General features: G+C 42.6%; 1 protein-coding gene across 2 annotated transcripts; it reads left to right on the plus strand.

Moving 5' to 3' along the window:
• The first annotated feature begins 20,551 nt into the window (after nucleotides 1–20,551).
• Nucleotides 20,552–102,861, plus strand: col5a1 (procollagen, type V, alpha 1). Of its 2 annotated transcripts, none has more exons than XM_073478296.1 (66): nucleotides 20,552–20,686; nucleotides 38,997–39,164; nucleotides 45,631–45,844; nucleotides 46,876–47,038; nucleotides 59,191–59,322; nucleotides 60,993–61,100; nucleotides 61,181–61,585; nucleotides 62,257–62,778; nucleotides 62,879–62,935; nucleotides 64,474–64,515; nucleotides 65,046–65,108; nucleotides 65,201–65,275; nucleotides 67,093–67,185; nucleotides 67,582–67,638; nucleotides 67,810–67,863; nucleotides 68,116–68,169; nucleotides 68,351–68,404; nucleotides 68,532–68,585; nucleotides 68,670–68,723; nucleotides 69,216–69,260; nucleotides 69,958–70,011; nucleotides 71,621–71,665; nucleotides 72,435–72,488; nucleotides 72,576–72,620; nucleotides 73,845–73,898; nucleotides 75,040–75,084; nucleotides 75,303–75,356; nucleotides 76,163–76,207; nucleotides 76,582–76,635; nucleotides 79,605–79,712; nucleotides 81,377–81,430; nucleotides 81,870–81,923; nucleotides 82,702–82,746; nucleotides 82,933–82,986; nucleotides 83,083–83,127; nucleotides 83,237–83,290; nucleotides 84,034–84,087; nucleotides 84,176–84,229; nucleotides 84,849–84,956; nucleotides 85,044–85,133; nucleotides 85,699–85,752; nucleotides 86,042–86,149; nucleotides 86,246–86,353; nucleotides 87,487–87,540; nucleotides 87,665–87,718; nucleotides 87,814–87,921; nucleotides 88,007–88,060; nucleotides 88,151–88,258; nucleotides 90,409–90,462; nucleotides 90,636–90,743; nucleotides 90,877–90,930; nucleotides 91,022–91,075; nucleotides 91,195–91,248; nucleotides 91,373–91,426; nucleotides 91,542–91,649; nucleotides 91,791–91,844; nucleotides 91,948–92,001; nucleotides 92,171–92,278; nucleotides 92,428–92,481; nucleotides 92,580–92,615; nucleotides 92,714–92,767; nucleotides 92,882–93,149; nucleotides 94,371–94,483; nucleotides 97,011–97,079; nucleotides 99,713–99,946; nucleotides 100,130–102,861. In XM_073478296.1, the coding sequence occupies exons 1-66, from the start codon at nucleotides 20,587–20,589 to the stop codon at nucleotides 100,274–100,276; spliced, it is 6,009 nt and encodes a 2,002-aa protein (XP_073334397.1). In that variant the 5' UTR covers nucleotides 20,552–20,586; the 3' UTR covers nucleotides 100,277–102,861. The 2 variants fall into 2 exon arrangements, with proteins under 2 accessions (XP_073334397.1, XP_073334398.1); XM_073478297.1 differs by lacking the exon at nucleotides 97,011–97,079 and adding an exon at nucleotides 97,139–97,207.
• The last annotated feature ends 41,318 nt before the right edge of the window (nucleotides 102,862–144,179 follow it).

The following is a 144,179-nucleotide window of genomic DNA, read 5'->3' on the forward strand; positions in this document are numbered from 1 at the left end:
CCAAAAATCTGTCCTAGTTCACAGGGAGCTGAACATCTTGAGATATTTTACAGGTAAAGTGGAAAATTTGATCAGCTGGTTGGAGTCACAGGATCATCAAAACTCAATAGGATTTATCCTCTGGGGACCATTAATGTCCATATAAACATGTTCCCATACACTTTGTAGGTTTAAAGTTATGGCACTGGTTTTGTAAATACTTTAACTAGCTGTTTGAACACTGTGACCTCAGTCAACCTTACTGCCAATTTGTCCAGTGGCAAGCCCAAAACTCCAACAAAGAAACAGCTGTGTCCATAAATATTTAAAGCTCAAGGTCAATTATTAAATGTTGTGCTGGTTAATTAGCAATTAACAGAAAGTACAGCTGAGTTTTGCAGATATTTCATCACACACTAAAGGTTGGAACATTGAAAACCATCCTGTGGAGATCATGAATGTCCTAAATTTCATGGCAGTTGTGCAGATGTTTCACTCAAAACCACAAATATCAACTTCCTAGTGCCACCAGGACCATGATTCATCCTCAGGAGAACATGAATGCATGTACCAAATTTTGTTCTAATTCACAGGTTAAGTGAAAAACTTGACCTGCTGGTGGAGTCAGATGAAAAGTCAGTGGATCACCCGAGTCATTAGGATTCATCCTCTGGGGACCATGACCTATAAAAAATTGTCTATTGTCTAAAATCTGTTTCCAAATTCAAACACAGTTAATCATTAATCTTTGTATTATCGATTTTTTTTTAATGTCATTAAGATGCATCCTCTGGGGACCATGAACGTCTGTACAAAATTTTACGGCAGTCCCTCCAATCAGGCCATCCACTCAGAAAAACAAACCTAGAAGTTGACTGTGAATGCAGCTCATCACGATCCATATGTATGTTTATTGTTAAGCGGTTGCTTCTAGCGGCCAGAATAATTATGACGGCAGCAAAGGAGGAAGTCAGCTAAAGTAGTGACAATCGGAGGAGGTCAGAGATGGAGAGTTGGGTCAAACAAGCACAGGACTTTCACCCAGGAGGCCACAGCTCATGTCCTGTGTAAAATTGAAAGTCAATGGTGAGTTTTGTCACGTACATAACGTAAATGAAGTCATGGACGTAACGTACAAATTTTAACCAAAACTACAATGTTTTCCTGACCCTAACCAAGTAGTTTTAGTGCCTAAACTGAAGACGAAGGTCCGGTCCGCCTTGCCACAGTCATGTTGTTTTGAGAGTCACTGACAATCAGCCTACTCGATCGATTAGGTATGAGGATGTGTTGCATCCAATCGTTGTTGAGTTATTTAAGTTTAGACCAAACTTGTGGACTAACCTACAAACATCGCCATCCCCCGACACGTTAGCACGACTAAAAACACTCAATTTAAACAGTCAAAAGTGGAAAAACATTGGAACAAGGCAGCAAAGAGGAGGAAAAGGCACTGAAATGTACACAGAGCAGATGAGTAGCTCCCAGAGAGTACTTTGGAAAGTCCCTCCCTTCATCTCCTCCTCCTCCTCACTCACTCCCCCATCAGTGGTTCCAGTCCTCAGGGACAAGGTCTGAATGGGAGCACTGGCCTGATTCAAGGTTAAACACTGACCAGACAGTCGGGCGCAATCTTCCACCGAACACCACACAAATGCTGCGGGATGTTTTCTTGTCTCCATTATTTGTCCATCAGTATTTCAACATCTACGGTTTATGTCTTGTTTATGGAGTAAATTACTTGAGTCTGTCTGTTGTAGTCTGGAGTAGAGGAAAATCCTTTTTGTTCATTCAGAGTTTTGTAGTCTGGGCGTGTGAGTGTGTCATCAGCCACATCAAACACCCAGAACGCTGGGATTTCTGACGTGCTTTTGCCCCCCTAGTACCACTCTTTCATCAGACCGTCATGACCTGTGGCTGTCTGCATATTTTCTGTGCCCATCTGTCTTTTAACCGACAGCAGAATAGTTTTATACCATATGGGCTTTCCCACTGAACATCGCCCCATCTTCGCCAAATGTATCCCATCATGACCCCCCAAATTCTCTCCTTTTCTCTCCCTCTCCTTTTTTTTTTTTTTTTTTTCCAACAGTGCGCTCACCAGGAGACATCTGGATTTCAACTGCAGACCATAACATGGTAACAGCTCCAGCTTTTATGATCTTACGGAGAGAAGTGGCAAGTAGCTGCCGTAAAATGACAGACATCTTGAGGAGTGGCATTGCTGTAACGGGCCCGGTGATGAATGGGAAGATTGTGCCCTTGTGTTCCTTTCATCTGTGCCTTGATAACAAAATGTCGATTTTTCAAACAGCAATAAATTCACAACAAAAAAGTTACGACTGTGCTGCACGTCCCCTTTAGCAGACATCGTGTTTATCAAGACCAATGAGCACTTTGGCATGAGTTGCAGTGTTAAGATTTTCCACAGGAGCGCTGCCAAACCTCAATGAGATGTTTGTGATGAATCGCGTTAGATGGAAAGTGTATTAAACAGCGCCGAGCGGGGAGATTACCAGTAAAATGATGAGCGATGGAACAGTCGTGTGCACGTGTGCATCGGTTTCAGTGTGTGTGGTTGTGTCTGTGCATGCTACAATCCACAGAAGAGCAGGGACGTTTCGCTTGTATAAACATGTGTTATCCCAAGAAATCCATAACTCTCTCTATGTGAGGCCTCAGAAGTTAGGCAGGGGGATGGGGCGACTGGCGGATTAGAATCAAATCTGTGTGGTTCAGGTCCAGTCTCTGTGCGGCTCCACCTGTATGTTACATCCACGCATATAATAGACATGGGATTTTCTTAACCAGCAGAGAGGAGGACTGAGGTGAGAAGGATTTATCCCTTGGGCCACAGGGAAATAGTTCAAATATCTGAGACGGGTGCTCCTGGAATTCAGAAAGGCCCATTAACTTCAGCAGTACATAACCGTATTACAAAGGGTGGGTCATGGTCGTGTGTGTGTGTGTGTGAGAACATCTGCTGGGCAGATCTATGACGGGATTAAGATGAGAGGGTCCACTAGTTCTTGATCTCTGTGACCTTTGTACCTTCGGGATGATTCGTTTCTAAAGTTGAACCTTATGATAGAATGAAAGTAAGTCCCACACACTGGACTCGGTTCCTTAAGAAGAATTTCTTCTGGAGGAAAACAGACTTAATGTCTCTGTGTCTCTTTTCTAAGAGGGGATTGTTTTGTTTCTGCACGAGTTCGAATCCAAACCCTCAGATTGGCCTTTTTTAGTTAGAGAGGTAACTGAGCCAATGGCATCATGACCAGTTGAGGGGGAAAAAAAAGGTGACCGCAGACTGCTTGACTCAGCACATCTCACTGTTTCCAGCATTTCCTGAATATCTCACAATGCTCCATACATAGAAGATCTGATGAAACTAAGGAAAAGGTTAAACTCTGACTAAAAACAGTCAGAAGAAACAATACGAATACCCCATTAACATGTGTCATTAATGTGTGTTCTGTGTCTGAGGACATTAATTCGGATAAGCAAATGTCAATAAAGAGTGTCGCACCAAGTTGAGGGAAATTTGGAAGTGTGTTTCTGCTGCTTCTTCTTCTTGTGTCATCCATTTTCAGCAGCAAACCGGGCGAAGCGGAGGGCTTAAGTTATGTTTTCATATTCCATCAACCTGCCAGGGACTGCTGTCATGGTCTGGAGTACTGGGTGTGTTATTTTACTTGTCTGTGCTTATGTGTTGTGGGTTTTTTTTATTGCCATCAACCTGCCAGGGACTGCAGTTGAAAATGTGCCTGTATGGCAAAATCTGGCACATTTGCACGATAGACTCTGGTGCTCATGTTAACAATAAGTGAGTGCAGGGACGAGTGACGTGCGCCAGGCAGGGTCGTTTTTTGCCTCTGGGTTGGGTTGCCAGGTACCACGACATTCATCCCACAAGAAACTGAGAAATTCCTGTTTGATTTGTATCACTGTGAAATCGGGAGCTGGAGAAAGGGTTAAAAATAGAGAGACTCCTGTGAAAATCGGTAGTGTTGGCAGGTATGGCTGAGTAAAAACACGTTATCAGAGGTTATCGGACTCACAATGCGCTCAGATGTCAGCCAGGTGTAAATGCAATCTATCGAAATCTAACTCTACAGCCATGTTATAGTTACGTTTCACGAATAAGTTCTGACACTGCAAACATTTAGCTCAGCTGTTTTCGCTCTGAGCTGAAGTGAAAAGTAGAAGCAGATTAAAACCATCTCCTCATCGCGCCACAAAGATCTGATGTAACCTCCTCACATTAGTCGAGTTTTCTACATGGTTTTTCATCATTTTCAGTTCGATCAGCTCTTTTTTAAACATGACGTCTTAGTGTTTATTCCTCTGCAATGGTGTTTTGGTTTTCCAACGGGAGAGTTGGCGCCACCGACTGCTTGTCTTATAATCACATGACGGTAGTGAACGGAAACAAGCATTCATTTTCATTTAATTTGCTTTTAAAATGTGCAATACATTTGGATGAATACCTGGCTGTTGTCTGTACCAAGTTTTCATGGCAATCCATTGCTGCGGAGACATTTGACTCAAAACATCAGCGTCAACCTCATGTTGGTGCCAGAGAAAAAGTCAGGAGATCACCAAAGTCAACAGGGTTCATCCTCAAGGAACCATAAATGTCTGTACAAAATTTTGTGTCGATACATTCAGCACGTATTGAGATATTTGACTGGATAATTTAGCGCTCAAGGATTGCTAAAATGTTTTATTTTAAATGTAATGCAATCAATCCAATACCTGTGAATACATTTCAGTCACAAAATGTCATCTTGCTGGTGTTGCTAAGTGAAAAGTCAGGGGTTCACCAACGTTAGGAAGGATTCATCCTCAGGGGATGATGCACACAGAAACATGAATTGCAAATGTTTAACCTAAAAGTTTCAAACCAAACTGTTGCTTTGCTTTTGCCTCAGCAAAAGTGACATTTTACAATCTTTAGCCATGATTCATTAAAGTGAAAATGTTCTATTAGGTTTTGTTTTATTGCGATGCATGTGTCGACCAAATGCCTGACTGATTGTTCCCTGAAACTCAACAAATCAAGAATGTTCAAGAAACACTGTTGACTCGTTAGCACATCTGCCAGCATGCATTGTGTTTAGCTTAAAAGTCTTCTTCCTATTAATCTGAAGTAAGTTATGATGGAGGCTTGTTATGTGCCTTGTTGCACATGTGTCGCAGATGAATCACATGCTCTTCTGTCTGATCAAAATTAACAAAACTCAGACCATTCACCCACGCCCTGCACTCTTTCCTCAGGAATACACTGCAACCGCACAACTCTGGAGTGATTAGACAACGTGGCACGCCGCTGATATCGATGTCTGTACACAATTTCATCGTAATCCATCCCATTGCTATTGAGATATTTCAGTCTGGACGAAATTGATGGACTTATGACTCACACATTTCCATGGCTGAAACCACGGCACCAACAAAACAAAAGAAGATTCAGTTTCTTTAAGTCAAAGTTTCAGTCAGAGGCTTTCACCGCAGACTTTTTCCTTCCAGTTTAGCATTTATGAAGGATTCCACTATCATCTGGGAGGCCATCAGGGGCAGAGGAGCTCTCTGAACATCCAAATGATCATCAAAGGGACAACAAACCAACAGAGAGTGAGATATGATAAAAACAACCCTCCTATTTCCAGTGACATGGCAAATTTCTCAACTGCACCACTTCAGACATGTAATGTGGCCATTTTGCTTTGGAACCGGTCCACACCCGCGGAGACTCCATCTGGCCTGTGCTCTATCCCCGATACTTCTATCTTGGAGTCTCTGATTAGCATATCCTGCTGGCTCTTAATTATTACAGCCTGTATGTGATGTTTAATTTATGACATCAGGCTTTAAGAGCACAAAAAAAATAACAGGAGTGTGGGACAGAGAACAGCAGGACCGACCTGAGCCAAGAGCAGAGGCTGCATGCCACATGTGAGACCAAGGTAGTGTGTTTGAGTGGTCGGTTGCCTGCAGAGTGGAGTTTACAGTCAGGCCAGGGGCATGAATCAAGCCAAGCTGTTGCTCAGCTGCTGACAGAGTCATTTGGGTCAGTGAATTGCATACAAATGATGCAAAAACACCCCACCTCCAAGGTACAGTTGGCCACAAAACACATGAAATCATCTCTTTTTTTGTATATTGGTTGCTGCGCATATCGACCCAATCACCAGAATAAACGTTGGCAATGTATAGTTTCTTCAAGCCATGGATACGTTCAAACTTTACGCTTCTGTAGGTTGCAACTGTACATGTCTTCAGCTTCAGCTTTCAATTTCATGTTGTGACAACATTGAGTTCATGGTCTGGTTAGGTGTTGGCACAGAAACCAAGAAAAAGATCATGTTTTGGCCTGAAATACCTGCTTTGGTCGCCACAAATATGCGCTGGAAACCGTCCATCGATCTGACTAAGGCTCAAGATCTTTGGTTTTCAGTTTTTCTAAATCAGGAATTAATGGGTCAAAATCTGATCATCGAATAAATAGAGCACACATCCCGCTTTGGTTAAGCCAATTATTTTACTTACAAAATCATCATCTGATTTGTATCTTCTCCCGATTGTTCTCCTCCCTTTGATTGAAAACATTTGGTGACTTGTCATCACAAGAGGCCTTCACTCTGTGAACTGTAAACAGTGTACAGTGCCTTCCTGCAGCAGGAAACGTGACTTTTTTAATGCATATGCAGCCGCGTAACATCAAGATGAGAATACATTTATACCGAGTTTCACACAAACATAAAAAAAGACAACCTAAACAGAATCGTAAAACTGCTTCAGTACAGCTGCAGAGACTTAAAAGTTGTTAAAGACTGGTAATGAGTGCTTTCAGCTGCTCATTGTCGGTGCATCCAAGAGTCCAGCTGCCAAAAAGACAACTTTTAGATAAATTAAGAATCATTTGGACAACATTGTTACTAGCGAGAGTATCACTGAATGCATTTTAAGGGACACTATACGTTCCCAGTTTGCAACTTACCTTCCCTACCTACCCCTCGTTCACCCACGTAGACGTGAATTAAGGGTTAATTTCCACCAAAAATCCAGAGTGGTGATTGTTGGAACACTGGAAAGATTAACCAAGGTGGTTTTGGTTAGATTTATTTAGTTTCTCGTTGAGTGTTTGACTGTAGTAAAATGACTGTTTCTGTAAATGAAGTCTGGTCGATTTGGCAGCAGTGACACAGAGGCTGTTGCTGGTTAAACAAAAAACATTTAGTTTTTACTCTAAGGAAAAGGTCGATCGGTCTACCTGCCGACGAGGACCATCTACTGGACCGATTTTGAAACTTTTTGTACATATTATTCATTTACTCGCCAAAATATAAGCATAGGGCCCAGGTTTAAAAATACTACAATTTCCTCTCGGCTGCAAAATGATGAGATTGAATAAATAGAAGGAAATCAGTGTCTGCCACGATGACAGGAAACAAATCCAAAAAGTTTCATTATGCTTTAGAAAATAAAAATGTGAGTGTTGGCAAAAACAAGGTTGACATTAGTACCAAATGTGGCATTTCACATTCGCATTATATGTTTGTTAGCCACCTTTCACATCAGGAGGTGGACGGAGTGGTGGTGGTGTGATTACAAGCCAACAAGGCTGACAAATGGCCGTCCATAGTTCGAGTCATGCCACCAGATATTTTTAAGGATACCAGGGGGCATCAGTTATTTTAAGCTCAACCATGATCTCCTGGTGACTGGGTTCTCTTGCGGGGCTTTGGGGTGTGTTGAGGGATCTTTGTCCTGCTGCAGTATAAAGTCGGGTCTCATCTTGACTGGACTGGTGGTTTGCTGTGGTGGGCTTTCCTCTGCTGTCACCTGGCCTCGGCCAAGTGGGGCACTTGTTCTGGTGCTGGCATGTCGTGCTGGGGTGCTGTGGGTCGTTGGCTTTTGCACGAATTTGTGCTGTGGTTGGGGTGGAAGGGGGACGTGCCGGGTGCTGGGATGTTCTGAGATTCATGAGCAGTTTTCGGGGATTCAGCTTTTCGCTCGGATTGTTGGGCCTGTGTTGCGGTCTGTAGTAGAGAAGGGGGTGGAGGTGTTTCGACCAGTGGTCTCAGACCTCTTGACCCTGTCTGTATTTTACTAATGATAGCGTTTTAATTATATATTTTACTCAAGATAGCACCTCTCAGTCCCCAAGTCTTGATTGATTGATAAGGTATACACATAGAGTTAAGAGTTTAGCGATCAGGAAACATCTTTTTCTGTAAAGGTTCCTGTCCTCGTCCCTCTCCTGACTCCAGGGAGGAGCGCAAACAAGCAGGCAGCAGGACTCCTGCCAATAGGGGATTTGCACCCATTTGATAACTGGCAGCTGGTGAGTTCATGACAACGTGTTAAGCGTAAAGTGTGTATCCAAGGAGGGGAGACGTGTTTGTGTACGTCAGCTAAGTGAGAGTCTTCACATACCCGAGCTTTTATGCTCTAATCTGATGTATGACTCTCTCGCGAGCAGCTGCTGAAGACTTTCACATGTGCACAGGTTTTATGCACTCATGATAATATTTATATGAGCTCAGTTCCAACTGACGGCCAATGGAAACTCTCTGTGTCCCGAGAAGTCGTATCACCATCATCAAAACAAACAGCAGGAGAAGGGGGTGTACTGCGCGAGTTTATTTTTGTCTGTGTACGTGCTTTTATATCCCTACAATGTATAAGCAGCCATCAAAACTGTCTGTCTGCATGGAAACAGAAAAATAAAAACAGTTTTATCTTAATTCCTTTATTTAATTATAAAGTCAATATTTGGAAATACAGTAAATACTGTCTAATTATACAGTAACTTAAAAAAGAAGCTTCCAAGATTGTGCTTTCCTTTTATCTTTTCTTTTTGTTTTACTGATTATAACTGACAAGATTGTCGAGGTGTGGTTCGCCTGTTGACTTGGTTTTTGATTGACAGGAGGTGGGACCTCACAAAAACCACACACCACACACACACAACACAGTGATTGTTTGAAAATGTAGTCTTAGAGGTGAAGCAAGATAAGACACCAGTGTTGGAGAAAGTATTCAGATGCTTTCCTGATGTAAAAATGCTAAAAACCACACTGTAAAGATACTCTTACACTTTACTTTACAAGTAAAAATGATAATGAAGTAAAAGTGACAATGTTTTTAAAGTATTAAAAGTACAAGTTCAGTTCAGTGGAGCTCATTTTGACGTAGTGTGTATAGAACTATTGATTATTTTCATTAAAGGTGCAATATGTAGGAAATGGCCACCTGTCAAAGCTAATAGGTAGCACCATATCACAAGATGAACCGCTAACTGCTGCTTACTATACTCTTTTCTGTAGCTATCTATGGCTGTAGCTTCTAGCTGCTGTTAGCTAGTTAGCTCAGTTAGCAATCAGACTGGGAGGTTGGAGCAGTGGGGGATCCTGGTGTTACGCTGCCGGTGACAAAACTCCGCTGACATTAAGTAAAAACTGATTTTTCTTTATATTCTGTTGATATATTTTTAATTTTGGATGTTTTAAACTAAAACAAACTCAAATTCGTACATAGATATTACATATTGTACCTACAAGGATTAATGTTCTCCAATAATCGATCGATTCGTTGGTTTGTAAACATTCATTTCTAGTGAATTAAAAAGTAGTCAGTTCACTGTTAACAAACGGTGAGATGTTTTATAAACCATTTGTTAAGCCAGTGTTTATGTAACATTGTTTGAATGGTCATTACAAAGTTACAACTGATGTTTAAAGATATTTACAATTACTTATAAATGTCTTATGAAGCATTTAATTGTTTGTTAACAGTCAAATACATATAAACTTAAGTTAAATTTCACATTTATTAATGATGGTCATTATAAAGTGTTACCGAAATCTTAACTTGTATAGCAACAGTTATATAACGCTGTCAGATAAATGTAGTGGAGCATAAAAGTGGCCTGAAGTAGTCGTGAAGTACCCTTACATTTGTACTTAAGTACAGTACTTAGTTACATTCCATCACACACGTCTCACTTCAGCTCTCTGATATAATTTGCCAGCTCAGTGTTGTTAAATGTTCCAGTGTAATAGGTTTCCATTCAAGAAGGAAATGCACAGTGAATGCTGTATAATTTTGTGGACAACTAAAATATTTATCTTGTTTTATTGTGGTTTCATTTCTGTTTGACTTCCCAGAATCAGCAGCCAAATTTCCAAACACAGAGCCGCCTGCATCATGGTTGAGTAGACCGAACCGTGAACCATGAGGCTCCGTTTGGGTCGAGAGTCTATGATGTTTGCAAAAAAAACTTCAATATGTTTAATTCGGTGAGTCAGTTTCTGTGGCCAAGTTGTCCTTTTCATGAAATCAAGAGCTCAGCTCTCACTGTGGGACTGGATTTCCACAGGACGGAGCTCCTGAAACTGTGTGCGCTGCCCACACAAAGGCCGGTGGCTCGCTGGAGAGGCAGCAGGCCCTCATAAAAGATGACCCTGACCCGAAGCTGTTTCTTTTGAATGCAGGGACCATTTCTGCATCCTGCAAGCAGAGAATGTGGGAGGCTCGTGAACTAATGATATATTGGGATGCCATGTTATGTAATGCCTGACAAGTGGCGAGCAGTACATTGTAATCAACACATGCGTTTATATGGAGCCGCTGGAGAGGGAGGCCCGCAGAAGTTATAGGTCCTTTTTTTTTATTAGCAGCTTATTGTGTCATTCAGTGATGTATTGTTGAAATATATTAAAATATGGTGGCAATGCTTTGAAGTCACATTCGAGGACACTTGTTAATTTATGTTTTTTGTGTTAATCTCATTGTTTTTTTGTTTGTTTGTTTGCATTTTCAAGGATGAACAAAGTTAAGGCCATCAATTATTTAAATTGAAAAATAAAGACAGACAGGATTTTGTTTACGAAGTTGTGTGCCATCAACATATTAGTTTAAAGGGATAGTTCACCCCATAATCAAAAATATATATTTTTCCTCTTACCTGTAGCCTAGTGCTAGCTAACTAAGCTAGCTAACTTTACAGCTCAGCCCAGGAAGACGACATTAATCTTTAAATCCACCGCTGTCACGAGCGCTTTTTTTCAACTTCATGGGAACTTAACCACATGATGACACTACAGGAAGAGCCAACATATCGTCAAAGTAATTAGGATTCATCCTCTGGAGACTGTGAATGTCTGTAAAACATTTCATGGCATCTATCCAAACGTCGGTGAGATATTTAAATCAAATGGTGGACTGACTGACCAACACTGCCATGTCACTAGCATGGCCAGAAATGACTACTGGCTCTGGATGGTAATATAATCGAGCAGGAAGATGTCTGATGTTTGATGAAATAGTGAGATAGAGCCCCTGTTCCTCATACTGATAGCAAAGTCAATTATTACTTTGATTTGAGGTTTTTCAGGGCAGTTCTGAGCTCTGGTGCGAGATCACAGGATGTCACAGACAGTAAAAAATACATCAGGTGAGCTGCCAGGCAATAAACCTTTTTTTTGTGGAATAAAATGGAAAAAGGCCTGAAGAAACGAGTGTAATCGAAACTACATTTTTCAGATTCTCCAGCGTGGAAGATCTTAGTTTCATAAACAGCAGAAGTCTGACTATTTATTCCTCCAGGTAAACATGCATTTCAGGGGTAGAAGGTTCATTCTAACATCAGAAATACTTGCTCTGCCTTGAAAAAAACAATATTATTGCACCGGTTTGCACCAGCAAACTCCGGTTCAAACCTCAGTGGACACAGATGAGCAACTTGTTTGCGCAGTGTCACTCCTCGGACCCTCGCAATTATGCGACGAGCCGCCTTCGGCAGTGAGAGAGGAACATAACGAGTGGGTCTTGTTAAAACACATGGGCAATGAAGCGCCTTCCATAATTACAGTCACCACTACAAACAGCCGACAGGGCGGAGCTGGGCTCGCAGGGGTGGGGAAGGAGACATGGTTAGTTAATTTCTTAGGCGGCAGGCGACAACTTCGGCACTTTAATTCTCGCTGCTTTGGTCGACAGAATTAATTTAAAAGAGCAGACCTTATCTCACCTTCAACATGTACAACAATTAATGGTTCATACTGGTGTTTTCATTTGGGGAACCCTCTACAATTACATGTGAGATTTCTCCTCATTACACTGTTATAACAAGTATAATTCAGTCAGCCGAGACATAATGGACGTCACAGAAGTACATTTAAGATGCTAGACAGCCCAAAACTAATTAACATCGACATCAAAGCCAGTGTAATGACTCCGAGTGTAATTTGTTCAAGCGTTCCCTTCGCTCTTCAGAAGAAAACATGTAAAGACTCGCTCTTTTCTCATCGTCTTCTTCAGTGTTTTGGCAACACTGTTGCCTCTTGTTCGTCTTTATGAACTCCATATGTCAGCTCAAGGCTTCATCCATGTACTTAACCAGTGCTTGATTTGTACTTTTTTACTGCTAAATAAACATTAAGCGAAACCTGCTGCCCGCCCAAGGAAGCAGGAAGTCACCTGAGACTTCTGGGGGTCATGTGTTTGACATGATTCTGAGGAAAAATATAAAATTAACTGGAGGCAGTTATATTTTATAGTGACTTACATCTGACACCTGTATATACTGCATGTCTTTATTACCGGTCACGACAATCTGTGTGTCTCATCATGGCGTAATGTGGTCCTGGAGACATCTACTGTAGCAGGAACTGACACAGAAGGGGTTTTGAGTACTTTGTCAGGAGTTTATATGTCAGTCTGTCTGTTTGTCACACAGTTATCCCCGCGATAGCAACACAACCGTACAAGATACAGTCAGGAAACTTCATAGGGATGTAGCTTAGATCAGAACGAAGGCAGAGATGGGTAAAAGGATTTGCATTTTTGATTCTACTGACCACTCAAAGCGCTCTTCAACACTTTTTTGGGTTCAGTATTGTGCCTAAAGGTACTTAACCCGGGGATCAAGGGATCAAACCACCGACTTTCTGATTAGTGGATGACCCGCTCTACCTCCTGAGCAACAGCCACCCCACAGTATTACATAAGCCTGAGTACTAATGTAATAATGTAGTAATGATTACTGAGTCGTCACGGGTCAGAATGTCAACATGTCAAAGGTGTCAGATGACATGCTCATGAGTTGAAACACCTCATTTGTAGGGTGTATAGAAAATATTATGTTGTTGTTTGCTTATGTATTTTAATAAATATATAATATATAAAATCTGCTAAATCTTAACCTCCCATACACTGGAGACCATTTCTGGCTCAAACATTTAGCATGAACAGTTTTGTAAAAGTACACAATAGTCAACCTGAGTTATATTAAAGATACTGTGATAAAATATTACTTTGGTAAACGTTACCCATTCAAATAGTACATGTGTAAAAGTCTTAAAGTATCTGATGAAATGTCCTTAAGTATCAAAAGTACAAGTAAAAGTTAATTATACGTATATTTTCATGTGTATGTATATATATATATATATATATATATATATATATATATATATATATATATATATTATATATATATATATATATATATATATATATATATATATATATATATATATACTGTATTGTACATTATGAGACAATGTACTTATTCTAGTAAGTCATTAGTAACTGCAGGTGTTAAATAAATGTAGTCAAAAATTACCACCAAAATTAAAAAAGTAATAGAAAATGTGAATACTGTAATAAAGCACAAGTACGCCCAACATTGTACTGAAGTACAGAGCTTAAGTAAATATGTTTTGTTACATTGCACCACTGAGCATGAACTACAGTATAAATGCAACTGCTAACATTTCCAGTGAACGGAAAAATAAATAAATAAAATGATTTCCTAAAAACATCAGTGTTCGAAGAAGAACCACAACGTTTCAATAATGAAATATGTAACAGGACCCGTATCAACAATGGGAAATAACTGGCCGACACTTTCGAAGACTCTCAGCAGATGTTCTGCATTTCTTGAATAGCACAAGTTGGATTAAGCTTGTATTGTTAAAACAGGAAGAAGGTCTCAGCTCAATGAACTCAAACATCATGGAGAACACAACAGTTTGAACACACATGCTTTATCAACTTAACTCCCCGCTGCTCTCCAACAACATCGAGTCGGTTTCTTAAACCTCTGGAGAATCAGTGCGCTGACGCTCTCATTCCTTTTGCTGCACTCTTTGGCACAGTTATGCAGGACGTACAGCACAATGCACAGCTGTCGTATCGTGTTTAGTTAAGTTAATACCTAAATTGATTGATTCATGCCTGGCATTAATATTTTTGGCCCTGTGTCTTTGTACAAGAAAGATCTGTGCTTGCAAATCCTCCGCCAACACAGCATGTGTAACGAAGAAAAGATGAGCTGCAAGTGGGAGCATGAGCAGACAGGTGAGTCATTAAGCACCGGTGTGTTTTCCCGTCTCCTGTCATCATCCCAAGCGTACACATGTACCCTTGAGATTTTTCTCTAACACCCAGGTCTCTTAATGCTTCACAATTTCCCCACAGTGAGTTTAGAGAGGTTTGCCAGGATAAAATCTGGCACGGGACGGAGTCACACATTGTGGAATGGAAAATATGGTGTCCTGCCATGGTGCGTCATGCCAAACAGGCTTTAACAATGCAGAACAACACCAGTGTGCAGCTGAAAGACAAGGCATCGGGTTCATTTATTGTCATAAAGGTTCTTCTCCTGTCTTAAAGATTATAAGCACTACTTACACAGATCTTTAAATATTTCAAGAAAGGCTTCTTCTGCAAAATCGTGATCATCTAATAAAGAATGCAACACCACAAACTGATTAAACATCTGCAGTTCGATTTGGACACATTGCACATTTGTGTTTCAGATGGCGGTCTAAATTCATTATCATTTGATTACCGTCTGAAAAAATATAACTGTGTACACTGTGTTTTTTCACATTTTTGTTGGTCAGCTCCTGGGTTTCCCCCTTCTCTGATAGTGCACGTGCCTCCTTTGTTTCCAGGATTTGCTCCTGTGCCAGAAAGCCTCACAAAACCGTGGACGACACATGCAAAGCTCGCTCTGCGAAACTGAATTTCAAACTCCCAGTGTTTCTTTGCTCCGCAGCACAACATTGCGTAAAAATCTAATCTGCTGTTCGGAGCTGCCAGGAGCTGCTCAGTGCCAGGATCCACGATTTATCTAGTCTTTTTTCTTTTCTTTTTTTTGTATGTGAGTGCTTGTATTCGAGTTTCCTGCTTCTGGCTCTTTAAGAATCTATCATTAAAGTGAAACCACTGAATCAACTCCGTTCTGTAATTCATCCCCATCACAACACTGGAGAGCGATGTTTTGATGTACGGTCTGTGGAAGATTATTGGGTGTCTGAGAAATGATTGAAAAGATGTAAAAGTCAGGTTTAAACATGCGTAATTCAACTTGTACAAAAGTTTATGAGAAATGAAATGCTTCGGTTTACAGGGGACCTGAGGAGGAAGAAGACGTGCAGATGCAAGCTCCTTTTACAGCCCATAAAAATCCCCCTTGTATTTTAAAGATGCTTCTGTCACAATAAAACCTTGTGTATTTTTTTTCAAGTTGAACACCCTAAACATAAAATAGTTATGATGACATAAGCCAAGTTTAAAGTATCCCAAGAATGTGTCCTTCATGATGGTGTCCTTCCTCCTACGCTGGCGTCTGGACTGCAGGGTTTCACCATTTTTCACCAATTTATATAAAAGTCTATTCTTAGGTCTAAGTAACTACTTTAAAATGAATGGTTTGCTGAATCAGACCTCGACAGTAACACTCCAGGAATGTCTTAGTGAGTAATCAGTGAAGACTACATTGACCGGCACCAGTCTGACCCCCTGTGTCCGTGTGAACACGTTTTTTACCGTGAAAGACATTGATGGGACAATCTGAGCCTTAAAAGTCTCAAATATATATCTATTGATAGGGCAACATGAATAAAAATGATAATAGTACTGATATTTTTGTCTTGGAACTACAGCTCCCATACTGCAGCTTTGCCATGGAGCTAGCTGTGGGCTACAACACGAGTCTAGTTTATTTAGCCAGTAATTGTTTAAATTTCAGCAAACTGGCACCATTAAAAGTAAGCCGAATTAGCTATTACCAGCTCCTGCTTGCATTTTACCCATGAATGTTCAGGTAACTGTCATTGAATTACTTTGACAATGAAGACAACTTAAAAACGTGATGATTCTCAGGCAAGTTCTGCAGTTCTAGTGAGCGCCCTCTTTTCTTTGATTTCTACGCAGGTTAATGGAAGTTTATTCCCGATGGAGGTGGGATATCTTTGAAAAGTACAGTGTACATAATCTATAAATGTGTGTATCATGTACGTATGTTGAAGTTTGACTGAGTTATGACCCTGAAAACAGTACAGATTATGATGCACATTGTGCCAATCTAGCTCTCGGTGAATTTAAAGAAGCTAGCTGCTTCCACAGCCGCTGCGGCGGCTACCACTGACACAACAGCCTAACTAACCATCATTTTCTTGTCCCTTTTAGTTGAAAACTTTTCATAGTTACATCTTTAATCTGGTGTCACGTGTCAACTTTCTTCTTTTTCTCTTCACTTTAAATTCCTTGTAGCCTAGCAAGCTTTGTCAGTTGATTCGATTAGCTAACGGTGTCTAGCTAGGCTAAACTAGCAAGCTAGAGTTTGAAACTTCTCATCTAGCTCCAGTAAGAGTCAAACCATCTGTAAGTGTTACTCTAACAGTGGAGGACAATAAAAAAAGGTTGGACTGATTAAGGCCGACTTTTTCTTTGATATCCAGCCTGACACATGGTGAATGTGGAAAACAGGACAAAGAGACGGGACTGGAGAAAAAACCCCAGAAAACTCAAGCACTAAATTACAATTTAGCCTACCTCTCTCTTCTCCACTGTATATCCCATCTTTTTTTATCTCTCTGGGACTTATTTTGTGAGGAATTATTCTGTCTGAGAGTCCTCAGATGAAGCGTAACCACCCCACGGTCCAGCTTCAGATAAATCACCATGTTCTCGGTTAGAGGGACACTTTATGGGAGAGAGCGTAGACCTTGTACAGGAGTAGTTTGAGAGCTTTTAAAATTAGTGCGGTGTAGGTGCAGAGCCACCCTAAATACAGGGCTCAGGCCATAATTCGAACCATACATCTGACCACGTAACCATTATATGGCTAAGTGGTCAGTTGAGAAAGGCTGGTGCACTCTTGATGTAAATATCCACTCGTCTTTTGAGGACAAGCTGTTATAAATCACAGGACGTTATAAATACGCTATATGGTGAGACGGGTTATCTGAGGTAAAAACCATGATGTGGCCACTATGCATCCGCATCTAAACTCGTCTTTCACGCACCTCACAATGTGACACAGTGTCAGATGTGTCCACAGCCACCGTTCTGTTTGTTTACTGTGCTTAAAACCAACTTTTACTGGGCAGTATATGGAAGTCTGCCCCCCCCCCACACACACACACACACTGGAGCCGCCATATGACAGCTTATAAAAGACAGCTGCCATTTTTAGCAGCGAGAGCTCTTGTTTGGCTCGAAAGAAGTGGACAACGGTAGCAATACGTTATCTTCGCTGAGGCCACACATGAGCTGCTTTCTCTACTGTATATTAAAATACAACAGCGACGTCTCAGATTGCACTTGAATGGCCTCAAAGAAAGGTTTGCTTCAAGTGTTGGCTGGTTAATAAACTGCAAAAAGTTCCCTTTTTTAGAGAGAAAGTTTATGTTTCAAGCCCAAACTGGATCTTCGTGGGGTACAAAAGAGCCAAACTGTGCTTGAAACATTACTTTCTCTAATGTAATAAAACATAAAACATGATTTTTGATGGGAGCATTTTACATTATGGCAAGTCCTGTGAGGACAGAACTGTTAAATGGACTGAATTTATATGGCACTTTTCTATTCTAGTCTAATTTGGGGTTCAGTATCATTTCACATGCAGAATAAAGGAACATTTTTGATCATTAGGCGACCTGTTCTACCTCCTGAGCCAAAATATACATTAGTTTTGTACTTTTGTTCGCTATTTTTTCAGGGTTTATTACATTTTGTGCAGTACAGCGCATGGGGACCTCGATGTAGGTTATATGAGTGTTGATATATTGTGGTATGTGTATTTTATTGGATTGTGATCTTATGATACTGGCCATTAAGAGCTGTATGTTTTATGTCTTACATGTAAAAGCCCAACTAGGCGCTCAGTTACACTCTCTGTACTGTCACTATGTTAAACTGCATCATCCCTTTTTGTTGTAGCTGAGTTGTGGCCATTTGATTGAGCACATTGAATTAGGAATATGCACCACAACAGATGACACATAGTGGAATCATTAACATCAGCCCCAGAGTACGACTGATCGAGGATTTGATGTGGTTAAATCAGTTTTTATTAATAGACCGCATAGCTTTAGATCACAAATTTGCTTCAAAGCGCTTTATAACACCCTCTAGCCTCACACACACTCAACGGATTAAATACCACCATGTGAGCACGATGTTAAGTAATATCGACACAGAGCCACATGCTAGGTGGCAGACAGGAACTGTCTTTTTTTTTTTTTTGGTATTGTTCACTAATAGTGCACATTTTCATTTTCATTGTGTCCAATTTTTCAACATATAAACTTGAATATTAAAGGTGCAGTATGTCATTTTTGGGAATACATTTTAATCAGAATACAAAGATCTTCATTGACTGATTATCTTTTATGCTGAAACAAACTAAATAAACTATTTCTCTTTGTTTTCATGACTGAATAAACAAACTGAGCTTAAAGGACAACACAATTTCTGTTTAACTTTGTTTATATGTGGCGGACCCTGCCACCTTTCTAGCTTCAAACAGATTCCTGGGGACCTTTTTTTTCCCCGCTGAGAACAGCTTGTTCATTAAGTTTTGTATGAGTTTGTATTATTTTCTCTTTAATATTTCAAAAATTAAAATTCTGAGTTTGAATTTCTTCTCCAAAACTACAAAGTGCACCTTTAAAGTTGAAGTTAGTTATTTAGTTGGCAGGAAAAAAGTTGGTAATTCAGCTGTATTTACTATTTAACATCCTCTAATAGCTCTAATTTAAATAACTTTCCAGTATAGATCATCAAATTAATGTTCCTTATATACGGATGCAGGGACAGAAGTGACGTCCACCAATTGATTCAACACTGTTTGAAGCTAGAAAGGTGGCAGGGTCCGCCACATATAGACACATTTAAACAGAAATTGTGTTGTCCTTTAAGGTCAGTTTGTTTATTTCTAACTGAATAAACCTTTAACCTTTAAAATTGAAGTTATTTATTTAGTTAGTAGGAAAAAAAAGCTGGTTATTCAGCTGTATTTACTATTTAACATTCTCTAATAGCTCTAATTTAAATAACTTTTCAGAATTAATAATCAAATTAATGTTAGGTAGGCGTCTGTCTCAAACCTTATATGTAGAAGTGACGTCCACCTGTTGATCCAACACTGTCTGAAGCTAGAAAGGTGGCAGGGTCCGCCACATATAAACAGAGTTATACAGAAATTGTGTTTTCCTTTAAGGTCAGTTTGTTTATTCAGTTAGAAAACAAAGAGCAACTGTTTATTTAGCTTGTTTAGGCATAAAAAAAGTGCACCTTTAAAGTTGAAGTTAGTTATTTAGTATCAAATTAATGTTAAGTAAGCGTCTGTCTCAAACCTAATATGTAGAAGTGACGTCCACCTGTTGATCCAACACTGTTTGAAGCTAGAAAGGTGGCAGGGTCCGCCACATATAAACAAAGTTAAACAGAAATTGTGTTGTCCTGAAGTTTATTCAGTCATGAAAATAAAGAGAAATTGTTTATTGAGGCATAAAAAAGAAAATCAGTCAATGAAGATGTTTCTCCTCTTCCCCAAAACTACAAAGTGCACCTTTAAAGTTGCATGGACAGCAGTGTTCATCATATTTATCTACAACAGACTCGTGCATGCCTGTGTCCATGTCTGTGTCCATGTCTGTGTCTGTTTGCAGTTTGCTTTTCCCGCTCCTCTCTCTCTCTCCTCTGCTCACAGCCTCCATGTCAAAGAGGAATTCAGAGCGCACAGAGAGTCAGGAGGCGTGAAACTTTCCCCTCAACTTTTTTTCCCCCTCTCCCTCCCACAGCACCAATAACAGGGCTGGCTCTAATGTATGGACGGCTCTGATTTGCTCGAGCCTGCTGTCCTCGAGAGTGACTGACAGCCCGGAGGGGGGAAAGACCTTTTTTTTTTTCCTCCCTGAGTGTGTTGGACTTGAAGGGGGCTTGACGTGACGACCGGGAGAGGGGGGCGACACTTCTGAACGGAGGCGCAGCGGTGCAGGACAGTTCAGAAGAGCAGAGAGGAGAGAGGAGCTGTGCGGGAAGAGACGGGTTGTCCATCCGTCTACTAGCTGGAGGAAACGCACACCAACAAACCCTTATGGCTGCTTGAGACATAACGATACACCCCCCCTCCCCCTTTTTTCTCTCTTTCTCTGGGACTTTTTTTGGCTTTTTTTTTTTTTTTTTTTTTTAAAGTATTTGTCCTGTGAAGTTGTTGCAAGTCTGAAAAATAAGTTGCTCCAAGTGGGTTGAGAAAGTGAATCTTCTCCACTTTGCCGTGGACGTCTCTTGGCGGTCATGGATACCCATATAAGATGGAAAGTTAAACGGAGGATAAGGGACGTCCAAGTCACTTTAGCGGTGATTCTGCTTTTTGTCACATCGCAAGCAAGTTCAGGTAAGATGCAAAAGCTGAGGAGAGAGTTTGTGTTTGGAGCTGAGAAAAGTTTTTTTTTTTTTTTCTTCTAGTGGATCACTGTGATGTCCACCCTCCTCCTCCTCCTCCTCCTCCTCCCTAAAACTCATCTTTGTGCCTTTTATTGGTGCCTTAATATATTCAGCTTGGTCTACCCGAAACTATGGGACTTGTCAAAGTGTCAAAAGACTGCAGGTTTTTTTTTTTTTTTCCAGAGAAAGTTTTCTTTTGAGAGAAAACTGGACACTTCTGCAAAAAAACACCCAATAACAGATAGATGTAGGCCTGGATATGTGATCTTAAAGGCTTGCTGCATGTATAAAATAGAAAGAATATACTGTGTAACCATAAAAATACATAAAAATGTGTTTTCCAGGTGTCCAGATCTGTTTTGCAAACTTTGTAAAAGTTTAAAGAAACTTTAAATAGACTTTTTCTTGACTTCTTTCCTCACTCTGTCTTCTTTCTTTCTTTCTTTTTTTAAAATAACTGATGAGAAGGATGAGCATGATTTTCATAAGAGGGGAGGGGCTGCAGCTTGTCTTCAAGTGGCAGGGTGGAGTCGCCTCAAGGACTCCAACATCAGGAGGCACAGCTTCTCAAAAGCACAGGGCCCTTTGCTAAAAAAGCTCCAAAACCTCCACTTATTCCCCTCAGCAAAGTCTCCTCATGCTTGTCACCAACACTTATATCACTTAAAAGTCTGAAAGTATGAATTGAAAAGCTTTGATATTAAATGTTAAATCAGATACTTGAAGGAAGAGGTGAGGCGAGTCTTGTGTGGCACTGTTGTGTCCCATGGGTGCTCAGAGGTCACGCAGTGCTGTGGGCAGCGGGGCTGGGGTCTGGCCTACATGTATTATTAGCACCTTAAGGCTGCCTGGCATGGTTGGTGGTCCCGCTGCCGTCTGCTGGGAGAGGCTCTGACACGGGGCTTTGAGGCGAACAGGTGGCTTCTTCCAATCTGTACGGACAGTTAGAAAAGTGTCCGAGATTGTGCTGAGGTGACGCTGCAGCCCGGCTGAGCTGCTGATCGACTCAGAGCTCGAGTCTGTCGGAGAAGATCTTAAATCGTTATAACAAAAGCCAGATGCCACCGAAGTGGATTTACAAGCTCATATGGGCTATACTGTTAAACATATGAAGGGACTACCGCAGTTGTTTATTTTCATGTTGCCTATAAACACTGGTTGTTAACTGAACACAACTTGGGTCAATGTGTAATGGTTGGATCCAGATCTGGGTCATTTTTTTGCTGAAAGAGGAGGGGCTGGACTGGAGTTTTTGCTGGGTTGTTACTTGTTAGAGAGCTTGGGACTGAATCCATTTTGATGCTGCAAGCTGGAGTTAATCGGCTCTTAATACCGGCAGAGAGCAACCAGAGTCTTGTAAGTTATCCTCAAGAGGTGCTGTACACAAATCCACGAAACGTGACACTTGACACATGCAGAATGAGAAACGCTGAGCGCTAGCAACGGGCCAACTACATGCAGATCTGTGTAAACTCATTATCTTGTTCTTCAGCTTAAATATTTCACCTTTTATTCATATTCTTGCAGATTTAAGCTCAGTGAAGCATCAGTTTACATCAGTTTACATCAAGATTTGTGTCAGTATTCATTTTTTGCACATATCTTCCCCATAATTGAAGATAAATGGTAATTACAGACAATTAGCCAGTTTGTCAGCAGCAAAAAGATAAATCCTGATCCCACACCAGATGACCTTTTAGCCTCCAGAGACCAGGATGTGCATTAATCTGAAAGCCTGCAGAGGCCTGCCCTGACACACCATCACTGCTTATCTGAGACTTGTCAACTCTGCACACAGTATGTTTGCTTAAAAATGAAGGTGTAACAGAAATATTCGCATGTGTAAACTATTAAATATCAAAAAAGTAGATTTCCCTAAATTGTGTGGTTTTGATTTGATGTTATATCTTTGTGTTATTTTAATGATTGACAGTGTAGACTAATCATTTAGCAACACTTTCATTGATTCATTGATTTTTCAAAGTTTTTGTTTATAAAGATGCATCCATTTTTTCACCACCTGGAGGCAGCAGAACAAGCTACACAGCAACACCACACGACACTGTGTTAGCAAAGAGTTAGCCTGCCTAGCGTATTAACACGCAGCAGACACAAGGCAGCGTTAGCATCACTTTGAGTTGTGTTTTTATCCCCCTATTGAAAGTAAGTTTAAAGTGTGTGAAAGAAATACTCAGCTTGCAAAATGTTACACACGGTTAACTTCCTAGTTGCTAACTTTGTCTGCTACTGCTTGAAACAAGGTTGGTTAGAAAAGTGAAGGTGAACTAAAACAATAAAGTTAAAGGCTTTAAAACAAGCCTAAGTCTTAGAAGTCTTTAGTGAAATGTAGCTTAGCTTGTAGGCCTGTTAGCCTTTAGCTACTGACAAACGGACAAGTAAAGAAAGGAAAGATTGAGCTATGCGTCTTGCGTTGCCACATATAGCGTGCTGAAGTAAAGGGTTTTCAGTTAGATGTTTTAAATAAGGTGTGTGGTTAATACACGCTTAAGAAATGTTCACAACTGCAACATAAAATAAGTCAGTAGCCTAAGCTAAGCTAAGCTGCTGCTAACACGTGGCTAAATGTATAGTAGGCCTATAGTGTGTGACGGTTGAAGTCATGCGACCACGATGTAGTTTTTTTTATGGCATAGCATTAGCTTTTCACTTCTGCTGATTACATTTGCTCTTCAGAAATCTTTCGAGTGGCCGTTATTTGTGAAGATTATCTTGCTGAACAAAACATTCAAGTATCATAAACTTGTGTTTGCTCCAGAGTTTATTTTCTGCAATAATCCACAATCCAATTGAAAAATCCCACAGACTTTCTGTTGAGGGAACCAGGGCAATGCTAGCTTAAAGGTTAGCCTAAATTCTCATACTGTATCGAGTTTTTTTTGGCACACTACCAAATTGTTTGAAGTTGATGGCGACCTGAGGTCACAGAGGATCAGCGCACTGAATGTAAGACAAGCTTTATTAGAGAGAGTGTGAGTGAAGTCGTACTCCCCACTTCTTAAGGGAGGTCATTTCGCCCTGGCATTAATGAGGAAACCTTCGCTTTTGAACTCATGTGAAAAGTGGTAATAACAGAAGGCCTATAAGACAGGGAGGTGAAGAATGAGAGGAGGGGGTCAGAGTTCAGAGGTGAAGGTCGGGACTTTGGGATTGCCGCTGCTGTCAGGTTTACAGTTTCACTGCCTGAAGAAAGGAATTCTTGCTGTTGAAGCTTCACTGCTACTTGTTTCAGTAAATTGTCCTCGTGGAGGTCAAAGAGAAAGAGTGTGAAGTTAAATATATTATAGGTCGTCGTTCATGCTTTTTTTTAATGAATATAATCTGCGATAGTTTACTTTTTTGTGCCCCAAAACTCATAGACGTCTGACTGAATAACATCCATTGAAATGTAACAGAGTGCCCCGGCCTCCTAGCGTGACAGCTCAGTTGTTTTGTAGTTTTATGATTAGCATACCTGTTATGGACCAAATGGTTTCCTTTGTGTTTCTGCTGAGTTGCCTTTTCTTGCTTAGTTTCCTCTATCAATAGACTCTTTTCACACATCTTGGAAAAAAATCTGTTTAGACTCTTTTCACTGTGGTTTGTTATCGTTAATTAACTAAAAGTTCCTTTGGACGGTCTATGTCGGTAACAAACACTCACACAGGACCAGAACTGACATGTGCAGAGTACTTTAGTCATCAAAAATACTGAAATAACATTCTTTGAATACCTTTTGCCAAATGAAAACAAGGATGGATTTTGGCCAAAGCCAGCGACGGTAAAAGAGCATTGTAAGAGTCTTGAAAGGGGGCCAGCAGATACGCCAAGGAATCAGGAAATTCGATCACGATTCAAGAATTATGCTATATATCAGGCGCTGATATTTGTTTTATCCTTATGTCCGTTTTAAAAGGGATAAACAGAAGAAGGCCTCACTGTTTCACTGAGTGCCTTCACATCTGGAATCGATAAGTTCCATTGTGCTGTCTGCTAAGCTCTCCAAAAAGCCTGAAAAAATGTCTTCCAGATGTTTTCTTCCCATTCGCGGTGGAACAAGGGACCATGAAAAAAAAAAAAAAAAATACTGTTGCATTTTTCTAAAGAAAATACACCATTCTGTTCTGGTTTTAGCGAAAATTCCTAATCGAATAACATCTGCAGCCTTATAGCCGGGGTTTATGAAAATAATAGCAGTGTGCCTTTGCGTTTTCGGCCAAGGTCTGCACAAACACATCCCGGGTCATTAAAAGGTTCTTTTTGTTTAAGCGAGCCAACTTTATGACAGGGTTAAAGGTCAAATACAGCTGGTCCGCAGCTGTTTTTCATTTACAGTCTCTTTATATCTGGAGAAGTCGTCCTCCAAAGGAATTTATGGATAATTCCATTTTCCTTGTGTTCACTGTGTATAAAGTTCTGCATGAGGATGATTAGAAAAGCACAGAGAAGCGACTGGATCCGTGCAGAATTGAATAAATTGCATAAGATCCGGTGTGCTTTGCTTGTAAAATTTACAGGATGCTAACAGCTGGATGCCCTGGAGGATGCTAGAACTATGGTCCTTTTTTCTATTGTTGAAGTCAAACCCATTTTTATGACTAAATAAGAAGGACAAAGATTCAGTTGTTCGCTTATTGTTTTTTGTTTTTTTTCATTTAGAACAGTTGGTTCTGTCCAGATCTGTCCAAAATCAAACTAACACAGCTTGTTCAAGGTGAGAGCCAGACGCAGATGTGCCTTGTGGGTTATCAACCGAGCTACATGGCAGCCAAGGGGCTTTTAGCATCCAGAGACACTGACATCATGTAACTGTAGTTTTTCCGTGGCTTGTTTTTTCTGACTCACCTTTAAGTGGCAATCCTGAGGTCGCGTCCAACTCGATCAGATAAGTGGCGGTGGGAAAAAAAATGGCTTCTTGTGTGTGCCTATTGCCATGGCGCGGGGGGAAGGAATCTGAGGTAGTTGGACTGTGGAGAGAAGCGGTGACCCTGCAATTGCATGTGCCACTTCAGCCTGTAAAAGCAGGCTTTGTGGAAAAGACGCTGTAAATCAGCCCCTAATGCCTGATAACATGGGAGATAAAACAAAATATGCAGGACAGGTCATTTTGACCTCGGGACAGAGTTTAGGAGATCCTTTGTGCAGCACAAATAGTGCATTATTTGCCATATTCGGGACTGATGCTGTCTCTATTCCTTTCCAGACTAATCAAGGGGCGAATGATTGTTGCTACTCAATGGCGCTCTGTACTAATGACACAGCGTGCTTGATTTGAAGCCAGATACAGATGGTTTTTCCTCTAAAGGTGCTGCGACTGAAGTAACGTTTCAGCCTTAAAAACACATGCACAGAGAAGGATCGTTACAGTTCACGTTACGATTAAAAGGGACAATGTGCTCCCTGCTCGCTGACGGACAAAAGGGAACAAAATGGAGGCAGCGGTGTTTGAAATGTCAACACGAACACACGAGTGATGTGAAAGTTGGACGTGCTGCCTCATGATGCAACTCCCACTCGTGTATTTGATTTTTAAGAGTGAGCTTTGTTGCAGCGTGTAGCGCATGGCAGAGTGAAAAAGTTAAGTCTGGTCCAGGCTCACAAGCCGAGTATTCACTTCAGCTGGGAAACAGTGCTTTTCTCTGTAATGGGGTATTATAATCATTGAGCATGGAAAGCAATGTATGACTCATCCTTTCCAACCCCATTCCCCCTTCCCTGGCCCGAGCTTAGCCACAGCCTGGGCAGTCGAAATACTGAGTGTAAGCATTTCTTTCCTACTAGGGGAAATGCAATGGTTTCTGGTCACTCCACAAGCGTCTCTGTCATCAGATGTCTTCTATTTATACTTTATTAGGTGATGAAATTAGTAAGAGCTGGAATGGAAAGCATTATGTTTTTGCTCGCTCAGCAGTCTTTTGTTAATTAAGGCCTTAGTCTTAATTAATTTGGTTTCGTTGCAGCAGCGAGAAAATATGACCGCAAACGCTAGCATGTGCCGGAGCAAAACTAAAGGAGACGTGTTAGACACACGAAGAAAACACTCAGTAGCAGCAGAGATAAGTGTTTGAGCAACACTGTCTCCTAGAAATTACATTTGTCTAGTACCACTGTGCAACAGTTAATTCATTTAGTCAAAAATGTAATGAGATAGGGTGAGGAGCTCAGACATCTGGAGGGAGCTCAGAGTAGAGATGCTGCTCCTTCGCGTCAGAGGAGCCAGTTCTCGATGCCTCCTGGCTGCAACCCTTTGGAAGATTTTTGGGCACATCTAGTTGGTGGGGTAGACCCGGAGCAAGGTGGAGGGATTATTTATGTTATCTGGCTCAGGAAAGCCTTGGGATCCCCCAGGAGGAACATTGCTGGGGAGAGGGATGTGTGGACCACCCTGTTTAGCCTGGGGACCTGACCTTTGATGGATGGATGGATTAATGGAATGGAGTAAATGTTGGTAGTGTACATTTCTGCAAATCAAAGATATGTTAAAACTTTTAAACTCTAAATATTATCTTGTGACCACACTGTGCTTATGGTCTGGTTAGGTTTAGGCACTAAAACACTCGATTAGGTATAGGGAAACATTTTAGCTTAAAATTCCTGTTTTGGTTACAACAAAAATGGCCCAAGGTTTCGTTAAAACACCCAGTGTTGTCACTACAAACATGGCAAGAAATGGGCTCTGTTCTCCGCAAAAATATCAAGTGGTGTCACTGTTACAAATATTGAAACTCTCCTATAATTCTACCACCGTCCCCTCCGACCCCCAATATGAAAGTCGGGTCATAAAGATGTAATTTCAACGTTATGTGAGATGTTTTGTAGAAATGTCAGTATGATACGTAGCCTATGACGTGCTAATGTGAACGTTTCAGTGGTTTGCGGAAACGTTAACTGCTAACATCTTATCGTGGTCTGTATGTATGTTGTCTCTACAATATCACATAATGCACGGCAACACTTAATCATTGGTTAAGTTCAGGAAAAGACTGTGTTGTCGGTTGCATGTCGAAGAAGTTAAGAGACACAATTTGTTTCCATGTATTAACATCTAACCGAAACCACAATGTTTCCCTAACTTCAGCCAAAATGCTTTTGATGCGCAAACCTAACCACACACACACATTTTTATGCATGAAAAGATTATATAAAAAAGAAAAATATTGCAGGGGAACATGATCCAAACAGTAATTATGATTCCTCATGAAACATAATTGTCCAAACAAAGTAAGTAGTTTATAGTTTGTAGTAAATATAGTAATTACCGTAAATTAGTAGTAATTTCTAGGAGACAGGGTTGGTTTGTCAACTCTTTAACTTCTCCTGCATTTAGGAGGCTTTATATTTCATTTTACCAAAAGACACGATGTCGGAAGTTGATGATTCATAGTTAATGACTCCGGTGAGGTAGCCTACTGTCAGTCAGGCAGTTCGCTCTCTCACGGCACACTTACATGTTGCTGCTCAGATAGGACACTGGTTAAAACGTGTCAGTTTTTGTGAATTGATGGTCGACTTGGCTGTCAACGCGACGCCGGCAGTTATTATTTGGCGCTTCAGATGGCAAGTTTTCCTATCCCCAGGCTGCGCTTACAGTGCGTGTTACTACTACCATGAGAACAATGATTGATAACCTAAGTGCTGCTTTTGATTTTCCATTTTCGTGTTTCATCACTCTTTCCACACGTCACTGAAACCGTGCCATCACTTTTTCTTTTTCACCCATCCTCTCTGCTATTTTCTTTCCCTTAGGACATCGCTGATATGATCGCTTGTGCATCATAAAGTGGCTGCTTTTGATATATTACCTACATTTACTTGCTTTTTTTTCTCACATTGTCAGCATTCAGTGATGCTGTATTCTACTGTAACATGCCATATTAGATTTTAATCGGGAATTGCGTTGTTTTCCGTTGCACATCTACTGATTTTGTGGACTGGGTCATGGGTCATCGAGTTCACTCATGATGACGAAACTCTCCCTTTGAGAGAAAACACTGCCTGTTTGGATTGACTCCCGTCGTTAGCTGAGGGGCACAGCGTCTAATGTGCTACTTAGGTTTGGTGTGCCTTAATGAGGGGGAAAAGCGTCACTTTTGTGCAGGATTTCATATTTATTGGATTCGATTTCATTGTTTTCTGTCAGGGTGTTTGGTGCTGGAATAATGGTTATCTGTGAGGCTGGGTGAGAGGAAATGGCTCTCAAATGTCAGAGCTGCAGGGCCCTCTTTTATCATAACTTTCTGAGCAGTCAGCCATCATAAACCGTATCTGCTGCGGGAGAGACAGAATGAGGAAAAAGGGTTACAACTCAGTAAAGGATCAAATAGGCACGGGGATATAAAGCTGCTAATGAAGGTTTCGAGAATAAAACTAAATGAAGCTGGTGAAGGAGACAAAAACTACAGGGGGTGGAAGACGAAGATGACGCACATCACACATGTGCCTCAGAAGTGCCGTTTCTGAACTTTCTCGCTGTAAAATGAGCGTTCAGAGGTGCACCGTGGAATCTTGACTCAGTTTTTCCATCTTAGTTTGTGGTGGCCGGCAGACAGTGATTTATCTGCACTGCTGCGAGCTGCAGCGCTGAGACAGTGAAGTAAACCATCTGGTATTCCCCCTGTTAAAGCAATAAGAGTCCGGCTGAAGCACTGAGACTTAGAGTACACAAGAGAAGCTCCAGTCAGAAAGTCTGTCTGTTCTCTGGATCATCTTTCAAGACTGTGTGCTTGTGTTTGTGTGTGCATGTCTGGGTGAATATGCAAGTCTGTGTCTGCAGATTTTTGGTGGATTTTGTCCACGGACGTGCTTCTGTCTGGTGTTTCCTGACATTTTTGAAATCAGAGGCTGCGGTTAACGTTCAGGTATCTCATGATGAAGGTCAGAATGACTCGATCCTGACGTTGAAATGAAGGTGCATAAACAAAAAAAAGAAAATCTCCCTCCTCTCATTTCCTCCTGTGCTTCTTCCTCCCTGCTGCTGCTGCTTTCACGTGCAGCTCTCAGCTCAGGTCACTGGGTCAGTGTCCTGAAAAGTCTGGATTAGAGCCGGTCGATGAAATGTAACTTCACTGATACTGACATGTGAGGTCTCTGACAGGTTTGATTGTACTCTTGCCAGTTTAAACACTGTCCTCAGTTGCCGTTGAGACTTGTCACGTTGTCTACTTCCTCTACTTCCTCTCAGTCACACTTGCTCTTTATTCAAAACAAAGCAGCTGACAACATGATGGCTGCTAATGCTAACGCTAATACTTGAACTACACCCACTGTGGCTACAAGTGGTAATAGACAAGCCAAAGTCTTGTCATTTGTATAGCAATATCTAAGTTGGCTAACATTAGCTAACATCAGCTTACATTAGCTGCCATAAACTAGCGTACTTGTTTGTCTGTTGGTTGGTTTGGATAAAGGGACAGGTCCAGACATTTTTTCTCACTTTCTTTAACATTGCAAGATAGGGTGTATGTAGTTTAGGCTAGTATCTATGATTGAGTACAATTTGATGTAGATCCTAATAAAAATCTGCATTAAAGAGGACTTTTGGGCCTTGGTGGAGGTATGCGCTTGTCACTTTCAGAGCGCTAAAGGACGTCTACAAAACAGTTAAAAACAAGCAGCAGTGTGTCAAGACAAGTATTAAAATCATCATGTTGGTGCAACTTGAAACTTAAATTGAGGATTTATTTAATCTGAACTGAAAAGCCTACATACAGAAGAGCAGCGATTGCCAAGAAATCTCCCTGAAAAATCTCCCTCACAGTGTTCGGTGGTGTCATTAAGCGAAGGTGTTGGGGCATGTGTGATTGTTTACCATCCTGCGACCTGGTTCAGGTTTGCTCTGGCGTTAGTGCTTCACGTCTACAGGAGTGTGTGTGTTCTCTCACAGGATGTCCATGCAGTGTATGTAATGCGTTCAATCTAGCAAGCGTAATGTCTGCAGTATGATTCCCAGCTCTGTCGGTCACATGAAAGCCAGAAGCAACAACTTAAGGTCAATGTTGACAGAAGTGTGTCGTCAGGTCGTTGTTTTGTCTTGATGCTTTCGATTTTGAAGGACTTTGAGATAAAAACGTTAACTTTTAAAGCAGTGTTTTCGCAAGGTGTGTGGACGGAAATATAATGTTTTTTGATTAAAAAACATGCAATTTTTATTATATCTGTGTTCAAAAAATTGGAAATCGTAAAAAGCTGCATGATATAACTTGCTGGAGGAGTCTACTGGATTACATCTGGGAACTCATTTCGTTTGCTTTCACTACTGTCCACATTGATGGATTTTACATTCGTTTGGCACAGGTGATGCCAAAAAAATGGCTGAGGTGCTGGTCTTAGCCCTTATAATGGAAGGGAAAATGGGAAAAAGACGAGAGGCACTATTTCACACTACATTTCCATATATTTAATGAGTGTTAGGATTGAATTGGCTTTGTGTCAGGATCAAGGTGGATTAACATTAAACCATCCTGATTTTTTTAGGCTCAACAGCGGCTACTGTGGCCACAATTGGCAAATATGGGATAATGATAAAATAAGTGTAACAGTAGTACATGTAGAGGAGAGTCAGGTACACAGTAATGCTATCTAAAGCTTGCAAACATCAGCTTAAAACCCCCTGAGTATATTGGAGCGTGCTTTATCGCTGACGAACTCCACTTTTAATCTGTAAGAGGAAGAATGTCTTCCTTTAAAAAGTTACAGTCTTGTTTTAAGTAATTAAAGTCAGGGGCCTTAATTGTAACCTGCTGTATTCACAGTGAGGCTCCGTCCTCACAACAGTTGGCTTCAGTTAAGGTTTTATAACAGAATCAGGTGAAATAAAAAAAAAAGAAAAAGACTCTTACACCCTCACTGTGTGTGATGCGCTCTAGGAGGGGGAAGTCTCTCATTTGGCATTCTTGTTTTCGGCTGTGCTGGTTTCCAAGAGAGGCAGGGTCCTCTTTATGGCTGCTAATTACTCCTTGTCCTCAGCGCCAGGTCAAGCATGTGCCTGGAGAGTCAGGCCTCACTTCAGGACGGGCTGGAGGAGGAGGATAGGGGGCAGGGAAAGAGGGAAGAATGTTAATCTCCCCCCCATGAAAAAGTCCTAATTCACTGGTCCGGCACCCCTCCTCCTGTCAGATGAAATGGTGCCGTCTGGAGTCACTAAGTGTTGTTACAGAACGTGTGTGTGTGTGTGTGTGTGTGTACATGTATGTGTGCATTTGTGGAGATCGAGGATAGATGGATAGGTTAGGGGAATGGGATCCACCACAGTCTTGGCACCGAGCCGAGAGCAGGATTATGAATGTGGCACTCAGGCTACTGTTCAGACAAGAGAGAGGAAAAAGGTAGAAAGAAAGTGCAGTGAGGTAGAGAGGGGAAGACGTTTGCAAAATAAAAAACCACATCATACACATTTTTCTTGGTTGTAATGTAGTGAGCATAAGCATGTGCTTATATGAATTCATTATCTTTTACTGTAGCTGCAGCCTCATTCAACCCATGTCTGACAAACACACCTATAACAGGCTGGAAACAAAGATCACTGCTCCGTCACAGTTGCAGCAATTTGCTTTACACATTTGTACATTACACTTACAAGTCTGTGTGGTGCACATAGCTTGGAAAGAGCTTACTGTGGGAGTGGATACTTCACACCCCATCCGTCTTCGAGTTCATCTTCCAGGAAAAGGTTTTGAAACACTGAACATGAGGAAGAAAACAAGCCTGAGTTGCACAGAGTTTCCTGGGTGAACCCTTTGCTATTTTCAGTCCTCCTCTTAACATGTCGTGTCTTTGCTCTTGTAATTATGTTGTAAATGCATTTTACTTGTGTACAGCAGAGGCGTTGGAGCCTTACAGACATCTGGAATAGTGCCCCAGTGTGTTGATGTAGGAAAAAGGCGCTGTTTTTGCTTACACATGAAAAAAGCTTCCAAAGAGCATTACGGCTTAAAGGATGCTCTGTATTTACGGGGGTTGCTGCGCTGCATTAAAGCAGCAGAAAAAAGGTGAGCAGACCGGCGGTGAGCGAAGGTACACATGACCGTGTCATATAAACAGTTTCTGTGTATGTGCGGAGAACCTGCCTCTTGGATGTGAGGGGCTGTGGTCAGAGGGAAAAGTATTTTTAGCATCTAGTGCCAGAGGTGTTGGTCTCTCGAGGGATCCGCCATGCTAAGTGGGTAAACATCTCAGCCTAACAAGGTGAGACTGAGACTCATACCTGCGGCTTAGGATGTGGTCAGGAGAGCTTCCGCTGGAAGGTCGACTGCAGGTGACAGAAATCCATGAATGAAGGTGTGTGAGAACATGTCAAAGAGGGAGGGAGATAGAGCGGATCGGGTTTTTAGACCAGAGGTGGGAATCACCAGATATGATCGAGATACTTAAAGGATAAGTTCACCCAAAATCGAGCTTTTCACATCAATTTGGGATCTCAGGGGGACTTGGATTACGCCAGATGAGCCGTATGGAGCCGTTTTAGATATATATAAGTCCCCGTCTACTTTAGGAGAATGCTGCGACGCTATTTTGATGTAAAGCTCCGGAAATATTTTGTGGACGACGAAACTTATCCTTTAAGTCACGATACGATATTATCACGATACTTATGTCACAATATAGTAGTATTGCGTAAACATACAGTATATTGCAATCTTTTTTTACTTAGTCAGCTGGATGTTGCTTGCTTGGCGATTCATTGTCTTTTGATTGTTGCAGATCTGAACTGTGTTTTTTTTATTAGAGTATATACAGTCCGACTTAATTGAATGCAAACGTGTGTGGACTCCTATAACTGCTTTTATATTATTATATATTGAACGATGCAACTTGTGCAAAAAAGTTATGCAGCACGGTGAGGAGCTGGGGAATTCTGAAAGAAAAAGCAATTGATTTTTTCATTCTAGTACCAGAAAGTCTTAATTAGAATTTGCAATATTAATGAATTCTATAATAAACGTCGACACTTGGCGCCCGTGTTCAATACAATACGATATAGTCATGCAAAATATTGCAGCACCGTGCTGTATTGTATTTTACTCCCCCCACCTCTGTTTGCACCTACTGCATCAGGTGAGTCATTGCTTATTGGAAAAGACATTTGTTGTTACTCTAATGTTTTTTTCAATAGCTCTGTTATGTCACCCGTGTCTGGACAGAGATATATTATGCCATCCTTTCACCGTCCTCTTTTCCTGTAAGCTGCTAATTGGCCCGGTCCACCTGGCTCACCTCCAGGCGACCCACCAGAGGCCCTGTGGACGCTTTTAGATCCATCGGAACAAACTAATACAAGGAGGAAAAAGGAAATTGGAGACAGGAAATGAGAAAGTGGAACAGTTTGATGAAACAGCCAACTGATTGATGGAAGAGTTGTTCACAGGTGTGGAATCAGGGGCATCCTGATGATGAATGGTTTCCTTCCCTAAAAGCTGCTGATCTTCATGATTACTTTGTGTCAGTGTGGATTAGCAGAAGCAGCAGCAGGGGTCATGACACAGTTGGCATCGCCTGGATGCTCCTTACAGACTTCCCCCATTTTTTTTCTCCTTTCCCTGTAAAGCTGAACTGATGTTGTTATTATGACAGCCATATTGTCATGATGCACTGCCAGTGTGGGCCACTGCTGCCTAGAGGAACTTCTTTGAAACATTCATCACTCTGGTGTGTTGTTGTCATCTGTAAACTAATAAAATGGCCGTGGCTTGTTGGGAAAACATCTGATAAATGGAGGTAGTTTGCCGTCAGCCGCTGCTGGTGTGTATTTGTCTGTGTTAAAAGCACAAGAACAACATTTTTAGCACAAAGTGGCACCGAAATGAGAATTAATCTATCGAGAGGGTGATCTTAAAGTACTCTAACACCAATATGAGCGTTACTGGGAGGAATATAAGTTTATTTATTGATTACATGAGGTAAGGTATGAAGTGAGGGTTTGTACCTGTCAACTCCAGAGTCTCATGTGCGAGGGTTGTGTCCATATAAGGCGGAGAGACTAGTGTGAGTAGAAAGAGACTACATGAAGATGAATCAAGAGGTGGAAAAGTGAGGCTATGGCTGGTTGGTTGTAACAGTCTGAGAATCACAGACATCAACGGGGTTTAATCTGAGCTGTAAATGTAAGTGCCATCACCTATACAGTGGCTGCTGCGTTTAACCGTAGGACCAGCCGGACTGGCCTACATTTCCATGCCTTGTATGGGCTCCGTCTGTGCAAACCGCCAGTGATCGATTGATCCATCTCCCAGGGGATAATGTGCTGTTGGATGTTGGCAGGTTAGAGGGGATTACTGCAGTGTCAGAGCTAGACTGTTGTGGCTTTTACAGGGAACATTTGTGGGCTGTGTGAGGAAAGTGCAAGAGCTTTGAGCTGTGCCTTTGGTAAACCATGGCCCTTGTTAAAAAAATTAAATGAAAATGCCGTATGTGCCAGTTTATGTGTCATTTACTTCTCTTATATTAGTGGCTGAGAAACAGTAGCTCCCTGTGTGTGGGTCACCGAAGCCGATTTTGTATCAAAGGAAGCCGGATTAGCTGGTAAGAAGGATTTTCGGATTGTTTAAATCCTGTATGACGTTTTTCTGATAGATGCTAAATCAATGCAAGGTTGTAGACTGCAAGAGTGTAGTAAAAACATAAAAGATTCCCAGTTTTCTTCTTAGAAAATGCAGAGTTTTACTATGCTCAAAACATGTAGGGATTATTTTATATTAACTGTACTGGATCTCTCATCTCAATTTCTAAACAGTTTGCGCCACTCCCCCCAAAAAATTGGAGTTATAAACTTCTACAATGAAAAACAATCAGCTAAGTCTAGTAAAGGTTTGCAAGTCTATTATGTAATGTGTTTTATTCTGACAATTATAAACAATTTATTCAAGCAGTTTACTTTTTGTGTCCATGTTTAACGCGGGGCTCCAGAGCGCGATTCTTCTGGTCGCACATGCCCAAAAATCTGTCAAGTGGGAATAAACATTTTAATTGGTCGCACTGGTGTTTATTTTTTCAAACAGTTGATGTTATCGCAATATCTTAGTGCAGGCGATTTTACGAAGTGTACATGTATTTGCAACTTAATTCCTGCTTTATCGATTCAATGAAATTGGGTGCACCTACCTGAATTATGTGCCGGTGCTCCGAAATGATAAAAGTTAGGAGCACCAGTGGAACCAGTGTGGAAAGTTAGTATGGAGCCCTCGTTTGATGAATGCATTAAACATTTTTAGTGCTAAAATGTAATTAAAAAAAAAGTAAAATGTAAAATTTCACACCGTAATGAAGCAGGTGTAGAATCATGATGCTGTCCAGGGGGCATACGTTTCAAACCCTTTACTTCAGAATGATTTGATCAGCGCCTGTGCTTTCAATGCTGTATCCTCTGACACCATACTGACACCTTATTCAACTTTTTTAGAAGTTTATTGCCAGCACTCAGGCCCTTGAACGCCTCATTTGTGAAGCCACCAGCAGAACAAACTCTCCACATTCAGAGATTTCGCATCATATGCATCACATTTTTCAATCAGCTCTCGCAATCTCCCCGCTTATTAGACCAATAAGCGATAGAAATGTAGAACAAAGCCTTTGATTAATGTCAGATCAGTCCGAGCGTTTTGTAACAGAGCTCCATTTCCCATCACTTTGACATTCTGACATATCATTACCCGGCTGCAGAGCGCTCAGAGACAAGCTCATTAAATGAACCTCTGTCATCAGGGTGAATGATAGACATCTCCTGGCCGGTGGGCGAGTTTCTGTCTGTCTCTTCATTATGAGCCGATGACAGACAAAGCTGTCTTTTTGTTTAGACCCTTCACCTACTTAGAGGCTGTCTCGTTCCTGGTATGCGCTATGTGTAAATCCCGGCCTAGGTGGGTTTTAAAAAACAGATGGGTGTGGTGCTCGGATTCATGTATCTTCTCTCAGATGAGCCGCCGTTACAGATCCGTGTGCCTTCGCCTCAAATGTCCCCTGAGGCGATGTTTAATGCCTGAGTTCTACATTCACAATATGTAAAAATGCAATTACAGAGTTTGGGTTGGATAATAGACTTCCTGCAAGCAAGGGAAAGTGGGCTGACTTCAGAGAGAGAGAGAGAGAAAGTGAGTTGAGATGAGAACGTACTGATTAGGAAACAGGGCTTTGCAAATACAGCTTAAAGACTGCCTCCAGAACACCGGAGCATCCGTGGACCTAGCTGTTTAATTCATGGCCGTAGTTGTAGAATCGGCAGCGGAGCCCGTTGGGGAAATTGTTCTGATTGGCTGTTCAGCTGAGTGATTCGATGCATGAGAAGAGAAATGTTAAATGATCCATGATTTCACCCATTAAGCTTATCCTTCCTTTTTGCCTCCACCCCTCACCGCTATTTTAGACGAGACATATTCTCAGTTAGAAGTGGCTTCCTGTTAAAATGATAACAACGGTTTGTATATCGCCACCTGGTGGTGTGGAGAGTTGTTTCCTCTCACGCATGCGCAGAGCATTCGTGCTAGTTGGCTGTCGGCTGCAGTTTTTGCCGCGTGTTCAGGCGCAGATATCGGGATATTTATGTTATTAGCTATTTAACGGTGTCAGTGAAATTATAGTTGATGAATATAGCCAATATTATGACGCCAAATTGCCTGCATTGACTTAAAAAGCCCAGCATTTACTGATATTGTTAGTGGCTGTTTGCACCTTCGAGAGTTGGTTTTCAGTCCACTAATAAAAACAGAGTAGAAGATGAAAGAAGTGTAAAATCATCCATCTTTGCTCATTAAGTCTTTTCCGTTTTTACCTCAGGTGTCCATCAGGTGTTACCATCATGCATCCCTAACTCAAATCCCACTTTTACTCCTTGAAGTAGTCCACACAGTCTTGTTTAGACTGCTGTGTGTGTTTTTTTGTGTATAAACAGATATAAACTGATATAAAGTGTGTTTGATTTGTTGGGTGATGGAAACGAGTTGCGCCATGACTGAAGTCTGCGCCTCAAAGGATGTTTTGTCATCGTGTTTCGTATTTGTTGTCAGGCAGGCGGTGTGTAAATCACGTCTTCTGACAAACGTTTGGTCCTGAGTGGTCTCGGTAAGCTTTCTCCAGTTGGGTCTTTATCTTGTTGATCATAGGATGATGTAGGCGACATGCAATCACACTTTAGCTGATGAGGAGGAAGTCTGTTTTTCCGCGATCACTGTACAGCTGCGGACGAGCACGTGCAGCCAAATCGCTCTTAAATGGAGACCTCTGTTTAAGAATGTTTTTCTCCTGTTAATTGATCTGCGCTGCGTGTGAGTCATAAGTAATGACATCCAGCTGGAGGTTGTTGCAGGGTAACGCAGAATGTACAAACACTCTCGCTCTGCCCACTCCCCTTTCCACCTTTCCCAGCGTCCCTTTCGCTCTCGGATGGATGGGGCTATTGAATTTTTTTTTCTTTTTTCCCTGAACGGTGTGTGTGGTCTTTGTAGCCTGACACTAGGACTGCTGTACCTGAGTGTGGGTTGCCTCAGACTCTCACATCCAGTAGAATAAAACAGCATGCTTGCTTTTGTCTCGGTGTTATTTCTTAAACTCCTGTGCCATAAATTCCTTTTGTTAGTGTTTGCCCTCCTTTAAAACACCCTGACAGCCCCTGTCCTTATGCAAGTATAAGGTCCCGAGGTCCTTTTCTGTCCCTATCTCTGCTGGGATAAGGCTGCATGCTAATAGGGTGTCATTGTGCAGCCTGTTGTCTTTGCATCTGGCTGCAGGAACAGCTGTTTGTCCTGGGTGGTTTTGGCACGGGAGGATGCGGTGCAGGGTCAAACCCCATGTCACATTGTTCTGACCCAGTGTACTTCTGCGGTGGCCCCGGTTACAGTCGAGACGACCGGCCTGAAAGTGTGCTAATTGCACGGTTGTGGCCGAAGAGGGAGGCAGCGGTACATTTAGCGCTGCAGGGAAATGGATGGAAGGATGGGTTTTGCTGCATCCGCAACCCATGATCATGGTGATCTATAAACGGGCACATCTCAGTTTAGCGCCTAAATGGATAACACAGATCTTCTCTGGACCACAACAGTGCAAAACTCCTGCTGAGTAACTGCAGCGCCTGAGTCAGCAGACGGCAAAAAATAGAGGCAACGGTCAAAAAAATGGCCATAATGAAGGCTTATTTGAAAATGCAGAAATTCTGGGATTTTTATATGCTTTGTCAATATGATATGTGGGCTGTATTTTAAGGAATATGTACGACTGAGTTTGACAATTAAAACTAAACGTTCTTTATTTTTGTGTCTTTTTTTCTCCCCTCTCTGCAGCGGAACCAGCAGACCTCTTGAAGATTTTAGATTTTCACAATTTACCCGAGGGTGTTACGAAAACAACGGGCCTCTGCTCACATAGGAGGTCAACACAAGGAGCCGATGTCGCTTACAGAGTATCCAAAGACGCCCAGCTCAGCGCCCCCACCAAACAGCTGTATCCAGGTGAGTATCTCTCAACAGCTGAGATGTAAAACAAAACAAACCATCATCTTCTTTTCGTTTCTCATTTCTTTTCTATTTTTCTTTTCTCTCCAAACATCAAACAAAACTAGCTAATTTTTCCAACACTGCACCGCAGATGTAGTGGAGCTTTTCCAAGAGCTTTGACTCATCTTCCAAAGTTTCTCTCTGCTCTGCCATCTGGTCAGCGTTACGACCTTTAACCCTCACATCACAGTAAAGTGGGATTATTAACACTTTAACGTAGCTGGAAAGCAATTTGTATTTGCTCCCACCTGGCCCGTTCCTTTCATTCCCCTCCAGGTAGAAGTTTTATTGGCTCCTTTAACTTGATTATTTATGTCAACTCTATCTTTGCTTTATGAGATTTTTTGGCAGCGTCTCCTTACCCTCCCTCTAACCTTGTTTACCCCTTATGAAAACATATGCTGTAGGAAGTCTACAGCTTTTATTTATAAAGTAAATCAGACGTGTTTAGCACATCTGGACACTTCTTTCGGTCCTGTTGCTTAGTCACACACATAAAATGTCTAGATAATGCTCATTCCCCCTCTAAAACACACACCAGATGCATGAGAAATCCAGCCCTGTAATATTTAATGTTGTAGGAGGAGCCGGACGATGGAAAAGCAGTGAAAACAGGGGTGGTAGCAGGGAGGGAAGTCTGGGGTTCCACTTTTGCCTTGTTCTATTGTGCTGACGTGGCTTTGGGTTACTGCTCCGCTGTGTGCTGCAGCAGTACTTTCCTCTCTCTCCTCCTTCTTCGGCAATCTTTCCTCACTTTCCTCCCTCCTTCCCTCTCTTTATTTTCCCTCAAGCGCCATAATTTTTCCCTCTATCATTTCTCCCACACTGCTGCTGCTGCTGCTGCTGCTACCGCCTCCTCACAGTGTTTTCTCCTCTTTGTGTCTGTCCAGTGAGACATGCAAGGCTCTCCTTACTGTCGACTTTTTTTGTTCTACAGTACAGGAATTCAAAACCATAATTCTGCGACCAAGACAACCAGTTTCATGCAATTATTGTGATTGGTTTCCCTGCAGCTTAGGGATATAAAAAGCAGAAAGAAGAAGTAAATGATGTGGTTTTGATGCAGAAAGAGGGAGAAATAATAACCCTTCCTGCTCGCAAAGCTCCCACAAAGCTTAGATTGGATGACAGCCCCATTCATGGTCGTCTCTCCGAGACGTTGCGCTGGCCTCAGTGGACCTTTGATCCATGTCATGGCTCTTCTTTGGGGCTTAAAGTCGAGCCACAGGGCTCCTATGGCCTGCATGCCTGATCATGCTCTCCAATCAAACAAATGCTGCTCGCTTTGAAGCTCTGTGACAGCACAGCCCTGTTTAGACACACATTCTATAATTATACACATGCTACTCTGGATTCATCCAAAATAACAGTCCACATAAAACAAACCAACTTGGAGGAGTTCACAATAGGCACCACATAGTCTTAAGGTGCAAACAGAATAACTAGCTGTCTGTGGTCCCTCTCTCACCTCCACACTGAGAGAATATGCAGCTAATATGTTCCAGAAGGCAGCTAAAACTTGTGAGATCATTTTATCCATCCCTTTTTTCCCCCTTTAACTAAGTTTGCTACTGAGTTATGACTCTGGCCCGAAGCCTGGAGGTACAATTAGCCTGAATCATCAGCACAGCGCCCTGCCTCCTGAAAAGGCGAAATAATGCCACATATAGATAACAAAAGCACGCAAAACACGCTCGCTTTGTTATGACTATGACGTCGGCAATTAAAGAAACCGCAGTAGCTCCGATTGAGAGCGCTTGCCCGTGACCCGGTAACCACAGACAGTCTGTGATGATGTGTTGGAAAAGAGCGAGTGCAGACATGCAATCATTAGGCAAACATGTGGAAGGGATGATTCATTTGAAACTACCGAGGCACTGAAAACACAAGCGTCCTTTCTTACCTTTATGATGTGAACGAGACGTGAATGAAGAAACAGGGGCGATGAAGCCGTCTGCCCTATTTAACTTTAGTACCCGACACTTCCCATGTCTCAAGTCTGACCTCATCTAGTAACTCTTTATGCATCCAGATAAAAAATGAGTGCGTATACACATTCAAATCCCCATAAATCTCTGGCTGCAGCTGAGTTTCTTCACCCCCTGAGTCTACGCTGCTTGCCATCGTGGACAACAGCCAACATTAGTCCAGACAGAAAGGACAGAATGATGCAGTGGCTCCTACATTGTGTCTGAACAGAGTAAGCTGTCACTTGGCATTCATACTTGTGGTCTGGACTGTCGTGGCTAGATGGCACTGAACCCTTTGCTGAGACATACAGTGAGATTCAACTAGCTAAGCTAAAATTACAAAGATGGTGCTGTTGTTTGCAAACACGGCTCAGGATTGACATATTTTACTAACTTCATTAAGCCTGGGGCAATACAGAGCGTTACACATACTGCGGCACATCGCCTGTGTTTATTATTACGTTTGGTATTCACCATCCCACATGTAGAGCGTCATTACATTTCAGCAGAAACCTGCCTTCATTTGTGGCTCAACTTAAGAATCAGTTAAGATTGTGAAGACGCACAGCACAGCACAGCACAGCACAGCACCATCAGTGAAATGAGAAAGGGGTAATTAGAAATCCATTTTCTTCATTAAAAATGCCAAAAAAACCCAAAATGATGTGATTCTACATGACAGTTACTAAGTAGAGATGCATGATAGAGAAGATTGGCTGATATCAGATGTCATTTTTTACCATTATAGCCATAATACCAGTTGATGTTTCCAGTAGGGATAGGGTAGCCAAAGTTACAAAGTGCTTTACAAAAACAGCATAAAACACAAAGCAAATAAAAGTGATTTTAAAAGACGAGAGTGAGTTTGCAGCTCTGATCTCCTCAGGCAAGTCATTGTAAAGTCATTGGAGCCCGAACCACGTTTGCTCCATCACCTTCGTGTTTTAATCTAGTCCAGCACCTAAATATTCTTCATTTACTGTCATCAATGACAAAGAAAAGCAGCACGTCCTTACGTTTAAAAGGTGTTTTTGCTTAAAGAATTACTGAAAAGTTTAACCAATTATCAAAACAGTTGGTGGTTTATTTTATTTGATTGACTTATGGACTTGTAGGTTGATGATTGCAGCTCTAGGCAGAAGCAGAAGTAATGAGAGGTGGATCATAGAGAATAAGACGCTTCTCCAATTGCTGTTTTTTGCGCTTAATCCAAGTTGAGCTGTTTACACACAAAAAGCCATGTAATTATATGTAGATCCATCTCTCACTGTTCTTAAACTTCAGAGCTTTAGTCGCATGATGGTTATTCAGACCTTGACATCCTCACACATCCATCCTCCTCTTTGCCCGCGTTCCTCCCAACCGGCAGACAGGTACACTTGTTGTCTCTGCAGCAAATGTGCAGTCCCACTGGAATGCTGCGCGTCTCGTAGGGAAGAAGGGATTTGGACACGGCGATGACTGACTGACCAATTACAGGACACAAGACTTTCTAGCCCATTTACCTGCCTGTATGCGCACTGACAGATGGCAGACAGGATCATAACTCCTGCCCCTCCCTGGCGTTTGAGGCATTCTGTAAGTTTGGCACATAACTGAGGTGTACTGGTAAATAAGACCTCCATCAGCCCCTAATGCTGCAGCTCTCCCACCGTCAAAGTAAAAGGCAACTTAAATTGGTTATTTAATCTGGAGGAAATTGCTGGGCTGTGTCTGATTGGCTGGTTAAGATGTCTCAGGTTATCCCAGACTTTTTATTTTCTTCAGTCAGACACTGATGGTGATGCTGTTGGTGTAAACTCCCAGGACTTCTGGCACCGCGGCCTTTCCATTCCCACCGTGTCCCCCACACGCTAACTGAGGAATGAGGTATCTCTCATCTGGTGGCCCGAAGTAGCGGTTTGAAAGACGCATTCCAGAGAAACCCGAGCTTTTTCTGAACGCCCACCCCACACAGCCCCCAGACGTACACTTTGCCATGAGGTCCTGAGGAGAGAGTGAGGTGGGACGCCGACGCAAGAGAGGGCTCATTAAATCCTTTTGCTTCGCGGCTCCCTCAGGCCATCTCAGTCCTTGCAGTGATGGCAGGGAGGACGGGACACACTGCATAAACATGAATCCGCAAATGAGACACCTCGCTGTGTAAATGCTACTTCAGTTCTATTCAGGGACGGGTTTAATTCTGCCTTCCAAAAAGAGCTGAACCTTGAATTTGAAAATCCTCATTTCTGTCCTCCCCCCCTCTTCTTCTGGTGTCCCTTTCACCCCTCAGCTGACCCTTGACCTCCACACAAACAGCCTGTCCTGAGCCAGCGCTGAGTCATTGTCTCTGCAACAGACACGACTCATGCAACAGGATGTGGTTGCAGACGTTCCTTCATCTGTTTTCTTTTTCTTTGATATTTCCCAGCTTTTTTGCATCCTTACTTCGATATCTTAAAGGAGTTTTTCCCTTTCCCACAGAAAACACTGCTCCCGAAACGCCTCGTCAGTAGCCCCACCTTTAAATCCGTGATTTCTTGACATCACTGCGTCACCATGTCACACATTTGCGAAATCTATGCCTATCTTCACGGTAGATGTGAAGCTAACAGGAAGCTATAAACACTACAGGTGCTGGCTCAGGCGTGTGTGAGCTGACCAATCAGAGCAGACTGGGCTTTCGGGCTGGGGGGGAGGCTTTAAAGAGACAGGAGCTAACAGACAGCAGACAGAGGGGGAATACAGTGCTGCTGCACTTGACAGTATAAGAAAACTGATGTGTTTTTTGAGCATCCAAAGTAGTAACCCAAAATAACATCATGAACCTGAAAATGAGAAAATAATATGTCTCCTTTAATATTCTGCTCTCCAGCTGTCACAAAAGTCGTCCGTGCGAAGTTTCTGAAGAGTTGTCCGTCTCTTCTTTGTCTTTCTTATGCTCTCTCTCTCTCTCCGCCTTACACCATCCTGTCGAAGCATCTGTCAATTAAAGAAATGTTTCTCATATGATGCCAAGCTGAATTCCTGAGGGAGCGCTCTGCCAAGGCATGTGCTCTCCGCATGATGTGATTTGATGCCTGGCATTAATGAAGGAATCATAGAGAAAAGGCAAAGGAAGACAAGATGGCAAACAGACACGCAGATGCTGGAAGAAAATGTAGAAGTAAAGAGTAAAGCGACTGAACGTTGGTGGTGGAGCTTTTCTTCTTTCCTTTTCCACTATCTCTTCCTGACCTCAGGTTTCCACACAGCATTCCCTCTGAGGCGTCTTTTTTTCTCCACGGCTTCTGATTGGCTACCTAAACCGTAGTCACTCCACTTTAGCATTTTCCAGCCTGTCTGCTGTTCATCCAAAAAAACTGGTGGCAGAGGGAGGGGGTTTGATTTCTGCACGAGGTGCTACAAAACCGCTCCAGCCACAGACCCTGCCTCTCTTTTCCGGTCGTCTGGAAATCTCTGCTCTGCACATACTGAACAGAGAGGATCTGCTACCGGAATCCAAATGGCTTCTTCTTCTGCTTATGTTCAAACAAAATCCAGATAGCTGGTTTCTCATAACAATGGCGGTTTTAAATATAATCAGATTGACTCTCCAAACTGAAAAACTCTCTCTGTCTGACCTCCACATTAGCGAGCGACAGTCTCCTCAGCTGGTAAGCTCAGCTGGAAAAGGCCGCCCTCTTTCTGGGTCCTGAGAACACCCCACTAAGAGGAATCTGCGTGGCAGATGTGCCTCACACTTGAGCAAAATGGAGGAAATAGTTGAGGCTGTACACTCGAAGCATGCAGATGGAGGCAAACACACCCTTTTTTTTATGTCTGTTTCTGCACATTTTATGTGTTCAAATACCAAATTATGATTGGTATTTCCATTTCAGCACTTCTTAAACTCTTTCTCCTGTAAAACAAATATTTCACTTTTACTTATTCCAACCCCCTGCTGGACCCTCTGAGCGTCTGTTAGATCGATCAGCTGTGGGAGAAGAGAGAGAAGTGGGGAGGAGGGGTCTGAGGGATAGTTTGACAGAAGTCTCCCAGGATCACATGCTTTTGTCATTAAGCTTCTCATCCTGTGCTGCGCTGGAAATGCTCCACTTTGCACTTCTAACTTTTGTTTTTTCCTCTGACTGGCCTCTAGTCTGCCAGCCAGCCCCTCTCACATTAATCCTATCCTGTTACATTTTGGGCACTCCGCAAATCGCTGATGTTTCCTTTCAACTCGTCTTCCCAATTCTTCCAGTCTAAGCTATCTTTGTCTGTTTTTGTAGCATTTTTTTCCCATCAGGAGTAGCGATAATAGCTTTGACACTCCTCCTCGACTCCGAGGAGCACAGTGTCCTAAAATAATAATACGATTACAACATTCGGGAGAAAAAAAAAAATAGTATTTCATGATGAATGGTTACTGCTACCTCTAACTTTCCAAAACTTTTCTCTCTCCTTGTCCAACCCGCCATCCTACCTGCCAGGTGATTCGTTCCCGGAGGACTTTTCCATCTTGGCTACAGTGAAGCCTAAGAAGGGCAGCCAGTCCTTCCTGTTGTCTGTGTACAACGAACAGGGCATCCAGCAGCTTGGACTGGAAGTGGGCCGCTCTCCCGTCTTCCTGTACGAGGACCACACAGGCAAACCCAGCCCCGAGGACTACCCCCTCTTCCGAGGAGTCAACCTAGCTGACGGAAAGTACGTGCACTTGTTGTTTGCTCGATGAACATCCATCAGTACAATACGCTCTGCTTTTAGTTCATGCAAACCTCCCCTATAATTAAAGTCCAGGTGAATATGGGCTTTGATGGTGGTTTAGTTTGTTTAGCAGCACCAGGCCCAGGTGGTCCCTTTGCAGGGGATTTGTTTGTGATTTAATCTCTCACATTTAAATGGTAATTTCACCCAAACATGAAAATTCAGTCGTTATCTACTCACCCTAATGCCGATGGAAAGTCGGATGAATTTTCGTCAAACATTTGTGGAGCGTCACAGCAAAACAGCTTTGAGGGATTTACCTAAATCCACTGAAGTAGATGCAGACTTGTTTTTAAAATGGAAAAAACAGAAATAAACATAAAAATGGCTCCATACAGCTTGTCCAGCATAATTCAAGTCTCTTGAAGCCCTGAGATCTCAAATCGATGTGAAAAAAATGCAATTTAATCCTTTGACGCAGGGTTTAGCTGTTGCGCTAACGCTTTTAGCTTAGCGGCTACGATGAAGATTTTGGCTTCAAAAGGGGGTAAATAACGTCTTTTCAAATCAAGTTTGGGATCTCATGGAAACTTGGATTACACCAGGCGAGCTGTGTTTTGTTGTATTTTTATGTTTTAAAACAAGTCGCCATCTACTTCAGTTGTTTCGGAGAATCCTGCTACGCTGTTTTGCTGAGAAGCTCCCGAAATGTTTGTTCCTTCAGCATGAGGTTGAGTAGATAATGACTGAATTTTCCTTATTGGGTGAACTCATCCTTTAATGTGGATTAAAGTGTCCTTATATATGGATCTTCTGCTTGCAGGCACAGTGTAGAATTCAGTTTGTATCACCATAAAAAAAAAATGTGATTTAAAGAAAGAATAAAGTCAGATTATGTTTCACTCCAGCAAACAAAACAGGCTACATTTGAATTTGAGCACAAAAGAGGCTCTTAGCAGGGTGTTAGTTGTGAGTCAGTGGGCAGGATGTAACCCAGTACGTGTGTGAATTAACTTCACCTCCCCTTTCAGATGGCATCGAGTGGCCATCAGTGTGCACAAGCAGACCATCACCCTCATTCTGGACTGTAAAAAGAAGACCGCCCAGAAGCTGCTCCGAAGCGCCAGCCCCATCATCGACACCAAGGGAATTGTAGTGTTTGGAACTAGAATACTTGATGAAGAAGTCTTTGAGGTAGGAAATAAACTTTAATTCCTAGTATACATGATTTGTTTTTGCAACATTTAGAGCTATTTGTATGTTTGTGTCATTTTTTTTACCAGATGCATGTGAGTTTTCTACTCGTGTCCATTTGGTTTGTGACTCTGTGTGAATTGATTGCGCCAAATTGGGATTGATCTCCCATTATGCTCTATTTTCAAGGCTTGTGCTAAACAAGTCTGCATACCAGCAGTCACCATCGCCAACTTCACTGTGATTTAAAGTCCTCAAGCAAATTAGATAAAAAGCTAAATGAGATTCTTCATCTTAACTGCAGTTCGCACACATGTGGCTGTGGTGCAAATGATGGTCATCCCCGGTCCCCACGCCGCATGGGATGGGGAGCGCGGTCGTGGCCACATCCTCTATAGATGTGCGGATTCAGCTCGTGGACCCCCCCAACATCTGATCCTCCGACCTCCGCCACCCACCCATGCGCATGCACACAGTCGCAAATCAAATTTAATTTTAGGTGCCATATATTCCACATCGTCCGCACGAAAACACGTCTCTAAATTCTGTTCTGTTTCTTATTGTGCTGCATCTGTTGTTGCTATTTTGCGTTTTGCATCATCGTGGCGAGCAAGCAGTCAGAACGTGTAAGTCAAATGGGGTAACACGTTAGATTAGGGTTAATTAAGCATTAACTGGTTGGTTATTAGCATGCATTTCAGTAGCATATTGTCTTTATTAGTCATTATAAAGCAGTAAACTTAAGATATTAAGTTAAATCAACAACTGATGAACCTCACAAACACTAACTAATCTGATTTACTTGAACATTTTCTCAGTTTTAGAGTCAGTTCGTCTTTTGTCCTAACGAACAGCAGCATCTTCACATATGTCTTCTTCAAACTATGATAAGGAAGTGTCTCGGTTCAACTCTCAGCCAATGCATGCTGGGAAGTCCACTACAAAACTTATTTTAATGAGTTGATTGAACTAATTGAAGTAAAGTATATTTATCCAACTCATCATTTCAATTTAAAAAAAAAACTGAGTGGTCTGGAAATGAAAACTGGAGATCTTAAGTTTAATCAACTTGAAATAATTGTGTATTTATATGATTAACTTAAAAAAGATAAGTTGATTCAACTCTAATCTGGTTCAACTTTTTAGTAAAATAAATATGGTCTATTATAATGTGACAGAACTAGAGCAGATATGCTAATAATATACATGCTAATAAGCTACAAGCTAATGTTGATCGTGTGCCCTAATAAAGTGTCACCTCAAACTGTTATATTTCTGTTTGTGGGTTCATGTCTGTATTCTGAGTTCAGTGTTGTTTACGAAGGTTTGTAACAAGCGGTGACAGGTTTTCATTATTACAATGAGGGCTTTCCTTCTTCCTTCCTCCTCTTTTTATGTCTCCAAACTCTTTGTGGCTGGAGATGAAAGATTAATATTAATCTGACCAGTGACAGGAAGTCTTTCAGGGCGTTTTATGATGCCCAGAGATCCCTGATGTGCATCACAACAAAATACTTCTTGCTTCCAACCAGTGTGAAGAATCAGAATCAGTTCAGAGAGAAAACAAGACTTTTGTGGGGATATTTGTGGCTGTTAAACATAACCCCTGTGACGGACACACACACACACACACACACACACACACACAGAAAGGCACAAGGAATAGTGTTGTCTTTGTCCTGTCAGAGTTGTGCTTGTTTAAAGGGGGATTAGTCTGTGAGGCTGAGGCCCTCAATAATAATTAGTAACAGAGGCTGACTGATGTGACTGATGCTGAGCCAGCTGACCTTTAACCTCACCGCTGACAAAAAGAATGAAATATGACATCACTCCCCCCCCCCCCACCTCAACAATCCCTGAAAGTTGGTCTGCCAAGCCATCAGGCAGCTAGATATATGATGGAATATAAAAATACAGCTAAAAATTCACTTCTTGAACTCATTCAAAACCATTAATCATCGCCTGGCGACCAAAGCCAGAGAAGACATATAGTATGAACTGAACTGTACACATATGCATTTTCCACAAGAGTGTTGGATGCGGTGTACGGGTGAAGCTCGGGAACACAGCTCTGTTTCATATTACATGGATTATGTTCACATTTCTCATGAAGTTGTTGACTCGAACAGTTTAATGAGGCATAAATACAGATGTTTTTAGTGTATGTTGGTGTATATGCGCTCTAGCTTAGCTATTATTTCCCCTTCAGCCTAATGGCCGCTAGTAAATTCCTCCAGTTGCCGACACGATGACTGCATTTACACACGACAGTTTATAATCCTGCTGTAATTTCTGCCCGAGGTATTCTCGTCATTGAGATGGAGGCGATACAGGAACAATGTAAAAATCTTTACCCGGCTATCAGAGCCGTGTTAACAGTCCAATGGTTACCGTGGGAACAGACAGATATTTTGTGAGAGATGTTAAAAGCCCTCCTGCTGTGCGTCTGCCAGTTGGGAGACAGGACAGGCTCCAGTGCGTGCACAAAATGGAAAATATGCCACATAGTTTCCAAATTATGCTCAGGCTGCGCTCCTTCCCTCCTCGTACTCCCTTCTCCCCTCTGTAGTTTAGTCTGATCCTGTGTTGGCTTTTGCCAGAGTCAGTTACCACCAAGAGGTGTTGAGCACGAAAACACACACACACACACACACACACACACACACACACACACACACACACACACACACACACACACACACACACGCACACAAAAAAAAAACGTATTTGATTTCACTGGCAGGCCAATTAATTCAGTTGACTCAAGAGGCTGCAATTTCCAGTCAATCTCTTTAGAAAAACAGCATGTAAAAGGGGAAATAACAAGAAAGAGCAACAGCACTTTTGAACTGTCAGTTGGTGAGGGCTGTTTTATACGGCGGCTATTTGATTTCTCCCTCGTTTTATATTTCGAGTCACAGGAGATTTCCATGCATCACAAAAAATAAAAGATAATCAGTTGCTGTGGAAAAATGGACAATATTTCTTCAACCTCATTAAAATGAGATATTGTTCTCATCAACTCAACTCTCAGGTCTCTTACCTCATGTAAAGTCACACCAACGCGTCTTGTTTTGGGCATTCAGGGGCTCTGTGTTGAACGTGATTACTCCATCATGTTCTGCAGCATTGACTCGTCACGGACACCCACGTAGTCTGTTCCTCTGGGCCGTCGTGCAGTGATTGTAGCCAAGCTACTTTTGTTGTTCACGTTCAGTGGATAATATATTTATCTGACAACAGTCACATTTGCTTGAATTTCCCCTGTTATGATTTACTAACCTTTCTCTTTACTCTCTGGACCTTTTTTGGACACACCTACATGGTCAGTAATTGATACTATAGTATGATTAGTGGCCTGAATATATATATGTATGAATATTCAGCTCTTTTCTGATTATCTGAATCTGTTATTTTTTATCCAATTGCTGAGTAGAAAGTACAAAAATGTAGTAATGTGGAAGTATAAAGCAGTAGAAAATGGAAATACTTAAGTGAAGTATCCCTCAATTGAACTTGAAAGTTCAGTCCTTGAGTAAATGTACTTAGTTACTTTCCATCACTGGTTACAAGAGGCATTTTTAACTTGATCGGGCTTTTAGTCTGATGTAAACGCAGCTAAGCTTGTGTATCTTTTGCCTGTAAAGTTCTCCAGAGGCCTTTTCTTTACATACAGCAGTCAGGACAGGAGGCAAGTAGCACTTAGCGTATGCTGGTTTGTGGTTTGGTTTCTGACATGGTTATTGCGGTTGCAGGGAGAGCGTCTGCACTCTATAAGTACCATAATGTTATTTTTTTTTCCCGAGCAGCTTGCATAAGAGTGCTGTAGCGTGTGCCAATAAAGACGATGAAGGTGATTAAGGTGCTGATTATATAAGATGATAGGTATTTTATCGGGTAATCAATGCTCATCTGTTTCCAATGAAGCAGTCATTACTCCCTCTGAAGGATTGTTATGTGCATCTTAAAATCGGTCATTAAGAGACTATCTTTTGCTAGCTAATGGGTTTGAGCGATGTTGTTTGTCTTCGTTACTGTGAGGTTGTGGATGTGTATTTCCAGCGTACTTTAATCTCCGTTCAGACGGTAGAGCGCGCACAACATAGTCCATCTGCAGAATGTGTCCCCTGACTTCTGCGATCACTGTTTTTCCCAGTGGGTGTGCCAAGCAAAACCAAAGATAATTGAATACCCATCTCTTGGCTCGACGTAGCGTTCAGTGAAATAAATTGCTGCGGTTGGCTCGGGACAGACGGACCACTTGGCGTCACTCCGCAGTAATCCACGGGGTCCAGGGAACCTTGAGTGAAACGAAGCGGCCCAGGTGGAGCCGTGCAGACACAGCAGTTCTTGTCTGGCCTCCGCTGCTGCAGCGAAGGGCAAAAGCATCCTCATCCAGTATGAATGTGAACTAAAATTGGCGTATTAGAGATTTGGGTGTTGAGGAAAAGCAAGATGTTCAGGATTGAGAGCGTGCAGAGGAGCGGGGGAGCTGGAGCAGTAGGTTCGGCATAGTGGAGCCAAAACCTTTGGGTCATACTCTGGAAAGAATGAGGAGCTCTCTCCCTACTGATGTCAGTCTTGGAACAGCAGCCATACCACATGACATCATCCAGAGGTTTCCTTGGTATCCGCTGATAGGCTGTCCTGAACAAGGGGAAGGGGAGGGGAGTGTGTGGGTGGGCGGTGATAAATTGGGGGAGGATAGGTAAGAAAGCACAATGGACTTGAGATGAAGAGGACTGAGGTTAAGATGTGTTGAAATAAAGGATTAGGCATGGAATGAGTGGGAGAGTTAGAGGCAATATGATAAGAGGAAGAGGAGCAGTGCGAAGGGTTGGGGAGGCCTTTAACAGGGCTGGGATGAAGCGAGTTGTGGGGCTCCCATGGTGCAGCCCGAGCCAGGAAAAAGTAGTAAAAACATGCAACACATGAGCTTGATGCTCGTTAAGAGCTTTAATATTGTGATGGCATGATGAGTTTAACACATCCTGTTTCCTCATCTTCACCTCAGGACTTTCCTTCAGCTTTTTCCTGCCATTCGCTCAGCACCCTCCTTATTTACAGTTCATATTTTTCAGTCATCCAAGGTAAAGACGCGTTCACCTGTCGAGGTTCTTGTGATTTACAACAAAGAGGATGTACTGCATCATCTCTTTCCATATTTGTAGCAGGTTTTTTTGGGATTCAGAATCCGATCTAAGCCCATTTTGGCCCAGTTTCTGAGCTAATAGTAAAATTGGTTTCGCTGACGCTGCCAGACCTTGACTGTGCTCCTGTCTTATTATTTGTTATTGGCTGCACCTAAGCTCAAGTAAAGCTTTTTAATCAGTGGCTCCACAGTTTCTGTTGTAAACTAGAATGGCACACAGTAGAGTGCATACCTCTGCCAAGGCACAACCACCCACTTTAAATCAATCAAGCCTCGTCCGATATTAAATAAAACATTTTTTCATCTTTTTATTTAAAACATATCTGCTGGATCCAGATTATTATTCGGATCTACATCAAATTGTACTACTGTTAGTGAAATGAATGTCTTTATCACACCTGCACCAAAATTTGAATGGAGTCTGTTCTGGGCTGAGTCCCATCATCCATCCAAGTTCTGTAGAAATCTGTTCAGTGGATTTGTGTAATACTGCTACAAATCAGCCAACCAACCAACCAACCAATGGACAAGGGCCAAAACATAACCTCAGTGGAGGTAAAACAAACTTTCATGGTGTCAGACAAACAGTAACAGGTCTGCCTCAGGTGTTAAATGGTGGATAATGACTTCTCTCATGGAGCCAGTAGAGGAGACTTGGACATTTGATGCCCCGCTTGGGTCTTCATGATTGAGCTGGTCTCAGAAATATGAGGCCCTGTTTCCACAAAAAAATGTATCTTAGTAAAGTAGATCTGATCTCAGGTGGACGGCTCTTATTAGTGGTGTGATTATTATTATTTTTAGAGCAAAAATGTAAAATATAAGCTGGTTCCTGCTTCTTAAATGTTTGCAGCTTATCATTGTCATTCATGATAGTTAACCAAGAGTCATCTTACACTCAGTTTATTAAGTGTATGAGTCAGTTAAAGATGTTCCTGTTATTCAGCCTACTCTCAATGATATAAACGGGGGTGGACACACTAAGTTTTGTTTCTGTCTAGCTGCAGTTTTCCCATAGATAAGTCAAGTGAAGGAGGAAATGATGCACTTGAGATTTGACTCAGAGGTATTGACCCCATGTGTGAACTGCAATCTGCCCCAACTGGATTAAAAAATAAATCAGTAATGTAGTTGTATCTGGATACATTATGGAAGTGCTAGTCCTTACTGATAATAACATCTTACTGCTGTGTAATTCACTGTGTAATGCTGTAACCATTATGTCACTGTTGAATGGCTTATTGTCCCTTAAAACCCCTAAAAAGTACTTCCAAATCACACAATGTTAAATTGCCATGTTCGCCGTACAGTAGCTCTTCAGACTTGTGGATTGCTGTATTCACATGTGTCTATATAATCTTATCCAAGGTAAATGCCATGCTTGACTGTCATAACACACTACTTCTATACAATTCCAAGGAGGAACGGGATGTAGACTCCAGTAGCCCCGGGGAAGATGGTTTTTCCACCATGGATAATTAAGAGAATTTCTCTAACTCATGTCAGATGTTTGTCTTTCGCCCACTTATTCCCTCTGTTATTCCTTCACTGTGTCAGCAAGCGCTGAAGTGTGCCCTCAGCACTTTTTTTTTATGTAGATTTCAGCAAATGGCCAAGCCAAACACTCCGAATCTACAGAGTCTGTTAGGTGAGGCGAGCCGCTCTGGTTTCCACCACCCCGAATGAACGGGAAATGGGAATATGGCCGCCCGTAGTCCTTAGAGAGGTGGAATTAGGACGTCACGCAGAGAAAGGGAGTGTGATGGGGGCTGGGAAGATGGACTCCAAGGAGGTGAGGGAATGGTTAAGGTGCTGTGTAGTGGATAAGTGGGGTGGCAGACGGACCTGTTGCTCTTGGCAGCTGCTCTGAGCGTTGGGATTGAGCTACAGTCTGGAGGGGAAAGTGCATGTGGGTGAAAACTTACTTGATGTCTGGTAAAGGTTTCACTCTGTAGTGGCCTGGAGTGGAGTTTCTGTAGAGGTGCATAGGTGTGCATGCATGTGTCGTTTGTCTGTGTGCATTTTTGTGTGCGTGTCCACGCTGATTTATGTCCTCTGCCCGGCAGGCTGACCTCCTCAATGTGTTGTTTGGTTTTTGTGGTCAGGTTGGAGTTTGCCCAGGCGCTGGGACTGTCAGTGTGCCGGTGTGGGCTGGCAGTGGGACCCGAGGCCTGGCTCAGAGCTCAAGGGTGACTGTGTAAATACGTTTGTGAAAGTAGCTCGCCCTTAAAATGCTGCCAGATCTCGGACCTCCCAGAGTCTCATCCTGCTCTGTGGGGCCCTCCTACCCGTTTTTCCTTTGCCTGACATATGAGCAGTAAAACGATGAGAAACAAGGCTCAGGTTTTTCTTCCTTAAGCTGTCGTGTAAAATGGGTAAACAGAGCCATTATCAGGTGTCCCTGGGGATGTGGGGAATTAATGAGCGTTGGTTTGTGCTGTTTATTTCATGCTATTCTGCTCTAAGCCAAGAAAGTGCAAAAATGTCATGGGACGCTCAGCAGGGGCTCGCCTGACATCACCTCAAGACCTTACTATAATCAAAATAAGCCTCTGTTGGGCTCCCTTAGCCTTATGCATGAAGTACGTGTGTGTTTAAGAAGAGGAGGAGCAGAGCATATATGCGTGCAGCTCATTTTGTTTTGTTTAAGCTGCTCGCGTTGCAACATTTTACCCCGTTCATTAGCTGTCCGCTGTGATGTGGCGACTCTGAAAACGACGCCAATATTGCTTTCCATCCCATGCATCATATATTTTTATTCAGAAGAGGGAACACAATGAACTCGGTCCACCCTGCATGAGTTTTGGGTCAGGTTCAGATGGAGACAAATGTTTGGCTGCTTGCTCATTAGAGCACTCTCCTGCCCCCACCTGGACACAGCCAGAACATCCAGCAGGGATGAATGTGTGGGGGGGCCGATACACAAGAAGTTGATGTGACACTTTAGTAAATTAAAAACAAAAAAAAAGGATGACGCGGACTGTTTTTTTAAGTGCTATTAATCAGTCTGGAGTTGTTCAGTTACCCTGATGTAACCCTGACCCTGTAGCGTCTTCAGCAGTTTCTTCAACATGAAGTGTGTGAAGTGAGCATGGCCGTGGCTCACAGCCACAGTCAATGGCCTTTTCCGCCAGAGTCTCGACATGCGGAGAGCTTTGGCCGGGGGAAGAGTCATATTTCAGCTGAGTCCAGGGAGATGCTGACAGCGGCAGCCCTGTTATTGTCTGAAAATTCTGCCTTAAGCACCACTCTGATGTGCCACATGATGCTCCACGGTGACAAATGTCACTGTCCTCGCTCAAATAGGAAAGATGATTGCATGTGTTTTATGGTTCCCTCAGGGGTTTTGGGTGTGATTGTATAATTTCAGGTTTTCTTTTCTTCTCCTTTGGTGTGGGATTGGTGGCACTTGTGTGTGTCTGTGTCTGCATGTGTCGCTGCGTATCAATCATTTTATTTATGCCTTTGTGTCATGTATAAGCGTCCGTTTATGTGACTTTTTGAGGTGAGGAATAAGCTATAATTTCCTGTTCTTTTAAAGTGTTTGGTTGACCAATCAGCCTCATCGAATTCTGAATCCCTGACTCGGCACATACAGTAAGAAGCAGTGCAGTTTCCTGTCATCGAGTATAAAGCGGTAGCCGGCGTATATAGCAATGTAGAAAATATCTCACACTTTAATGGGCTGCTGGGTGAAGTCGACCATCCAGCGCCAGAATATTAAATGAAGAATTTGGCATTAGCATACAGCTGGAGTACAGTATAGGAATATTTACTGCTTCCCTACATCTGTAAAACAGCAGCTTATATAACATCTGGCACCGCAATCTGTCAGCGACGTGCGGTGAAAAGAGCAGCGCCGGCTCAAAGAAAAGGAAATCAGAACCAGCTTTAGCGGTTGTCACGGTGGATCAGGACTTTGACAATAGTTTCACTGTGGAGGTGTACAGTGTTCATGGGAACCCATACGCTGTACGCCATTTATATGGAAGCAGAAATAATTTATGGGTAATGATGGAGGACGAAAAGGAAATGAGCGAGCATCTTTTTGTGATGTATCAAGTACAGACACTGTTGTGCAGAGTTACAGTTTATTTTCCAATCATTGTTTATATCTGAAAGAAAATGTGTATCAAATAGTTTTCTATATTTATTATGTGATGAGAATGAAAGGTGCAATATGTAAGAAATAGCGTTAAATTCATACTCCTAGCAAATAGGGGGCAGCATATACCCAGAGTAACCGCTAATTGCTGCTAACTGTGGCTGCTGTCAGCTAGTTAGCGCAGTTAGCAATGCAGCTAGCAGCCCTATTAGCTGACTCTGCCGGAGCTTTACTATCGAACTATCACCTCTAGATATACAAAGCAGGTATTATGAGACAAGATGGGCCAGGGCTAGCTGGTTAGCATGCTAACTTTAACATAACAAATACAGGTTGCATTACAGCCTGGAGTAAAGGTAGGTAGTTGAAGGAAGGGACACTATGAAGGTGCATTTTGGGAAATGTAGGATCCAGTGTTTTTGGAGCTTCACCCATACTGGCCGCTAGAAGTCAGGGTTGGGTCAGACTATTTCGAAGTGTAATCAGTTACTGAATTACATGGCAATTACTGTAATTAGTAACAGAAATTTGATTTCCACTAATATTATTTATTTTTTTTGGCATACTGTAAAGATGTAATCAAAAATGTAATCAAGTAATCTTTGACAGTGTAGCTATTATCTAATTACACATTATGTTAAATGTAATTTGAGCTAATTGAGCTGATTACATAATCCTCATTGCATGTTATCCTTTGCTCCTCAGCCCTCTCTGCTGCACTGATTCTGACCAGTCTTTTTCTTTCCCCAACTTAAATCTGCAGAAGTGCAATTTAAAAAAAGATTATTCGTTTCTAACTTCTCCTTGCTTGACCATCTGCATGTGGTTTCATGCCTGTGCTCGGTGCCTGGCTTCCCTTTTTATAGTCCAGAACTTTTTAACACAGAATAAAACTTCAGACGGCTGGAACTCTTTGTGCTGAACACTCCAACGCAACTGAGCACAGCTCAGCTCAGGTCCACGTTTCCCATCTAGCTTCTTCTTCTCATCCTCATTTTCCTCTCTCACATGCCTCTGGCTGTAGAGTTAGTACAATCAAATGCAGCCATCAGCTTTTCCAGCCTCAATAACCTCCTTACAGCAGCACACTTTTCTTTCTAGGCATGCACATGCCTCTTTTCTTTCTCTGTGTACATGTCACACATAATTAAACACATTCTGCCACGGTGCTCTCACTGCTGCGAGGATGTTCTCATTAATCCTTAGGTATATGATTAATTATCTCATCTCGGTACAATTAGGATCACACCACTTGTGGTCAGGCTCTACCCTGACATTCCTCTGGCTGCTCCGGGTGATGGAGAAAAAGAGTGTTTGGAAATAGAGAAAAAGGAAAGCTAAAGAATGGCATGTGAATAGGAAAGCAGTTGCAATGCTCCAGACGGCGGGGCTGTTTTGTCGTACTGAGGGCTGATTCCTTATTGAATGTGACCTCATTTCAAACATTGAATTCCCATCATCCCCTCTCAGCGCAGCTGTGACACGCAGTCATGCCAGGATAAGAGACAGACTGTCAAAATGATAGCAAGTCGAGGCTCCTTACGGATCCCAGCTTTAGACAAATAGCTCAGAGGTAGCCGTTTGAAAGTTTCCTGGGAGCTCCGAGTTCATAGCTGGGAGAGCTTTGTAACGGCAGTCTCTCTGTCTTGGAGGAAGTACTGGGATTTGTTCGCCCGCATCCATCATAAACCCCCCTGATAACATAAGCCAAGGACTGAGCAGGAAACATCATCTTGTGGGGTGTTTTGCAAGGGTTATTAAAGGACCCAAGATGGGGAGTTCTGTGTGGTATGTCCAAGTGTAGCAGCAGCGAACTGTCACTGGTGAGACCTCAAATGTGATGCATTTATGGTTGTCAGAAAAGAGAACGATCCGCAGAGAATTTAAGCTGGAAAGAGATGTTTTGGGATTTCAGACTTTTTGGCAGTCGGACATAATTAAAACCACTTCACCCTCTGTGGTGGTTTTGTTCCCATTCTTGGGTTCCTTCGTGATTCTCATACCTCCCCCGAAAATATATTTGTTTCAGCTAAAGTTGACATTGTGTTTGATGGATGTGGAATGACATCACCGGGTTTGAAAGTATGATTAGGACATGTTTGGAGAGATACAACACAGGCTTTTTGGTGCCATATGCATTCTGTTCAGAAACATGTGGCAAACACACACACACACACCCAGCTCCCTATGTAGCCCGGGGATCCTTCTGAGCCTTGTCTTTTTTCCCTCTTGTTCTCTCCTCTTCTGTTTCTATCAATCTCCTCTGTTCTGTCTCTTTTTTTTTTACTTTTCTTCAAATCTATCACTTCTGCTACCGTTCCACACCCCCCCCCCTTCACCTCGACTCAGTGTATGCACACTCTCGGTTCAGCTATCTGTAACTGCACGTCTGCTCATGTTCGACATGTCGCACATCTACTCGTCTTGATCAGCTCGAAGGCAAAAATCCCTGTTCAGATCTTCGGATCTTGTTAGAGACACACTGGTTGCGTTTGTTTCTGTCATCGTCCGCGGCTACATGAAGTCAGTTGTTCCATGTTCTCTCGTTGCTCCGCTCTGCTTACTGTAACCTTTTTGTCTCACACTCTGGTGCTCAACTCTGATGCGAAACGACACTCTTGGACCCGGGACAAAGTTCTTCATCATTTAGTCACCCTCAGATTCCCCCTGGCTTGACCTAGTTTCAGGACTGCCTAGTTCTGCATGTGCTAACGCTGCAGCACACAGATGTTCTGCCTCATCTTTGTTTGTTTATATTCCTTCATTTTTCCCTCCTTAGGTCACTAAGTGTGAGAGCGGCGTCTTTGTCGCCGGTGATTGTTTGCTTGTTTATTTACATGGATGACTTGTGTCTGTGTCCACTCAGTCACGTGACTTCCTGTTTCTTGATTCCAGGGAGACATCCAGCAGCTAATGATTGTAGCAGACCATCGTGCTGCCTATGACTACTGTGAGCACTACAGCCCCGATTGTGAAGTGCCAGCGCCCGACCAGCCTCAGAACCAGGACCCCAACACTGATGAATACGTGAGTAACGGGACCTTTTGTTAGGGATTTATGATAATATGTCACATTTTGGGCTGTTAATGCTTTAAAATTACATTATGGCATTGGCCCAAAAAGAACATTTCTGCTGATATGACGGGCCGATAAGGCGCGTGCTGGCGTAATCAAGTGTTGACTAAGTAGTTTTCTTATTTTACCCAGCAAATTTGTACATTTTGGCATCATCGTATGTCTACATCTGCCCGTAGCCCATCATGATAAGAGTTTAGGTCGTCAGAATACCAGAATTTTAAACTTCATTACAGAACTAGTATAAAAGAAACAATATTCGATACTTCTTTCGACGACACAGCAAAAAAAAAAAAGTCCTAGAAACACAAAATACGACTATTTTTTAACAACCTCCACACTGTGATGGTACCAAGGAAGTCACTGAACATTTACCAGACATGTGACTCGATTGAGCTTTCTTTATTTGTTATCAATCAAAAATATTCCCTCCTCAGAGTGAAATACTGACAGCCAGACTAAAAAAACTAAACTGATAATAACATAGCAACAAAAAAAGGAAACGGACAAGTCATTCGAGTCATCATGTCTCAGGTTTTTTTCTGTCAGGTCAAGTTGCAAGTCATCAAAACAGTGACTTGAGTCCACATCTCTCACATATACCAACACAGTTGTAACAGTGGTAACATCTGTGCAGCCTTGGGTTGAAAGTTGTAGATCTGTTTTATTTTTATGAAACCAAATTGCATTCTTCTAGACACGTGTATCGAAGTATCAGAGTATCAATACTTCTGACAACCTTACTCTCAGTAGGAATAATTATGTCTAATTCCAGTGCAGGAGGGATTTTATGTTCTTTGAAGTTATCATCATAGGCAAACGGCCAAAATGTGTTGAAAAACATTGGAATATCAGCAAAAATCCCAATATCCTGCTTCCCCATTTTAGGTTTTCATAATTTTAATATGTTCACTGTGCAGCTGTGTAAACTCGAGGCCCTTCACGCCGCCCCGTTACAAGAGACAAGCGAACCGCCGAGTGTTCCCATGGCTTGACCTTAACTCTCGGAAGTTCATTTCCCTTAATCCATAATTGTCTCTAATACTCACATCGGATCTAGGTCGGATCCTGTGCTGAAAAGAGCCTCTTGGCCTAATGCGAGGGAGCTGCACACTGCCAGAGGAAAGTGCTGACTGGGAAGAACAGGGTTATCAGGCTGTGCAGTTAGTTAATAATGCTCAGGAATGATTCGGTGCCTGCCTAAGCCTGCATCCCCTGCACTGAATACCAGTGCTGCGTAAAGGTGTGTCAGTGAAGTGTTAAAAGATGGACAGGGAGCTCTCCCTCCTGACCTTTTTCCCCGGCCCTGTTGGTATGCCTGAAAGCTGCATGTAAACCTGACCTATTTCTTTCCTCTTCTAAAGATTTCATTAAGAAAGGCAGCAGAAAAGTAATCTGTCACTCAGTCGTAACAAGTTGCAACAGGGAGATGCAGCGGGAGTAGAAGGCATTCCTGTGCTCTTCTGATCGATGGCTAGTCTGTCGCGCATATATCAGCCAGGGCCAGGAGCAACAGAGCTGCGGCTCATATTTAAAAAATCGTGTTTTTAATAATTGATCGTTTTCCTTTTTTCTCTCAGTCACACTCCCTCAGTGTCAGTGTCATGTTTTCTCTCCTTCAGAACACAGAGGAGGACAGCTACTATTATGAATACCCTTACTATGAGGACTCTGAGGGCAAGCCTTATCAGCCAACTGATGCTGAGGCAACCACAAAAGAAGAAGTCAAGGTAATGTAGTACAAACGGACTTCACACATTAATCTAAATGAAATCAGCGCGCCGACAATATCCTCTCTGTGCCCTTACAGGTGACGGATGCAGATGTAATTACCACAGTGGAGGAGGTTTTGGGCGCCGGTTCTGCTGGCAAAGTGGTGACCTCCAGCTCATCCAGCTCATCCAGCTCATCCTCTGGCGGAGTCGGCCACGCTACACCGAGCTCAGCCGCCGGAGGAGACACCTACGGAGAGGAGACCAGCCCTTACGACAGCTACGACAGCTACGGCAACTACGAGACCTACTACGACGAGTCCACTGCATCGCCAGACGGGGACACCTCTCGGCGTGTCACCATCACCAGCACCAGCACCGGCACCGACGGAGAGCTGGATCTGGGAGCAGGGGGAAAGATTGAGCTGGACGCAGCCACCGGAGGGAGGGTCATCACCAGTGGAGCAGGAAGTTCGATAACCATCACCAGCAATAAGACATCAGTAGGTTGACATCAATCACACAGACATCCTCGCTTTATCTCTGTAGGTGTCATTAGTGGCTTCTGTGGACCAGTCTGTCTGTTATAATCCACCAATCCACTTGGGGGAAGCAGAGCCAATATGGATGTGTTTAAAGAAAGCCAGCATGGAGGAATGAATGCTTTTATTTTTAGGCTGATCGGCTTTATTGGCCAAATGTGTCCAGGTTCAAGGAATTTTACTGGAGTTTTTTCATTTTTCGAGTTCCATCTTCAAAAAGTATGACAGTAAACTCAATATTTTTGGGTTTTGGAAAGTTCGTCAGGCAGAAAAAAGATATTTTTAGACTTCAGCTAGGGAACTTGAGACATGTTCTGACACTATATCAAACAATAATCTGCATTACTTTAGCCGTCATGGAAATAATCCTTAATTGCAGCCCTGGAATGCTGTATGGGAGGTTACATCTACCTAAAACAAGAAAACTGTAACTTGCTTTGCTTGTTAAGAAAGCAAAGAGCACCTATTGTAATGCCCCTGTGTTAGGGTCAGGGTTAAAGTCAGGGTTATTCTTTAGAGTCATTCTTTTAAATGAATTGTCATCTTTCCATCGATCCTATCATGTATACCAACAGACATGTACTGGACATGGACATCTACATATATATTTCTAACCATATCTGTTTTTGTAGGCTGGAACTTCATACGATGACTACGGCGATGGATACGATTACCATTACACCGGCGGTGGAGGCGGCGGCGGCGGTAGCATAGGTACAGGTCATATCGACATCGGCGTTGGTGGAGGAGGCAGCAGCAGCAGCGTTCTTGTCAGTGGTGGTGGAGGAGGCAGCAGCAGCAGCGTTCACACCAGTGGTGGTGGTGGAGGCAGCAGCAGCAGCAGTTCTACCATCACCATCGGTGGCGGGTCTGCCGGAGGTGGTTCTGCCTCCGCTGGAGGTGGCTCTGTCTCTGCGGGAGGATCTTCCAGCGCTGGAGGTGGATCGGCCAGCGCCGGCACCGGAGCAGGGGGATCCATCGCCACCGGAACAGGCCAGGGCGTGGACGGCGAGGGCGACTACACAGGTATATTCAAGGAGGAGAACATCGACGACTACAGCGATCTGGACATCTATGACACCTACTCAGAACTGGATTATGGCGACAAAGAGGGCAAAGTACTGCCTGCTGAGAAGGAGGATTATTATGGACAGGTGAGAAATAACGGCAAAGACATGATTTTTTGAAAGACTAGGAGGATAGCTTGATGGGGGTGAGGTTAATTTTGTTTGTTTCTGTGTGTTTGGCGTGTAGGTCGACGGTGCTCGCGGCGAGAAGGGACAGAAGGGAGAGCCTGCTGTTATTGAGCCTGTGAGTACCACTATTTAAACAACATACTTGAGCAGCAGATGTAGGCTGCTGGTGTGCACATGGGTGTATGCGTGGATGTTTGTATTCGTGATTACATACGACTGATCCGCATCCAAACACAATGCACCCCTCTCACTTCTGAAAGAAAAATCCGGAGGCCAAAAAACCCTCATCTTCTCATCAAGTTCTCGCGCCTTGCCGGTCATCAGGACTACAGCATAAACATTTGGAGAATGGCCATGCAGGGATTGTCAATAATCTCTAAACACAGAGTGGGTACTGTGTAAACACAAGGGGGAGATGGAGGGGAAGGAATACAAAGAGAACAAAAGGGAGTAAGATGGACGTTTGCTGCCTCGCTGCCAAAACAGGTGGAGCACATCCAATTTGTGATTCAGACACTCATGTATACAGGTAACACGAAAATGAGGACGACTCCTCTTGTATGTTTGCAATTGTACATCTGACACACCAGGAATTTATATTTGGGATCGAGCTACAGCTGTTTCACTTCAAACAAATGTCACTGAACTCCGCTGAGTATACACGCCGCTCTGACTGAGTGTCTCCATGTTTATACGTGAGAGTGTGTGTCTGCGTCCTCTTCCTAGATGACCGTTTGTGTGTGTGTGTGTGTGTACATCTGAGGCTACATCCCCACCCGGTGCGTCTCATCTCCTGTAAACAAACGTTACTGCACACAAACACACACACACACTGTTATTCCCCCCACGGTCTCGCCCCTTTCCCATCACACACACTGTAGGCGAAACACAGGCACAACCTGGGGAGCGTAAAAAGATCAATGGTGGTAATTTAATAATGAAAATGCTCCGTGGGTAGAGCTCAAGGGTTGATGCAAAAAGAAGAAAAAAACATTTTTTTTTTAACAAGTTTGGATAAAGTGTGGGTTTCTGTCCTCGTAACAAAGCAGGAAGCCAAAATGTTACCGCAAGAGCAAACAAACAAAGCAATATCTCTGTAGCCGCTGAGCTGCAACGATGCATCTGTAAGTCAGATGCTTTGAGTTGGAGTCCACAGCAAGCTCACATTTCTTGCTTTCTTTACTCTTATTCCAAAAGATATCTCACTTGATCTATTTCAAAGCACAGACGCATGCATATAAACTGGTTTAATGCATGCGTGATCAGAGATCTGGTCTGTCGATGAGAAAAAATTAATTATCGCCTCACTTTGATGAGCACTTCCCTCAGCCTCTCGTCAGGTAGTTAAGCACCTCAGGGCGTCTTCGCCGTCCTCCCTCTCTGTGGATTAATTGCGAGCATAACCGAAATGACAGGCAGGAATGTGCATTGGTTTAGCGAAGACCATGAGATGGAAAGTTTGATAGATGGGCAGGTGTGTCGGGACATGTATTCATGTAGACTTATAGCCTTTAAACCAAAGCCATTTATTAGTGGACGCCGGATTCGCTTGTGTGTGCATCTGTTGCGTACGGACGTTGTGAATGAGGTCATGAAAGAGTTGTGAGGATTCTTGTGGTATCTGATGAGTTTTTCTGTGCTTGTGTGTTTCAGGGAATGCTGGTGGAGGGTCCGCCTGGGCCTGAGGGGCCAACAGTAAGTCAATCTTGTCACTCCGAGTCTCCTCCTTTAACTTCCCATTGTGCTTTGTCCGTCCTCTCTTGATCCGTGGCATTATTCTCCATAATCTCTGTTTATAAATAAAAGCTAATAGAAGTTTATGTCACCCATACTTGGATAGAAAAAGCTAGTTTTAGTTCAATTCTCTTATTTCCAATGCAAAGGGTGTGGCGCAAAACAGTTCCCCCTGAAGATATATGGACCTGCCCAGATGTTGAAGAACTAAATTATTTATCCGGGAAGGCTTTTCAGACACAGTTGCTCTTGACACCCTGCAGATGGAGTCCCACGGAGTCCCGCCATTCAGGCGTTGAGCTATAGACAAATAAAGAGCGCCTCACAAAGGATTTACAGCTCGACAAGCTGTCCCGTATTGCCTCATGCATTCCTTTCTCCCATGTGTGACCACTTTGCAAGAGAAAGGCGAGAATTGTACTGGAGCTGTTTCTTTGTATTGCGTTATGTATGTATGATGTGTGTAACGTGAGAACTTTCGCCTGAAATAGGGTCTCCCCGGACCCTCGGGCTCTTCTGGCCCACCAGGCAGCCCTGGAGATCCTGGAGAGAGGGTGAGTCTGTCACAAGCTTTCAAAAAACTACAGAAAATAACCACATTTCTGTCAGCGTACTCGTGCTCATGTTTTGTTATTTTCCTTCTAAGGGTCCTCCGGGTCGCGCTGGTCTTCCTGGTGCTGATGGTCTGCCAGGACCCCCAGGAACTGTCCTGATGCTGCCTGTAAGTATATTAAAACTGCTATAAAAAGGTTTAAAATGGCAGAATACGCTGTCTGTTTTCATGTTTACGCCACTTAAAGTGCTAAAACATTTTCCATGTGGCTTCATGTCCTTCTTCAGCCTCGTTGAAAGCCAAGTATGACGTATCTCTCTGTTTTATCAATAACTCTGACATGTGGTTTACACAGTGTTGGGATGAAGGGGGTTTCCTTTAAAAATGTTTTAATGGACCTGTCTCTTATAAATATTTTGGCATGTAAATCTGAGCTTTAGCAACCCCTTGTGGTATGTTCAGTAAGTGAGATACGCCCCTCAGGATCATCTGTAGTGCTCACGCTTGGTTGTTTTGACCAAACTTTCTCCACCGACATAGTTTCAACGTGCTCAACATTCTTCAGTCAGATTTTAAGCTAACCTATCGTGTGTCTTTCCAAGAAGTCCTCTAGTGTTAGACAGGAAGCAGGGCAACGCCGTCGGTTCTCTCTGTAGCTTCAGCTGCATCCAATGATACGACACGGCAACGCTAACGACTTCCTCCTCCGTCTACCTTTTTCGACTTTCTTCTCCTCGTACTTGGAAGATGTCTGAAGCTGCCGCTGTCTGACTTGATGAGATGTGCAGATGTGGAGCTGTGGTTTCGAGGGTCCACAGAGCTGTCTGGGTGAGCCATGTGGCGAGCTCTGTCTGGACAGAAACTCGAGTCGTTCTGGTGTATCCACCGACTTGAAATCTGATCCCCGAGCTCCGAGTCTTAATGAGAAACACGCATTATTGTTTCACCCCTCTCTCACCGGAGGATTGTTCGGTTCGGCATTGAAAAAGTGGAATAAACATGACAGCAACGCCTGCTTAAAGGGCTTGTTAGTGATGCATCTTTCTGTCGACAGTCTGCTCTAACATGAGTCGGTGATGCGTGAAAAAAATGACGTAGTTCCCGCCGTTCCCAATGTTCTTCCCTGTCTCTGGCCCTGCTAGTCAACAAATTAATGTATCAGAACATTTTGTTCCGGGCTTGATGATGCAGTGGAATGTCAGTAAAGAAGTGAATGTTGGATAAGGAATGACAAAAAAGCCTTAAATATGAAGAGAGAAAGAATCGGAGACAGACCAAAAAGCTCACAGACTGGCAGGCAGAAAAAAGAAATAGCTGCATATATTTGATCGTAACAGAGATAGCGAAGACAAGATGGGCCAGTGTTTAATGAGACTCAGCAGACATCTAGTCAGAAGAAGAAACTGTGGGATGCGCAAAAAATAATTGTGAAAGAAAAAGAAAATCTGGAGCAGCAGTAGATCTGACTCAGCCCCGATGTTCTCCATCAACTATTTTGCCTCTTGGTAACAAATGTTTCTGCGATGGTGAAATCCTGCTCGTGGTGCTCTGCATCTGTAAACCAGAGGAGGCCAGAGGAGGCTTACTGCGCTACGTAACCCAACCAGAGATGCCTGGCCCAAACAAACCTGTGTCGCACCACAAGCCTGGATATTAACTCACATGGTGCAATTCCGGCTTATCGCCACCAGATGCCAGTAGAATTTGCAGCTTGTTGGCCTGCAGAGGCTGCTTTTGATAGTCCTGGTTTGGCAGCTGGAGGCCGACGCTTACTGTAGTTCAACATCTGTTGCATAGTTTCAAGATGAGTACGCTGTATTAAAGAAAATATTGTTGGGAGCTGATATTTGTTTTCCCTGCAGTAACTTTTTCTCATTCCACATTCGTCTCAGCTATTATCGTTATGCGTTTCACCAGTGATTAATGTGTGCTGGTAACATCTTTACTGGAGCGAAGCCTCAACCGATCTCTGATTCCCTCCACAGTTCAGAATGAGCGCTGGAGGTGACTCCGGACAGAAGGGACCTGCCGTCTCAGCACAGGAGGCCCAGATGCAAGCCATCATGCAGCAGGCTAGGGTAACAGTTCACACACAGACACACCACACTGCAGCAGTCAGTGTTGTCCTGTGCAAACTTGCTTCTTCTGCACCTCCTCTTACATTTTCTTCTTGTTTTGTCGACATTATATTTTCCACAGTCTCTAAAGCTAAAATAATGTACAACCATATTTGTTTTCTAATTTTCTTTTCATCATTTTTATTTAAATATTATCATACTATTATCAAACTCACAAAAAAAAACGCATGAACACACACAAATACACTTACAGCAGACACTCACACACACATGCAAATAGCTAAATGCATGTTAGATTTAATCATACGTCAGTTAAATGTTTCAGACTTTGATCCTTTATGTATTTTTATCTAATTTTTGTTATCAAATTGCTAATCTTTTCCTCTCCGTGTTCAGCTCGCCATGCGAGGCCCCACAGGTCCGATGGGTTTGACTGGCAGGTCCGGCCCTCTGGTAGGTATTTCAAAAATCACCTCACGGCACCGACTCAAAGTCTTTACGTCAACAATTTGATCAGCAGATATTGTAGTGCACGCAATGAATATACAAACAGTTTGTAGCTGAGTTGAACACTTTTTATTAGTTTAGTGTCGATTCAATTTTCTACTTATTTTTTCTCCTCAGGGTCCTCCTGGTGTACCAGGACTGAAGGGAGAGTCTGGAGAATCAGGTCCTCAGGTACAACATATAAAAATGTGAAATTTAGTTTTTAAAATCGATTTATTAGGAGCAGAAACAACTGTATCGAATAAATCCTTGATCTCAAACATTTTAACTTTAAAAATCTATATTGTTAAACTATTGTAGTGTTTTATTTGTTCTAACAAATTAAGTTATGTGCAACTTTTCATGTTTTAGTACAATTTTCCAAGATGGAAACCAAAACATAAAGAAATGCCTTTGAGTTTAATAGAAGTGTTTGTGTTTCAGGGACCACGTGGTCCTCTGGGATCCTCAGGCCCCACTGGAAAGCCTGGCAGAAGGGTAAGGCTGACACAAACCGAGTTGGGACAGCCGAGCATGCAACATATTTTCTGCTACTCATAGGGAGTCGTGTATATACATTTCAGAGTGCTGAATTCAAAGCCAGACATCCCAGCCTTCATTGTCTGTTTGCAGTGATCTGTCAGCAGACATGTTATGTAACTGTTTGTTATTTTTACAGGGTCGTCCTGGATCTGACGGTGCCAGAGGCATGCCAGGACAGTCTGGACCCAAGGTACCTTGTCTGCCACATTCATAACACACTTCACTGCGCCATATTTCATAATGCTGGTTTTTAAAAGTGTGTTTCTGGAGCCTGTCCGTAACAAAAGGTGTGCAACTTTTCTTTCTCTGCCCCTCAGGGAGACCGAGGGTTTGATGGTCTGGCCGGACTTCCTGGTGAAAAAGGACACAGAGTGAGTTGTTTTGTGGTGCTATGAAAGGTGTGTGTGTTTGTTCTGATGTGTGCCACTGTTAAATCTTGATGTTTGTTGTTGTAGGGAGAACCTGGACCCTCTGGACCTCCTGGCGCTCATGGAGAGGATGGAGAGAGGGTAATGCAGAAAAAAACAAAACCTCACATCTCTGTCTTTCAGTTTTATTTCCTGCATTTTCTTTTTGTTATTTCAGCCTGACAGGCCCGGTAGAACTAAAGCTCGTGTCTGATCCATCTCATCTGTTATCTTTATCCTGCAGAAAGACACAAATTACTCCGAGCTGAACTCCTTCCTTCTACCAAACTCACCTTTTTTGTCAGCACCCACATTTCCAATTCTCCTCTCTCACTCAATTTTCTCTTAATATTTTTCATGTCTGCGCACCTTTATCTGCTTCTGATCTCCCCCCAACCATCCTCATTACCCACAGCTGATGCAACCCGATCCCCTCCTCCCCTGCTTTTTTTCTTCGTGCCTCCCCATTATCTCCTCATCCTCGTAGCACACACGCACACGCACACACACACACATCCTCACTTTCTCCTCCATTATCATTCACCGTCTGTTCCACATTCTGACCCGTTCTCTCTCTCTCTCTCTCTTTCCCAGGGAGATGATGGAGAGATCGGACCCAGGGGACTTCCTGGTGAACCAGTGAGTGATCACATGTATTACCATCCAGCCTTACACTGAGAGATTGCAGCATAGAGCCGAGAGCTTGAGTGTCCGCTTTCATCATGTCATTGTGTTAGCGAGCAATCATATGGTCTGATGATGCCGTATATCATCTTGCAGACTCCAGCCACATCTAAGAGGACGTTTAGCATTATATAGCCAGGATGTGTGCGGTGATCAGGTGTTCTAGTGCCTTTCTGGAGGTGAGAAATGCAGGCAGCTCACATCAAGCCTGTTATAATAGCCTCCCACTCTCTCTGGCGGGATATTCCCCACAGAGGGGGAAGAAAGACAAGGCAAGGAGAACCCTGATATCTGCTGTCATGACTTATTTTGTCCACCAGGGTGTGCTACATCGGTTTGAATCCACAATGCCAGGACAATACGTCTTGTTAGGTAACTGTGGCTGTGAGGCAAAACCGCAGAGATCCAAAGCATTGTTTGAGAGGCATAGCTGTGGGAAATGTGTAGTAAAGACAAAAAAAAAGAAAGAAAAGGAAGCGGTTTCAGCTTCCCCTCACTGAGTCTGTAGAATATCCTCAAGGACATTTGGGAAGTCAGGTTGTTTCCAGAAGTATAATTTTAAAACTTGATTTAGCTGAACATGTTTAATAATTCAGCAGTCCTCTCACAGGTGTGGTATCATTCTCAATCTCATTTCTTTCTTGTTTCCTAGGGGCCCCGTGGTTTGCTGGGACCAAAAGGACCTCAGGGACCTCCCGGACCCCCTGTGAGTCCCCTCCTCTCACCTTTAATATCTGTTCCTGTTACAATAGATTTACTGTTTGGAGAGCAGAGTCCATATTGTGCCATCTCATCGGCAACAAGAACAAAAGACAATGCAAACAACATCCGCAGGGAAATACGAAACTCAATATATTTCAGACAGCATACATAAAAGAGTAGCATACGTTATTGAATTTAACTTCAAACTGTGTCTACAGCGCAGCCACAACCAAACGCTCATATCGTTTCAGCAGATTTAATTTAACATGGACGGTGCACATCGATCAGGTGGCTTATTTTGAAGCGATATCTCTGTGCGGGATGTGGAGATCTCAAATACAATAAATCATGCGCTCAAATTCAGACAGCGCGGATGCAAAAACCAAACTTTATACATTTGTCCACAGTCAGATATAAAGATGTAATATCGTTGCCACATTCAGATGTTTGAAAACAAGTTTAACTTTGTTTGAAACTTACATTATCTCCTCAGAACACAGTTACAAGGGGTAGTGGTTGAAATCTCCCCCTTATGAGAAGGGACGACCCTTCAAGACCCTCATACATCATCAGCAGTCGTCCATGTGGCGATCCTGATATTATTATAACGCCATTAGCCATTTATCTGGCGGAGATAGAAAGCAGAGACAGTCAAATCATTCACAACTTCACGCTATCAAATAAAAAAAGAACATTGCTTCATTACCTGACCACTAGCGGTGCTTTATAGGCCAACATTAGCGACCCGTGCTCCTACCCTGCCAGTCTGATCTGATATTAGAGGAGCGGTACCGACTGCAACGACTCGGGCCTCATATGCCATCAAAGGAGGGGAATGCAACATTGAAATACTAGCTAGTTAGCTACCAAAACATGAGCCAAGTAGTGTCTATTGATATTTGCTTGTCATACAGAAAAGGAGCATAGTACATTGAAGTGACAGAGTTCTCATAACCCTCTGTTTGGAAGAGACTGACCCTCTGTCCCAACAAGAATTGAGACACTCTACCCCTATTTTTAGGGGTTGTGTTGGGATTGGGCCTAACATAGGAAGTATTTTTATGCGGGCCTGATTAAAAAGAAAAAAGGTAATACGGGTAACAACCGTCCCTGCCTGCCTTCACATCGTCATCAGGATAAGTTGTTGGATTCCTGTTTTCTTCTGCCTCGCTCCAGTGATCAGCTCATCATGGTGACGCTGTCTCATATTGGACCGCAGGATGAATACATATTGTTACACCCCGTAGTTCAAACTCAGACAAATCTATAAGTTTTCTTGAAAGTACATTTGATTTGGCCGCCTGTCACTAGAACTTCCAGGCAAACATCAGAGAGTGAGGAGGGAAGTCGGCTGTAGCGACTAAACTAGTTTTTTATCGACAGTGGTGGTTGTTTAACAATGAAGACAACAACTCCCACGATCCCACACTGTTACACAAAGTCATCACACTACATCTTTTGTTTTAATTGGTTTGATTGAGAGAACCCAAGCGGCAGAAAATACATACTATGCACCCAAACTAATAACTTTTTCAGTGAATTACAGATTTTTTGCTGACCTGCTCGTGTATATATATATGCACTAAATGCTGCGTTCATCTCCTCTGCTGCAGGGCGTTACTGGAATGGATGGCCACCCTGGACCCAAAGGAAACATCGTAAGTGAAGCTTGAATTGATTAAAATGCTAATATTCTGTATCAGACGTTCTCCATTTGCCAGATAAGAACCCAACACACACAACTGAATCTAAAAAATACAACATTTTCATCTCTTCCTCTTTATTTTATCCACTGCATCACCTCCTGAGCCCTCCTTTTCTTACCCACACACACACACACACACACACACACACACACACACACACACACACACAGCAGCACAATCAGAGGATATTTAGCAGATAATGAAGAATAGACCGACTGTGTTTGGATCCATTTGAGCAGTCCGCCACGGCCAGTCGTATCATTCCAGGTCAATTTCTTGGTAGCGGCTGACTGTAATGAGAGAATACCTGGCTGGAGCAGCTTGGGAACGGTCCAACTAGGTAGAGATGGAAGATCAACAGCTTTCCCAGACTCTTGCACGGGGGCAACGTAATCGATTGCCAGTTATCTGAGAGGGAAGGTGTCTTGTGTTTGTGGTTCAGCAGTTTCTTTCATTTGGAAAGTAAGCCTGTGTCGTCTAGAGCAAGAAATTGTGCTGTTTGTCTAAAAGTTATGGCCTGTTTAGGTATAAGAAGGTAATAATGCAGTGATGTGCTGCCGGACAGCGACTAATTTATATCTGTTCAGAGCTACATTTCACTTTTAATCGACCATATGGTGCAACGCATCACTCTTAGCTCCTCACGGGGCTTTTAACTCAAGTAAATAACGTAATCAATCTTTGTATTTATAATGAGGTTTCTAAAAATGGCTTTTTCCAGGGACCTCAAGGAGAGCCAGGACCTCCCGGACAGCAAGGCAACCCAGGTGCTCAGGTCAGTGATGAACAGGTTGTCTGACTTTAGATTTCTCTCCCATCCATCAAATAAAAATGTTTTGAGCGTTGTGTATTCTATCCACAGGGACTCGCAGGCCCCCAAGGAGCCATCGGACCTCCAGGAGAGAAGGTAAGAAATCACATGATCGCTCTATAAAAACTTTAATATATAACTCCCCAGGAAGAAGAAAAAGAAAAGAACTGCCAGCTTGATAAAATGTTAATAAACACAAACCACAAATCTTAAAATTGCAGGAAATTGTCTCATTCATTTGCATGAGCTGAAAGCCAAGTTGCTCTCTTATTCAGCTCCAAATGCTTATCTCACTATTATGCAAACGCGTCTCCCGTCCCCAACGCAGCCCCAAATACTGCCTAGTAGACGGTACAGATAGATTGAAGCCCTGATACATTTTAATCCAATCTCAGCTAAATCATATCTGCCAGTTTATGCAGAGGTTATTCAGTTTATTATTAAACAGTTGGAATTTAAGGATGAATAATGCAGGAATTTTGCCTCTCCTGATTGTAAATAGAGTAACCAGAGAGCTTGTGGCCTTGTGAAGAAAATAAAAGAACAGAGTAGAGATACAAGATCGTTTGTTTGAGAGTGTTGGTTCGGAAAAGTAAACAGTATGTTGATCATAAATCATGGAAACACAGACTCACTCACTCTGGAGGAGTTAATAATAAAAATGGCCCCTGTAAGCAGTTGGACGATTTAATGCAACTTTAACTCTGGTACACGGGATGAACTTTGGCGATTCCCTGACTTCTGATTTAGCATCAACACAAAGTTTTAATTTGTTACATTACTAAATATAATAAAACGTTAACGTCAACCTCATCTGTACTCGACACCAATTAGCAAATGTTAGCACGCTAACACGTGAGCTAAAATGGTGAACATTGTAAATATAAACATTAGCATGTTAGCATTGTTGTTGGGAGCGTGTCAGCTGGGGCTGCAACCCACCTTTGTTTGTATTATCCTCTAATCTGCTGCTGACTAAAATAGTGAACATTGTAAACATTGTACCTGCTAAGTATTAGCATGTTAGCATTGTTCTTGTGGGCATGTTTGCAGCTTTTTACATTGAAGGAAGCTGAAACTGGCAAATGTCTGACTTTTTTTTTACTAGAAAAAGACTGAAACGATTAATTAATTACCAAAATAGTTCCTATCCAATGTTAGCACGCTTGTGTTAGCATTTAGCTCAGTACATCAGCGTATTGCCCCAGTGCAGCCTCACAGAGATGCAAACATGGCTGTAAGCTCTTAGTTTTGTTTAAACAGGCTTTTATGATGCCTATAACCTTCGAATGCTAACATCTTGTCTTGTGTTCTATCTAGGGTCCAACTGGAAAGCCCGGCTTGCCAGGAATGCCAGGAGCTGATGGTCCTCCGGTGAGTTTATGTCCCACACATCCGAGATTCAATGAGCTGCAACAACTCTGTCAAACTGTGCAAATAGCAGAAGTGAAAGATAAAGGAAATAAATGAAGTTGCATACAGGAAAAGAAGAAGCTGTATGTGTCAAATAAAATGAGGGTAAAAAGACAATAATCAAGAAATGATAACAGCCTCTCCGCCTCAACAATTCAAAACCTCTTCACACATTACAAACACACTGAGTTAATTGTTCGTCTGAAACATATGTCTGAGACAACACATAGCCACAGCTGTGTAACAGTGGAACAGCCCGCCCACACACAGACGTATACATGCTAACACACTCGCTGCACAGACAGCACAGGAGACACCTGCGCTAACGGTAAATGTGCCGTCGAAAGGCACCAGGTGGCACCTGAGGGAGACAGAGACAAGGGAGGCTGTGAAATATGAATGAAGAGAGATGGTGTGAAAAAAGAGGAGGGATGTGGGAGAGTGAGAGTGTAAAGGGAAAACCATACGACGACCTCTGATCCTTTAATGGCTGTCAGTCTTTTTCTGGTAGAAAAAGCTCTGCGCCATTTATACACTCTCCTTTTTTTAAGCGAACCCATTTGTTGCATCTTCCATCAACTGCAATATTCTCTCTTTCAATGTCAGTGCCCCCTCCATGCCCCTCGTGTCAGTCCTCTCTAGTATTTATTTCCTTCTCCATCCTCTCTTCATCGCTAAAAGACCATCGGAGGCATTGCAGAGCTTCTGTGTCTCATGAGAACGCGATCGATTTTCCTTCCATTCCTCCGCCTTTTTTCTCCCTTTTTCCGGACATCCGTAGTAGATATCTGCATTGTGTGTGTGTGTGTGTGTGGGTGCACATGCATGTACAGTATGTGAGTGATGTATTATGAAGTCCCAAAACGGCAGTCTCGGCTTTTAGAGCGCAGTAATAGCCAGTAGCGCTGTTCTATTTCTGTGCATTAAGGATAGAAATCCCAAATGAGATTGAACTCTAAAGGCCCTTATTCCAATTTTCCAGTTTGATACGTCCTCCCATAGTTTTACAACTTAATCCCTCAGTTAAAGGGGGTCTTGTAGTATTTATGGCAGTAATTATCCTGGAATGAGATGCAATAACATTTCTCTTAATAATTCACAGGGTCACCCTGGAAAGGAAGGGCCTCCTGGAGAGAAAGGACACTTGGTAAGTTTTATCTCTCGCTCCACTTCTCTCAGTGTTTGGAGCTTCGCATTTGTTCTTTTTCCAAATTTATTTCGGCTTCGCTACGTCTTTGTCCTACTTCAGACACATTTGCATAAAACCTTTTGCATTAATGGAGATAACAGTAGCGCTGCGGGTGCATGTGTGTACTGTAATTGCTTGTGTGCCGCAAACTCTCACCGAACATTTTATCTCCCCAGGGCCCCGCTGGCCCTCAAGGACCCATCGGTTATCCCGGGCCCCGAGGCGTGAAGGTGAGATGATTATCAACCACTAATAAATTCATTTGTGATATCATCAGCTAGTGTTACCCTGTAATTAATAACTGTTATGGGCTAATAGTTGCCCATTATCTTTGCTGAAATGCCTGTGGAAAGAAACGCTGTGTTATTATTTTCAAGGTTTGTCCGCCAACTAGTGTGAGTTTATAAAAAAAAAAGCTGTTCAACAAACTTAAAGACCTAATTTTCTGCTAAATTAAAGGAAGAAAAGCGTGGAATGCTAATATGGCCTCTGGTTTCCTCACAGAGGCATAAAAACAGGCTTCAACGCAAAGATTAAACAAGGAGAGTCCCCCTGTCAGACTTTACATCACCTCGCTCACATCAGGTGGCGCTGAGGTTAGTCACAGGGGCTGATAACGGCCTCCTCTCGTCCGCTGTCATCAGCAGCTGATAAAACCAAGACAAAAGAAAATCCCATCAAATAAAATCTTGGCAAGAAGCTGTGATTGATCCGATCGTTAAAGCTTCCGCCGAGAGAGGAGATCACACAGGCGGCTTGACTCCTGGCTAACAGGCACGGCTGAAAATCCAAAGTGTGCGCTCTTTCTGGGAAGACGAGGTGAAAGGTCGATAAAAAGTAGTTCAGAGGGGTTCAGATGTTTTTCACAGACAAATATAACATCTGAATGCATCCGTTATTTAACAAAAGAAGAACAACCAGCCACATTTTCTGACTTTGCAGCCTTATTTTAGGAAAGCGAATCATCACATTGGTGGAGATTTAGTCCAATATGAGCCATGTTTGTATGTAACGTCTGTCTCTTGTTGCATCACAGGGAGCCGACGGTGTACGAGGACTTAAAGGACACAAGGGTGAAAAGGTAAGAGAGCTCCGACTGTTGGCTGAGAAAAGTGGCCGTGTGAGAGGAAGAGACTTCAGAGAAACTGCAGCACTCGTAGGAATTATGGTGGTGACACTTGCTCTACGATGCTAATGATTATCTCAATGAAATCCTGTATTCTGACTTTTGCTGGCACAGAAGCAAAAAAAAAAGACGATCAAGAGTTTCTATGGCAACAGGGGATCTTGCCAAGACTCAACATCTGTGTGTGCTTGTCTTTGAGAGTGTGTCTGTCTGTGTGTGTGTGTGTGTGTGTGTGTGAATGCCTCACAAAGGGTTTCAGCATCTGTATTATGCCATTCGTTCACCTTCGTTACATCCTCACCTCTCTGTCTCCTTTATTCTCCTGCCAGGGAGAAGACGGCTTCCCCGGCTTCAAGGGAGACATGGGTATCAAGGGTGACAGGGTAAGTGTGTGTCAGTCACATCTTGAGAGCTGGAGTTTAGTTTAGTTTATTATGTGTATTATTTTTCTTTTGTCTTTTCATTTTTCATTATTACTATTTATTTATATTTTATTTTGTATTATTTACAGTAAGGGTACGTCATGAACGTTAATAAATGCAGTAATAAGCATTAACTAACAGTTTATTAACGGTTAACTAATTATCTAGTCATCATTTAATAATAATAAGGTATTCATGTGTACATACACATGTTAATTAAGGTACCAACTAATATTAGTAAACGGTTGATGAATATGTTAATGAACATTTATACCATGAGGTTCTCATTAAGAGATAAATATTAAAGGAGACCTATTTTTTTCCTTTCCATCAGTGTTTTATGTAGTTTTTAGTCCAAGTCTGCACCAGCAGAAGCTCCCCTCTCCCACAGAAAACACTGCCCCTGAAACGCCTCGTCAGAAGACCCGCCTTTAATTACGTGACTTTGTGACGTCACACTACGTCACCATGTCACATAATTGCATTATTTGTGCCTTGCGGCTAGTTTGGCACGTAAGAATTGATTTAGGACAGCTGCTGTGTTGTTGTAGGGCAACAGTGAGTCGGGCATGTGTGAGCTGACCAATCAGAGCAGCAGGGAGGGGCCTTAAAGAGACAGGAGCTAAAACAAAGCATGTACACCTGAACCTGAACGTGAGCCTAACATGACTCACTGAACAAATGTTAACAACATCTTGGCAAACGTTTACATAATATTTATAAAGTAATACCTTATTTTACATGAACACCATAAGTCAGTTATTATTAGATACATGCGTTAACTGTTACTTAAATGTTGGTTAATGCTTATTACTGCAAGAAATGCTAAATAATGCACCACTATTGTTTTACAATTTTTATTTTATAGTTTTTTTTGTTGAGGGTGACCTTTACTTGAACTCGGTGGGAGTACCAAACACTTCTGACATGTAAACCCCTTATGGTCTAAGCCTCTGCGAGTACTGTTGAATTGTGGGTAATGAGCAAACATTACATGTTGTTGAAAAGGACTTTGCTGCTGTTCCTTTGTTAGGCTGTTAGTGTGTGTTTACGCCAGCAGCTTCCTTTTTCAGCCCTCTGCCACTTTCTTCCGTCAGTCTGAACCTCGACAACTTTAGGAGGAAAGCTCGAGTTTGACAGGTGTACCCAGGAACAGCTTCCCCAAACTGCGTTAGGGATTTACAAAGTCAAGCAGCGAGAAAACAGTCTTTCACAGCGAGAAACATACTTCGCCCTAGCTCGTTCTTCAAACATCAAAACCTCCAGTCCCTGACCAGGCTAGCCGAGTACAGAAAGGAAGGAGAAATCAATGGCACTTTAAACCCCATCAAACTGGAGAGAGAGACATGGGGCTGCAGCCTGTTTTTCTCTGGAGATGCAGCAAATCCACATGAAAGCAAGGGGTTGAGGAGGCCCTCTGCTCTGGAGGAGACACACATGGACCAGAATCTAAATGACTCATTTTTAAGCATCCCTACGAAAAGTGCGTGTGTGTGTGAGCGCTCAATTTAAAGCGTTGCCTTTGATGAGCTTGCAAGTGTGAGTCAAGTACAGTTTGCTTGATGCCGTTTTATGTGTACTCCAGTGTGGGTGTGCGCGCTCGTTTCCCCTTCGCTCGCTTGTGCAACGCTGCAAAAGCCTTTAACTAGATACCTTTCACACACCGCTGGGTCTCCGCAGCAGCGACTGGTTGTCAGAGCGAGTTTGTACTCTGTCATTTAGTGTGTGTCCCGCTAGAAGTGGAGCGCACGTACAGAGGGAAGCAATAATAGGGTCGCTAACTGCTTTGAGGGGCAGGCAGAGAGGGAAAATAGCTTTACTTGATTCTTTAAACAACTTTACACTCACAACGGGCGACCTGAATACCTTGTTCGCTCGAGAAGAAAAATTATTTTTTTAAGCTGTGCTCATACCACAGATGTAAACGTGTGAGAATATGATGGTGTTGTACAGGAACGATCAATACGACAATATCGAAAATATTCAATATATTGGCCTCACGTGTTCCCATACTTCCATCTGAAATACTTCAGACTGTTGTAACTGTAGCATAAAATGTTGCGTTCATGAAGGAACTATTGCTTTTAGTAAGAAGCTGATTGAGAAAATAGGTGTTTCGAGGCCTTTAAAGGCGGAGTTTTCAATAATGTAACCAGTGGTATGCGTGATTGTCTGTAGAGGGCAGTGATACAAATGTGTAATGTATTCTTTCAACAGTTGGTGGCAGTAGAGCCCCCAGAAATGCACCAGCAATAGGCAGAAAAGAAGAAAAGTTAGTTAGCTAGCTGAGTGCATACATGATTACAACCAGGGCGCTCAAACTTTTTCCTTTTCGAGAGCCAAAAACTCAAACTTAACAGAACGCCACAGGCCGAAAGCAAACACCTATTGTATTGTTAAAATGCAAGATGGTACAAGAATACCAAGTTCTGTACTTGGCTGAATTCCTGTGCAGCATGAACAATGATTACTATTGTGATTCATTCAAATTAAAAACTAAATCGAACCGGATGACGGGGCCAACTTCGACCTAAGGGCCCCACTTTAGGCAGCCCTGAATAATTGAGGTGATTAAAATATGCAGCGCAAAGATAATTTATATTTTATATTTATGTTTTTCTAATTTATTTTAACATGTCTGTTAGGATACACGAGGGTACACGTGAGAAATGTAAACTACGTTATTAAGAAAACGCTCCATGGTAGCTGTATGTATAAAATATGTAAGTATTACGCTGAATATCGGACCAGGATCAGCTTACAAACTATTTGTGATGATAATGCTCGTGGACCCACCTTCAAGTGAGCGCAGAGGAAATGTCCACTTTCAGCAGTGAATGTAAAAAAACAGCCTTCCAGTACCATGACTCCACACAGTGACCCTCAACTGCTGGATAGCATGTGATATCTGTGACTTCCTGTGCTTCCAGGGAGAGCTCGGACCAGCTGGACCCAGAGGAGAGGACGGTCCCGAGGGACCAAAGGGTCGCTCAGGTCTCCCAGGAGATGCTGGTCCTCTTGGCCCTAACGGAGAGAAGGTAAGCTCCTTCTGCCAGTTTGGCTTCTACAACCACAACACTGATATCCCACAGAGAGGATATCCCCTCTGCCTAAATTGGATGTATCAGTTTATCCGTCTGATAAAACAGAATAAGAAAACTTTATATTTTGTATCATCAGACGTGTGTGATCTCGGATTATAGCTCAGCAGGGCTTAACGAGGAAAATAGTTTTTCCAATCGTTCTCTTTTGAACGGCAACCGATTTTTTTTTCCTTGCCGCCGCTCTTGAACCAGCTGGGAGCATCAAATGATTTCAGTTCTTAACATTCTTTATTAAACTACACACGGAGTCAGCTGTTGTTGAGAAATACTTAAAAATAACTCTTCTTTCATCGAGGGTGCAGCTCTTTCTCTCAAGGCTTGGGAATTGGCTTGAACTGACGTCGAGCATCACTGAGACTCGTGCACAATCTGATCTGGAAAGTCATGAGCCTGTCGTCATGTTCCACAGTAAACACAGCACGCGTGTTCATTACCCTTAAAGCTTCCCTCGTATAATGAAGCACTTGTTGTGACTGCGAATTGTACATATATTTGCATTATGGCGGCTACACTGCATTATAGATGTAGACACTAGTCTGATCTGGATCACACACCAGGCAACAGCTGAGTCATTTTCATATTTAATTAGAGCCTGCGCCGCAGCCAACGTTTCCCAATTCAAACACTGAGCTGGTTCTGATGAACGCGCTTTGTTCAGCAGGTGCTTGTTCATATTTGAATGTAGTCCTACCACCAGTAAGACGACTGTTGTATCTGTTTACGTTCCCAGATGGACAAATGTAGTGTGGAGGCAGGAAGCAGTCTGCTTGTCTTACATTGAGTTTGACAAAATATTCACCAGGAGATAAAAATAACACATCATTTCTATTGGTTATATTAATTTAATTATTTTTGCATTACTGATACAACCCAGAAACATACTTCATATCTGATGTACAAAGTCACATAAAAACTCAGTGTATCATTTACTCAAGGAATACAATTTTGAGGTACTTGTACTTCACTTGAGTTGTTCCATTTCTGCTACTTTATACTTCCACTCCACTATATGGAGGGAAATATTATAGTTTTACTCCACTACAATCATTGGATAACTTTGTTACTAGTTATTCTGCAGATTGAAGAAGCAAATACATTTATTTTATGTCCAATCCAATTAAAAAACACTGATTCCAATAATCAGAAACATGCTGGATATCAGAGCTGATAATCAGCTGATAATCGTTCAACCTGTAGTATTTACATACATATATAATTAACTTTTTCTTGGTCTTATGACACTTATGTACATTTAATATCAGATACTTTAAGACTCTTACTCAAGTACTATTCACATGGGTGGCTTTCACTTTAACCAAAGTCAGTCAAGTCTGATGATGTCAGACGTTTAAGAAGACAAGCTGTTGAGTTGCATTATGGGAATTGTAGGATCCAGCATTTTTGGAGCTTTATAGCTAATTCAACTTTAGTTCATCGTTTTTTCACCGTGAACAAACAATAAAATACTTAATGAACCATTTATTAATGAAGGTTATTATAAAGTGTAAGTGAGAGTCGGGATCTGATCAAGGATCAAGGACCGAAACGTCAGGATTATCAGTTCGTCTAAAATCAAATGTTCCTTTTCTCGTTCGCAGGGTAAACTTGGAGTTCCCGGATTGCCAGGATACCCAGGAAGACAAGGACCAAAGGTAATTGCGCGCATGCACTTCTAAACAGTATTGCCATCAGTTCACTGATTTCGGTATAGAGTAACTTTAAAATCCCGTTAATAATGGACACATTTTATTTGGCCGTTCATGTTTCAGTGTGAATTTGAAAGAGAATGAAAGATGAATACGTGTGCATGTGAGGGCTGAACTTTTGATGGCTCATCATTTAGCCTCTCCGAGCCAAAGCTGCAGTCTGACAACTGGACGCGCTTGAAGCTCCCTGATCAAAGACACGGGGATTTGAATATGCCTTTTGGTGTCAGCGCTCTGCCCCTGATATGACATCTGCTTTTATTTATGGTGCATTTAATCTCCTGTTGCATTTAATACTCGACAGATATCTCAGGGAATAAACAAGGGATGTAATATTTAAGGTTTGTCTCTTAAATGATTCATTGCTTTTCTTTCCCACATACAGGGATCTCAGGGTTTCCAAGGTTTCCCTGGTGCCAACGGAGAGAAAGGAACTCGGGTATGTCAGATAGACTTCTTATTATTCTTCTCATCCCCTACAAGGGTTGGATCGATACAGGCATAGCGCCGGAGACAGGCTCCTGTCGCCGCTCCGGATTTATCAACGTAGAGGTAGCTGCGTGGCTCTAAAATAAAGATTTTTACCAAGGACAGAAAGACAATTGCATTTCTTCTTCATTACTACTTACACAGCTCATTTCGAAGCACCAAAAAGCATTGTTTATCACGTTGTGGTGCCTGAGCAATGTTTCATCTTCTTTGTTTAAGGGACGGGCCATTAGCTCGCCCTGCAAGAGTAATGGTTTTTCACCACGAACGGAGCAAGCCGCATAAAGCTTTTCATCTTCACGAAACATTTGTGAAGTTTATGAGACCGAGCTCCCAGGCCGAAAGGGATAGCGGCACCATTAACACTTTTTTACCGGAACTTAAAAGCCACACAGAAGATATAATTGTTTTCTCATTAAAGTTGTATGCAGCCACTGCAGTGATAATGTTGCTTTTAAACCATTATATTGTGCGTTATTGTTGATTAAAATGCCCCATTCTGAGGTAGTAATGAATTTAATGTAAGTGATGATAAATATTGATGGCGCTTTGGAAACAAGTAATTCGTGATAAAAGATCTCAGAGCTCCTAAATGGCTCGTTTCTGTTGAAATGTGTTTGCAAATGTGACCGTCTGCTGGCATTAGAGCCGCTCTTCGAGAGGATGCAGCCTCTTAATGATGCGAGTGTCCCTCCTTTGATCATGGTGTGTGTTCTTCGTGTCCACAGGGAACGGCAGGAAAGCCTGGCCCACGCGGACAGAGAGGACCAACGGTTAGTCTTACTCAGCAGACTCCTGCTTATATGCAGATGGCGAGCTTGGCAGCCGAGTGAACATGGAGGTTCAACCTGACCACGCTTGCGGGGGAACCCACACGATTCAACTGTGAAGCATTTTCAGGTCACAAATATCTCTAAGGACCCTTTCTGTGATTTTAACCACTTTGTCTTTCTCTGAAGGGCCCTCGAGGAGAGCGAGGACCGAGAGGACCAACAGGAAAAGCTGGACCAAAGGTGCATAGAATATTTCACTCCCACTTTCTCGCATAGATTTTATAATATATATTTTATATTATAGTTCACCGTTTACTCTTTATTTTGTCTCCTCAGGGTAACTCAGGGAATGACGGCCCACCAGGACCTCCAGGAGAGAGGGTACGTACCATCGCGCTGTCATCGAGGCACATTTTAGTTTCATAACATCAGTATCTTTTTCTGTAAGAGAGAAACTTATTATTGACCAGGAGTCATTTGTTTGTTTCAGGGTCTGCCAGGCCCTCAGGGACCAACAGGCTTCCCAGGACCAAAGGGCCCACCTGTAAGTCCAAACTACACACAACACTGTATACAAACCCATCGTTGGGGTAAAATATAACAATATGTAACAGTTCTGGTTGAAAATGCCTAAAAACCACGTAGATCTTTGTGATACATTTTGTTGATAGGTGTCCTTGCATTATACCAAATGTTTCCAACAATGTTCAGAGAGACGTCAGTAATTTGACTCAAGGCAACGCTGCATTTTTATCTGGTTGCCTGAGAGAGTTGAAGACATTGAGGAAGGAAGTAGGCCAGGAAGGCCAAACACAACGTGAATAACACTTTAAAAACCGACCCTGTCTGTGAACAGTTCTGTCCGAATCACGTAGATTTCCAATCAGCAGTGGAGGTCACTCAACAATGAAGACAGCTGCCATTGTTTTGATCGAGAGACATCTCACACTGTTCGTTTAAAGTGATACCGATACCACAGAGTACTTCGTTTGGTACCTTTTTTACCTGCTAATTTCCTAACCAACTCAAATGTTTGATTCTTGTTCACAACCCAAAGATATTCAGCTTACTTTCATAGAGGGAAACATTCACATCCACGAAGCTGGAGTCAGAGAATTTTCAGCTTAAACCGATTACAAAAATCAATCAATGTAATAGTTGACAACTAATCGATTATTTAGTTTCGATTCTACTTGGTTCTGGATTATTTTGGTCAATACTGATACCCAGCCCTACCCATAATGCCTTTCTATGTACTCCATTCATATTTTTGTGTGTTTTTCTCAGGGACCTGCAGGAAAAGACGGACTGCCTGGACATCCTGGACAGAGAGGAGAGACTGTGAGTAGAACGACCCTGAATATTTAGCTCTTCATCTGTATTCTCCAGAGTCGTTTGAATGACAGCTCTGTTTTTTTTCTTCTTTCAGGGATTCCAAGGCAAGACCGGACCTCCTGGCCCTCCAGGCGTGGTTGGACCTCAGGTGAGTCACAGTCTCCGACCATCTTTCTGTTTCGGTCTAATATAATATTATCAGTTGACTCACTGACTGTTGTTTTGGTTGCGTAACTCGTATTGATTTTGTTCTTGTGTGCAGAGACAAAAAAATCGCCCTTAAGTGCGGAAAAAATAAGAAATCTGCATTTGTACAAATCTCAAAGTATTTTAGATTAAGTAGACTTACCAAAACACTCAGCCTTTTGTTTTTCCAGCCAAAAAATGGATTCATCCTCGTACCTATACGAGCCGTGACTTAAGTGTTTATCCTCTTTCATATTAGCAAAAGGGATCTTCATCCATTATGCATAAACGTTTAACAGACTTTCCCTCCCAGCCGCTCTGCTAATGCCAGCTGAGAACATTGATGATAACGGAGCTGTATGTGGCCTTAATGACTAGTAAGCCTCCCACGCAGCAAATGCTCAGCTTCTCCGCGCCATGTTTTGTAATAGATGGAGAAATTGTAGCGTCGGGTTTTTTGTATCAAATTGCTGATTTTGCTCAGTGTTCCTCCTAATGCCTCGTCTTCACACCTCCTCTGCAAAAGGGGTTTTGTGCTGTAGTGTGCATGGTTTTATTTTTTTATTTCTTTTCAATCGTAGGGTCCAACAGGTGAGACTGGACCAATGGGAGATCGAGGCCACCCTGGACCCCCAGGCCCACCTGGCGAGCAAGGTCTACCTGGAGCTGCAGGGAAAGAGGGAGCCAAGGTGAGTCCTGAAGCTCAGTTTTAATATTTAATGATCTCTGCTTACACTGGGTTTACAGGATTAATAGCGTTGTGTTTTGATCTACAGGGTGACCCCGGACCCTCAGGCCCAGCAGGTAAAGACGGCCCTCCCGGTCCTAGAGGTTTCCCCGGAGAGAGAGGTCTGCCAGGCCCTGTGGTTAGTATCGCCTTCTGCTCGGCACAATAGCATCACACAAATTCAATATCTCTCACAGCTTGGTTATTGCATAATCGTTCTGGGCTATTAAATCTGTAAGCTGTACGACTGTGGTGAACTTCAAGAATCAGACATGATATCAGATCCCTGAGTGGGCTACAGAAAGTGAACAGCGTGCTCCGGGCTGTTTATTTTTTTTATTTATTTTTTTTTTTATTCCAACTCGACAAAAGTTATGTCCTGGTAGTTACGCAATTCGCACAGTTTTCTTGCTGCAAACTTGTTAGTCGGGAAATCAGTGGCAGCGACAGCTTTTTGTTTCGCTCTAGGATGCAGAAATGATGCGACACACCTCTCTCTTTGTAATGTAAAGGATGTTTGCCGTCGTTTCGGTAAATAGCTATTCTCCCCGTCTGCTCTCAGCCTCCACTTTGGGGACTGTAGGAGGTTTTCCATCTCACGCTGAGCCTGTTTGAAGATAGGCAGTCCAGTGCAAGCCAGGAAGTGTGCTTCCCCGACAGATGTGTTTGTTTTCTGAAGCCTTCTTTTTATTCTGTTTCTGCAGGGGGCTCACGGCCTGAAAGGGAATGAGGGTCCTCACGGCCCACCTGGTCCCGCTGTGAGTACAACTTACTGCATCCGCATCCTCACTTTGTCACACTCATTCTCTCGCTCACACCTTCAGTATTCTGCCTCCATCTCTGGGAATTGTCTTTATAGCAGAGTTCCCACCCTCAGTTGTTCCAGGCTCTTACATAATATAATGATATGCACAGTTCGCTACTTACATAAGACGAGGTCTGACCTATTTGGTCGTGTAGATGTGCCTGATATTCCTTTGTTTTACCGTTATAGCTTTGTTGTCTTTGTTCTCTGATTTCTAACATTGCTCCGTGGTGCGGATGTAGGGTTCTCCTGGTGAGCGTGGTCCTTCAGGCCCAGCCGGACCTACAGGTCTTCCTGGACGTCCTGGCCCTCAAGGACCACCAGGCCCTGCTGGAGAGAAGGGTGGACCGGTAAGAACATCACATCAAAAAGACTGCTGCTATATACAGAAAATTTTGACACAGATTGAGCGTGTCTGACATGAAAAAAAAACACATTTCTTTTAGGGAGAGAAAGGTCCTCAAGGCCCAGCTGGAAGAGATGGTATTCAGGGACCCGTGGGTCTGCCAGGACCTGGAGGACCTCCTGGACCACCTGGAGAGGACGGAGACAAGGTGAGTTACTTGTTTCCTTTTCAAGTAAGGAGAACTATAATGAAATTCAGTAAAGCCGCATCGAAGCTTTAAATCTTTGAGCACACACACACTAATCTACAGTACATTCACACCTACCACCTCACAAAGACACTAAACTTTACAGATGAGATCTAAGCCAGATACTCTCTCACCTCTTTCCCTGTGACCTTAAACGCTCTGAGGGGAATTTGTCTGACAGAGTTTGCATCGATTAACAGATCTTTAAAAGGTGAACCTGCCTTGTTTCAGCTTTGTACCCTGCTGTACAAACAGAAAGAGGAGTGGGAGGATATTTTTGTGGCAGTGACAGAATGTGTGAAAGTGACCCTCTGTAGCATTCAGAAGCAAGAATAACTCCTCATCCCCTTCGCAAAACATTTGGGGGAAGATCATCCACAGAGATACTCAGAGGATAATCTCTTATCCTTTGAAGCATGCTTCAGTTCTTAACTGGCCTCACGATGGTCCCCGTGGTGCACAGGGACACAGGGAACACAGAGGGTATTTACCATGCAGATAAAAAAAGGGATCTCACACGCTAATGTTTACACACATTCAGACACTTTCTCATTATAAGTCCTGTCCAAGGGGAACGAACAGCTCCAAGGCTTTTATTTTAAGACACTAACGCTGCCTCACAAAGAGCTTTGTCTGACTCAAAACACAAAAGTAAATGCCTTCGGATTTGGCAGTTATTAACATTATTCCTCCAAACACCCACAGCACGTGGAGGCTTTGAAATAATGGTGCAAGGTTGGTCGCTCTGGGAATTGTGGTGCAAACAGGTTTAGATGGGACTAGTTATCTATTCTGTTCTGGCTGCTAGTAGCGCCAGTGACTCATCACGATAATCCCCCGTCAGATGAGGCGAACTATATTTGTCACCATTTGGAGAGATGTAATTGAAATATTGAAAATAAAGTGTCTCTTCAGAGGTGAGATATTGTTGAGATATTTGTGCTTTGATATGTCAGCCTCTGTTCTCGAGAGTGTTTGATAGTAATTTAAACGTTGCTCATTGTCACATTTTATCTCTCTCTCAGCTGAGTATTACTTTGAATCGAGGGTTTTCGTCTGTCTCCGTTTCACACTGTAATCGTTTCGTTTCGCAGGGAGAGCTCGGAGAGCCGGGTCAGAAAGGAAGCAAAGGTGACAAAGGAGAACATGTGAGTAGTTGTTCATTTACAGCGTTATCATGACATGTATCATGACTGCATGAGATTGTAAAGGCTGATCCATATTTACTGCGGATTCATTGGCTTTAATTGATTTGTTCCTTCTCCTCTGCAGGGTCCACCTGGTCCCACTGGCCCTCAAGGACCTGTAGGAGCACCCGGTCCCGCTGTAAGTGTCTACCTTGCACATCATTCGGTGCCTCATCTGCTTAATCTGTATCCCAACAGTACCACTAACACTTTTATCTCCCAAATAACCCCCAGGGTGCAGATGGTGAGCCTGGTCCCAGAGGTCAGCAGGGTCTGTTTGGTCAAAAGGGAGATGAAGGATCAAGAGGATTCCCTGGACCTCCAGGCCCAGTCGGGCTGCAGGTGCGGGCTACAGTAACAAGTACAAACTGTGGTCAAATGTTATTGTTGAGAAACAGTATGATTAAATCCTCTGTGCTCTCCTCAGGGCTTGCCTGGTCCACCTGGTGAGAAAGGTGAAACTGGAGACGTTGGTCAAATGGTAAGAGCGTGTTATTTTTCAACACATTGCATTTAAAGTTTGCAGGTGAAATGTCTTTACTCATCAGACTGTATCCTCTCTTCTGTGTAGGGTCCGCCCGGTCCCCCTGGTCCCAGAGGCCCCTCAGGACCTCCAGGAGCAGATGGCCCTCAGGGACCTCCTGGTGGTATTGGAAACCCTGGTGCTGTCGGAGAAAAGGTAAAAACCTCTCCTCTGTGTCTGTTTTTGCTCACCTTTACTGTCTTGTGCCAGTTGTGTAGCCTTGTTGAGGTTGTGTTGAAGGACTTGCGGTAGCTTTGATGGCTGTTTTTGGCAGGAGATTGCACCAGGTGTAAATGTAAACACAGACGTCCTCCTTTTTTTGCTCTTTCATTTGATACTACTATGGACTTTCTTTTTTTTCAACTGTAATTCAACCGCACCGATTTTAACCAAATCAATTTTGTGCACATATTTACACACAGAAATTTAATTGTCTGCTGGAACATTATTTCGAGTGAAAAAGCGACATCGCCCACTCGTGTAAATACTGTATTTGGACTGCTTTGTAATCACTTTAAAGTGGATGGGAGGAGCCGTTCCGATCGACCATTATGAAAGCGTCTCTTCAATTGATAATGAATTCATCATCCTATAGCCTCTTTGTTCCAGATGGCGCTTCCTGGCTCCCTTCCAAAGAAATTGCACCGTCTCTCATGTTAATTTTTAAAGTATATAATGAGGCAGTTGTTCCAGAGAGGTAGACAACACGACAGAGGTCCCCAACTGGGCTTAATGTTATGAGACACCTGATTATGTGCACAGTTGTTCTTACTTTCTGTGAGAAAAGGTGGTTTGTATCTTGTTCACTGGTTTTTGTAACACTGAGAAAGACACAGATTAATTGTGCTGGCAGTTAGTTTGAGTGCTATGCGGTGAAGCCTGCGTATGATACCCTTTAAAAGCCTTTTGCAACCATTAATATTCCCCATGCCTATTTATATTATACCCTTTTAAACGGGACATGATCGTTTTTTATCTGCCGCAGAGTGACAGATGCACAGCAAATCTAATGGACAGGCTGCCATCCCCAGCAGCACTGTTGCAAGGTGGAGACAGTATGAATAAATACTCAAAGGCACTGCTCTCGCAATTCTAAGATGATAAATGCATTATTAAAGACGGCTCTCATAAAAATCAGCTCCTGCTCTTATTTGTTGCTGCTCTTTCATTATGAAAGGCCCTGCTTTGGCAGCTTTTGCAGCCGGCTGGCCGCAGTGCTGCGTGCCGTCTCATCACTTTCTGTCCGTAGTGATAGTGTGATTTGTTTTATCTGGCTCAGTCAATAGAATCACCTTTTGCTCCTTCATAATCTCCCAGAGGATAGCCTGTCCTTCTGCTCTGCAAACAAACACGGGCGCTCTTTTGGCCTAATGGCTCTTTAGCTGATCTGGCATTTTTAGTAGCCAGGCCAGGGAGCTGGCGGAGCAACCGAGCTCAGGCCTTTCTTCTCCTGTAAACACATCCCTCATATATCTGTGATGAGCAGCTGTCTCTCATGCTCTCCGGTTTCCCCCGTGCTCAGCAGATTTGAACATGAACAGGAGCAGGTTGTCGCGAGGATGCAGGCAAAGACCTCTGCAGGGCTCCTCTGATGCAGCGTTGCATAAGGAGCCGAGTGCGAGCCGCTAATACAGGAGGATCAGTCATGCTTTTAAACAGGCGTACCGACTGCTTAAAGTGGATTTCTTGACAGCAACAAGAGAGGCTGTGGAAGACAGCCAGACACTAATTTAGACTTGATGCTCACAATGCAGAGCCTTTTGTTCATGCAAGAGAGAATCTGGATATGCTTATCACAACACATCAGCTCACAGCTTGTCATTGGCATCCGCAGAGCTGTGCGATTCGATTTGGCTTCCCGTCTCCCGAACACGACACGGGCTAACGTTTTCCCCCTGAAACAGGTGTGGCAGGCCGCATCTGCAGTAAACCTCAGCAGGGAGGACGTTATGGGTTATGTGACAGTGAGTAACGATAGCGCGCGGCGTATAGGTGAGTCAACAGGGCAGCTATCCAATAAGCCAGGAGGAAGGAGACAAGATATATGTGCAGGGTCCAGGGAGAACAGTGAGGTCAGCGGCCTCCTGCGCTCCAGCCACACAATCTGCTGCCACTTGATGGATTGAAATCTCTTGTGTCATCTCTTTCTATCCCCATTTGGGTGACAAGGGCACCGGGACAGTGAGGGGCTGCTGTAACTGATGGGAATTTCAGAACTATGTTGAATCAACAAATCACCCCTCTGATAATGTGTGCCTCTCTCAACCTCTAATAACCCCCCCCCCCCCCTGTCTCTCTCTTATCAGGGAGATGCTGGTGAAACAGGAGAGCCCGGTCTTCAGGGAGAACTTGGCCCACCTGTGAGTTAACTTATTCCCTTTCATCCATTTCTACAAAGAATCAAAGGACCAACAATAATTTCACCAACAAAGAAAAAGAATAATTGTTGTTGTCTGTTGACTGTTAAACTTTGTTTTTAGTTTTCTGCTACCATCTGAATCAGAATTACTAAAAACACTGCGTGTTATTCCAGGGTCCAAGAGGAGAGCGAGGAGAAAAGGGAGAGTCCGGTCCCGCCGGTGCAGCTGGACCTCCCGGCCCTAAAGGTCCCCCTGGAGATGATGGTCCCAAAGGCAGCCCTGTAAGATTTTTCCACCTTCGGCTTCAGAATTTAATTTTATAAATCAGTGTACTCTCACCACTGCTCTGACCTCACAGAAAGGACAGCCAATGTGACCTTAAACTAAAAATCTGAACCTTTTATTGACTTGCAGGGTCCAAGTGGATTCCCCGGTGACCCTGGTCCCCCTGGAGAGCCCGGTCCAGCTGTACGTATGGCTAAGTCTTCTTCAGCTTGTCGTTACAGTTTGTTTTCTATGCGGTGCAGCATGACTGAGGCTCTGTTCAATTCTTACACAGGGGTTAGACGGTCCAGCTGGTGACAAGGGAGATGATGGAGAGGCTGGTCAGGCCGTGAGTGTCCTTTCTTACTTTACCACTACTCTGAAAAGGAATCGTTTCATTTAAAATGCCATTTTAAAGCACACAAAATTAATACTGTTTAAAATTCTAATAATTTAAATTCTGTCTAGGGTTCCCCTGGACCCACTGGAGAGTCTGGTCCCTCCGGACCACCAGGAAAGAGAGTAAGTACCGCCTTGTGCTCACTTGTCCTCGTCTTTGCAAAAAGTTATCAATGTCAAAATGCTAAAATGTTCCGTCTTTGTATTCCACAATATGAATCCTTGTCATTTTTTCTTTTTTATATAGGGCCCCCCTGGAGTTGCAGGACCCGAGGGAAGACAAGGAGAGAAGGGAGCCAAGGTAACGCCTCCGACAAATACAGATTTTCTGTCACTTAGTACTCCAGTCATGTCGAATAACAAACATATGAGCTGGAATTAAATGGTGTTTGTGCATTTTGTTTTTTCTATAAAAGGGAGAATCTGGCTTGGAAGGTCCCCAAGGAAAGACAGGTCCCGTTGGTCCTCAAGGATCACCTGGCAAGCCCGGTTCTGAAGGCCTCAGGGGTATCCCTGGCCCAGTTGTAAGTGGAGTCTTTCCACCAATTTATCACAGTCATGTCTTTTGTAGCATTAATGAGACAGCGTGCAGAGCAGGTAAACAGAAACGCTTTTCAATAAACTGCTGAACATAAATAAAATGTGTATCTGGTGTTTCTAATCAGGGAGAGCAAGGCCTACCCGGTGCTCCAGGCCCAGACGGACCTCCCGGACCTATGGTGAGTAGAAGTGACTCCTGGTCTTTTAACAGAGCTACGTATCTCACATAATGTGTGAGCTGAGTCCTTACTCACAGTCTTCGATGTGTCCTCCCGCTCTCAGGGTCCTCCTGGTTTACCCGGCCTGAAAGGAGACTCTGGTGTCAAAGGAGAAAAGGTGAGCCACTCCAGAACTTCTCCAACTGAGAGCATAAAACTAATGGAGCTCTTTACCAACAGATTGATTAGCTCTGCTGTTAGCCTCCAGACATATATGGCTAATGTATGTAATGTTGTATTATTGATTGCTGTATTGATAATATATGTGTGTTGTTCTCCAACTTCAGGGCCATCCCGGTCTTATCGGTCTTATCGGACCCCCAGGTGAACAGGGAGAAAAGGGTGACAGAGGTCTTCCTGGTCCTTCAGGATCACATGGTCCCAAAGGAGACAATGTAAGAGCAACGCCAATATTCAGCCCACTCAGAAGTTATTGATAACCTTTTTTATGACACAATGCCAAAATGTGACCAGCGCCAATATCCTTCATCCTAGTCAATACTGTCTCATGAGTATTGATCGCACTCTCTCTTTATCCCTCCAGGGTATTGCTGGTCCATCAGGTCCTCTCGGTCCCCTTGGTCCTCCTGGATTACCTGTAAGCCTCCTCTCATCATATGTGTTGTATGTGTCGTAACTAAAAAGCCTGTTATGTCTGAGCCAGTATTGATTTGTTGATCATCTTTGTGTCTTCAGGGTCCTCCTGGTCCCAAAGGAGCTAAAGGGTCATCGGTAAGTGTTTTATTTGAAAGCTGCATTCCTTTGGAAACAGCAACAAGTGTCTTTTTGTGGTTTAAGATGAAGCATTTCTTTCATTTTTTCCTTCTCAGGGTCAAACTGGACCAAAGGGAGAGACTGGTACACCTGGACCTCCTGGACCTCCTGTAAGTCAATGCACTAGTCTTCTTTGAATTGTATTCTATTGTCACTTTTAAACAATCTCCATCCTGATCTCTGACTGGCATTTTGTCTCTCCATCTTTCATCTCTCCGTAACAGGGACCTCCCGGCGATGTCATCCACCCACTCCCCATCCAGTCCTCCATGAAGGGCAGAACTCGCAGGAACATCGACGCCAGCCAGGTGATGGACGACGCGGCCGTGGACGCCAACTACAAGGACTACGACGACGGCATGGAGGAAATCTTCGGCTCGCTCAACTCCCTCAAGCTGGAGATCGAGCAGATGAAGCACCCGCTGGGCACACAGGGCAACCCCGCTCGTACCTGCAAGGACCTGCAGCTCTGCCACCCCGACTTCCCCGATGGTTTGTAGTACAGTCAATCTGAAATGCGGCATGAGGTCTTTTGTCTAATCCTTCCTCTCTGCAGTTTTTAATGTCTGCACTGAAATGGCAATTATCACAAGGCAGCTTAGCAGAATTAAAAAAAAGCTACTGGACACTGCATTCATGTTTTTAATGGGCCCTGTCATGCTGTATGTCCATCAGCAGATTGTAATTTTTCAATCAAAAATGTCAAACGTGCCCCGACTCTAGCTGCTTTTCATTCTTGTATGTGACAGTAAATTGAATTTCTTAGATTTTAATGTGAAAGTAGTACAAAACGAGCAATTTGATTAAATCTTTTTGGGGCTTTCCATCATTTTTTCTGGCATTTTATAAACGAAATGAATAATCAATCACCAGAGAAAATAATCAGCAGCAGCTCTAGAATTTGTAATATTGGATTTTTGGCAATATTGAATGTGCCGATGAACTCATTTTGGCTGATGCACACATTTTTTGTCTCCTCTTTAGTGGAATTAACATATGATTACGCTTCCTCTTATCATGATGGCCCGCTGGCAGATGCGCACGTACAATGCTTTTTAAAATGTGCACATTCACTGGGCAAAAACAAAAAACAACAACTACTTTGCGCTTGATTACACAACTCATCAGCCCGTCATGTCCTCAGAAATGTTCATTCCGGGTCGATGCTGATGATGCGCTGATGTTGTTGTGCGTCCACCATAAATCATCATTACACGCTGCATTTTGGATGTTTCGGCGGCTAATCCGTCACAGCTGCGGTGACATTTGCAATCGTCTAAGTATTGACTAATTAATTAATTATTTGCATTGATACGCTTCGTAAAAAAATAAACAAAACAGAATCCTTTTTGACGTACATTCAGTTGAAAACAGTACAGAGACAACATATTAAATGTTTTACCTCATAAACTTCATTGATTTTTGTAAATATATGCTTGTTCTGAATTTGATGCCAGCAATAGGTTTCAAATACGTTGGGACAGGAGCAACAGAAGAACGGGAGAGCTGGGAAAATGATGTTTGTATTTACGCTTTTCACGGCGTCCACATGTTTTTGGCATCGGGAGTTGTAGACTGAGATACGCAGGATACTTCTAGCACAGCAAGCCATATCATGTCAGACATCACCATTACCCAAGGGAGACGGGTATAGGCTTTAAATCATACGTATGCCACTCTGTAATTGCTCTCTCTCTCTCTCCATTCCTCCAGGTGAATACTGGATTGATCCAAACCAGGGCTGCTCCCGAGACTCCTTCAAGGTCTACTGCAACTTCACAGCAGGCGGCGAGAGCTGCATCTACCCAGATAAGAAGTCTGAAGGGGTAAGCCTGGCAGCGTTTAGACACACACTTGCACAAACACATCCGTATTGGACAGTTAGGTTGAGGGTACAGGAGGCAGAAAAGGGTTGGGACTAGAAAGATGATGTGTTTAGAAGAAGAGAAACTATTTTCAGCCTCTGGTTTGTGTTGTGATTGACAGCGAAGTAAGCTGCATGTAAATTCCTCTTTTCTCCTCACGTCTGGGACTAACAGCCGCGCGTACTGTATAAATAACCTGAACGTCTCAAGACTAGCTGCAGCGGTAGCTCTGTTGTACCTACACATGTAGACATATAATTAGCCTCTGTGAGATTACTTGGTGTGTTGTTACCAAGATGAAGATGTGGGAGATGACTCAACGGGACTCCTAATCCCATGAGGAGCGACGTTATTTTACAAACATGCTAAATCTGAGTGTAGTTCTGAGAGTGGAGATCACACATCGTCCTAACTCACCCGTGTTGTTTACGTGCCATTTTTAGGTGTGATGCCATTAAGGACTTTATCACCTGTAAAGCCTCTGGCAGGTGACAGGCACGTCGGGGCAGATTATTTGGTTCATTATGCATGAGTATGTAGAGGCGAGGAGAGCAGCGAGCGTGGTGAAACACTGGGAACACTGTGACAAGTCAGGGAGGTTGTGTAACAGCACGGAGCTACAGCCATTTTAATGATCCCACTCACCGAGCCTCAGAGGAGCAGGAGTTTGCCTAAGCTTAGAATAATGAAGCAGACTTTTTATAGCGTCCTGGTGGATGGGGCTGCTTTCATTTGTGACGGGGGGGCGAAAAGAAAAGCCTGCGCTGTCAGTCTGTGTATAAAGACTCCAAACACTCCCACATGCGTTTGGATTGGCACAGTTATTATAGGAGGAGAGTGTAGTTACAGTCCACAGGATCACAAGCCGGACATTAAAGATGCACCGACTGAAATTGTCTTGGACGAAGTCTGACCTGCAGAGTCCAATTTTGGCCAATTCCAATTTTCTTTCTTGAATTTACAACTTGCACAAACATTTATGTTCATAATAAAACATTAGGCCAAACTCGCAAGTTTCAAAATAAAGTGCTCTGCTTTTGTATAGTTAAAGTTATAGTTGTGTAGTTAAAAGTACCCAAAAGTCATTCTTGAGTAAAAGTAAAGATATCGTGTTAAAATATGACTTTTGTAAAAGTGAAAGTCACCCGTATGAATAGTACATGAGTACATGTCTTATGACAAAGTTACAAAGTAACCAGTAACCCAACTTATTAGATAAATGTATTGGAGTAAAAAGTACAATATTTGCCTCTAGACTGTAGTGGAGTGGGAGTAAAAAGTAGCAGAAAATGGAAATACTCTGGTAAAGTACAAGTGCCTCAAAATTGTAGGCTACTTAAGCATAGTACTTGAGTAAATGTACTTACCTTAGTAGCGGTAGTAGAGGAAGTAGTTGTTGTAAAAGGTCCCTAAAAGTCATACTTGAGAAGTAAAAGTAAAGATATTGTGTTAAAATATTACTTTGGTAAAAGTCAAAGTCACCCAGATGAATAGTACTTGAGTAAAAGTCTTAAAGTATCTGATATAAATTGTACTGTAAGTATCAAAAGTAGACGTAAAAAGTAAATAATACATAAATGTACATGTACATAGAGAGAAAGGCGTCGGGAAGCATTACTGTAAATGACAGCAAAACGCAGTTAAGACTCTCACACTGGGCTGAAATGAAAGAAGTGAACATAAACTAGATAAACAACCTTAAATACAACGTTTCTTTCTGTCAGCTGAGGCGGGTGGCATGTGTGTAAATCTGACCGGCACAGAATCGGATATATCTGACACCGATCGGCCCGATTCCAGTTCCTTGCTTGTCGATCGCTCCATCTCTACCAGACACGCTGTCACTGCGTCAGAAAGTCACAGCAAGGATATACAGTTCCTCCTCTGCTCGGTCCACTCCACTGCAAACAAACTGAAGGTCACCTTCAAGGCAGCGTGGGTCTAATGTATGCCATCTCCCAGCGATAAGCGATCTCCGGCTCATCATTCATTAACGCATTAGGCTATTGATGACAGTTCCGTATCAAACCCTGCTATCTAATTATGGAGAAATTCATCATTGTCAGAGCTGAGACCATTAGAGCTGTGCCCTGTTGGCCAATTCACGGCTTTTAATGGCATAACAAAGTCAGTGCACCATGGCTGCACAGCACTAACACCGAACAGCAGGGATAGAGGCCGCCGTATAAGAGCTCCTCGCAGGCGATCATTTCTTAATTAATCACTGTGTACTCATGAATTTTTCAGCAGCAATTAGCTGCCAGCTACAGTTTGTACTGTACAAAATGGCATAATGGCTTGCTAAAAATTTCTGCCCTGGACCCGGTTGGTCTGGTTGATCTCACTGAATGCTGTTTCAGGTCGGGAGGACTCCTCAGAGGACAAACAGAAGGAGGAAAGAAGGGGAGGGGATGTGTTGCTGTCAGATCTGTTTCCTTTCTTTTAACACTGTTTTTTCCTCCTCCTCCTCCTCGATCCATGCCCCCAGGCTAGGCTCACATCCTGGGTAAAGGAGAATCCCGGCTCCTGGTTCAGTGAATTCAAACGTGGTAAACTGGTAAGCCCGACTTTCCCAGAGTCCTTTTCCCTTCCCTGAATGCCTCTTATATTTTACAGAGCAAAATGGCAAAATGGCCCAAAGACTCGCCAGGCACATGGTATAGTCACTACAAGAGAGGTTCCCTGGTAAGTGGCCCCGCCTGCGGTGCCGGAGTCCCGGCTCCGGCCTGGACTCTGCGCGCCTGAGGCTCTGCATGGTTCTGGTTTTCTCAAGTATGTACATGCACTGGCACCTTTGCTTGTTGGTATTGTGGGTGCATGATCGAGCACTGAGCTGCACTCACCTTCAGTCCAGACACATAGGTGATGCTCTTACAAGGAAATGGAGGAGAGGTTTGTGGACCATACAGGCAAGATTTGCAACACATACGTCACCTGATGGAGTTTAAAACAACCGACTGTTTAAATCTTGGCTGTATATCCTCCTCTGCTACATTAAGGGAGCATCTCCTAAGAGTGACTGCGTGCCTCGACACTCCGATGACTCAGGAAGCTACAGCATTATCCATACACAGCTGATTTAATAGTGTGGACAAAAACACCTCACAGTGAATACATCACTTTGCACTTTTCTTCCACGCACATTAGATTTGTTTTAGTTGGAGATCTCGACATTTTCCCCGCCTCAGCAGGTCATTCATCCCTCACAAAGAGGGGGGGAAAACAAGACTCATTTCTTCTCTGCCACGGCCATTCAGCTGCGCTCACATTCCCACTGTCTCCCTTAAACACTACTTAGCCCCGGCCGAGTAGCTCCGAGTCAAACGGGTCAGGCACTCAGTCACCACCCAGGGGCTTCTGGGTACTCAGTCACTGTTGACTTGCGGCTGTGATGATAAAGAGGTAATGTTTCTCTGGCGATGTTGGGCTGGATCCACACGCTGAGCGGGGGGCAGTGGGGGAGGAAGGAGAAAAGCATGGGACTATCGAGCCACTCCGAGGGGTGAAAACATCAGAACGGGTTTTTCACTCTGAGCCACGGCGCCGACACTCACAGACAGAACGCAGAACAAAGTCTTCATTGTTTACATCTTGTGATTAATTAGCTAATTAAAGCAATCATTGGCACGGAATTGTCGCACAGATGACAGCCCGCTCTGTTAATGTCAAGCTTGAGTGTCGGCACTCTGGGTTTGTATATGCATGTGTGCCGAGGTGTGGTGTGTGTGTGTGTTTTATGTGTGTGTGTCTGTGTGTTTTATGTGTGTGTGTGTGTGTGACAACAAGTCGAGAAAGAAAGAACACGTCCAGACTCACAGCTGCTCTGGCTGCATGGCGCGGATGCTGCATGCGCTCTGCTCTCAGTAAGTCCTGTTTGTCTGAAAGACGACGCGACCATGTGGATCTAATGGATTCCTGATGGTTGGTATGCAGATAGCCAATTACTACGGACACTAAAGTGAACCGTGACTGGTTCCAAATCGCTATCTTATCAGTCAGGATTACACAGCGTTATAATCAGCTTAATGGGATATATCTCTGTTTTCTGACATGAGCTTGAAAAGCAAAAATCTGAGGTTAATTATAGGTTAATTACCAGGCAATTAACATATCCCTACTGCAACATATTTCCTATTACGATAATTACGTTTTCATGTACTTACCATAATTTGCTCATATTGGATATATATTTTACATAATTACATAATCAAGATTTAAATGAGGTATTTAGTTATGCTTATTTTTTGTACTTTGAGGCAGATTTTCCCACATTAAGCCTTGAACACCAGAACTGCTTCAAGGCACGAGGCCTTGGAAAAGACTCTGCAGCCTTCCTCCTCATTTATATTGTATCATCACTTCATCCATTTATTAAATAAATGGACTTTGAAGGGCGTCAATATTTCTTACCTCCAATGAATCCCCACGAAACCACCAAAACTAATGCTAACAATCAACTATTGTTTGTGTAGCCAAAGCCTGATTTAGAGCTACACTGTTGTCCAAAAACTATTAAAAACACATCAGTGAGTCACAGTTTTACTGGCTGACATGTTCATTATGATGAACATGGGCACTGTTGTTTATTCTGAGTCAATCCCACATGCACCATTCTGTAAATACTCAGAAGTGCACTAACCTCTATAAACAGATACAGATTTCTGTGTATGCATGCAAGAAGTCACACAGGAAGGTCCGATACGCCAGCCGAGATTGCAATTAAAAGTGTTTATTCACCCGAGGGAGAAAATAGTGTCCGACAAAAGGTCCTCACTGAGTGGAAACGTGGGTGAACAGAACCAGAACAGAACAGGTAAGTCGGCGAGTATTCAGAGACACATTCACACATTTTTGGTTTCGTTTTTTTTCTTCGTGGGATTCATTGGCGGTAAGAAAAATGTTGAACGTCACCATCCTTGGTAAATTAAGTTCTCTTAAGTGTAGTCCATGCTCTCACAGAGCGTGGTACTGCTCTAATAAGAAAGCCAAACACAGCAGTAAAAGAGGAATACAAATTACTGGTCATAAATTAAATCAAAATGGCTCCCGAGAGGCAAAAAACACAGCAGAGTAAAGCCGTGACAGTGTGTTCTGTAAATCTACCTCTCGGTCCACGCATCCTTTACACCGATCCCTCCCCCCTGGTGTTAAAGTTTTGATGCTCAACTCCATCTGTCCGCCTCTTTGCAGCTGTCCTACGTGGACGCGGAGGGCAACCCCATCGGCGTGGTCCAGATGACCTTCCTGCGGCTGCTGAGCGCGGCGGCCCGACAGAACATGACATACAACTGCTACCAGACGGTGGCCTGGCACGACCAGGAGCAGGACAACTACGACAAGGCCATCCGCTTCCTGGGCTCCAACGATGAGGAGATGTCTTATGATAACAACCCCTACATCCGCGCCGTGGTCGACGGCTGCGCGGTAAGTCAGAGCGGCGTACGCGCTGGCAGGGCTCCTTTGATTAACGGCGTCGGAAAGCGTTCCCGTTGTCTCTGTAGCGGCTCAGTCAGTGAGAGCTGTAAACGTGTGTGATGCTTTTATTTCTGAGGAGTATGTTTTTCACACACTAACTCTGCCTCCCGCTGTGTCTCTTCTCTTTGACAGTTGAAAAAGGGCTATGAAAAGACAATACTTGAGATCAACACGCCAAAGGTGGAACAGGTGCCATTTGTGGACATCATGTTCAACGACTTTGGCGGCTCCACGCAGAAGTTCGGCTTCGAAGTGGGCCCCGTCTGTTTCATCGGCTAAGACTGTTTACTGAGCAAAATGGAGAAAAAAAAAAAAAAGCATATATTTGTTTTCTCAGAAAAAAAAACAATTGAAAAAGAATAGGACAATTCTATTTGTAAAAAAGTAACTTTTTTTTCCATAAAGCAACAAGTATGAGTAAAACGAAAATCAAGTTGAGAATACGGTGAAATTCTATAGGAATAGAGGAAAAATAACCTTGAAACCTCAGTGTGCCTTCTCCATCACATGCAAGTTTTGAAACTGGATGTCACATCCTGCCTCCTACAACACACTCGCACGCACACACAACTCTAGCCCACACTTGATTTACCCTTTTTATGGTTTATGACCCAAACATCGAAGGCGAACCCTGAGAGCTGCAGCCGTTTCCACACGCTCGCAGTGTTTTTGCCATGGACTCCATCTGATTTGGCTCTTTTCTTTTTCATGTTTTCCTTCATCTCTCCCTGGCTTTTGTTTTTTTTTTTTTTTTTTTTCCTTCCACTTGTCTCTTTTGTTGGTTTATTTGCTCATTCACTACGGGAGCTTTGTTTGTGCATAATTGTCTCCCCATTCTCTTGGAATGGATCTTTATATATATAAATATATATAAATAATTTTTATGTTTGTAAGTACATTCTGTATATTTTTTTTTCCTGGTAATGTTTATTGCTTCTGGCTTCAAAACATGCATGTGACTTTATTAATTTTGAGGTAGGAGATGACGGATACGGGGATAACATCTAAAAAAAATTGTAGAAAAGTGAGGAAATTTGACTTGTAAATTGAAAAAAGAAAAAAAAAAAAAGAAAATTGGGAAGTCCTGTCTTGTTGCAGTTGTGGAGCACACCTTGTTGTAATTTAAAAACGGAATGGAAATAAAAGACGAAAACAAGCTCTGTGATATTATATTGTGACACTTTTGATTTGCATAAGAAAAATAATACATTCCTCCTTTTTTTTTGTGCCCTCTGAACAGAAACACCTACCTTTGGTGGCAATATCATTAACTTAATAAACAGCTTCTTGTTTTTGTTTTTTTTCCTCAAATACTCACCTATCTGACTATGCAATGGGAGATGATGTCACATTTTAATGAAAACACAAAGAAATCGAAACCTAGGTGCTATTTCCTCTCTTCTGTGGTGCTATGTATTTTTCTAGTTGTTGTTTATTGAATGAAAGGAAACCTGGTGAAAATATTCCATCACCAGCAGCCCCCCTCCCGACACCCCCTTGACTCTCTTAACCACCACGTCTGACGCAGGTGGATCTTTGCTGCAATCCTGTTACTTGTTGTTTTTTGATGATGTTCAGCGGTGGTGTTTGCATGCCATTTCTCTACATATCCTCTCACAGATCAGTGCAGCATGGCGGCGTATGTTATCTCCTGCTTCAGCGGACCGCACAGATAAGAAAAAAAAAACTTGTACCAAACTGTTGGAAGAGGAAAAGCTAAAGATGGTGCTGTTTTTTTTTTTGTTTTGTTTTTTGCTTTTGCATATCATTTGCTCTTAAGATGCTGCATTATGGCTCTCTTGCTGTTTGGATCATCTGTTGCCACATCAAACTGATGGGAGTTCAGACGTTGGACATGTTGTGATTTGGGCCAAAAAGCGTCCAAAGGGATAAAAAAAAGAAAGAAAGTGTTGCTCGGCGTATGAAACCCTTCCACCAAAGGATTTCATGATTATATTTTAGCTTTAAGTGGCTTGAAATGAGTTCTTTTTATATGGGAAACAACTTGAAAAGTATTTCTTCTTGATTTTACCGGCAGTTAGAAGCAGGTCACCAAATCAGCCAGATGAAAGATTTTTGCTCGTGCAGTGTCAGAAAATACTTTTTTTTTTTTGCCCTTATTGTAATTATGCTCTTTGTTCAAACTATGCACTCTCTTTGCTTATGACCACTAGTATCTACCACAGAATCTTTACAGCCCTTCATACATAGGTTTGTTTTGTTTCCTTTATTTTTTTTTTAAATCTTCAAATATGTGACTTGAACCATTTCTGTTAAGATATATCAATATGCTTGTAGATCTTCGGCTTTATTTTTCCATTGTGATGCAGTACGCCCAAATTTAACTTTAACTTTTTTTCGCTCTCAATAAAAAGGACAAACAAATTTTTGTAAATTTCCAGAAACCAGCAGTGATGCTGCCATTGTTTTTGTTTTTTTTTGTTTTTATTTTGTAGATTTCCATTTTGTCTGTCTTGTTTTTTTTTTGTTTGTTTTTTCGCAGTCTTGTCAAACCTGTGTAAGGATAAGAGGATAGAAGTTATATTGGTTTTTATGTCAATAAATTCAAGTTTACTGTGGCCATCCACTCTTGTATGTCTTTTGAAGCATTAAAACCTATCTGTATGCATGAAATTGTAAAGTTCTTTCTCTTGTTGTTATGATATCTGTAGAGTGACATGATCTCCAGGTCCACGTCTTTATTCATCAGGATACATCCGTTTTTTCAATGGTCATGTCCGGAAAAAAAAAGAAAATTGTGAAGTGGAGAGAAAATGATGAACTTGTAACTCTACCAAAGCCAATGTTCGTTTGTAGTATATTTATTGTATTATTTAAAATAAAAAAATAAATGTTAAATGATACCATAGTGTAAGTGTAACAGGCCCCCTCTTTACACGCACACAGGAAAGTTATTGTCCAAAGGTTTATTAATTTTGCCATGTGAGCTGGAAATGAGTCCTTTCAGTGGAGCCCTTGAGGATGGCCATTCAAATAGATCGTCCTGTCCTCATGTTAACACCACCTGGTGTGTGTGTGAGTGTGTGTGAGAGAGAAATGAATGACTGGATATCTGTTTAAGCTGCAGAGAAGGTAAGACCTGCTGTTTATTGCACTACAATGTTTTAATAGTATCAAGCAACTCTCGCTCTGCAGATTCTCCGCAAGGAAGAAGCTCCAAGTCGTCCACTGATCCCTGCTAGTGCCTCCGACAGAGACTGCTTAAAGACTATTTTCTGGCTATAGGCTATTTTTGGACAGCTAATGTATGTACTTTGAGCTTTTTCTATACTTCAGGGCATAAAATATGTGTATTATGTGTTTGGTAACTTGGTATCACTTCATTTTCACAGGTCTGGAAATGTCATGGTAAGTCGGTGGTGATTGCCAGGTAACATCTTTGAAATTTCTTAGAAATTACCCCTAAATTACCTCAATAAATACCTTGAAATGTATTAAAATTATCCCCCAACATGATTTGATAGTAACATACTGCTATTTTCTAACAAGCAGTAAATAAAATGCTGGTAATTTCAGCTCGACTTTGGATTTTTTTCAACCAGCTTCCGTCTAAATCAAGAAAATGAAAGAGTAGGACTTTTAAATTGCTTCTCTGCAGCATCAGGTCAGAGAGGCATTTATTCAGAGTGGCCTCCCACCTGTCTCTGAAGCCCTTTTTGTCATTTCCTCCAAAAGCTGGAAACTTTCCTCAGGTGGAGTCTGGTGTCTTTTTCCAGCCAGTGTCTGAGGTCTTTGTTGGCCTTGTTAAGATCGACATGGAGGTGATCCTCTGCCAGGTGAATCATCCATCAGTGATGTGACTGTGATAATCTGCAGTTCCTCTTTTAGGGAATATGAAAAAGTTGCCCTCAGCAGGCCACTAAATTGAAGTGCTATGCCGCAGCTTGATTCCCAACTATTTTCTGAGTGACATCTGCAGGTCAGTAAATTAAAATGTGTTTCTGAATCACTTCATCAGATCAGCTAACTTTGGAACAATTTCCCTCAATGTCAGTTTTTTATTATATTAGCCAGCGTAAATTAATTAGCATCCGAATATCAGCAACTCCTGAGCTAGCTCGGCATCTCGTGCACAGTGACCCGCAAAAAAATGATCGAAAACACTGTTGTATGCATTCTCGGCCAGTAGGTGGCGGTGCAACTTTGTAATAAATTTGAAAAAACACAAAATAACATTACATGCCTGCACACAAACCATTTTGTTTGGCCATCACATTGCTTGAAGAGCGTTAACAAACTCAGTAAAGCCAGCTACATAAACAAAGCTCCATAGTCCGCCATTCATCTTGTTGTCCTCCTGCTCACGCATGGCTATCAGGCTGAAAACGTAATACACATGCAATATACATATTTATATATTTATGACAGAATATATACACTCCAGTCAGTAAGCAGACATACAGTTGCTACTTCTGTAGTGGCGTCATTTTAGATCACACTACCTTGCTCGGCATGACCCGCCCTACTCTGGATGTCTCACTCTGTAGCTAAAACGGAGCGTTCATGTGTGAAAAGGGATGCTGCAGCAATGCACCATATGAGAAAAATTAAAGTATGTAAACCTATTCTACTAGGACCCGCAAATAAATGTATGAACTTATAATTTAGCATAATATGACCTCTTTAAGTGTGTAAGAATTGAACCTGTCATCCTACAAACAAACAGGGGGGCAGCATGTCACCAGAGCAACCGCTACCTGCTGCTAACTGTAGCTGCTATTGGCTCGGTTAAGCATGCAGCGGGTGTATTAGCTGACTCTGCCCAGACTTGGAGCTCAGAGCATGAGTGTTGGTGGTGTTTACTATCTGACTATCGCCTCTTAAAGGTGCAAAGTGGCGAGGGGCTAACGGATTAGCATGCTAACTTCAATAGATATCGCTGCAACACAGTACGTAGACTTCTTTGATTCACACTCTGTTGATAATTGTACATTTTTTGAATGTTTTAAACGTGCACCTTTAGTATTTACAATCATGTACATGTGTAAGAATTACTGTGTGTGTGACAGTGAGAGAGAGACTGATTATTGATTGATGGATTGTTGAGAATGTAAAAGGTTAAATAAACGAACTTTAATTTCCTGACCTGCAGCAGTTCGACCGAAACTAGTTGGAAATTAAAAAAGGCATGATCAGCAGAAGAAGAAGAAGAAGAAGAAAGTAGGACGTATTATAGAAATTATAAGCTATTTATTAACTGCTTGTCAGAATATTATCATTAAATCATGTTGGGGTAATTTTCAGTACATTTTGATGTAATTTGGGTGTAATTTTAAAGAAATTCTGAATATTTTTCTTATCATCTAAATACCATGACATTTCCAGACCTATAATACGAAGTGTGAAGAGATAACTCCTCCACTGTAAGTACTGTATCTCCTGCAAACCCTCCTCAGCGATCATTAACATAAAAAAACCTCTTCTCTTTAAACACTCCCCTGCACCACTAATTTCAATAATCTGTAATCTGGAAGCTTTGATCAAATTGCTGGTGGTGGAGATGACTCGCAGCACTTCAAGTGTCTCATTAGCAGAAAAACCCTGGCACGGTGTGCATTAAGCCTAGCACAGCAAAACAAAAAAAAACAAAAAATAAATAAATAAAAAGTTGTGCGTGATACCGTGATCAATATTTAATGCAGTGTTTACAGGATGGAGTCGGGACGATCAGAATGCGTGGATTCTACTGAGGCAGCATCCTGGGTGGGGTGAGCAGAGCAGAAAGTAAAGCAGAGAAGGAAGAAAAAAAAAGCAAATTGCTCGTCTAAGCACAGAACTACTTACAATGCAGGGGTGATAAGTGGGGCATCAAAGTGGGTTGAGGATGAGGAGGGTGGTGGGGGAGAAAGCACAGCAGGTAGGGATTTAGCTGCCTCCAATTATGGCAACAGGTGATTTGTCAAAAGACTACAACGGCACCCAAGTGTAAAAAGCTTGTGAAACATTTTGGAGCAGCGGATTCAGGATGTGTGAAGAGGTCACTGTGGGACATGCTAATGCGCTCGGAGCGAAGCGGTATTCTAGGAAAAATTTATATTGGAGGAGATGTATCACCAAATCGCTGCAGCGTGCCAGGTAAAGCCCGAGCTGCTCAAGGACAAAAACGCAGAAGAAAAACTCAGATCTTTTCCTCCAGCGATAATATGATATAAAATATTTAATCCGAGTGAAAGTTCTGCATTCAAATCCTATTTAAGTAAAAGCACAGGAGTAGTATCAGCAAAAGTGTCGTGATGGATGCACTATTTACCGTTTTACCCTGCAGAAGATTTTTTAATAAACACTCAGGTTGTTTGCACCTCCTGTCCAACAAATCAGCTCTGGTTCCTGAACCGGTTCCATTCAGGATTCTTTGAAACCTTTGCTGCTATCTATCAAACGAGCCCACGTCTCCACCAGCGAGAGGAATCATTGTGATTAATGACGTGTCGTCAGTGGAGGACGCTGCACAATGAACAATGGAAGTAAACAGTCGTAGCGAGATGGCATCGATTAGCTCCGAGCTCGTGTTCTGTCGTTACAGGTGTCTCACTGCAGGTCAAGGAAAAACCGGCTATTTTTTTGTGTTTCCAACTGGGAACACACACACACACACACACACACACACACACACACACACACACACACACACACATTTCAGGTTTCAGATCAATTTTTATTTTTGGTTGAAATACGAGCCCTGAGGGGTTGATCAATGGGGAGAGGAAAGATGAAAAATAAAAGTCACGCTGCTACACACTTTTGTATTCATAGTTGGACCTTGAATCTTTTTCTCTTTTTAAATATTTTGGTTAATTTGACCTCTCAGCGCCTCAAACGGTTCATTAAATGAAACCATCTGAGAGGCTCAGAAAGGGAAAAATCGCTCTTTGGTGGAACTGCTAACAGCCCATAAAAATCAAAAAACATCACTTCTTTTTCTAAGGGCTTCCCAAGAGCCAAAGATATAACTGATTAAAGACTGGTTTCATCTTTAACAAGTGGTTGGACGTTTCAAGCTCCTCTCGTTAACTCTTAATTACCTCCAACAATAACGTTGCTAACGCTAGCTAGCTAACATTAGGGCGGCACAGCATGCTGGGCACATACTGTAGAATGCAGCCATTCTTTACTTTTTCCCCCCCACAAACTGGCAACCACCACTAAAGACTGTTGATACCACGTGATGCCGATGCAGTTATACTATCAGCTCACAAACCTCGTTAGAAGCTGGAATCTTGCGCAGTCATAAACAAAACAATCATTTCTGGAGCCGACAAACATTTTAAAATGACTAATTCACAATCTTGATAATGTTTTAAGGAGAAGAGATACTTCAACTCTGCACTTTTCTACATGCATTATCTTTAAAAATGTATATATAGTATAAAGTACTCGCCGCCACCTGTAGGCTTGAAGAAAAGGTGGCTGTACCAGACTTGAGTTTTGTCTTTCACACAGAACATCAGCTTCATGACGACTCACTTTACTACAGATTGCATATAAAAAAATAAATAAAATGCAGCTGGAGCAGCTAATTGACAGATTTTGAGCACTTAATTTCAGCGGCGGATTCATTCAGCAGTAAACTTTGTGACTTTTTTAAAGAAATAATGGATGCAGAATATGACAGGAGGACTTGATGACAAGGAGAATAATACACTGTAAATGTCTGTCTGGATGTCACTGTGGTGGCAGCCGACTGTTTCCAGCTGCTGTAACGTTTTGTTATCTGACAGCTGCTCCTGCTTCCTCCATCCTGTTATCGCTGGAAACTTTTTAAAGTATTATGTATCAATTCACGCCTTCTGGAGAGCAGCAGAAAGTCTAATTATTCAGTGTTGTGAACGTGCGACTGGTCAGGGAAGAGCTGAGGGGTCAACCGGCAGCCGTTAGAAGGGAAATTTGGGACGGAGCCCCGTGTTCATGTGTAATTGCTTTGAGCCTGTGGATCTTCGGCTAACTGAGCCCATTCATAGCCGGGGCCCCGGCACCGCTGACCTACTTACATACAAATCAGATAACGGAGGGAGAGATAGTGTTACAACACAGGGACTGTCATATTGGGATATTAATAACAGGCTTTTCCGCTCTAATAGACTTCGAGTTTGGGGAGTGGCCGCGGTTCAACATGTTGGTTTTCTAATGTGATTAAGGCCGGGCCACCCAGGCGTCACACATGGCTGCATCGCTCCAATATTAAACTTATTTGAGCCTTTTTTCCACTGAAGATCAAAGATGGCATTTAACACAGTCCCTGACTTAAACAAACACCGTATTTGAATGTTATTAGTTGTCAAGGAGTACTACTGTGTGTGTTAAAAAATGCAGTCTGGGCTCATGAAAACTGCATTTCTTTTGACATTTTTTATCAGCAAAGACAGAATAAAAACAGCGAAAACATCTCAGCCTCCAGTCATCTTCAGGCCGCTGTAATGTCTCAGCAGTCTGCATATATTTATGACAGACTCCACCCGGCATCTCACAGCTGCAGACCCTCAGTCATCAGCTGATGCGACTTGATGACACAAAAGGCATAAAGATCAGTACAAATCAAGCTCCGACTGAGACACCGTGAGTATGAAACAAGAGACGGTTTGCTCATTCATCAGTGAAGCAAACCATTAAATTACAAGCACCCATTTATACGAAGATTTTTAAATGTAAAAGTCAGAGTATGAAGAAAAAACAGTGAGTGAATTGAGCAGTATTGCCAGGATTGTAGAAATATTAAAGTAATGAGTCCGAGTCAACACCATCACGTCCAGATGGCAAAAATAAAATCTTGTTTAATATTTTCATGTTATTTATTCAGTTAACTTTTGACTTTCATCGTTACATCGCCTGTTAATTTCATTCCTCAACACGAAGGCCTGGAGACTTCTGCACATTGTTAAATTATGGTGGCAAAATGCTCAATCTTTAATGTTTTATTTAACCAAACCAAAGTCTACACACATTCATGCTAGTGGATCCTTCAGCTAAATGCTACTGTCACCATGCTACTATCCATCTGCAGCCACACCAGCCACTCTGCAGCTAAATGCTAATGTCAGCATGCTAACACGCTCACAACAACAATGGTAGCTGTGTATTATGTTTTCCACGTTCGCCATCTTGGTTTAGCATTTTAGCACCAAAAGCCAAAAATGTCAACCTGCTGGTGGCGCTGCAGGAAAAGTCAGTGCACCACAGTCAGAAAGATTCCTCCATAACATTTTACAGATATCCAGTCACTATTTGATATATTTTGATTATGGACCACAGCAGTGACCAACTGTCCTCACCATTCCTAAAGCTAGAAGGACTAAAACATATTTAAATCATCCTGTGATATATCTACCAGGAGGAATTGCCTTTATTGTTCAATATAAACTCCCCTCACTCCTCCTGACAACCCCACAGCCGTTTTAGACGAATTATACTATTAAGTGTTTTTTGACCTTTAAAGCTTTGACGCTTAAAAGCCTGCCTCCCTTCTCCACCTCGCAGGCTGGTGAATTGTGCCAGAACTCGACTCGACTTCAACCGAGTTGCAGACAAAAATCCAAGAAGAGCCAATTATAAGAAGGTATATAGGCCTACAGTACGTTGCTGCATACATCAGACCGGGGCCATGAAAATTGAGGTAAATAGCAAACTTGTGCTAGGAATTAAAGTCAGAGGCGTACAAGGAAATTGCTTTTTGCAGCGGCGGATTAGAGGAAAGCTTTGATTATTAAGAACACGTCTTCAAAAGTGTAGTAAGTTTTCGCCAAAGCCGCTGCACTCCCACACGAGTGTTTCAGTCGGTCTGGCTGATTAGGGTGAACTTGTCGTGCTTGGCGTTCGCTGAGGACAGAAACCTTCGAGCCACTTTTTTTTCTTTTATACAGTTATTCAAGAAGTAGAATCGAAAAAAGGTGCAACAAAACTGCCAGGAGAGTCGGGCAGATGTCAATCAGGCGCAGTCTGTACACTCCCACGCAGAGCTGAGAGGTCTAATCAGCAAAGTGACAACACCTGTGTGGGCGTGCAGAGGCTTCACACGAGCCTTCAAAAACTGTATTTATCTTTTTGTAAAACGCTTTTCACCGGCTTACCTGAAGTATTCAAGCGTCAAACACTGCGAAGGATATTCACCGCAGCGGTTACGCAATCCTACAACCTTGCATCTATTCATTTTTAATCTGCGGAGCATGTAGAACAAATGTAATGAATTATATACCGTGGTCTGATTTTTTTTAAGATTAATCAGATAATGAACACAAGATAAGACCTTTGAGAGGAACGTAAAACTAGAGATAAGAGAAGACAGAAGAGAGCACTGGAGGAAAAACTTGAAGACAAAAAAAAAATAAAAGGAAAGCAGTAATGGGGAAGCGAGGGAGATGTTTGATGTGTAAATACACCACACACAGCCGGTGATGTTTTCCCTGCAGAAATGCAGGTAAATAACACATGAGTTTGGTTCATATTTAGAATAATATTCAAATAAGTGTCAGCAGGTAGCATTAGCATGCAGGGAATGAATCAGCCTCATCGTCCTGCGAGTCTTCTTTGTTCCTCTCAGCTATTGTCACGAGAGATACCAACATCTGGGCTGTCGCTGAATTCGCCTCCTCGGGAGACGTTTGATTCTCACGAGGGGGGAAGAAAAAAGCTCAGATGTCTCCAGGAAGTCAGAAAAATTAAAAAGATTAAAGCGTGCCACATTAACATAAACAGCACATTTTATATACGGTTTGTCAGTGTAGGTGGATGAGAACTCAAACACAAGGTCGCTTTAAGGAATAAATCTTTGGCGCTGAAGTGATGTAACGGACTCTGTGCCAGAGAGAAATATCTAACAATATGACTTTGAACCTTCTCTCAGCAGGAGAAGCTTTGTCCCACTCATGTAAAACTTAGCACTTGATTTAATTAGATCATCTCGTTTCACGGCCAGAAGGAAGAGCATATGGTCCTGCACTTTTTTCTCTCTCCCCACCTTCACTCGCATACAGTAGCTCTGTTCTATTTTCAGGATCCCAGAGTATCGGGCTTTGAAGCCGCGGGCCTCTCCTCCACACTTTGGCGCTCCCCTGTAGTGAGACAGGGTCAAAGAGACCGGTGTGGTACAGGACTCAAACAGCAGCCAAGGACGGGCCCGAGTTAACGGCATTAATTACTTTCTCCTAGACACAGTGTGAGAGCAGCTCTGTGTTCCCTTGATATCATTCAAGGGACAAACAAGGACACAGTAAATTATTCACTTAAGTGATTCATTTGTTAGCTCTGCTATCGGATTATTATACATTTAGATCTTTAAATATTATTGCAGTCTTCCCTTCAACTCTTAGTTTAACAACTTTGAGTCTTTAAACTGACATTAAACCCTTCTGACTGCAGGAGAGACTCTCATGATCCTCAGTAGTATTTGAGTATTTTTTAATTGTCATGATCTATGACTTACGACAGGTATCATTCACGACAAGACAAGGTGTTCCTGAGGTAGTTCAGTGATCATACATCATATGATCAAACATAGGAAACTTAATTAGAATGATTAGAGATCAGATTCATTACATAAGGCGCTAGTTTTCACAGCTTGAGTAGGTCCACGTCGGACTTTAAAGGTAAGAGTTAAGTAAATAAATAGATATGAAATATCTTTTTTTTGTTTTGGCTGAGTTTCAAGGTCCCTCTGGATTGATTCAGATCACCTGTGTGGAGACCGGCTCCTAATTACTGAGTGACAGCAGCTCGGGGCATTCCCCTCCCAGCCAATCAGGGTGTGACGACGCCCCTTTGGTGAAGGTTTAAGAGAGGTGGAGGGAACGACGCCCAGGTGTGACCGAGTCTCATTCTGATTCTGTCCTTGACACACTGCAGCCCTCATCCAAACTGATTATCAGCCAGACAGTCTGCTCTGTTCGGGCCCTGCTGAGATTTCTCTCCTGCTCTTGTAAAAAAAGGCAGTAAAAAAAGGTATATTTCAATTTCATTATTCCCTATATTTCTTTGATTGTTCAAGTATAAGGGACGTTTACATTCCCCATAGATTTCTACATATTCTTGTTTTATATGTTGATGTGGTTTGGGGCTGGTTTGTAGGCATGTCCACCGCAAAGGGACCCATCACAAGCATAAATAATACCAATAAAGAGCCATCACTAGTGACCTATCACGTCTTTGGAAGACCGAGACGTTACAATGTCCGGTTTGGACCTTCACACACTGAACTGGAATCCGAGCCTTCAGTACAGTAACTGTTACCTCGGATGTGCCTGTAGTTGTGCAGGAGGTGCACGTCCTGACTGGGGAAGAGGAGTATTATGATGAAGATGGATGGGTGGATGTTCCAGTGTAGCCACAGCATCCTGCTGATATGCAGGTAAGCCATTTTTGATAATGGTTCAAATTCAATGAAACTTGAAAAATACAGGTGTGTGTGTGTGTGTGTGTGTGTGTGTGTGTGTGTGTGTGTGTGTGTGTGTGTGTGTGTGTGTGTGTGTGTGTGTGTGTGTGTGTGTGTGTGTGTGTGTGTGTGTGTGTGAGAAATTCTTCTTGTTGAAGTCTGAGAGTTGCTCGTTCTCTGAAGAATCACAGACTCGGTGTGATGAGTAAGATCTCTATAATAGATGCAGCGTGGAGAGAAGACCTGAGCAGGATGTTCTCTCCAGACTTTCAGATTGTCTTGAATTTTTCATATACTGTTGGGTAACAACAGGACGACAGATGCAGACTCCATGACGGGTGTTAATCGTGCCTCTCCCAGGGCAACAACCCTTGGATGTTTCGCAAGACAATGTCAGCTAATCCGACTTCCTGACGACGCCTCAGGTGACGAGAATCACCCCTCATCTGAATTCTGGTGCAGAAGTTGGGGATTTTGATTCAAAGTGCAGGTGCCTTCAAAACTTGCTGCCATCCATTAGCTCTGTTACTGAAAGCAAGGATGTCCAACATCTTGTGATATAGCTCAAATGGAAATGATCCTGCATGTATGTATGTATGTATGGATGTATGGATGTATGGATGTATGTATGGATGTATGGATGTATGTATGGATGTATGGATGTATGTATGGATGTATGGATGGATGTATGGCAGATTTATCACGTGTTGCTGTTGTTCTTCCCTGAGATACAGTGTGTACTGTGCAGAGAGGAAGGCGTGGTGGGACGAGATGGAGGTCTTTTATGGCTTGACATTTGCAGGCAAAAAAAAAAGACTTCATATACTGAAGAGGGCTTACTAGGTCGATGAACACAGAAACCAATATTGTTTGCTCTCAGATTCAATTGGGAGATTGTCTTTTTGTTTTTATACGTGGCTCTGTAAGCTGTCAGCAAACAATTTCTCATATTATTTCTTCGACCAATGTGTCGTCTTTACTGCTCCTCCTCTCCTCTCCTCTCCTCTCCTCTCCTCTCCTCTCCTCTCCTCTCCTCTCCTCTCCTCTCCTCTCCTCTCCTCTCCTCACAGATGGTGTCCATCTCTGCCGTTGCATGTGTTGGTTAAGTGGTTAAGCACAGGTGGGAAAGAAATGGGCTGTTAATGGATTTGGGAGAGGTGAAAAGCAGCCTTGGACAGTGTCGACATTGTGCAGTTGATTAACATACAAGTGCACACTGTGCTGTTGCAGCAGTAGCTCAAGGTTGTAGACACACTATGAACAAATATTTTGGAATCATTATTTCATTTATGGGTCTATTATTTAGCAGTATCTAAAGAAATTTAGTCTATATTTGGCTCAAAGATCTATTAAGACACACTTTGCATAAGTAGATGTAAAAAATAGCACCTATTGCATACCATAAGCCATTTTCAAGAATGCGAGGAAAGCTATATAATTAAGAATATGTCGGTTTGATTCAGTCATCAGCTCTTCCCAAATCTCTCAGGTGGGAGACCAGATCTCCCGGCTCTCCATCCACATATGTCTTGCAGATTTAAATTAATCAGGTGATGAAATAATTTCCCGTTTCAGGCACTTGACTGAATACAAAATGATGCAGGAAAAAGCTATCGACAGCAAAAATCATCTCGCACTCGTCCCCTGTGCTTTTTATTTGCTACTAAATCATTCAGGAAATGGCAAACTAGGATCCAGGCTCAGTCATTTGCAGATGCAAATTCAGACACTATAACATATATGCATGTATGAATTGGCATAGAGAGATGCGTACGTGCACACCCCTGCATGAATACACTGATTACAAAGATTGGCTTTATACATCACAATGCCAAATATAATATGTTTTTATATGTCCAAACACAAACAGAAGATGGGGCCCAATCTCAATACGCCCCTCGCTCCTTCCACTTAGCCTTACATTCTCCATTTTGTGTGTTCACATCGAGGTGAAGGATGTCCCCCGATTCCCCCAAGGTTTTTCAGAGGTGCCCTTCCTACCCTCTCTGCTGTATTATGGTCCTAAGCATAAAACAACCGCTACTAGTTTGCCAGCCCAGTCTGCAGGATAAAATGTTAGCGTTAACGTTTTTGCAAACCACAGACACGTCCAAGATTCACATTTGTAGCCAATGTGGCATATCAAGTTCTCACAATCACATTATAGTCTTATTATCTGATTTGCACATTGGGAAGTGGAGGGGACGGTGGTTGTTACAGCCAACAAGGCTGCCAAATGGCCGACCGCAAGTCACACCAGTGGATAATTTTAAGGACTCCTGGGGATATTTTCAGGCGTTTTTCCAGATGACCTTTGAGATTTTTTTTGAGGCGACAGTCAGACCATCTCCATCGGTGATCGAGGCGACCAAAACAGATATTTTATGCCAAACTGCTTCTTGTGCCTAAGCAGAGCATGAGCACAATGTTGTGAAAATTCAACCTAAACAGAAAGGTACTTAGCTAACATATTCTGGTGATTTGGTTGCGGTTGCTAATGTCTTGGTTGCTAGCTAGTGTTACATTATTATTGCTGATTTGAACATGACAGTCCCACATTTTGACATCTTTCAGTGTTGGATTCCTCCCTTTCTGATGTCATATGATGCCTGAAAGTTAACTGAAGTCCAGCAGTGAAGTTGCTGCATTTGGTGCCACTCCTCTTATACCCGTGCAGACTGGCAGCGTAGCACCACGAGTAGCCAGGTAATGAAGCGGTGTTCTGTTTTATTTGAGGTTTTAATTGATGCCGTGAAGTTTTGAATGAATTGCGAGCATCCGTGCTCTTCTACCTCTATCAGATAAATGGCACTGTGATAATGCCAGGATCTCCACAGTAACGCAAGAGAAATCCCCTCAGCTGGAGATGTTGGAAATGTCATATCGGTTTACGTCCATGGCATTAATGACTACTGATGACATATGAGGGTCTAGAGGGGATGTGCTGTTTCATAGAGGGAGATTTCAACCACTTCCTGTAACTCTGGTCTGAAGGGGCACTTGAAAATGAGGGGTGTAGGGGTAAAAATCAGAAATGGGATTCAGCCCAAGGCCCCTCTCTGTAGCTCTCTGCAGACTGAGGCACTGATCCTAATAGGCACTAAAATAGCAACTTGTCGGCTCCTTGGACCAGCCTTGACCACATTCAGCTGTGATATTTCAGTCTGTCTCATACAAATAGCCATTTAAATGATTTGTAACCCTGTTTCCACAGCAGGGTTTGTCACTGCTTATGTGTGTGTGCATCTGGCAGATGAAGTCAGACACTTTCTGTGTTGTTTTTGCTCCAGTTTTTTTTGTACTTTGTTCCTGAGAATTGAATATGACAACTTTCTCTTTGTTGGGGTGTTAAATTTTGAAACATATCAGGGAACCAACCTGCCCAAAGTTGATTTTGTATTGATTAGTGTCACCTGGAATCATCCACCCCGCTGCATCCTGCCAAAAAAGATACACGTTGAAAAAAAGTGAAGATTAAATTATGAGAGTGCGGATGTACCACCTGAGGTCACAGCACATGGAGGTAATTCATCACTGTCATTTCAAAATCAACACCTTTTCCAGCAGGTCAGAAAGCTTCCTCTGATTAAACATCAAGTGGAGACAGTGATGCCAAGGAGAATCAAACCAGTGAAGCATCTTTGGCCTGGAGGAGACTCTTTTTTGCAGTCTGCAACGCAAAACCGATCTCCAACCAGTCCTAATGAGAAACCTTTTTTAATTATAATGAGGTTACATCGCTCACGGCAGTTTAACATCATTTTTAGTGCTTTGTTTGCTCCAAAAATGGAGAAATAATTCTTGTGAATGATTTGTTTTCGTCTTTTTCATCAACCTGCAGTCTGTGGAAACTTTCATACGACGCAGTCCAATACAGAAACGCCGCTAACTGTGGCCTTTATAATTAAAGTTGATTTGAAGGAGCGCCTCGAGTGTGTCTCAACTAAATTCGATCATTATACTTTGGAAAGCTAATACTTATTGCAGCCATCATATTAGATTGCGTAAGGCTATATTATTATGTGTCAATTCCAGGCCTATTCCCACAACATCCAAATTGAGTTCAGTGTATAATATTACAAAACTCTTATTTTAACACAAAAATGAATAAGACTGAAGTCAGTTTTCAGTATCAGTCCTCCACAAAATACATTTGCCGTTAGCATACATGTATTTGGTTACACAGTGTGAATGATAAGCAGGGAGAAGATTAGCTCGGCTCATGTTCCTGTGACGTACCGGAGCTAAATGAAGGCGGACTTAAAAATGATAAACGGTGCTCCGTGTATTGGAGCGACATCAGTGAGCCAACTGAGAGGATTGTTGAGACTAGACCGGCTGGACTACTGCTTGTCAAGCTTGTGCTACATGCTGCCCAGAGCCAGACTGACTGATGGGCAGAATAATTCATCTAATGGCATTAGGTTGACACAGCTCACTGCTGTCATCACTCTTCTCCCCTGGTACCAGCAGACGCACAGACTGCTGGCTTTCCCCATGTTTACACACACACAGTCAAACCCTCCATTCAAACAAGGACGCATGATTTTTTCCCACATAAAATCGTGGAGGAGAAACTGTACCAACCTGTCCCAACTCCCAGATGGTTTAGCTGGTTTTCTCACCCTCCTTCGCTCTGACCTACGTATCTCGTGACGTCTCTACCCATGGTGCCTCACCAGCGCGACTCTGAACGCGCCTGATTCAGTCAAAACTGATTCTCTTTAAGGGCTGACTTCACATCACTTTTGTCTGCGCAATGTGTCATTAACCGTTACTCAAAATGACAGCTGGATTAGGAAATGCCGCCGATAGAAGTACAACAAAGATGTTTCATCATCAAAACCCAGCTGGATCAAATAAACTTGCGAGATGCATCTTTAATGGCGCCGAGGCAGGCATCAGGAAGCATTAAGTTTTTAAGGAATAATCCACCCTCAGGTATTCTTGCACTGTTAGTTATCATCAATATGTGACACTCTTGTGATGAGTTTTGGATGCCTCCATGGTGCACCAACTTTACCCCAACCACCTAAGACTTCTATTTCAGTTTGTGATTTCCCGTTCCCTCAGACTTCAGAAGACGACGCTTATATTCAAAGGTGGGAATGAGAGCATATAAATATAGCAAGTTTGCCAATTAATTATCACACATTGGTGCTCGTCTATCATTGCTTTCATGCCCTTTATGCAAAACCCAGGGGTGTCTTGCACAGGTACGTTTTTCACCCTGGTCTGCTGTACTGTGCGTGAAGAAACGTATCTCTCCTGTTTCTTCTTGCATGGTTGTTCTTTATTCCATCCAACCATCCATTTTTCAAATGCTTATCTGGGTCCAAGACTATCATAGCAGCATGGTCTCTCTCTCCCTCGCTATGTCCTGAAATTCGCAGGGGGAAACGCCAAGATGTTACCGAGCCAGATCCCCCAGGGGTTCGTCCCAGTTGGAAGTATCTGGAAAACCTCTGAAGGAAGGCGTCCAAGATGCATCTCTATCGGATGCCAGAACCAACTCGAGTGCTCTTTTTCGATGAGAAGAACAGAAGTTCTGAGCTTCTCTAGGGGTGAGACAGCCTGCTAAACAAACTCATTTCAGCCGCTTGTATTGACAGTGTCCTTCTTTTGGTCACTATACCCAAAGCTCATAAGAATCGGTGAGGGTTGGAAAGTAGATCAACTTGTAAAGTGAGGGCCTTGATTTCCACCAGGCATGGCTCTACGTTCTTGTGTCCGTACACCTTCGTACCCGACCAGAAGCTTGTTGACATGCTGAGATTTTTCTTTAAACTCTCTACAAAGTTAAATGATTTCTCTTTTTGCTGTTTCCCCGACTGGGACAATGCTCATTGACATTTCTGTGTGTCAGACTTTCTCCCTTGCTCAGTCTGCTCCGTGCAACTTGCTGCTGCTTCCACCAAAAATAGACTAGATGCATATTTTAAGAGCGTGGAGACCCCCTTCTGGGATACTTTTCGAAACAAGCTGCGGTGCATCCAGCGAAATCACAAGTGCGGCTCAGGGAGGTAGAGCCATCGTCCACCAATCGGGAGGTCGGTGGTTTGATCTCTGGCCCCTGCTGTCCACATGTTGAAGTGTCCTCGGGCAAGATACTGAAACTCAAATTGCTCCCGGTGACTGTTCAATCTGTGTGTGTGTGTGTGTGTGTGTGTGTGTGTGTGGATGCTGACTTGTGTTGCAGAGCGCTATATAAATACAGTCCATTTACCATTGTCTAGAATGTCCTCGATCACCTGCAGTGCCCAGTGGAATGAGTTTCTTAAAACTGGAGTTGGCAGCTCAGTTTTCCAGCAGAGTGCTACGGCCAGAGACTTGGCGGTGTTGACTCGCATCTCAGGTAGATGAGGCCAGAAAAGCCACAATCTTCATCAACAACACCGATTCACACTTCGACTCAGATGACCCCAACGACTCTGAAAGGGTTTTATCGATCACACAAGGGTTGAAAGCTAGCAACCCCACGGGTCGGTTAGAACTGAAGAAGCCTCCGGGATAAGGGCTGAAACGTCTTCAAGAAACTCAAGCAAGCCCAGTTGCCTTTGTAGTTGCCTTGACTGAGAATCTTCACAGCGATCAGTCTGCATCTCAATCTTCTCAGGTCCACATACCGGACTTTCTTTACCCTTCCACCCTCCTTTCGCTTTGAGATCCTGTCAATAAAAATTACAAACAGCATACGTGACGAGGCGCGACTCGTGTGGAGCCCTGCTGACAACGTGATTGAGCATTCAGACAGAACTGCTGATTTATTGTTCAGGCAGAATCATGTGCATCGAGGCCTTTTCCTTGAAGATCATTTCAGTTTTGCTCTGAATGCATGCTGTGAATCAAATTACCAATCAGAAAATCTGGAGCCAGGTTGTCCTCCAGCATGTACCTGCTGCACAGAAAGCAGAAAGAACAGGACCCATCAGCATCTCATTTTTTTTTTTTTTTTTTTACCCCGGGCCGTCCAGCAGGTACGTGATGTTCAGGAAGTTTCATGGTGTTTTAAGTTGTGTACATTCACTCGGCACTCAATGTGAATAAGAGAAGAGAGAAGTCTAGCGTCAAGCAACAATATGGGCCCCGATATGCAGGGCACATAGTCAACAGCTGGACAATATGGCAAAAACGGAAGCGCACATGCTGTTAAACATGATTTATTACATTCATCAAGGAGACAGTATGTTGAGACAAGCTGTTTAATGTAGTTTTGATAAAACAATGTGAGACTACGTCTTCCAGCTTGTACAGCACACCTTCGACAGACAGTTGTTTGTCTCTGCGGTGAATATTTTATGGGTTTAAACTTGTATAGGAATCAATAGTGAAAAGAAAATACAGACGTGATACAGTCTGAGGTGATTTAAGGGGAAGATGCAAGATGATTTGGATATTAATAAACTGAGTTTAGCAGGGAAATAAGATAAAAGCTCCCCGAGACTGTCGGGTTCAGAGTCTTTAATGCACTTCTTTGCACTAAATTGATTTGGTTCCATTTTCATTCCTCTTTCAGCTCAGTCTCCCGCCTTTTACTGTAAATCTACCTGAATATACAACCTGCTTAATCCTGCTTTATCAATCAATGTACGCCTAGTTTAAAAATAATTGCCTTTCTTTCTTTTTTTTGTCCGACTCTCCTGCTCTCACACATGAAATCCACAATTTCCAGTCTTAGTGATGAATGTATTCCATAAATGATAAATCAAGAAGATGGATTCCTCCCCATTCCTTTCCTCTTTTTTTTTTTCTTTTGCAGACACACACACTCACACAAATATTCACTTCAGTTCAACTTTTCAGGATTGTGACATCTTTGTGAAATAAAACTTAGTAAGTCTCATGAGCATAAGCTTTTCCTTAACTAATTAAAGCGCTAAACATTAAAATAGAAATCCAGTTGGCCACTCATTTGTCACAAAGTGGCAGATTGTTACCAAAACGCAGACGCTACTTTGTGTCCAACCATTTGTCGTCACTAACTGTTCAGAGGAGAAGCAGCCGAGCCTGTCTGACGTGGAGATGCTACTGAATGCCAGCGCAGGTGTGCAGCTGGCAACTAGACTCTCATACAGAAACTGCTCTGACAGCTGAAGACTTAGTGTGATATCTCACTTACCACTTTCAAACACAACCATCAGTCTGCTGCATTTTAATAGCAATGCAATATGAAGTACAGAAAGCATACAGGGCCATAATGTGAGCTACGCAGGGGCATTTTTATCGAGGCTACAGTGTCAAATTTGGAACAAGTGAGATGTGATTCATGGCCTCCGAGGACCAAAAACAAAGCAGATCGTCCGCTGTGAATACTAATTACAGCGTGGCCCAGTTTGCAGGAAAACTTGGGCACAAAATGTGAACCCACACGCAGATGCCTGGAAATGAATGACAACTATCTGCTTCATTATACCAGCTTTTTATTTCAATTCGCCAGGAATCCACCTGTCTGAGCAGTTTGGGGTTCACAAATAGTCTGGATGTGTAGTTGGCATCACGCTCGTTCACAGCTGTCAGGCCTCCTCTGCAGCCTGCGTCCATCTTCAGCAGGGGGATTCTGTATTAGCTTTGATGAGAGCAAAAAAAAAAAACCCTGCAGCAGTCGGGGGGGATCATTATGGGAGCCACGTCTCCTGCAGTCGCTGGTAGCTACAGCCCTCGCTGTGGTGCAACCGCTGACAGGATGGAATTAAACCCAGTTTGAGCTCTGGGAGTGAAGGCCGTGACCATGGGAATTTTTTACGGCAGGCTCGCAGACACCAACACCGGTCTGTCCTCGGCAAAGCGTCCCGCATGGCATCAACTACCAAAGGAGTGTGAGAGCTTTGAGAATTGGGAGGGAAGTGCAGAACATCCAGTGTAAAAAATGTGCTCAATTATTGAGAATATGTATTGCCTTTTGGCGTGTGCGTGGGCCGGTTTAGTGGACTGATATGACAGCATGTCTTGTGAGGACATTTTGGTTTGGAAGGGCTAAATGTAAGTTATGAATTTATTACATTACTACACACATTTTGAGTCTCTGCTGGTTGCCTGACAATAGTCCAGCCATCGGTGCCAACTTTGGGTTAAAAATTTGGTCCTGATTCACTTCATAATAAATACATGTGTAGTTGTTGTTGCTGCACAACACGTTTGGCAGCAACAAACGTTGTTTTTCTAAGGCACAGCACGCTTCGTGTGCGCTCGAAATATTCTCAACCTTTCAGCACAAAGCATGTGTAATCACCTTTTTTCATAGACTGGACCGACTCTGCTGCTGAATAATGCAGGCGGACACCGCACCGAACACAGAACTTTCCTTGTTTTTCTTTTTTTTACAGTTATGTTGAGGCTCCTTTTCAAAGGTAAAAGGTGCACTATGTAGTTTCGGGGAATACATTTTAAGAGACGAGAGAGACCGTTTTTCTTTACGCCTAAACAAACTTTGTTTTCATGATTTTGAATAAACCGAATAAACAAACTGACCTTACAGGACAACACAGTCTCATACCGCTTTACTTTGAAGCTAGAAAGGTGGCAGGGTCCGCCATATACAAACACTGTTCTGGGGACCTTATTTTCCTCTCAGAGCAGCTTGTTTATTCGGTTACAGAAAAAATAAATATTTTTGAGTTTGTTTTATTTCCTAATTAATATTGTAAATATTAAAAATCTGAGTTTGAATTTCTTCTCAAACTACACAGTGCCCCCGCGCTCCTCCAGTGGCAAGTTTACAAAAAACCACTCCATTATAATTGCCAGCATGATTAAATGTTAGACTGACTAGACATCTTGTTTGAATGATTATATTCACACTTTAAGTAATAACTTTGACTTTTTTAGCCGTTCCAAAACATGAGAGGATTTTCTTTTGCTGCCTTTTCATTGTCACTTCTAATGTTGGTCTTAATTTGTGAATTTATTTGGTTCCTCTCCCCAGTTCAGAGCTGCCTGTCAGCATCTTTTTATTGTGAAATGTTCTTGCATGTAACTCAAAGCACGAGTTGACGTGAATCATCATCATCAGCACACCTCACGTCAATATGGCATCTTTATCTAATCCATTTTGGGTTTTTTTTTGTTCGCTCTGTTGCATGACGGACACTTTAGTGATGATTCGATCTTCAAGCGCTAAAAACCACATAATGCAAACTGTGAAGAATTTATTTTCCGCTCCGGTACCACTACAGCTACGGTGGCAGCGAACGCAACACACAGCTGTTCAGCAGCCTATTATGCTGCAAACTGAGCTCATTCAGAAACTTTTTCAGGTTGACTACAGCATGCACTTTCTGTGGGTGCAACTGCTGGTCCTCCTCCCAAACCCGCTACATGAAGGTTACCCGCAAGGTTCATCCGTTAAGAGCGGCAAAATCGCCGGCTATGCTTCCTCAAGAAATCTAACATTGGGAATACTAATTAAGAATAAAATAAGCTTTCATAGGCAAAGCTCTAACCTGGCTGCTGCAAAACGGACCGCCCTGTGCTAAAACCCAATCCCCCTCCAGAGATGGCTCCTATAAGTCTGGGACATGCAAACATCCCTCTGCAAAAACCACATCTTGTCATTTGTCCAATTCAATTTCTGTATGGCTTAAACGAACAAGATGTATCATGTTCATTTGATCTTTAAAGGTGCGGTTGGGTCAATTCTTCAGTGCGGTTTCCCCCCTTCTTTCAGTCTTTAGGCTAAGCCAATCATCTCCTGGCTTTAGTGTTGTATTAAATGGACAAACATAAGAGTAGTATCGATCTTCTCATTGCAATCTTGGCAAGAAAGCAATAAGCCCATTTTCCAAAAAAATTTTTAACTGTTGCTTTAAAGCAAGGTCATTACAAATGCATAAAAAAATCAATATACAGTGTGCCCTTGGTGAGTTTTACATCGCCCACAAAATATACATCCGTAATTAAATTTTGTCTGAATGACGACCACATCTTTTGTTTTTTAAATAGTTTGAAAGTGGACAGATGTGCATAAAATGTGCGTGTGCGTGCCTGGTTAAATAGCTTATGTACAATCTGTCTCACTGAGTAAACAAATGTGGGTGAAAAAAAGAGGGCGGGTCATAGGTGATTCGCTCGCTGCTGCACTCGGGAGTACACAGAAATAATAATAGCAGAACAAGTCTGCTCTGCAATTTATGCATGACCCTGGAAATAGGCATGTCGTTCAGCCATCTGTCTTGCTTGAGTCATTTCATGTCTCCCTTATACCCACTTCTGTCTTTCCTCCCTCTTCTTCTAATTCACCATTTTCTCCTCGGTGATGTCCACAGCGCCTGACGCAATGTACCAGCATCCGCACATTAATGCCAAAGTTAATGGGAAGACGAAGGGGGTGGAATGATTTGCACAGGACTGCGGACTGTTAGTTGCACGGCGGTGCAGATGCCCTGGGGTTACATAGGAAGGAAATTGGATCTAGAGGGAATGAGAGTAGGCTGTGTGATGTCATATATTACAATCCATTGGTGGAGAGAGGTGGGGTATCACTCATTACAGGGAGCAGTGAACACATCTGAGCCGCTGTGTAACACGACAACTGGCTGCAGGAGCCGTAAAAACTCCAGCAGGGTCTTAATATGTAGGTGGTTGTAACTAACTGAGCAGCGTTCTGTGTGGGCGTGATCCACTGCCAGAGCTGTGAATCTGCATTGAAGATGCGCTTATAAAAATGCAAGACAGTCTTCATATGTTTGTCAGCATCTGTATTAGTTCTGCGTTTGTCTTGTGTGACCGCCTCGTATTTGAGGTTATTTATCATCCCGTGTGTCCCCCACGAGAGCGGCGGCAGCGGTAGGCCAACAAAACGTCGAAGGCTGATAACTGCTGCGTCGTCTCCACTTTTGCTGTAAATAAAAGACAAATCAGTGTATTTGCTTTGACACGAAAATAGCTTTTGTGCTCTGGCCCACATGGTTCTCTCAGTCAATGCATTATTAATGGTGTTGTGCTGCGATAACACTGCAAGTGTCCAGCACAGGATGGGCTGGGGACACAAAAGGGAAAAATACACCAAGATGCTCAGGCGAGCAAGGCTTTATGATCACGGATTGTATTATTGTGTTAATTATTTAATAGCTGAACAGCTGTTTGAGCCCCCTGCTGAGCAGCACCTTGCATTCATTTCTAGTGCTTTCCATTTGTGTCTGGAGTGGGGGGAAAAAATGTATCTCCCAACAGAAAACATGAGCAAATGGAGTACAAAACATGGCGGTTTTGGTTCGGCAGTGACGGTAGAAGTTTGCAGCATTATCATTCTGACACACTCCTTAGGTTTCAGCATGCAAATTGGACCTGTACAGCTCAGCGCCAGTATCCTTGTAATTTCAATTGGGCTCATTTAGGCGTAAACTGGCCTCGGAGAGAGGATGAGGCTGGGGAACACGGAATTAGCTGGAAGCCAAATCACAAAGCATTCAGCACCTGATTCTCAGCTAGGACAGATGGCAGAATTGCAGCACGATGGCACAAACATGCACCAAGACGGAGAGGAAGAGGGAGAGGCGGGAACACCACACACACACACACACACACACGGCCGTGTCTCAGTGTTCCCTTAGGCGTGTGGCCAACAAACTCAATGTTTCATAAGGATTAAAGTCTCTGTATGAAACCTGTGACTGAACATGAGACATTGGATCGTGAAACACGGCCAAAACAGCTGTCGGGGGCGAGTCACGGCACCGGCAGTGAGTCACGCTTCTGTCCACAGGCCCATTCGCTTTGCCACGATATGACGATGTGAAAGATTTTCAATGCAGCGAGCAATCACGCTTAGCCCACCATGTTGCAAATCCTCCTCCACCCAAACGTCAGAGACCTCTGAGTTGTAGCACGTCCTGTGCTGACGGCGTCCCAGAAGCTGGTTACTGTAGTTTTGAGGATCATAGCAGCTTTCATATCACGCCTAAATTTCATGTGCTGGTATTAACTGTACCCTGCTTTTAAGCTCCCTCGGTTTCTCAGGGCCAGTGTTAATCCGACAATACTGATCTGTTTCCCCACTCTTCAATGATCCAAGATGATGAGAAGAGCTAATAATAAAGGCATGGGCAGACAGAAGCTGGTGATAGCACATTATCCTCGCCATCTAATCCCCTCTCTAATTAGAGATGCTGACTTAGACCAAGAGAAAACAACACAACATGGAAAAATGAAAAGACAACACCAGACACCCGCTATGTTTTTTATTTTTATATTGAATTTACTAGTCAAATAAAGGACCATACTGGTGGATTTGTATCTTTTAAGACCATTAAATACACATCACAGGCTTAACATTACTGTGTAGACCGCTTTCCAAATCGTACCAGAAGTTTTCAGATTGATTTCATCCCTTCCAGGCAGCCATCTGTTTCCAGGCATTGGTTTTGTTTCACTACTTCGTGAAACTTCATTAACCTACAGATAAAATTAAAATTATCTTGTAACGGCTAATCCATCACAGTGTACTTGGATTTTAATCCTTTTTGGGACTGCTCGGAAAAGTCGTCGTCGTCGTCGTCAGCAGCACTGACATCCTAAACAGTTAAATTTTTTTAAAGCTGCACTTATAAATGATTTTTAATTCTCTCTGTGGCGAAACAACAGAATTGTTACCCAACTCTTTTAACCTCTTCCCAGCTAGCGTTGTACAATCGGGGCCACATACAGGTGGGACAACCACTCAAGCCACGCTGGGTATGACTTATGTGGCACACGTCCAGAAATGAGAGACTCAGGCCAAATAGCAACAGGACATATGGCACTTAGTTGTGAGTTTTTGGACCGGAGCCACCAGTGGCAGCCACCCTACAGCCGTATCTCTCGGCCCAGACTCTTTGCCAGACTCGGCCCAGAAATTTCCTGGTAAGTAGCCTTAAATTGCCCAAAATGAACCTCCCATACTTTTGAGGTTTAATGTCCTGCTTCCCCTCAGTCAGCCACTAAATTTGAAGTCAGTTGTTGCAGATTAATTGAACGAGAATTTAAATTGATTAAAAGATGGAAATTAAAATGCTGCGATTGGCAGAAGTTAAGCAGGAAACAGTTGGAAGTTTCCTGGAAATGTTTTAAAGAGATTACCAGCCATCTATTCACTGCTTAATGGGAAATTCTGGCCATATTCAACAAATTAAACCTTCTAACCCATAACGTAGTTGCCGTGCGCGAATGTTGCAAGACCATTATCGACTTCTTCTTCTTCTCTGGTGATATTTGACAGTATAGTTGCTGAATTTAAAATCTTTGAGCTTCCTTTCCACACATCATCAAGGACCCTAAAAAAATGAAGGAAGGGGTCATTTACGTCACCGAATCTCGCTTTGGGGCCAGATTGTGGTGACGTCAATGGGAGACGCTCACTAAAACCCAACATATCTACATCATATGACTTCTGGTGGGAAAAAAAGCCCCCCAAAAAATGAAAGAACACACATAAGATTGTGGGTTAATGACTGATTTTCTTTATCGACAAGTTGTTCATCCCCTCGATTTAGTTTGGGAAAGGGGTAATTGCAGTCTGATTCGTGATATCTGGTCCGAAACTGTCCCTTTTGGTCACGCTATTATCAGCCCTGTCAATCATTTGAGGGGGAGAAAGAAAGAAATCAGTCATTAACCTGCTCTCTGAAGTGTGTCCTTTCATTTTCTCAAGGCAATTCTTCCGATCAGAAGTCATCCGACGTAGACATGTTGGGTTTTTATGTGTTTCTCCATGCATTTACATTTAGGGCATTTAGCAGACGCTTTTGTCCAAAGCAACTTACAGTAATTCATACATACATTCATACACTGATGGCGGTGGCTGCCATGTATCTTGCCCAAGGACACTTCGACATGCAGACCAGGGGAATCGAACCACCGACCTTGGCTCTACCCCTGAGCCAAAGCCGCCACCCTGCATCTCCCATCGACTTTCAGCACAGCTTCCACCACAGTCTGGGGAAAAGATCAACAAAAGGAAGTAATAGATGTCAGTTTTTCTCATCGACTTTCTTCAATTGTCCTCCTGTCACCTTTTATCATTATTTTAAAAACGTGGTAATGAGAAGAAGGCTGGTTTTGTTTGTACTCTCACCATTTCCCTCCTTGATTTCATCGCTCTGTGTATTGACCTTATTTTGAAGGTGGCATCGTGTGTGTGTGTGTGTGTGTGTGTGTGTGTGTGTGTGTCACTTTTTTGAGGAAGAGGAGGGAAAAGGTAGAACGCTGCTCCCCGGCGACACCATCTACTCCCGTCACTCACCTCTCCTCCCCCGTTATCTTTGCACAGTCACTCCCTCCTCCTCCACTTTCTCCGACTCTCCCATTTTGTCTTTCAGTGAAGATTTATTGCTCTGCTGAATTTTAAACTCCCCCCCTACTCTCTGGCGCTGCATATTCTCAACTTCCCTCCGACTCTCTTTACGCTTCCTATCTGTAGTTTCTTTTTTACACCAGCCACCAATTGTCTCTCACTCCTCTTTTATATTCCATCACTCGCTGTGATTGTCTGCTGCTCCTCATCCTTCCTCTGTGTGTGTGGTTGGACACCATTGTTGTCCTTTCCTCTCTGTTTATACAGCCGAGCGAGCTGTGGTGGGTGTTTTTTTATTTATTTTTTTATGTCTCGGGGGGCCGAGATGTTAATGATGCTATAATAAGTCCTTACTACACAAGCTTAAGGTGAAAGAGACAAGAGGAAGAGGCATTTCACGGGGAAAAACAAAGTTAAATCCGGTTTATCTGAAGATTTGCGATTCAATTAGCATTCAAACTGGCACATGAACGGAGGTAGGGGACAAATTCTGGACTTTTTTTTTTCTACAAATAGAAAAACGGCTGAGTCACAATAAATTATATTTTGTGACCTTGAAAAACATGGCAGCTGCATTTCAAAATGTTCCACAACTTAGCCCAAGCTGCTGATGTTGTGAAGATGCTTTGCAGAGAAGAGACTGAGTCTCCACCAGGCCATCTACCATCCCCAGACTCTCTCTGAGCATGTGTCCTCTCTCTCTCTCCCAGGGACGAATTGAAGCCCATTTACTCGAACATTACTTGGACAAATCCCTCTCAAACCCTGGCTGACGCCCAGTGTCAAGCGTTATAAAAGTTTTAGAGAGCTATGAAAGGAGTGATCCCTAATTGGCTCAGCATGCTTCGCAGTAAAAGCACTCCCAGTGACTTTTATAACTCGCCCGACAGTAATAGGAAACGCAGATCAGAGATGTCAAAAGGTAAAAGTGCAGCAGGCGAGGAGGAGGAGGAGGAGGTGCTCTCAAGGCTGCATCCTATAAACCAAAATTGGTATTTTTGTATCATCACTGTTTATCCTTTTCCACATCTTGGCTGACACCACACACAAACCCTCAACACTGACAAACTCAGCATTTGTTTGTTGTTTTCGGCTGTTGAATGGAGTGGAGTGAGAAAGCCAGACGTGCCCAGAGGGCGGTGATGTCAGACCCATCATCCCCGACTGATACAACTGCACAGACTCAACCCAACTGCAGAGTAAATGTTGGCAATGTACTGCAAACCAGATATATTGAAACTGTGCATGTGTTCTGGTTAGGTTTAGGTATTATAAAAAAAACCCACTTGGTTAGGGTTAGGAAAAGATCATATTTTGGCTAAAAATACCTGCTTTGGTCGCTACAAACACAACTGGAGATGTCTCTAGGTCTCGTCAAAAACACCTGCATTTGTCGCCACAAATGCGCTGGAGATGTCCCGACTTCTCGTCAAATATATCCGGTTTAGTTGCCACAAACACAGCTGGAGATGTCCCGAGGTCTCTTCACAAACACCTGGTTTTGACGCCACAAATGCTCCCGGAGATGTCACTGAGGTCTCGTCAAAAACGCCCTGTTTAGTCGCCACAAATGCGGCTGGAGATGACCCGAAGTCTCCTTAAACACCTGGTTTTGGAAATTGTTCGAGGTCTCCTGTTAAAAATATCCCGTGGCATCATGCTCACAAATATTGAAATGAGTGGTTTCTGATTTATAGATGTTGAAACTCAGTCAAGAACTGTGGTCACTGGCTCGGCGGCCTCCTCGCCTGTAACTCTGTCGCCATCCCTCCACCTCATGTTATGAATTCCAGGTCATAAACATGTAACGTGACAGGTTATGTACAAATGGGAATGCATCTGTGGTTTGCCAACATTTATAGAAATCCATTGGACAGATATTTTTGCTTTATATACATGGAGTATGTTATATTAAAGCTCTCCCAGGCAGCACTCTGTGCGAACTCTGCCAGTGAAATGTAACGTGCCTACATTAGCCAGATGAGAGCAGCATTAGCAGGCAATATGTCTTAATGAAGGCAGCGTATCCTGTGGGCAAAATGTAGCTTCTCTTCTACAGCAGAGGGAAATCTCAAGTTACCCACCAGACGCCCCATTGTCTGGCAAAAGAAAAGTGTGGACGTCTTTGAACATCTCTTTTTTCTCTTCAAGTCTCTTTCAGTGTGAGTGATAGTAAAGGTGTTGTAAACTAGGGGGGATGAATGGGAGGGGGGGGGGGGGGGGGGGAACCACACTGTCAAGAAGAGGCTGCTGTAATTTGCTGCTCTTTTAAGATGCACATTAACAGAGGAACCTTTTGTCTGCACACAGAATCAAAAGATTTGGACAGATGTCTTTTATTTTTTTTAATTTTCTTTTTAGCTTTTCCAAAACCAGAAAACATTAGAATGCAGTTGTCAGGAAGGATTAGTAGGGGAAGAGGAACAGGTGGATTTATTTAGCAGCTGTGTACTTTCTCTTGCACAATGAGATGAATGAGGCACAAACTAGTATTTTTGGCTCCAACAAGCCATTTATTCTGGTGACAGAGGAAACTAAAGCCAGCTTTGTTTCAGACCAAGTTCCAGAAAATACAGACGACTGATATCGATTTTTACATATGACCAAAACAAAATTGGAGTACATAGACTCCAGACATTTCCCATGAAGTTACAGGCTGTTCTGAACCAATGACTCGCAACCAGTACTGTATGTATCACGCAAACATCTGGCGTTTGTTGTTGTTAATTGAAAACTCAATTAAATATGTAAACAGAAACACACTTTTACTAACACAAACAAACTTATGAAGGTATTTTATCAGACATGCCGCGACATCTGTTTGCATGTCCGAGTGTGGAAAAGAGTGATTTTTTTATTTTATTTTTCTTTGTAAGGCTGAAGTGCACGACTACCACGCAGCATCCGTGGTCTCCCAGGTGAGTTTTAATTTATCTCTGCACTCTAAACACAAGATGCATCAATTATGTGTTAACAGGTTATGTAACATGTCTGTCTTTTGGCGAGGAATCTGTCATACTTGGCACTCTTGAGAAAAAAATGTTTTTTCACTTGGTTCCACGCAAGAAAAATAAAAATTCTTCTGGGGAGAAAAAATCCCTCAGCTCTACACACGGGGAGAAAACGTTTTCTTCTCAGTTTCACATGACATTTTTTTTTTTTTCTCCGAAAATGTTTTTTTTTTTCACAGATGGGAAAACAATGAAGGAACTTGCATGTAGAAAGATTATCCTGGCAAACTTTTTTCGATCACAAGTCATAAACACCGGAGAGAAAATGATTTAGCTCAGACTTTGAAAATGGATCAGTGGAAAAAAAACAAAAAACATTTCTCACTCGGCCCTCAGGGCTTCCGTACATTTTCCTCTGCCTGCAGAAAGACACTGACTCTCCCCCCCCCAAAAAAGGGGAGCAATACTCTCACTGTCTAAAGATTCGTAAAAGCTGCTAATGATGCCCAATGTGATGCAAATTACTCATTCATAGCTGCTGCCTGGCTTCGCCGAGAATAGATGGCGGGGTGGTGGTGCTGGTGGAGGAGGAGGGGGGGACTCAGACCTAATGATGTTTGGATGGAATCTCTGTTCTGCATTAGGGCTCAAATTCATTTGCAAACACCATCTTTTTTTTTTATAGTTTTGCAACTAAATCAAACACAGAAAGGAATCCTGTTGAGGCCTGCAGATGCTTGTTCAAATTACATTAGAAATTCTATTTCAAAATGAGCAGTCTACAGCGCCTGGCGTGCTCATCATTACTCTGACAATTTACCTCCCCTGCTTTTTTTATTTTTGAAGGAGCTGAAGCAGCTGAGCGTGCGGTGTCAGATTCATTCACAGAGCTGTTGGCGCAGTTTAATATTACATCTTTTGGGCAGCGAGTTGGGGTTGGGCTTTGTACGCACAATCGAAACTGTGCTATCAGAATCAATTCTGCACAGCCTTCTTCTCACACACATCAAATAAACAATTGCACACAAAAGAGATTGGTGAGATGTTTTTTTGGCAAGATAAAGCAGGATTCATTTATTCAGGGTCCAGTTGGTGGAATAGATATTAAAAAACATCTATCTGTTCGCTGCCAGCTGCACATAAGCACACTCTTAGACGATGTGGATCTGTCAACACAAATCTGACTCAGGCAGGCACTCTGTTCACAGACACCACTGATATATGAAGATGTCAAGAAGAGACCCACAACTTCCTCCTGGAAAATGGAGGGAAAAAAAAAAAGTCTTGTCAAAAGGCAGCTCTGCAGGGTTGTGCTGATTTACTCTGTTCACTCTTCTGCCTCCTGAAGTAATAGAGGAACAGCGACTTTATGGAGTAATAACAACAGTTTGACACCTCAAGCTAGATCAGAGAATAAATGCAGGCGTGCTGTATTAATGCTGAATACGTTTGTTTACAAAGGTTTAATAGGCTGCCGTAGGAATCAGTGCTAAAACCCGGGAATAAGTTAATATTTTTGCACTTCCTGTTCCCTCGTCTTGAAGTCGATGGGTTTTTTGAACAGGGTTTCGGTTAAGTGCTTGAAAAAAACAGCTTAACACAAGGTATGTCAGTAAATACCCTACACATGAACTGTACACTGTTAACCTGTCTTTGCTAGCAAGTGGCTAAATGAGACTACAGAAGTTGTCGGGAACATTAAACATCATCACGTCAACTAGTTGCAAACTATTCTAACTCTACTATGTATAGATCAATCCACAAGTTGTACAGTTAAAGCGTGTGTAAAGTATAGTGTAGTAGGAAGCTTAGTGGTGGTGACGTTGAAGTCACGCAACCCCGATGTCGCTCATTTATAGCCAAACTTTAGCTTTTTACTTCTGGTGATTGCATTTATCCTTCAAAAATCATTAAAGTCGAGTTCACTAACTTACAGGTTATTAAAGAAAATGGCCATCATCCTTGCAGCACTCTACTATTTTAAAGCAACATTATGTAGATATTGGCTAACTGTGCAACACCACTGTCGTAAATACAAACCTCAGGTCTGTTGTCGGTTTGTCAGACGTAACGTAGGTGTGAACTACAAACAAAACTCATTACATCATAAAAGTGTTGTGTGTTGAACTTGTATCTTGAAGTACACATGTGTAACGCTGTGATCCTCCTCTCACTGAAGTTACAAGCGAAACAAGTGATACGGGGGCGGAGTGGCTGAGACAGAGACACCATTCACCCTATTACAACACACTGTCATCAACATGATTCTGAAGCTGATGTTTTAAGGTAAAAAAGTTACATAGTGTTGCTTTAAGGAGGGGCAACTGATAAATACTTGTATAACATTGTGCCTTATGTGTGTGTAGGAGCTGCACAAAAGGCACAACTTGACTATTTTCGACATGAAATTGTGTGTGAATTTGCACACGACCGCCTGCACAACGCAGAAATGGCATGAAATGACGTGATTGAAAAATAAATTATTTACAGGCACACTGATGCCAATGAATGTTCTGCCCGACGTATAACACGAATAAATGGATTCTTGTACTGTGGTCTTGATTTTAATGTACAACGCTGCACAGGGACCACTCTTTATGTAGCTATAGCATCTTTGTGAATCAGTAAAGAGGACAGCCGCCTGTCTGTGTTAGCCTACAGGAATGGGGGAGGGGTGGATGAGACTGCCTCAACTGTGCTGGAGCACTGAGGTCTCTCTCTCTCTCTCTCTCTCTATCTCTTCATATACATTATATCACAGTGTTGGTGTGAGATTTTGTTTGTGTGTGTGTGTCTGGGGGGTTAATTCGCCTGTGTGCATGCCAACTAGCAAGATGGATGCTTCCTGGTACGCAGGTGTAATTGGATCATGCACCTGCTTCTGGTGTAGTCATTGATCTCTTTCCCCCGTGGGCCCCAATATTTAAGTTGCGGGAGCTTTGGAGACTCAGCTGCTATTGATTTTACCCTCAAACTGATCATGAGTCTTCGGACACATGTGATCGACATTAATGTGCGGCGCTGCAGGATGGACAGGCTAACGAGGGCTCAGCCATTCCTTTTTCAGAAGTGTTCAATCAGTGGAGCTGCAACCCGAAATGAGACGCTCATGACTGCGGTTAAGCTGCTCCGTCTGTGGTACGAAATCGATGAAATCGTATGTTGACATTTTTCTTTATTTATTAGTGGAGCAATGTATCGACATGAGACTGGGATTATGCAGGGTTTTCACTTGATGAATGTCTCAATGGAGTGAATTATAATGTAATTATTTCTTCCTGGGGTGGACCTATCGAAAGACTTCAGAGGGACTCATTTTGAAAACCACCAAACCACAATCCATTTACATCAAATTCATTATTACAGTGCCACCCATTCAAAATGTCACTCTCCATCATTTGACTGCTGACTCTGTGCCAGTTTGGCAAAAAGTACCTCACAGTCATACTTCAGTAAAAATGAGTCACTTTTAATATCAGATACTTTAACCATCTTGATAAATGAACTTAAGTATCATAAGTACAAGTAAAAGTCAGTTATACATACTTTATATTTAAATACACAATGGATCGACCATCTATCGTTCTGGCCAGCTCTCTCTCCCTGTCTTTGTTTGTCCTTCACTCATCTCGAGAACCGTTCATCCGGTCTACTTGAATCAACAGCAAACTCTGCTCTGTGCAGCAGCCAGATTGAAGCTGGGCTCCCACTACAGGACTTCTAAAATCCAAACCGCTTTTGAGATCAGGTTGTGTCACACACATAAGGAGAAACTAATCCTAAACATGCACACACTACACACTGAAATGATGGCACATCACACACTACAGATGAGGTTATCGAACCAGAGGGAGCAATGCAGCACCTTAAGTGATCCCTCTCACGTGATCTCATGGGGAAGCAGACCTAAACACACTTGCTGTAGTAACTCGTTACTTAGCAGAAGGTTAAAGGAATTTGGATGAGTGGCAAGACATGGCGGTTTTCTATTCTTTAAAGGGAAGGTGAGATTTTTAAGTTCCCGTCAGCAGTAGTAGGCTAGCTAATGTTAGCTTCAAGGGCTACAATGTTTATCGTCGCTTGGCAGCAACATCAGCTGCTCCGGGATGCCTCTCTCATTGGTCGGTGGTTAGTGGAAGCACAAAATTGTAGAAAATGGAAAATACTAAGGCAAATTACAAGTACCTCCAAAATTGTACTCGAGTGCTCAGCAATGCATTACATGACAGCTGCATTCATATACTACACATGTCCAGAAAACACTGTTTCTCTGTTATATCATGCAGTGTGATGACTAATTATTAATTTCACTAATAGTCAATGTCGCATTCAATAATGTACATCTATATTTTGTCCAGTGTTTGTGACAAAATGATGCAAACGACTGATCCCAATGACTTGAAATGCACATTTTGACATCTGTTCCATGATCATATTTCTAATGTATGTATGTATCTATGTATTAAACAAAAATACAAGGCCAGGCAGCTATTTGGAACCAGGGCAGATTCGTCCCCCCCCTCCGGATGACATTTACTGGGCTTTAATGGCTTTCACACAAACCCATAGGGACTGCTTCGCCTGGGGGGCATTGGCAAAGCAAACAGTTAAACGGCATCATTATCACCCATAGAGCCGGGCAAACTCATTTCATTTTTAATGCATGGAGGTTTGTGTCTGCACGTGTGTGGCACGAAGGCAATAAACAAGTCAAAGGAGATTACGTTCAGATCGGCAAGCTGCTGGCTTTCTACGTGACGTGTGTGGTCAGCAATGGGAAGGTGATTTTTGAAATGTAATGGGTTACAGATTATTAAGTAGCCTGTTAAGTAAACTAACTTTTTAACTTACTTCATCAAAGTAATTTAATTCATTATATTTGATTACTTTTCTAGCAAATGTTTTAAAAACAAGCAACTGAGCAAGATATAGAGCTAAATGATGTCTTGAACCGTAATCGCGGAGGATGTCTGTGATCTAAATCCCCCGCAAATGACCTACTGTACTCTCCAAACACAGAAGTCATGTGATAGTATTACTATTACTCATCTACTATTAGCATCTCTGACAACAGAAAACAGGTGTTAAATAAAACACGACCTCAAATCACAGACAACTGAACAATTATAAAAACAGATCGTGACTCATAATATGCTGAACAGCAGTCAACATACTGACGTTTTAAAATGAGTGATAACAGAGAAAGTCAGGAGCAACGAAAGTGCAGCCACAGAGCATCTGTTACTTGATCTACATCAGCTGCAAATGTAACGTATATTTATGCTTCTAACCGATGCAGAAAGTTGGCTCAACAGCTCTAAACTAATGAGGCTGTTTAAGAACGGATGCTCCGACTCTGAAACGTTGATGTGACGCAAAGCCTTGACATCATCCGAGGGGTAATGTCAGTAAATTCGAGTAAATACAGGCTTCGCTTATCCATATGAAACATGGATGTAGGGGTCAGGTCCCTGACCCCTGACCCCTGACCCCATATGCTAGTCCCACGAGGACAGGGCTTTGAACACACACAAATAACATGTTGGTGAAGGAGGTCATTTATATTATGTGACTGACTGGGGTTAAATTAATGACGCCACCCAAAATTGATGCTGATTGAATCATGCGTTAAAGAGAGAAATGTTACAAACTTGTGAAATGTAGCTGAACCTACAACATTTGGTTTCAATCAAATTTAGCACAGAAGAGTTACGGCCTGTTTAAGCTGCTTGCTGTCGACATTTTAGCTAACTTTTTCCCCCGTTTTGCAGTCAGCAATTCCCGCTCTCCTCTCAATTACCACATGAATGCAGAGTGGTATTCGCTCTGCCATCGCAGTAAACAGGAGGATCGTGCTCTTAACTCGTTCAAGAGTAAAGAAACACCTCTTCATGGAGAGGGTAAAGTGGGCAGGGAAACCAGAAAATGTCTTTTCTCTTTTACTGCATGAGCACCAGGAGGGGAGATATGGGTTGCTGACCAAACACTCTATAACAGTGAATAATGTTGGAATATAGAGCTGCCACACCCTCCGTGTTTTGATCATTTTACTCCTCATGGACATTATTATATGACCATTTACAGACGTGTGTGTGTGAAGCACAATATGGGGCCTTAAAGAAATCAGTTGTTTACAGTGAGATTGTGTGTTTTCTGACATTATACGACTGTACTGTATTTCTGACTGTACATGCTTGTGCTAAAACTCAGTTCAAAGCTCAACACTATACAACACAATACTGGATTCATTTTACTGCACTATGATTCAGTTGTAATATGCATGCATTAATTTTTTATAGCTCGCAAAATGATAAAAAAAGAAAAGGAAAAAAAGAAAATCCAGATCTTCACACAGTAGTAGTGATAGTAGGACTTCCTGACTCTCTCTCCTCCAGCCAAAAACACTATTCCTGAATAGCCGTCGCTTTCATATCTGGGAGTTCCTTGAGATACTGCTTGATTTTTACTTCTTTCACTGATGCTCTTTGACCGGCTGCAGAAGTTGCCTTAGGCATCCTGAGCAGAAATATTACAACCATGATGAATATCGAAAAAATGCAGTGTGGGGTTTTTAACAAGTGCTTATACATGGTGTATTAGGATGATGAATTCCCATGCTCGGGCGCCCTCCAGATACAGCGCAGAAAGATGAAAACTATGTCACACACTGAGAATAAAAGAGGGAGAGAGGGGGAGACGTGGATATAAAGAGAGGGGAAAACGTCAGGCTTTTCTGCACAATGTGTGAACGTGATTAAAGATGCACTGTCAGGAGAGGTGGACAACACATTAGCTGCGATTTATAATCCACCGCAATTCATTATAATGCCACAAAAAGCCTCAAAGTCACATAAAACATCTCTGACACATCCTCTCAACAAAAGCCACACATTAGAAGCTCCGCAGAGGTGCATTTAGGGATGTACAGGTGTTCACGAGTCGGCAGCCACCTCCTGCAGATGCGACTGTCAAAAACATCCCGTGAATATGAAAGAGCATTCAGATAAAAAGCCAGACTTTCTTACGAATGTTTGAAAGATTATCCTCGTACAACACAGTGAGGATGTTCAACTCTGTGTGAATTATGGGCTGTCTTCATTTCTGCACAGAGGGCTTTTTTTCCCTCTTTCTTTTGGTTTCTATGGCACCCCAGTGTTCAAGCCAATGGAACTTGCTGCCGCCACTTTGAAGTTGTAACACTCGCAGTGTGATGTCTCAGAGTAGCAAATACATCACTGTAATCCGAAATGCACCCTTTGATGGGCTTTGAAATGGTGTTTAACTGAACTCTGCAGCGCTGGTGTACGACGCTCGCGTAAGAAATCCTGAACCGCATTCAAATCACTATTAAAGCGAGAGGGCAGATTTTTGCTCCCGAGAACAAATCACGCATATTCCTCCCTCATAAATCACCGCGAGCTGCTTCGGGAAGGTTTCCTCGGACCGACTTTGAATACTAACTCGCTTTTTCTTGTCTGCTCATCTCTGCGTTCATTTTCTCGTGCGCCGTTCAATTTCACTCGTGATGTATAATTGAACATTTTTATTTATGAAACAGATGCACAGTGTCAGACTTGCAAATCCAATTTGCAGACAATAATAACTAGAGAGATATAATTTGCTGAGAGATATCAACCAAATCTGGTGCAGTGATTGAGGTCCCAACAAAGAGACACACACCTCATACATCCTGTGCCGGTGTGCAAATATAGTAACTGTCATGAATTAATTCAGAGTTAACAAGGTTAGTTAACGGGCCATTTGGGAACACTGGAAAAAAAGCTGTGAATGCAACACTGACACCGTTACCATCTTTTATGTTGGCTAACGTGTCAGCAAACAATTACTTATTTACATATCCGGCACATACGGACTGTTTTATGGAGCTTTTTTATTGTGTTTTTGTTTGTGTCTTGTGTTTTTGTTTGTGTCTTGTGTTTTTGTTTGTTTTCTTGTTGAGTATTTTCTTATTTGTATTCATTGTTGTGTTTGTGTTTTGTCAAGTCTCTTGAGTATTTGTTGAGTTTTATATATTTCTATTTCGAGTCCCATCTAGGGACAAACATTGTAAATTATCTTTGTCATTGGTTTATTATACATGGTTCAATATTCACCCTCCTTTTACCCGTTTTCTTGCTCTGCACCAACATATTAGCTGCTAATTTCTTCACTATGTTCACCAGCTAATCATTAATGTTGGATTCAGACTACAAGATATATATTTTTGGGGTGCTGAAATGGTCCCTGTGTGAGATTAGACAATGAGAGACTCATATGGTTGGTTCCTGACCAATCATAGTCTTTGTGAGCGCCATCATCAGGAGGGAGGTGCTCGTGACCGACTTCCGGGAACAAGAATGTAAACAACAATGGCGTCCGAAGTAGCCTGTACGACTACCTCTCCTATGAACATTCAGGACGCCATGAGTTCCAGATGTGTAGTTGGTTTTCATCCATAATGGTACACTACACTGGATGAAATGATTAATTGTTGTGTCCCGACCCGGTCGCCAGAGTAAATGTTGGCTATGTACGTTTCTGTAAACCACAGATATGTTGCAACTTTGCATTTCTTTAGATTTAGCAAAATGGCCGTAGATCATAAAAAATCCAGTTCTAGTCGTTACAAACACGACTGGAAATTGTCCTGAAGCCTCCATCGTCTTCCGTCCATTGTCTGTGACCGCTTATACTTTGCAGGGTCATGTGGGTGCTGGAGCCGATCCCAGCCGACTCCTGATATGAAAGTCTGGTCATAAACATGTAATGTGAAAGTGATATGACATGTTTTGTACATCAGACCGTTTCACGTCTTTTCCTGTGTGTTTTGTCACTACAAGCAACACCTTTCACATATATAATAAAAACTAGTAATGACATTCAAAGCAACTGCCAAGTACAAACAAAAATTAACGACTAAAATTAGTTTAATTTTCCTCCTTGCTTCACTTTAAGAGCTGCATTCCACAGTCAGCTCGAGTCAGAAGCACATAAATGAATGCTAAAACACACTGCGTTGACCTTCAAGGCAAAGACTGTGAAGAAATGTTGGAGCCTGGCGACGCTATTATTATTATTATGTGAGGACATGCAGAAGGTGAGGCACTGCTGCGAGCCTACATGGCGTAATTAAGACGTCCATGAATCTGGCTACCCAGTAGGGTGGAAAGCACGTTGCTGAACTGCGGCTCCGTCCTCTAACTACTGATCTGGCAACTGGCGGCATCGTCCTGTAATTAGCTCTGACATGAATACAAGAACCACACAGAGATGCTGTGTGTGATGAGCAAACAAAGGATGGTACCCTACGACAGGAACACTAACGTCAAGAGCTGTCCTCGTCCTTCTCCTCTACTATTGTCTCTCCACCGTCTTGTTTTGCTCGACGCCCACTGCATTACTTCTATTTTTTAGTTTTGTCCTGTCTTTCCAGCCTCTCCTGTTGTCTGTCAATGTCCCTCTGTGCATGTCTGCTGCATCATTCTGGCCTGACCTACATAACCCCTGGTCATCAATTTTGTATATGGCTCATGCATTATGATGCATGGCTCTCTATGGCGGAAAGATCCCTTCAGGGGCTGTGTCACTCAAAACACATGCACGCACGCACACACTGGTACGCAAAGCATAAATCAGAGCCGTGGCAGTTGTTCGCTGACATAAGCCCCCCAGCAACAACACACACGAGCAGCACCGCAGTCTATTCAGAGGCAGACAAACATGGAGAAAGACAGCACAGTCTGAGCGAGGATGATAATATTCTGCACAGACACTGGATGCAGCGAACAAAGAAATAAATGGAACGGATAATTAAGAGATGATGGAAGAAATACACAAACCGTAGTGTTAACAGAGCTAACTGAATGGATGCAGTAGCAAACAAATGGGATAATATAGACACACTGAAACCTTCTAAACTAATACAGTCATTCAGCTGTAAATATGTTTTGACAGTGCGGTTGTGAGCAGCGCATACCGTCAGTGTATCAGCCTCAAAGTGCTAAATAAAAGAGCATCTACAGTTAGCGTGCTGCGCAGTGAATGTGTCTGGATCTTTTTGGAATGGTTGCGTTGATGGGTGAAGGTGTAAGCGTGGGATGCATAATATTTTTCAATTTAGGATTTTGTGCTCTTGCTGTAAATGTCTGCATTAGTCAAATCACAGTGCTTAGTCAGTGAATCAAAGGCAGGGCCCGAGGGCTGGCCTGTAGGCTTCTCCACCCCCGGGGCCCGGAGTTGCCTGTGTTTGCCGTAGCAAACTGTGTGAGCTCAGAAACACTCACAGCATCCTACACCACCTACAGAACAATCAGCTCATAGGTTAAAATAAGGACAACTGTTTGTAGACATAGATGTCCCGCCCATCTGAGTTACTGATTGTCAGGTTTTCTGCTCTCGCACAGCACGTATGCATTATAGTTATAAAGGTGACTGATTTACCGCTTCATATTGTTCGTAATTTTTTAAAACTTAGATCCTTGATTTCGCAAAGAGGTCAACAAGTGCCCTTTTTCTATTTCTAGTCTGCAACTGCCAGTCTTGCTAGCTGAGATTGCAACTGCCGCTGATATATTTCATCATAGTAGCCATCAAGATTCTGTGAATAATTATCATTATCTTGATGAAAACTTTATGTGGTAGCTTATTTGAAACAGGGTTTTAAATCTGCCCACTATAGCTACCGATATGATATCGAGCTAAAGCTAAAAAAACGCCAGCACCCTTACCAACTGATGATCTATGTAGATAAAGGAGCTGCGTTTCTTTTGTAGGCCACAGCAGGGTAAGCTAAAGTGAGTTAGCCGTAGTATTACATCGAGTACTGTATGATAAGGGAACATTTTAGCCGATCTCCTGCATCACGCACTAGCTTACATACAATTTAATTGTATTTTTCATTCTGTAATTTTAAATGTATGTTTGATGCTTCCATATTTCATTAAAGGCACAATACGTACAATTATTAACAAAAATCGAAGAGTAAATAGTTTTGATGTTATATTCAAAGACATCTATGTATTGTGTTGTAGAAATGTCTACTGAAGTTAGCATGCTATTTAGCTAGCCCCCTGAAAACCTCTTTCTCCAAGCGAAGCATCTCTGCTAGCACTAAACACCAATGCTCCCCCAGTAGTCCAACTAGCTGCACAGCTAACTGAGCTAACAAGCTACAGTCATGTATGTATAAGCAGAATACAGTTAGCAGCAGCTAGCAGTTACTCTGCTGTATCCATTCTTCAAACAGTCACCTCGAGTTACAGTTGCTAAGATCTTAGTGGAGAATCACTGTTCGGCGGGGGGCTTTAGCTAAAACATCTATTGCAGAGATTTCTAAAACCGTTTCATTTTTCTGTAAAACTCCTCGGCTATATTGAGGGGGATATTAGTCCAAGGAGGAAGAGAGCCTCCAATTATTTGATGAATGACGTTAGGTCGTGGAGGTGAGATGTTAACGGTCTAATTTATCTCGGTGATTCCGAAACTTGCCATAAAACTTTATTGATTTTTGGATGTGGTGATTGGAGAGACTGTATAATGTGTTTGACTTCATCCCGACATCGATGAAATTACTCTTAAATTGCTGTAGCAGTGTCTGGTGACATTACCCTCCTGCAGTATGGGAGCAAGGAGGGAAAGGTTTCTGCCTCATTGTGTGGACCTGATACTGTAAACACAGTCTAATATCCCTCAGTAGATGAAAAAAAAAAAGCAAGAGGAGTTCAATTCTTATTCTAGGTTGGTTTATTCATACACGTGGACAGAGACAGAAGACAAAGACAAAAAGTTTTTGTTTTTATCCTCGTATGCTGACGTGAGGGTCAGTGTCCATGCGTTTAGTCTAGTGGCCTTGCCTGTTTGGGCAATGACTCTCCAGCCCTGTGTCAGATACAACATCAGTCTGTGCACTTTGCAATAACAGATCCTCATATGGGCACCCAAACCTGATGATACCCAACCTTAAACTGTAAAATGCTGACTTCCCAGAAACCTGACTCCCAAGAAATTTGAAAAAGAGCTCAAGACACCAACCTGGCCTCCAAATTCCCCAGATCCCAATCTGATTGTGGATCAGTGGGAAGTCTAAAACAAGTCCAATCCATAGAAGTCATCTTTGTTACTTGAGCTCTTTGTCATGTGCCTCGGGCCATTCCTGAGGAGGTTTTGCCGGGGTGACCACTACCATTGACGAGTGCCGTTGCCATGATGGTTGTACTTCGTCTGGGTGGAAGGTGCGTATCGAGAGGCATCCACATGAATGTCAGTACCCGAGGCTTCCCAGCAGAACATTGCATTGCAACAGGATTTATCAGTGTTATTTACTTTACTAGTTAGTCCTCTGGAAAGTTCAATATGTTTGGTCTCATTCCCAGGCTGTCAAATACTGATGCTGGGTGGGTGGCCAGCCTCCAAAGCATCAATGTTTTACTACCTTGGAAACCCAAAGCGTCAGCATTTGACAATCTGGGAGCGAGACTCCTCGGATGATCCCACTTCTGGAGTTCAGAAATCGGTCTTCTGAATTCTGTGTGTTCATGCACACGCACAGTGTTTTGTATTTAATTGCTCAGAGCATTTAAATGACACATTGACAGCTGTTTCCAGTATGTGAGTGACAAGCAAGAACAACGGAAACAGATCATGTAAGCCATGAAATAAATTTCACAACCATGCACATTACCATCAACCCAATGTTTACTTTCGTCTGCCATGTTTCAGCGTCACATGACATCAACTTGTCAACTTGTGTACCAAAATTTTTGTTGTTACACCAACTTGAAGGGGAGTTCATGTGAATTTTCAGTCGGGAATACATTTTTCCGATTATTATGACACATGAACAAACATGAGACTCAACAATCACTATTATTTTTGCACCTTTAATACTGTGGGTGATTTGTGAATGAGATTCTGAACATTAATATATCAACAAACAACCTCTTTGCTAGATAAAGTTGTCATGGTATAATGGCATCCTGTGTGCCAGTTGTAATTGAGCTTCTCTCACCTCCTATGACACCATTTGAAGCAAGAGATATACAACTGCAGTAACAGAATCCTGATCTTTATTTGATCGGCACTGGCTAGTTTGACAGTTCGATCTGAGTTTAATGAGCACTGTGAATTTGTTTTTGTCACTTGTGTCCATTTGTTGGTTTGTTGGTTGGTTTGCCAGCAGGATTGCACAAACACTACAGAATAGATTACCACGAAACCTTGATGGAGGATGGGTCTTGGCCCAGAATAGACCCCATTAAATTTTGTTGCCGATCTGGATAAATGGACAGATCCAGGAATTTATTCTCACATTCTTTAACATTGCCAGATAGGGCGTTTTTCCTAATTTTAGTTCAGTTCTCAGGGACTCACTGTGCAGCTGAGTTCATTTGGATTCAGAAGGGTACTATCAGTGATTCAGCTTGGTCAAATTAAAGGGGACTGTTGGACCTTGGCAGAGGTGTGTGCTATTCTAGTACCAACTTTGTGTAATGAAAAAGGCCTCGGTTTATAAGCAGGACACAAAATGGCGGCCACCCGGTCACAAACATTTGTGTATCACAACTAAACACTGCGCTGAAATATGTTTCT

Source organism: Pagrus major, chromosome 12 (genome assembly GCF_040436345.1).
Source record: "Pagrus major chromosome 12, Pma_NU_1.0".
Taxonomy (NCBI): Eukaryota; Metazoa; Chordata; class Actinopteri; order Spariformes; family Sparidae; genus Pagrus; species Pagrus major.

Bases quoted from the DNA above. Each gene is read 5' to 3' on its own strand.
- col5a1 (XM_073478296.1), top strand. From the start codon at position 20,587: ATGGATACCCATATAAGATGGAAAGTTAAACGGAGGATAAGGGACGTC. The intron at 73,899-75,039 runs GTGAGTTTATGT...AATAATTCACAG, and splicing joins CAGGAGCTGATGGTCCTCCG to GGTCACCCTGGAAAGGAAGG. The intron at 87,541-87,664 runs GTGAGTAGTTGT...TCTCCTCTGCAG, and splicing joins AAGGTGACAAAGGAGAACAT to GGTCCACCTGGTCCCACTGG.